The following is a 107119-nucleotide window of genomic DNA, read 5'->3' as shown; positions in this document are numbered from 1 at the left end:
AATGACCTTACCAAAGCACATCCTCGGGTTGAGGTCGTGTTGACCTATGCACCAAGGCGTCTCCTTGGATTTCACGATCTGAAAACGACCGTCTAGTTGCCAACCAGGTCTGCTGTTCGTCTAATCATCGATTCAATCTGCCGCTTATATATAAACCGGAAAAAGGTACACGATAAATTACTAGCAGTTAATAACTCATCATGACAAGAACGTTTCAAATACTATAAATAACAATAGGTATAGTGATGCTAATAATAGTGATGATTGATCATAAGTGATGGTGTGTCGTCAAAATCCGCAAAAGTATCAAATAAAGTCACTCAAATAATATCTAAACCTTATCTACCGTATGATATATTTTAGGTATAGTCTTTGTCGTTCACCAAGGTTTTAGAACTTGTAGATCCACAAAGACCCGTGCGTTATTGTTCGGTACTTTAGAGACATCAGTCCAGCGTATTAGCAAGAACTCCGTGCAGTACGACCAGGGTTATTAGCGGATTTAACATCAGCTTTTTCAGTTATCAACGAATAACTCCTCGTTTATCGTACTTGTGATATAAAAGTCCAGTAAAATTGCACTATGTGCTAACGTAACATAACGCAAAATTAATATTTTGTTGAACCTTCATTAGTCTTGATCGCTTTGAGGACAGGATTGGGAAGCAGCCATAATATATTATTGACTTCATTTTTGCTGTCTCTTATGCTACTATATAACTCTCTCTCACTGGGTTTCGTTATTGTCTAGGTCAAAGGTTTTCGATAGCTATTAATTCAGGACGACGATTTAGGCTTCAAGAATAAAATTTGTAAAGTCTTTTCGGTGCGAATGAACCCAAAGTTACCTTCTTTCGATTGAACTTTCCGATAATTGCCTGTAAAACCTAGTAAACATATCGGCGTACATCAGAATTGTCCTTATACGAGGTGAAGAGTTTTTTTTGACGACACATTAGATTTTACTGTTACATTAAATATTAAAAATATCGTAAGGCTATCTTAAAAGTGCTGGGTACAGCATGACAAGCATGCTGCATTCTTTGTACACCCAAAGAATTCATGGAATATATCCGTCGTCCATGAAAAGTTTCCGGGAAGCAATTTAACTGGAGGAGAAAGACTCAGTGAAAAAAATCCAGTTGCATGAAAGATACTGGTGCATGCATGAAGGATGATTTTAACCCGTTGTATCGTTGACCTCCTAATGATACTTTTGAAGTGACATACAGCTTTTGTAAACATGCATTTATATATATGGAGCATCGCCAGTTTTCAAATTTTGACGCAGCCAGTAATTAGGTACATTTCATGGTGGATGCTGTTAGCCGAACTTTAGGATCAATTCGTTGTTTCGTTGCGGTTTTGAAGCTTGACGAGAAAGGGCAATCAAGGTATACCCTTAAATATGCGCAAAAACAGGTCTAATATGTCTATTTAAAAATTCGAAGGTTCTATTTAAAGCAGAAAAGTATTTGGCATAAAATGATATCAATATTCCGTTTGATTGGCCAGAAAGTCATAATCATTGTTTTCGGAGGTTGTTCGTAGAAAATTTCTCATTAATGACCTGAAACGGCAACGTTATAGAAGAAAAAAATTGCCACTTTTATTAATGTGGCTTTGTTTTCAACTTGAATTAATATTGAATAATCTAAGGAAGACCGCTATGAAAAAAGTCATCTTATTGTTTACTTGACTGCAGCCAACTTCTGGGAAGAAGTATACTGTGAATTACACTGGTGTTTATCTTAAACAAACCTTCGATTTTCTTCAATGTCCCTTGGGGCTTATTACTTAATCGATTGGATGGAAGCGAATTTGACAGCAAATTTTTACAATAATTTTATACATATTTCGTACCAAACTCCGAGTCAGAGCATGCTAGAATCCAAAACCTTCACGTACCACATGATTTGTGTAAACATGGCGTAGCTGCGCGTCAGTAGACGTGATGAGTCTTCAGTTTGAACCGTTGATGGGTGTTAAGTACAATCTTGAGGCACTGAACCGACACTATCGAAGCGTCGGAATTTTAATTTAGTAGCAAACATTGCTACTGATGTATTGTGAATTGATTTATTGTTGTTAACTAATTTATTCTCGTAAATATAGGTTAAATTATATTTCTCAGATTAGTAATCATTCCACTGTCATTCATAGCAACGCGAATCGGAGGCAAGAATCCCAAAAAAAAAGACAACCTGAGACTTCGAGAAGTCTGGCTGCGAATGAGAGGTCTCAGTTTAATGCTGTGGTAGTAAGCGAGACAAGGTTAAAATGAATTGATAACATTAACTGAATGTTTCGAGCTTACTGTCGAATAGTGCTGTCAATCACTGCTTCACACGGCTGGTTTCTAGCACGAAGAAAGTATGTCTACGCCTAGTCCTAAATGTAACTTTGTCCTTAAAAATAACATTTAATAGACTACAGAAGTGGCATCAGAAGAATAGCGTCAGAACTAACCGTCGTTTTTGTTAAATTTTGTTAGTGCACTTCACGTTGGGATGATGATTCGGAGTGCAAAAGCCAGCTGCAACTGTCGAATTATTAGTTCTAACTCCATATGATTAAAAGGGACACTTCGGAACTTCTCTGCGTGTCAGCAAGTATAGTCAATATCTCTATTAAAACTGGTTTTCTTTTAACCGAATTAAAAGACCCGAAAATTATTTTTCTGCTTAAACTAGCGTGCTTGGGCTGGGAAGTACCGAGGAATATTCTTGCTCTATATACAATGTGTTCAAGGTTTTCGAGGACTGGTGGACCAGAAAGGCGTTTGGAAACTGTCGACTTTTTTTTTTCATACTTACCACTTTTCGCAAGTTCCAGCCGACGAAACTTGAAACAAAGGAACCTCAACTGCTTATGCCAGTCGATTTTCCTGGAAGTGTTAAAGTAAGCGATAACTATCGATTGTTTAAAGTCATACGTTTCTGGAAGTAAAGAACCCGAAAAAGTCGGCCTTATTAAGTCCACATAGCTAAAGTTCACCATTGAAACACTTCAATACTTGGCATTAGGTTTAACATCTTCAGTATTATCATAAATTCTACCCTTCTGAGAAGCCCGCCGTTTTTAAAAACGATCGTGTATGCGGTTAAGGTTATTGCAACTGTTATAAAATGCCACGTAAAACAAAATATTTTTGCGGGAATTTAAGTGTTGTAATAACTGCAATTGCGCCAGTAAAATCAAAGCTTGTATTGTATTAAGCAATTATTTTTATAAAGATGGAGTACAATCCTGATAAGAAGTTCAGTTAGGCGAGCTTTGGGGAGCCTACCTCATTCACCCGCGATTCATAGCGAAATAAACTACTTCCAACATAACTCACACTGGTACAAACGGTATACAGAAGACAGTCAGTAGAAAATACCAGAACAAAGTCGATCGTGGTGGAATAAGAAAAGCCCTGACGATCAAAGGCATTTAATATTTTTCATTTGATGTGAACATTTAGATATGAAATAGTTTAACGTTCATTCTGGATTATGAGCAGATTCGGGTCTTAAATTCAGGCTTAAAGTAGGCTTCTCTTGAGCGAGTATACGATTAAGTGTAGTCTCTTAAAATTAATGGTTGTCCATGCAAGCAAATGAAGGGTTTTTGTGCAATAATACAAAGACTATTCAGAGAGTTACGTGCATCTGGATGGCAAGTGATGAATTCGTCTCACCGAGCGTTCGGTGAAAGGGAAGAAGTCGGCCGGTCACTACTGTTTGCAATGAGTACGAAATCGAGTTGAGAGGGTTCATTTAGGCTCATTGGTGCTTCAGTCGCCGAATTAGCCTATGAGACGTCAATGAGAATACCTGATTTTTGAGCCAATAGCTTAGGGGGTAAATGGCGGAAGTCTGAAGCTGTCAGAAATTAACTTAATGCAGGGCTGACTGTGCAAGCTTATTTTGTTTTACGAAGCTTTGCTCTAAGTTACGATACACCAGCGAGAGAGTTTTTTTTTGGAAGCTCACGTATTCACCTAATACAACACCCGTATAAAAAGCATTAAAACCTTACTATGCTGATCACAACAGAATCTACACTGTTTGTTGATAACTGCGTCTCTTAAACGGAGCACCAGCAACACCCTATTTTTGTTTATTGATTATTCAAAAAAGAATAGTTTATAGTTACAGGTATTCTATCTAATACATAAAAATCGACCAAACAGAGGGAGAATGCACCGTGAGGATACATATTCATATGGGGAATGTTGCTTAGCGCTTGGGCAAAAAAGAAAACCGAATGTAAAGTGAACGACTTATGAATTATTTTGTTTATTTAACTTAGGTGTATAAATACGAATAGACTAAAAACAACGATGAGCCTAAACCAACCGCTGTCGCTGTCGCCACTTCATGTTTTATCATATGGTCACGGATATCTCTTCATCTGAGTCTATCCATGTAATAAAGGTTACTCTCCCCTCGGTGGCCCGCCCTCTCGCTATGTATATTAACTCTCTCTCAGAGTGCCGCCAGGCGAGCAGCCACGCCGCGCGCAGCGCTGAGTGGCGCTGGACGATGATGTCCAGTAAAATGTGGCTGTTTCTCCAGCGATGAAGTCGCGCATGCCTAGATGACAGGTCTACGCCTGACTGTAGCTCAAATGTACTATTTTGCTTAGTAAATTATTGCGCCTATGTGTAAAAAGTAATCGCAGAAAACGTTATTAATTGACAGAAATAAGATACCAGCAAAAGAGCTAGGTTAAACGCGACAAGGAGGCCAATCTATTTATTGTACCTGTGTTCTTTCGGGGCACACGCTTTGAACTGCATTGAACTGATTTACACATAGGATGACAAGCTGCGGTAACATATAGAATAAGCCTGTTCATATCGCCTTTAAGCATCACATTGAGTTAAAGTGAATGATGATTTAGCACGTAAGAGGTGTTAGAAAACAAAAGGGCCAACAATCAATAGAGCGTGGCGGACATTTAAGGCGTTAATTGGTATTAGGAAACATCAGAATTCTCGCGACTGCGGATTTACGCGGAACGGTGCGTGTGAGTGTGTGAGGGCGCGCTGAAATGCGCTCTAATTATAGGAAAAAAAGTTCCGCATATATTTGCCTAACAATGCTCGTGGATATAAACGAATTTATGAAGAAATAAGCCTTCCGCATTTAGGGGGTGAATAGAGAAAAAGCGACGGCTGAACTGGAAGAATTATGTGTAATAATTATGGATAAAAGGCGTTCTGTAAATAGCAGGTAGGCAAATTGATATACAATTTGCGAACCAAATGGGTAAATCACTATCGTCTTGGCAATAGTATTAGCAGCTGCAAAGGAAACAAAGTACTGTTGATCTCGTTTAAGAAGGATCATTATTACATTCTATCTTTACTGATTCTTATCACTAATTTACCTACGTAGGGTTGTAATATGGTATCAGATTTTTCTCACATCATCGAAGGTGATGCACGAGAAGGCTATTTATATTCACTCCATGATCAATGTATATATTAGTCTTTAGCTTAAATGGAACCAGAATTCGCTTTCGCTCTGACCAAATAGACGTCCGTCTCGGTTTCTTTTTATTCGTTAGTTCCGCGCTTTCGTGTTTTACAAATGTAGCTTACCCTGCCGATTAGTGTGGAGGGTGGTCTCTACGGAGATTTTTTTTTATAAGCGATAAAATTCTTTATAATAAAAGCTAGAATTTGACGCGCAGGTTATTTGGAAAAATGCGTTCGGTTTATGAAGGCCCTCCTATGCTAAATTGCGAATACTTGCATCGTATCCAGAGATTAACTAGGGTATATATAGATAAATGTTGCCCACACATACCACAATAATACTAGGCAATAAATAGGCTATTCAGATTTTCATTATTCCGCCTCTCTTTAAAATAACTTTTATTTTTAATTGTGCCATAAATTCGATAAAAAAAATGTTGCTTTTTTCTTTTCTTTTTTTTTTATAGCACCGCTTTGTAATGAAAATAACCCATAATAGGTAATAATGCAAAAATGGAGCGGCCATTTAAAAAGTGTGTTCTGCTTTGGCGATCGTTGTACACGCAGTTTAACAATTGCGCTTCAAAGCAATAAAAGAAGCAGTGAGGGCAACAATAATACAAACAATATATTCATACAGCTGGAGCAAGCCATAGCTGCAAAGAAATTTTTTTCGCCTTTGTTATGTTATGACTCGGGGTTTAGCCGTTCTTTTTTAAGCTGTACTGCATCGCCTAGACGTACAGAGCTAACCGGTCCTCCCGTTTCATAAGCAGGATTCATAACAGTTTGTTCAGCTCTTAAATGTAGCTTATAAAATTAAAGTAGTCTTGTAGTTGTTTCGTTCATGTTACAGTTCAATGATTTCCGATACATTTGCAATTTATGTTGTTTTTTTTTTGTATAAAACTTTCTGTTACTTCATTAGTGGGCGCCTGTAAAGTGGTCTTGGTAATGATCATTTTATATGAGGAACCTTTGACTTGTTTTACTTTGTTTATTCGATCATACATGAGACACTTTAACAGCGGTAAGTAAAAGTCCGTTTGCCAGTGTCCACCATTCCAGCTGAATAATTATCTCAGACAATTTAACACGCTCATTCACTGGTATAGCGTTGTTTTCGGCTCGTTTCCTTCACAGTGATTGCCAGTAGATACAGACATCTTTTTCGGTCCTCACTTTTCACTTAGTATCATCATATTATGGTTACATTTAAGTTTTTACCTTCCTGATCCTACTTAAGATTTGACGTCGCACTTAAACGTAATTGCAGATTTAATTTTCCCGGCTGATTTTCTCCAACAATATAACACAGCTATTATGTCGTGGTTATCGGTTGCTGCCCTTAGGAGAGGATCGGCCGAGATATAAACGGATGGGCACATCGTTCAGGAGAGCGAATTCAGTGCCTTTTCTTCTGCTGCTACAAATACTACCACCGTCGCTTGTTCTGCATAAAGGTTTGTTAAAAACGCCGTCTGGAGGCTATTGGTAGTTACTCAACTATTTTCATCTCTCAATCTATTTGCTGTTACTGTTCTGGTTATATCTGAAGTAAAAGAGAGAGAAAAATAACGTTAACCAAAACTACAATTTTTTTCCTTTGCAGAACGGGAAAAATATATGGTTAACAAAACTTTGATCGGTTTAAGAGGCTAAGGGTGCAAGATGTTCAAACTATCAGGCTTTACAAACGAATTTGACTAACTTTGAGGTTAGATAAGTTTCGAAGCAGGCGTTTCCAACAGACGGAATTTGGCTCGTAAATACTTCGGGTTCTCATACCTGAGAGTGACGACTTGTTGAGTTTACTCTAAGAGAAACGAATTCAGAAGGAAAAACATCATTTCGTCTTGAGTATCTACGCTCAGAGGTCAAGCATTTGAAAAGCATTTGCTTTTCTTATACAAGTTTGGTAAGCACATTAAAAGGAAATAATTTAGACGAAGGCACAGTACGTAATCGCCGCGAACGTTTCAAGAACAGCGATTGGGGTATTGAAGACCAGCAGAAAGGTGGTCAAATGGCAGGTTAGTCGGAGATGCAAGTGGTATATTCCACATGCGATTTGCGGAAATCAGTGAAAAAAAAAAAAACGCTTGAAACATACGGTCTTCATACACCGTTTTTTTCTCTTATATTTTATGTTTTAATCTCTATCGTATGCCGGAGACCAATCAGATGAGAGAGTAACGTCACCCTAAAGAAAAATCGAGTCCGGTAGTAGTATTCAGCATTTTTGCGACGTGTGGTGCAAGTAATTCGTGCAATAAACCTTAAGGGCACCCGCTACTATAAGAAATTTACCGAAGACGGTTAATGTAACCTACTATCTTGAGTTGCTTAAAAAGTTTATGAACAACTAATATGGCAGCCGAGAGCATGCTATCTGGTTTTCTGGTGATCGCGCCAGGTCGCAGCGCCATGCCTTCATTACTTTCTTGATTGAGCAAACGAATATCCAACGTTGACTTCAACCTGCTTCTTTTCTCCACTTAACTCCGTGTGATTTCAGAGCTTTCCATATCCTAAGAAGGGCAACTGCTGGTTTAGTATATTTCGCTACCGATTTACTTCGAAAAGCCATAGATAGAAAATTTATTCATGGGAACGCGTATGGTAGGTATATAGCACTCCAGAAAATGATAAAGCGCTCGAATAAGTGTGTAAAAAATAAAAAGACCTTTAGCACTTAGTAGAAGATCATCATTTTAGTTCAATTAATTCAACGTTACTTAAATTCAAAGTCTGCCGGATAACAGTCCATTATTATATAACCGATTCGGACGGCATGCCAATGGTTGGATTTTTTTTTTTAAATAGTTAGATAGGTTGTTTGAAACCGTTATTTTATATTGTGAGAGAAGCTTTTTAACTATCGATTAGCATTTTAAGGATTCGGTTACGAGAAATGCGCATGAAGTATTGGGCCCACAAAAATGAGTCTTGCGCTTGATCACTAATTGGGAACTCTATCTATTTCTTTTTGAAATTTCCATGTCATCAAGTTTTTTAATTTATAAAAAGAAGATGGGCCTACAGATATTGAAAATATAGACTAGTAATATGGAAAGTGATTTGAAGAACAAAAAATTACATTGTGTGAAAAATTGTTCAAGACTTGATGATGCAATAAGTGGAAAAAGTAGCATTTCAAACGTCGCATAGCACATGTTCTGGGACATATTAGGTAATCAAAGAGATTCAGTCTTGAAATTGGCCTGGAACATTTTCCTCCAAGCAACTGCCACGCGTAGGGTGGTCCTTTCAGATTATAACCTATTGGCGTAAAAACACAAACGTCGTGCTGCAAGAGAAAAACCCGTAAAGCGTTCGTATCACCAAACAATGCGCAAGCTGTCTGATGAATGTAAGGGGCGTAGTGAAAACTAAGTAGACCACGAACTTCGCCCCATATCCCTTTTGCTCTTGATCGATTTACCTGATCGAAGTCATTCACTTAAGCTTACCAAAGTTGTAAGTTGAATACACATAAACAGTTCTCCCATTGCAGTTGCGTTATCTCACCTAACCCGCTACTTTTTTACAGTTATTTCATCATCTTGTTCTAGTCTATTAACCAGGGGACTGAACCAAATTTACATTTGTATTGTTCGTAAAATGTTGGCCCTTAATACATTGTTTCAATTTGAATACGGGATGATTGAGCCCATTTCTCGGACGCATGCGAAAGCGTCGGCTGTGGGCCGATCTGTGAGAAACGTAAATGAATGGAATGGGCGGCTTTTAATAAACGTAGTGGTTGACAAAGGTAGCTAATCGACTGATTGATTAACTAGACATTGTTTACATTTTTTCTTTTGTTTAATGAGCAGTTACATGAATACTAAATGAATGTTCCATAGAGAGTAGACCGATCGTCGAAGACTGTTATCGTATGGGCCAACAACTAAGGCGTGTATACTGTAATCGTGGCCGAGCTATCAGCTATTTATTATTTGCATCCATAACCGTAACCTTCGGCCACTGTTACCAATCGTGATATATCCACGCGACATTCGCGTGTTCTCCGTGTCTCCGTGAGGCCGCACTTACCGCAGTGTTTAATGGTATAGCGTTCTACAAGACCTCCCAGCTGGCCTCCTAGCTGTGGCTGCATGCCGTCCTCCAATGGTTCTGGCGCCCTCACACTATCGTCCGGTATAATAATATATACTGGAAGCCCTCCCTTCAAAGTGCCTCTACAGTTCGAATCTAACAGTTTCGCATGGTATATCGTCGCTGGTTCTCCGTGCGGCACACGTCTGGTCTCCCTTGCTGGTCGCGTCGATACTAGTCCTTCGTGGCCGGGCCCTCATTTTTGCTCCTTGCTTGAGCGCTGACAACGATGTGGACCACGCCGCTACCGATGTTGGCTACCTCAGGGCCTGCGCCCTGCGCTGGCTTGACCGGTGGCTGATCTGTTCCTTGCACTGACAAGCCTCCAAACCTTGTGGCTTGGTCGCTTCCACAGATTTGGTTGGGCATGGGCTTTGTTGCGGTACCAATTTCTAAAGAGTTAGGCTGTTAGTGTGGTATTGACAACATATCGATTATTGGCGGCTCGAGCTTTTATACTCCAATTATGTTCGAGCTAATAGCGGCTTCTTATATTCTTACCCATAGAACTATATAAATTTTGATGTTTACATGATTGATATGGATCGTTTGCAGTACTAATTCGGTACCCAAACGTCACCGAAGCTTAGAAGAGTTTTACTTCCCATTTAGTTAAATATGTAGTACATATATTTAACTAAACAAAGACATGATAAATACGACGATTCTATATGCTCTAGTTCATATATCGATTCTACTTCTGGGACGTCACCACAGCTTAAATTTTTTTAAATCTATTTTTAATTTTTTTAATGAATATTTAAACGTAATACTCATATATTTGGTGTGTTCCTCTTGGTATACTTATTTCTCTTCTGAGAAGCCATCAAACTTTTTTCAATTTTGTCAAGCTTTTTATAATTTTTCCTTTTATGATAAAAATTTCCTTTAGTGTTTGAAATTTTGCTCTGAAAATGATTTAGAGGTTTTTTCTTACGAAAATCAACATAGAATGGCTAAAAATTCGCTCTCAAAGGTTGTTATTAAACTGAACAGATACTGTCATTAGGGTTTTCGGCGTTTTTACTCAGAAATACGAATCTTAGGTAAAAAAAAAAAAAAAAAATATATATATATATATATATATATGTATATTGCATTTTTATTCACTCCGTCGAACTTGACCGATTTGGTTAAACGCCTTCCACATAAAACACTATGTTAAGTTTTTACCTCTTAAACGGCATTTCAACTCTAAAACCGAAATATAGAGATTAATAAATTTACATTGCATTTCGATTTAGCTCATCGAAAGTTCTCGATTGGCACTATGAACGATACTTTTTGCATCGATTTTCATTAAAAAAATATTCGTTTTAATATCATATTCGAAAAAAAAAAACTACCACATCGAGTTCTTGGCCTTTTCCATGCATAAATATCAATTGTAGCTACCGTAAATTGGGCTGTATTTTTACTCTACTCGTCGAGTTTTATCAGCTGGTATGCAGAGTCGGCGTTAGCAAGTATTTTACATAGCAAGAAAAATATGTATAATGTATTCAATATTTTGATATTTCTCCCAGAAAATCTTCTATAAAATATTAAAATAAAAATTGTTTCACAAAAATTGTTGTCTATACTAGCCACTTCGTTCGTAATCGTAACCGTTCGTAATTCCAAACAGATTTTAACCCTATGGTTACATAAGAAAAACAAATGTAATATTCGTTTTTCAAAAAAAGTTATAGGAACTTGTATTGCGTTTTAACTCAGCTCGTCAAGAACATTGAATTAAGTTTTCTATCTTCAAACGGTATTTTCTATTTGGAAACTGACATTTTGGCATGGGGCTAGGTATCGCATTTCGTACTAAAATATTATCTGCCCCAAGCACTACAATTTTGTAAACATGCAAGGGTCATTTCTAAAAAAAACTAGCAATTTAGCATTACACCCCTTACAGGAAAAAGAAACTCCTCCCCGGAAGAGAATGTACACATTCGCAAAAAGTAAACTAACATGATTCACATTTTACATCTTATAACCGTCTAGTCAAAAATTACCCATTTAGCACTAAATTGCCTATTGCCCGTTGCTGCCAAGCCAATGGAATCTAGCACACGCGGACAGAGGTTAAGGCAAAATCTCGCTGTTGCAACCGTTAATGGGTTTGCCTCACGCACGTAAAATAGATGGTAGTCCTCACTTGGACTAAGGGTCGGTGTATGTAGGTTATAACATATGATTAGCGCACCTACTAAAAATGACAACAACAATGATCAACTAAACGTAGAAATGAAGAGAGAAACAGGAAGTACTCTACATAGTACTTATATCACGAAATTCATCACTAGTGAATGAGTATTACCGCTGCATTCACTTTGATCATTATCGAGTGCAGCTGATGGCGTTGCAGTAGAGTCGACGAGAAAATGTAAGATCAGAAAAGGCAATCCGAGAGGAAAACAAGGGAAGACAATTAAAGGTAGACGAAGTGCTGGAGGTTAGAGAGACTTGATTAATCATGAGAAACCATTTATCGATTGTTTGGCCTTGACAAGTGAGTGAAAAGGGAGCATAATGGAAGAAGTAAACAGATGGCTCAAGGATTATATCTACATGGACATGAAACAAACACAAGTTTATAGCGACGTATATAGCGCGTACAGCACGGCCTCTGCTAGATTCTTCATAGACCCGTCAAAGAGAACACCCGTAGCATAATGGCGACAAAATAAGATGATAACCCGAACAGGTGTGAGTTGTCGCACATGGTCAACGGTTGCCACTCCAGCAGCGCACTACTTTTCCATTAATTGGTAATGATGCACTGACATTTCTACCAAGACAAAACAGAGTGGTAAACCACCTATCTACGCCACTGTCTACCAGAGTCCACTGAATCTAAAGTGTTCGTTAACAACTGCTTTTTTTCCAGATATGTGGTATTTGTGTAGAGCATAAAAAGCAGGGAAGACCATGTCTGCAAAGAGACACTGAAATCACTTGTGCGCTGCTCAGTCATCCTATCTGGGTTTCCTAATCATGAGTGATACAGAAAGAATTTTTCGGGTTTGTGTGAAACAATGCAAGTATGTAAATTAAGGATAATTTTATTCATACTTCAGTGGGCCGAGAGAGATTTTTGCGTAATCCAGTAGCTGTCCTCTCCTTCGGGTATGTACCCTGTTTCCACCTATTGAGTCCAATGAAGTCCAATCTTCCAAATTTACTAAGCGTGCTACATTTTTTTTTTTCGTCTAAAGAAACGTCGTCACGGGGCCATTCTAGCCTATATCGGCCGGATCTACACTACATAAATATTTACCAATCCCGTTTCACAGAAAACAAACGGCCGAGTGTCTCCTTTCCTCCCAGTAGAGTCCGACATAAATTACTCGCCATTGACAATTGAATGTTTGGCTGGTGACGCGCCATTTTCGGCCGTATATCTTTTTCGACATGGCTGTTCATATGGTTCTTCGTCGAAGCTTTAGTCGTATAAGCTTTGTTCTTTGCCAAGCTCAATGACGCTTATCCAAGACTTGTCCAATATATATTAGCGTCGTTTAAATCGGAAACACTAGCCTGCATTGATAGGGTGGCTCTTTGTGGCCTACGGCGCGATGCATTTATATATCCTGTCCGTGAAATTCACTTATATATTATTTCAGTAGTGTAATTGAATTTCGAACTTATTTTGTCTGCTGCAAATGTGATAAACTTGTAGGTTCCATTGCCTCGTTCCCATTAGTCAATACTCTGCTATTGTCACCCTGTTTCAGTATTCCACTTGCTTCATACGACGAATCAGTTATCTCAAGCTTGAACCTCTCGAGAAAACGGTTGGGATTTTCGACAGGCCTTCATTTTTGAGACTGCTTGTTTGTTACGTCTTAAGCTTAGCTTAAGCCGTAACAACCGTAACCGTTTTCTCGAGAGACGCCAAACTACGATCACTTTTATTTGACAATAGAAGGCCTTTAGCCTCGAAAGCGATAACTATTATCGAGGCATTAATTCATTTAATCAATTAAGCTTTGTGAATAAAGAATGTTAATTATTGAATTCAGATTAAATAAAATAAATCAATTACATAGAAACTGATCATAAAGTTTACGATCGAAAACAACATGTTGATGAAATAAATCGATAATTTTCGGTAATCCATTTTTGCGCGCTTTATCTAGTCGTTCATAAATCAGTAGCCACGCGCTTTTCCCTCAAGCAGATTCACTCCATCCCGTCTTACTGGAACACATGTGTCAATTTAAATCTTCCATTGGAACATATCAAATTTACATATAAATAAGATAAATTATTAAAGAAAGCTAACACATACGTAAGATTTTCTTATGGGAAATATAGGATCATTTTGCCTTGAACTACTAAGCCAGATCTAAGGAAAACGGATTTTCTGATCTCAAAATAAGCCGCGCGAATATGGGCAGTTCGCATTGAGAAGTTCAGGTACAATCTTGCAGGTCTCCGGTAAGCGGCATTTATGTCACTCGTGTCTGAGAAAACCATCAAAAGAAAATCGGCTCCGCCACGTTTACATTAAAGCCTATGCGGAACATTTTTTTCTTTTGTCCTGCATCAATTTTTCCCAGATTAGGTATATTCACCATAACGCTTGTTAATTCCGTTTACAAAAAAAAAACTGTTACTTACCTATATATATATATATAGAAGCTTAGTTGCTTTAGATAATATTATACAATATAATTAATAATTAGCCTCTATCTTTGTTTATTATAAGTTAATTTTTCCATTGAGCTACTACTGAAAGCCGCTGATAAGCAAAATTGCATTTATTCGTTGATAATAGTTCAAGATTTAGATAGACCGGTTTCCTTTCTGATGAAATTGGACCTCAGCTGCCTTAGATGATAAGCACTATTCGGATAACAATAAAGTGTACTATTTATATTAAGTTCTATACGGAACGGATCACGAGTTTGTTTGGTGTAAGGGAACTCCTGCTTTCTAATCGGTTTCACAGAAGTAAACATTTTCTAGTACAGCTACTCAGACAACTTTCAGCGGCGTTTTTTCAGTTGCTAGTGTTACCGTTCGATGCTGCAGTTTGATTTGCGCCAAGTATCGGGCGTTGACTGCCCCACCTCAATACTTTTGGGTGACCGATAAATAACGTCATCACTTACGTCGGCCATAAAGTACTACAAAAAATTCAATTGAGCAGCATCGCTCGTACTGAAGCTGAGCGAGAAGTTTATCATTAAAGATGGAGACGAACCAAAATGTTGATCAATGAATCACTTGATTCTGACGATGACGATGATACCTATAGCTGATCTTGGGCGACTGAGTGACCCTATGGTACGCGGCGTTGTTTCTGTCTCGAAATTACAAACTGATTGGGGAAATGACGAGTGATCACAGATCGCTCGTCCGATCATCCATCATCTGTGGTGACGCCGACACACGTAGTGGCTCCTTAATGGAACATCAGCAACAGAAAGCGAAGGGGAGGCGGATGCATTTTCGAGTGTCTCCATATATATATATATATATATATATATATATACAGAGCAAAACTACAATGTAGAAACAATTATATTAACGGTGTTAATGCACATAGACACAATTTTAAATCCGCATTCATCTGCCAAAATTACCGCGTCGGCATTCAGGCTGGATTTGATCGGTTGCACTCATTGCGTTCAACACTGGAGGAGCTCAAATACACATAATGTAAATAAATAGGCCCAGTACAAATAAACTAGTACATAGCTATCGACGACAAATACAAGAAAAAACTTTGCATGCTTGTTTTTTGACCTCTGAAGAAGTACGAAGGAAAAGTGTAGGGGCAATACGAAAACCTGTGATATAATACTACACAGTTAGTTAGAGTAACACCCATAAAAATGTGTAAGACGTCAGTTCAATGATAACATACAGTAAACACATATGCCCTGTGACGCATTTCCATAGCAGCATCAATCATGCCCACTGCGTTTCAAATATAGCATGCATTTACGATGCCCACGCTTTTCTGGCTTTACGCAAGGACTTTTATTATATTGTTACGTATTTTTTTTTAATAAATCGGTGTAATTATAAGTACATTTCCTAGACTTACAGTTTAACGGGCCTCGAAGAACTTTGTGAACTTTAAACATTAATCTGGTGAGGTCGAGCTAAACAATCAGGCTTAGTTTCATCTGCACCTCTGATTTACAGATTCGTCCAGCTTCCAAAACAAGCATCCTCTCTTGTTCTTCTAGGAAAACATCGGATCCTTTGTTTCTATGTTATCATAAGTCAACTTGATTTACTTGTTGAATAATCGCTAACTGAATAATACGAGGTATATATACAGTTAATTGTTTAACAATGGGCTATTTTATTTCGAACATTTCAGAAAAAATAAGACTGTCTGCTGCCATCGTCATCATTATTGTCAACTATTAAAGGAAGCTATGATGACACTCTACGAAGATACAGCATCTCTCGCTCCTTTGTTGGACGTTCGACAGCAACCGACACTTAAACAACGTAAAAAGCATCGAACCTCATGCAAAGCCCAGTACGATGTTTGATGAAGAGAACCGTGTTTTACTCGAGTCCCCGATGCATGCTAATCTGTTAACGATATAGAAAATACTGGGCACAAAGCACTGTTCGTGAAAACCTCCCACCCAGGATTTCGTCGGAAGAATAATGAAGATTTTATTGACGATAGCCTTACCAGCGCTTATTGTCATGTTGACAACATTTGCAAATCCCGGAGAGTCGGGCTTGCCTTCATGGCAAGAATCACCTCCCCCGCACATGAGAATCAATACATTACGTAAGTAGATATTTTCTGTTAGTCAAATAAGTAGGGCCTTTCAGCAATCACAATTTTGCAAATCCAACATTACTTTATGTTCTAAAATATTAAGGCCAATAGCTGAATTGAGCTTATTTATTTAACCGATTGAATGTTTGAGTTCGGCTCGATAACAGCGTTCAATTAACAACTAATATAATTTAGATCACTGAGCGTCGTGGTCCAGTATTGTAGTTTACAATGTTTATGCGCAATTTTTTTTTTTATAATTTCACTGCCAATCAATCTCTATATTGCCACGTTAAAGGGTTCAGTTATTTAATGTAACTATATCATATGCTGTAGGTACTTGAGAAACATGTTGAAACTTGGGATCTGACCTGACAAGGCGGGCATCAATAAAGCACGCTATTATATAGAAGGGAACGAGTCCAGGTATCAAGCACATGAGCTCTATGAGAAAGCCTACTTTAGGATGTAAGGAACTTTACACAAAACTAACGCCTTTCCACACCTTTCAAGACTGATTTTAGAAGAGGAATGACAAACTCAGCTGATAGCCCGAGGGAGTATGTTGCTTCGTTCGGGAGACGTGTAAATGCAAATTAGAAAATACCATCATTTAGAGCTGTATTTAGCTACACGCAATACGATGTTGGGATATGTTTTGTGACCATTTGACGGGAAATTTTAACTCCTTATCTCCACTACTCTAAGGGGCTTTTTGGTGACAATTGTCGTTTCAAATCAGCCTTCTGGAAGCTTTCTTCTAAATCATCTTTGACGTTAGAAGTTCCATAAATTTAGCACAGATGTGGCTGCAGTAGTCGCATGCGGTCAGTTTAAAATTAGCGGTGTTCAACAGTGATGAGTAAATCTTTTTGAAAAAAAGCTTCCATCGAAAGATATTTGTTTATTAAGTTATGAAGCCATACATTATTAGCTTCTATATTAACTCAGGGTGGCTATGTAAAACAAATGAATGAACTGAACATTAGTAACGTTTTCGCTTGCTGTCGATCTTCAGTAAGTATCACTGTTCAGAACTTCATACTCTGGAAAAACAATTGCGACCAATGCTGACGTGACAGGCATCCTAATAGAGATACATCATGACAGATGCTGCGCCTTCGCATCATACGACTATGCTAAAATTACACATATATGGAAACAGTATTCAACACTGAAGAAGTTCTTGTTTGCTTTTTATACTTAGTTCTAGCATAACCATTACTGATTCAGCTGCAGGAAAACATGAAGCACTCTATCTGTACAATCAAGTACAGTTGCCCTACGACATAGCAGTAGGAGCTACGCTTAGGAAGCAAGTAATACATAATTCCGATACGACGTATATTCACTGCAAAGAAGATAAGAGAAAATTATTCCCTCATCGAGATTGTCTAACATCAGTGAGAGCAGCATTCTTCTACAGAACTACAGATCATTATAAAAACGTTGTTTAATTTATACCATGTGATTATACAGAAGCAATGGTGGGCGGGAGGGCAAAAGTGGTCTTATAACTTTATGCACTTACGGCATAACGCTGGCTAATGTTGTACTTGAAGCAAGTTCTAGAGATAAGCGAGCTAACAGTTATTCGGACGCAAAGACGTGCAGATCACGGTTTATGCACCCGTGATTATCTGAGACGATGGCAGACAATAGGTTCTTCGGACAAATGGGACAGAAAATGGGAAACACTCTTGGTCCTACTCTCGCGATCCAGCTTAGATAAACATCACTAAAAAGTTTACTGCTTAGCAGCACTCTCACTACAGACATTTCGTGAATCACTGTGGACCTATTTTATTAAGGTTGCCTTTGTTGGAATTACAGCCTAGTCCTTCGAGTTGTTTGCTTGCTTCGCCAGTTCAGGGTAAACGTGAGAACACTCTGAGCGAGTTGAGAGAAACTTAAGTCCTAGAAGAAAGAAAACAGCGCCAACAACAGCAATGTCAAAACACTTTTACGTCCTGCGCTGCTAATATATGGACCATGCGCCATAAGCAAACTGGTGCCCACATGTACGGACAGTAAATGATCTTGTAGACTCGATATGTTGGTGGCAATTTCTGGGAGTTGTCAAGTGGAACCTGATGCTTAAAAAACAGAACTGCAAGTTATAAATTTTTCGAACGAAAAAAGAATGATGAATTATTTAGTGCGCGCTTGTCAATAGCGCCATGTGCAGCGACCGCGACGGAAGCCCACATCTAGAACCAAATAACTAATGGGTTACCATAGATGTTTACGTTGCGCTTGGTTACAAAGGAAAATTATGGACCCTATAAACTCTATGTTGGTTTATCCGTGCCTTTGTTCTTATACTATCCAGAAAGACATAGGAAGAGAAATAAGGAAAGTGATATCTCGAATTCTGAATCCGAAAAAAGTGCAAATCTTTGGAGATAGACTCTTGACATTGAAATAACTGAACGAAGCATACAAGCAGGCACCCTTCAAAACAGATTGCCTCTTCGGCCAGTGGAAATGATTATCCTCAAAACGCAAAACTATTTATTGAACCAACATGCTATTAGCTGTGTGACTTGCCCTTCAACAAAATGAACAGTCCCCATCATTCTAATTCTTGATTTTTGAATAGAAGTAAACCAAGTTCATCTGCGTTACTGCGGATCTTTGTTTATACAGCTACCTAACACCGTTCCAAAGGACTGAACCTCGGTCTGCTCGTGGACTGGTTTCCCTGTATATAAGGTAAGCTGTGCTCAATAGGAGAGAACGAGCAAGTATGCATTCATCAAGACAATGACAAGTTAGTTTGTGGGCACCGGCGCACTTGAACTGGCAATTTTTTGGTTCTTGAAATTTAACTTCCCTTTCACTTTCGCATATGCGTCTATCCATCGAATGCTCTTCCGATTGCGCCTTTCGAATTTCAAGCTCAAGTTTTGCCCGTATCCTGCTGCCCAAGCAAGCGGATTTCTGGTAGATGTTCCTGGCGTTGCCTTTTTCTGAATCAAGAACTTATCAAGAATGCACTTTCTTCCTCCTTACTCTCTACTTCCTGACCGGTGCGTGAACCGGTCTCAAAAGCGATTCTAGCCAGAGTTGCACATACTCACGTACCCTTCGAAATATTCTCCTCCCCATCATGACGACGAGGATGATAATGGTGATGATGGTGGCGACGTTCCTTTGGCTATTATTTTTATCTCTCTGGCTGCTGCTTCTAAAGCGTTAGTTGCAGTTTCACGCTCCCTTTTTAGCAGCGTATATGCAACAAGCATCGACTACGTGGAACAGCGTTTGAGCACCCAACGACATACAGATAACTCGTTTCTATTATCGTATTATTATATCTAATTATAAAGGCGAGCTTTTCAATATAGTAAAGCATGTTCGTAACGGGTGCGCGGATAGCCATGGCAGTGGCGCGCGTTTGCAGTAACAAACATGGAAGTTTGCTTACATTTTTTGGTTTGCAATCAATAACAAACCGAAACAACTCTGGTATTACAGACAACAACAAGAAACTCAAAGGACGACAAGTTCTTGCTTTCCGATCGAAGCACGTTCGTTGTTGTTATTAAACCTCTATCATGAAAATTCGGCGTAATACCGAATAAAAACGGCCTGTACAAGTGCAGACAGATATTACATGACAATGATATTACAAACAATGAACGAAAAATAAAGAAATTATCTTCACCCACCTACTCCTAATCAAATACTTTCTGTGTTTCGTTTGACAAAAGCTACGGCTGTCACGTATCTGTACCATTAAAACAATGAAATACCCTACACATTCAACAGTCAGTAATTAATATAACTAATTTTCGAGCTTTATGCAACCTAAAATTAGCTTTGCTAGACTTTCAATTCAGATGGCAGCAAAGGTCACGTTTACAATATGACCTTTCGGTGTCTAGCGTTGAACGACAGGTTACAGGCCTGCTGGAAGAAATGCACTTTTTCCTATGGAGAAGGTAAACGTCCTTCAGATCGTACGAATCAAAAAGCCCAGGTGCCGCTTAAGCCATAAAAATAACGATGACAACGAGCACAGTTGGATTGGCTGTTCATCAGATCACTTGAATATTCGATTCTCTTTTTTATTTTAGTAATGATCGCTAGCCAAACAATGATTGTCGAACTTTGCTACGAGCGCAAGGAAAATTATAGACAGTTACCACAGGTAATAATCCTTGCAGTTGTCCTTTTTGTGTCATAATTCCTTATTTCAAGCAGATAGTCACTCGACAAGAACCAACATCCATTCTAATATAGTGCTTGTTGAATAAATAACAATTTTCAAACGTTAATAAATATGCAAAACGATAGCAGATGTCCTTAAACGTGCTCTAATCTGCTATCGTATGTAATCGTAATAGAAAACGTGGTTGAGGGGAGGAAAGTAGGCGATCCAAATATTTACTTATTTTATCATCATTCCATGGAATAGCTCATCCACTAGATTGTTGTGTTTACATGAAGCTCCCACCAACGATTCTAGTGTCAGTCAGTATCGTGCTTTACCGGCTGGCTTCCTTACATACAAATGGGATGTTTCTATATGTACGAATGAATTGTTTTTATTTTCAACCAGTGATCGCAGTAGCTCAGCTTCCCGTCTATACATCCAAGTCATTTGTCTGAGGAAATTGGGCTAATGTCGGGTTAAATTTATAGCAAAGTTGTAACTATTATCGCGGGTATTTCCACTCTGTATTGTGAGTCATAGGTAGGCAGTCATCTAATGTCAAGAGAAAACACTTATTGCAAAAATAGATAACTGTTCGATTTCAGTGTAAGGAAGGAATTAAGATGCCAGAATAGCGAGACCCCATTCCATTTACCCATGTTAGTTAGCATTTCGTTGCATGCACCGCAAGGAGCATTAGCAATCCAAGTAGAAAGTACGCACGTTATATTCAATTTAGTGCTCACGGAACGTATAGCCTTTGTTTGTACTTCGCTTTACGTTTTCCAGCGTCGGACCGAGTGATGCGGTTTCGGAGCGAGCAATCGGCTGATCATTTCAAACTGCTTGATATAGACGGAGACCATTTGTTAATCGGCGCCAAGTACGTGCGAATGTATAGCTATTGGATTTCCTAACTAGTACATAAGGCATTCTCAGTGAGGTAGCAGCACGCCTACAAGTGTAGGCCCCTTCAAAGAGCCCAATCTAAATGGTACAGAGTCACCAAGAACTGATACCAGGTTTGCACGTCAGCTACCATGACGGTAATAGCACAAAGCGAAAGGACTATAATGTCTCATCGGAAAAACCTTTTCAGGAATATGGTATACAACTTGTCAGCATCAACACTGCAGGTTCGCCGTCGTGTTGAATGGCGTTCGTCGGAATCCGACATGAAAATGTGCAAACTCAAAGGCAAAAGCCATGATGCCTGCCAGAACTATATTCGGGTTGTAGCAAAAAAATCGCACAATCAGGTAATATGCTATTCAACGAGGCCCGTTCCATGTCTATAAGAACACATACGCGGTAAACATGGCAGATGATTGAATGTAGCTTAAAAGTATTGCTTAATTTAATGCTTGTTTTGACAGCATTTGAACTCAAATGTTACAAAGTATTTATTTCTGCCGTTCACAGATCCTGGTTTGCGGCACCAACTCATATAAGCCAAAATGTCGTGATTACATTTTAAAAAGTCCTGACCCATCAGCATCGTCTTCAACCACAGGGGGGGAGTTTAGTTTGAGCGAGGAGAAGCCAGGCGAAGGCCTTTGTCCTTACGATCCAAATCACAACTCAACGTTCACTTTCGCCGGTAAGCCAGTCTATTGTCCACATCGTTCAGGCAGAGTCACTTAACCGAATACATATGCATACGTAAGAATAGGGTCCACATTGCTTATTGCTATAGCCAGCACGGATTCGATCTGTTGATTACAGTACGGCTACAGCATGAAGGCAAATCTCAACGTATGCCCTTGCGCGACAGCCATGATAAATAATTTGATAAGGAAGCTTTTCGACTCATCTTCGCCCCGTTATACACTCCTTTACCCAACATTAGGCAGTCAACTGTGCTATTAATTGAATTTACGTAAAAAAATAGGACCAGGTGATAAGGATTTAAAAGTCGCTTATTGGACTAATGTGCTGGTATGCCATCTGCGTTTGCGTTCAATACATCAACGTCTCTGCAGATCGTTGTATTAAATATTAATGCGCTTAAATGTAACTATTGTGCCCTTAAAACTGATGCACGCTTACGCCATGGAATCATCAGCTCCACTCGGCTACAGAACAGGTAACTAACTGATAAAATTAAATGATCTGTACGCAATATACGTTAGCATCCGGTTGACATTTGCAAAAATCCGCCAAAACGGAAGATGATGTGTATACCAGAGATATCTCACAACTGGAAACAAGACGCGCGTCCTCATGCCACCTATATTTATACCTGGTAAAATATAATGAGATATTCAATAATTATAAATCGATTCGGTTTTATCAGCAGAGAATGGCCACCGTTGATACTTAAATTAAAAGCTTTTTTAATGCACAAGGTGTGAACATTCTGATCTGGCTTGAAATTAGATGGCGACCTGTACGTTGGAACTGTCGGGCAGTTTTCTGGAGCAGATCCACTTATCTATCGCAAACCTCTTCGCACGGAACAGTTCAACCTAAAGCATCTCAATGGTGAGCGTTTCCCAGCGAGAATGACACCTAGTCTTTTTTCGTGCCTTAGAAACGCGTACCCTGTTAATGTTCTTGAAGCAACTGGCTCCCTATTACATTGTATATAGTTCATCAACTTTGATATAGTCTTTAGATCGATACCGAAAGCCAAGAAACGACTATGCGGGCAAAATGTTTAGCTAGACGTTGATAGCAGTACATTACATCTTTCTATGTAAGATCTACGAAGTTTCTATGTAACTTCGTATAGAACTTTTGAAATTTTTTTGTATGCACATTTCACTTATCGGCTTGCATTAAAGCTCAGCGTTTACTATCTCTAGCCGGTTCTACGTTCATGGAAAAGCTTACATTTTTACCAGCTTCATTCGTAGCGTTTTTCTGTGCGTTCGTTAGATGATGGAACCGAATAGGTACATATCCAACGCTACGCCCTTAACGACGTCTAACGAAGTTGTTGCTGAGACATACATGATTGTGTGCGAGATTGAAAAGGGGAAATTTTAAAGCGCAGCAAAACGATGAGTGCAGCTTGCTACCTGACGTAATAAATCACACTGGGCTGAATAATTCACTATATCTCTGGATGGACAAGCAACAACTTGTCTTTATGCGGTTTTGACGATTAAGGATATTCTGGCAGACTATAGTCCATTGAATTATACATGCTTCGATCCACAGATCTACCTGCTGTAGTAAAGGTGGTTCGGGACAAAAGGCAAAGCTCCAAAAATAGATCTACGAGTAGAATGCTCCCACATATGCCTCTTTCGTGTGCCGAGAAACTTGTCCGTCTGTGGAAGAAGATCATAAAAAATTAAACAAATAACTTCAGTAAAAGAAGTTAGCTTATCTCAAATGGTCAACAGTATTTCAAGTAAGCTGAAATCAAAATCACTTTGGATCCTTCTACATATATACATACGTAACCTATGTATAAATCGTACGCCAGCCATTTCAAAACTGAACTTAATGATAACTGTGATCTCTAGCGTATGACTTGATTTGAAAACATTGTGGTAAAAGCGACATCTATTAAGCAGTATACAAACATCCTATAGGATCTGAATTTTAAGGACCCCTGAAGACAAAAACCCTGTCGATGTATAACCGGGTAGTATTGCACAACAGGCCCAACTGTTACAAACGGCGAACATTTCTTCATTATGTCCCAGATACTACATTAAGAACTCCTCTCAATGCAACAGACACAAGCCACCATATTAAATCTACCTGTAAACTTCCTGCTTCGAAGCAAGCATCGTTAGAAAAAAACTTGATGAGCTCAGTAGTCAGGTTAAGGTCCGTAATAAAATGGCATCTTTGTCGATTCTTGTAAACGACGCTTCGTCGAAATAAGACTGATCCATGATTCTCTCTATTATATAAACAGGCGAAACAAACTCTTCAATATCAGCCTCGCCTTTTTCAATGTCATGTTCATCTGAATCAGCGAAGTTCAGTGGCGTATTTTATATCACTACATTAAGCTATGGAACGTATACTGGGTTGTTGGGCCAATAAAGGTGCTCCTGGATTTAAATAAACATTTTAAAAAGGTGTTTCGATGCAAGAAGTATCAATATTGTAAAGACATGTTCGCTGGTACATTAAGTAGATATCAGCAGAGTACTCACATCACAGAGGCATATACGATTCGAGTACTTACTTTGCGTGCTGTGTATGGCTCTGAAAATATATGTTTCCACCTAAAGGGACTACAGATATGCTTACGTGGGTAGATATTGAACATGGTATTATTGTTTTATGTTCTTTGTATTACAGCGCCGAACTTCGTCTCATCAATGTACATTGGATCGCATGTGTACTTCTTCTTCAGGGAAAGTGCTGTCGAATACATTAACTGCGGAAAGGCCATTTACTCGAGAGTAGCAAGGTGCGTCCTTGCCTGGCCTACAAGGCTTATGCCCTAGAAATGTCGCACGCCGTGCGACATTTCATAGTCTATAGAGCGCCATGCTCATCTTGCAGGAAGATTAAATATTTAGTTATAGTTTAATTTTGTCTGTTTTTTCTCGTGCTGTTCCAGAGTTTGTGTAAACGACGCGGGTGGACCGCACAAATTTAAGGAAAGATTTACGTCGTTTCTAAAAGCCAGGTTGAACTGTTCAGTTCCAGGGGAGATGCCATTCTATTTTGATGAATTACAGGTAAACAACTACAAATGAGCTGGCTGTTTATGTGTATCGTGTTCAAAATAAAGGCCACTATTGAATATGATACGTAGTGACGTGTACTTAATAATATAATATATTACGCACACTCGTCATTTCAGTCGTCAAGTGCTGAAGCGTTCAACCTAAGCCTGGATGTAGCAATCGAATTTTACCTTTTGCCTGATTAATGTGTTTGCAGGCAACATCGCAAATTATGGAAGGATCATACAATGGCGATCGGATCTCTTTGATCTACGCCGTTTTAACAACACCGCATAACTCTATTCCGGGATCGGCTGTGTGTGCATTCCGAATCAGTGACATTTTGAAGGTTCAATCACATTATTACAGTCTTATCTAATGATATATGTGTACTATATAGCACGCCTACTTTTTTTCCACTTTAACCTAACTCATACCACCTTAGGAAAATTTCAATACTAACTGTACAGTAAATACGATTATTACTCGTCAGGTATTTGATGGAGCGTTTAAGGGCCAAAAAGAGAAAAATTCTAATTGGCTTCCAGTGATTAATTCACGAGTGCCTGAGCCACGACCAGGCCAATGTACCAACAGCTCCCGCTCTCTACCCGATGTTACACTAAACTTTATTACGAATCATCCTCTCATGGACCAGGTAAGAAGGATAAACTTGAATTGCAAGATGAAATTTGTTCATGGACATAACGTTCACGAAATCGGCATCTTTCTCTTTCTTTGGGGAGGTTGAGGGCAAATGCATTATGCAGACCAGACTTCAAAACTGCGTTGTTTGTCTTATACTGCGGGACTCTTAACCACTAAACCCTGGGCCCCTTGAAGACTTGGGCTTTGGTTCGAGATATATTACTTCCAAACCAGTTCCTTCGCTACAGAAGCAAGGAGTTTCCGACAGCCCTCAGAGGCTCTTTTTACCCTAGGCAGAATGCGGGACACGTTGAAGGCTGTTTTTCCCACCCTTGCGGCTACATGTTCAATATGTTCGTTTCCAGACATCGCGGTACCCAGCGTCATGCCGAGGCATCTTGCTTTTTTGTGGATACTGATTCGGATATCTCCCAAAAAGAGGTTGACCCCTCTGATTTGCTTTTGCCAGTTAGGTATACTGCTTCTGCCTTCTTAGCGGCTAACCTCAAGTAGCGTTCTTTCATCCACCGATTTTCCACTTCGAGAGAGTCATTTGCTTTATTTTCCAGGTCGTCTTCTACCCAGACCCTGATGATAAGAGCCAGATCATCATTACACCACTGTTATATATTATTACCAATATTATTATATCACCAGGTCGGCATCTACCACTATTATTAATGACCACTTACAATATGTCTGCGTTCCTGAGCTCCACAGTCTGTGTGGCAATGACTACTACAGCAATGTATGATTTTGTGTAGATCTACAATATGTTCAAGACGGAATTTCGCCCTAGCTGATCCTTAGTCTTGGGTACCTCACAGCTTTCGAGGACACTACTGCGGGCGGCCATGAGGTGCACGCAGCCTATGTACGTCCTTCAAAATATCTGTAGGATCGTTTGGATATCTAGAAATCCTTCTTTTTGCATAAACATTTTGAAAGGGCTTCAGAAGTTGCTTTTACGAGACACGTAAACGATAGTCATAAACTACTAACTGGTTTATGTACTAATTGTTTAGTAACACTAATCGAAATACACCATTATACATTAACCGAAATAAATGACTGACGGGCCCAAGCTGTGTCTCGAGTCTGCGGTAAAGTAACCTACCTAAAATCTACCGGAATACGTTCAATGAGTATATACGATGTTTTTTGCTTTCAGGCCGTTTCATCCTATTTGGGCCGTGGTCCAGTCGTGGTTCACACCGGTTTCATGTATCGTTACACGGCCATCGCAGTTGATCCCCAAGTAGAAGCGGCTAACTTGAAAACATACGACGTTCTTTTTATCGGCACCGATCGCGGCCATGTTATTAAGGTGAATTTATAGTTCATCTTCAGATTAAGAACATCTAGGCTAATGCTTCTGACTGGCCCCAGAGCCCTTTGGAAAATGCTTTACTCAACAATGCACCAACTCTTACTTTTTAAATCCCTAAAAATAAATTAACAAAAAAAAAAAAGATGTATGTATACGCTTGTATAAAATAGCCTTTGTTATTAAGTGTGATTATTAATGATTTGCAGGTGATCAACGTCGTTTCGCTTTCCGCAGATCATCAAGGTCCAGTGGTCGTTGAAGACGTACAGGTTTTTACTAACCGTCAACCGGTAACTAATCTAGTCGTCTACAAATCTTCATATGAACAGGTATTTCTTGGTGACAGACACCACTTAGAATAATTACATTTAATATGGCTTCCTTTTTAGGTTTAATGGAATTCATTCTTTTCGTCGTACATAAAGCTTGTATCTATTCATGGCGAACCTTTACCCGACGATCTTAAGAGTTCAGCTAGACACTTAGTCATTAAAACTATCGCGTATTTCGCTAGCTTTTTGAGAGTAATACATACATCAAAAAAGATGAGACATACAGATATCTCTACACTTCTTTTTACAATGTACATTATTCTAGAGGTAACTGAAAAGAACCCTTTTGGTGGCTGGTGTTTCCCATTTCAGCTTCTGATTTTTTGCTCACTCCTGTATGAGCCGACCATCACATATATTTTTTAAACAGTTTCAATGTGTTTGAATTATGTTGGGAAAGATGGCTACCTCGTAATCCCTGAAGAGTCAAAATACCTAGTGATCTGCAAAAAAGATTTTAGAAAAATTGCTAACTCATTTTTTACGGCTTTGTAAGATATATATATATATATATGATGGGTATTTTTGTTGGTTAGCTTTGATGATGCACGCTTAAGGGGAATGAACTTTCGATTGTATACAGAAGCTGATTGCCGTAAGCCGTGAGGAAGTTGTTGGCGTCCCGCTGTTCCATTGTGGCCGGGCCAGAACTTGCGGCGACTGTGTGCGCTTACAGGATCCCTTTTGCGCATGGAGCACGTCGGAGCGTAAATGTACGCATAAATGGCGCGGCAAGGACCGCCATTCAGCTGTGCAAAATATCGAAGAGGGATGGGACCAACGGTGCGGGGGTGGATGTAAGTCGTGTACAACTTTTCACATCGAACTAGTTTTCATACTATCATAATAGGCTATCTATAAAGTTACCTAAACTGAATTCATCATTTTATGCTCTTCTAGATGAAAGGGTCAGGTTAACTGCCCTCTGGAAACGATCATAGTTAACTTAGTTACTGAATGGGCCCGTCATTAGAAATTTGCCCTGCGTAGGCAATACAACTCACACAGGTTCTTAGCTTTAGCTGCTTCTTGGGTTACCTCCGATAATTGCTACAGCTCAAGCAACCATGCTCGATACCTTTCGATTGAAAAACAATCGAGACTCGCCTCTGTCAGCAGTTTCAATGGGGAACGGCTCGTCGTCATCATCTATGTCTGCCGATCTTCAGGACCTTTTGAACAGACGAGCTGATCGTGATGACCCGCTTCTCATGCACGCCACTGGTGAGCACTTAACGGTATATAAAGTCGATTAATACCTTTGTGTGAAAAGGCGTTCCCAACTAATGCGTTTCTACGACTCGACATAATAGAGGCGTATTTGATATATGAATTTATAATAAATTAAAAAGTGCACTAATGCGTCCGAATTAACTATATTGATATTGTGTGGCGCTATTTTACTTCAATAGGACTTGAGTGTTGAAAGCAGTCTTTTCACAAAGACTGCTTATAACGAATCTAGTTGAGTCAGATACAAAGTTTCATATGTTTGTTCTAGGTGATGGAACATACATCGCCACTGCCTCATCAATCGACTATACCGGTGAGACATTGGCGGTATGTGTGACAACAGCTATTGTGAGTTCGCTAGTGCTTGGCTTTATGGGCGGATACATTTTCGGATGCCGAGGGAAAGCTGAACATCTTATGGCGCTTGCCACCGACCCAGAGGACTACACTAGGCGAGTTTTAAGAGATGTATATCTTTTCAATATGTCCTGCCGGCACTAGAACCGATGTAGTCAGTTTTGTTGGTACAGCTACATCTGGTTATGAGTTTTTTTTTTATCCTAAGTAGTATAAAAATGAGGAGGCCACAAAACCGGATCACAGGCTTCATCATAAGGAGTCTGTTAATGAAGTAATTCCTAAGTAAGTCCTACACCCAGCCTAACCCTAATTATAGCTTGGGGGCAATCGTTCAGACACCGCTAGAGCTTTCCGGTTGCAGTTTTGCCTTACTACATAATACCATTGTAATCGTGCAGCTATCGCGTTATATCATTCTAACTATCAACTGTTAATATTTATTGATGGTAGCCCCGTCTATCGTAAACATGGTCTGGGTGGCGACGTATTCCATTGTATCTATCGCGTTGACCGCTGACCCGTTTAACTATGCTTACCGCACAATGACAGCTTGCCATGCAAAAAATCAATTATGTTCCTATATCCATCATTTGGAGCAGATGTTCACAAGCGGGTGTACGCCGAAGTATTTTTAAGCCTATTATTTATTACTGCAAGCAATTTGAAGGTTGTCAGAGCATACTTTTTAGACCGATAGTCTTAGCGGAAGCGATAAACGATGCTTCTAAACATAAGGTTAAATTTGCTTGTGTCTTTCAGACACAGGAGGTATATTATTGTCGAGAAGATGTTAATACATGTTTTCTATGTTCTGCAATAATCGGGGTCTCGTATAATCCTTTGTGGGGCTACTGAGTTTACTCACATAAAAGTCGTTCCATAGTTAAGCCTATCAACTATCAAAAACCGCTAATTGATATTACGCTCTTTACAAAGAATAGTTCAAAAGCGGATTTTTAAAAACGTGTTCCCAAAAGTCAAATTAGTAGGGCATCTAGAAAGATAGATTCTGTCAGCTGACAAAAAATCAAAGAGGGGCAGCGCACACACACACACACAAATTATGGATTAGTATTGGGGTAGATACGTTGTAATAGGTAGACGGTACATAGATAAATATATCAATTTCTCCTGGGATTGCTGAGAAAACTTTTTTAACTTAGATACTTTCTAGTTCGTGTAATATACTAGCGTCTATTTCTATCTAAAGAATTTGTAACTGCCTTTACCCATTCCAACACGTGAACGGTTTCGTTTAAAGAAGAAGAAGAATCTCTTAACAAAATTTTCTTTAACTGTTGAGTCTGACGTTCAAATTATATAAGGACGGTGAGAAAACGGTGATAATGAAGAAAGACGCTCATGTCAGTTCCGTCCGTATCTGTAATTGAAAGCAAAAATAATTGGTGATCGCTTTTAAATTGTGCCAGGAGCGATCCGCGGTGCAACAGACATTACTGCGTCAGCACGTACCGTAAACCTTATAATAACGATTAGTCAATAACGAAGTTTCTAGATATATATATATATATATATGATGAATATATTTGGAAGTTTTTTGCAGTCAACGGTACTCTTATCGTTGAAGTGTGGCTTCCAATGGCATTATTATCATTATACAGGTATATGGAGATCCAGCGCGCAGCGGGCGGGGGGGGGCTCCTAGTGGGCGCTCCAGTAGTTGACCTTGGTGTTACGTACCCGGGTCACGAGCTTAATTACACGCTATCTCCACATCACCATCTCACAAACAGGCCGCTTCCACCACCGACTACTAAAAACGTAAATCTTATCCTCAACAAGGTAAGATCAGAAGCTATATTTAACCTTAACAGTCTTACATATCTATCTCGTTGTACTATCGAGACTAGGTTTCAGGTTTTATTTGGAAATAAGGGGTCGGCAACGGACCACCCGAGTGCCGCTGGAACGGATCCCATGATCGATACATACTACGCAACAAATGTCATTAAATAGAAAAGGTTGAACGTCTATTTGTGACATGTTATTATTTAGGACGTAAGTAGGAGCCTTGAGCCCGTTTAATTTCAAGCCACGTTGTGTATTCTAACTAACGATTTACTGTTTTAGAACGGTAAGCCGAGCAATCACCTCGGCACAGCTGGTGGCGACAACCCTAATGCCAATGTAAATCTTGCATCCGCGATGACAACCTTGCAAAGACCCCATCAGCAACAGTTAACCCCAGATGATATGAATATTAACATAAATAATACACTATCAAGGACAACAACATTGCAGAAGGTAGAGTGCACATTAAAAAAATATCAAATCCTATTACCATTATGTCGTACGTTTTACCATTAACCACTTACTAGTAGAAAATAAATCAGGTTTCGGAAGTAATTGCTTGTATTTTAAATCGACCCCCTCGAAACGAGAGTGCTCTAGCAGCACACAGACCAAAAAAATAAAGGGACTGCAGCCCTAATCAAAACCAATTAGAATATTGTGTTTTCGAAGGTACTTTCGTGTGGCATTCTTATTAAATACAATTTTATAAGTAGCTTCTATTTAAGAACAATTAAAAAGCAGAAAATATCAATTTTACCGGCTTTGCCGTAGGAAAAGATTACTCGCTGTATCACTTTCATAATATTTTTGTTTGTAGAACATTCGCAGACGCATCACTAAGGATTGTGTGATCTATTTCTTTCGCAGGTAAAGAAGATCTACTTGTAGACCTCGCCGTCTAAGGACACTACCACTAAATCATTAACTTATGCCTCAGTCTACGCAAACATTGATGACCCAATCCGCTGCGGCCCTCAACACGGTAATAATTTGATAAAATCCAAAAGAAAGCTTAGGTGATTATTTTTGCTTTAGAATATCTTTGTGCAATAACTCTGAGAAGAAAGAAATGAAGAAGAAAGATGAACGAAAGAAAATGAAATCTTGAAACTGAGCCCTAAATTAGATGAAATATCTGATTGATATTAAATTGCCGGCTGAACCTAAAACGACCGAAATACGCTCTTTTCTTTTTCAGTCATCTGTTTTGGACGTTAGATCATTACAGACACAGATAGCTAAGGCCGCCTGAAGAAACACTGGAAGGCTTTTTTATCGTCTGCAGTAGATCATTATGCTTTTTGTTTGGCATAAAAGATGTATCTTGCCACCTTCAGAGAGATTTTTTGAATAGATTAAAAACATTATACGAGTTTCTCTTGGCGTAGAATATACTTATTTAGAATGTTCTCACACTATCAACTCATCAGTATTATTATGTTTACTATTACAACTATCCTTTTTTTCAAATTCGTTTCTAACTATGCTGGTACCTGTATCCCTCTAAGGATTTCGGGTGTTCATTTGAACAACGACCCTAACATAATAGAAAGGTACATATCTTATGAATAGAATACACAATGTAGTCTTACAAGTACTAGACACCTATTAGCAATTTACGCAAGAGGTTATACCTATAGATTTCACAGTGACAGACGAATCATGAGTTTTTATTTTTCTGTCAAACCATGATCTCTGCATTCTAGACAACTACCTATGGCTTGTGTGTTCGTTGTTGCTTCAGAAGCGTTTTACCAAACTACAAGAAGAATAGGTTAAATGTTACTGTCGTACGTTTTATGCTGCGAACCCTATTGGTGAAATACCGTTAGCTAGCAACGTATGCTGCCTACCTCGATGCCCCCTTTTACGAACCTATGTAAAAGATGTTGCGGAAGGACAGCGCACGCTGCGGAAGCGAAGGGGAACATCTGTTTACTGTTCTTTCAGCTTACATACCTAACCGCTACAAGATGTAAATACTACTTGTAGTTACATATTCAGTTTTAGTATGCCAAAGATCCAAGAAGGATGTCACCCTTGTTATTTTCTACTTTCCACACGCTATGACTTACTCATTCTAGTGCTACGTCGTATCTCCATGGTGTCAATTGCTCTAAAGAAAGAATAACAGGCACTTCAGGATAAATGACTTACGGTTTTGCTGTTCGCCAACAAACATTCTCGAATTTACCGTTGCGGATGTAGCTTTTGTGATAAAGACAAAAGCTTATGGAAAATGCTTCTAAAGCTATTTTTTTCAAAAATATTGTCGATTTAACACCATGTCATTCTAAAAGATACTGTCGAATCTAGGTGGGTAAGTGTTATTACATTTTTCAGATGAGTCAATTTTTTGCAAATTCTTCTGTCTAATAATAAAATCTGGAGCATATAATACCCATATGCAGTCTTTGTAAGATTAGAAGAAATGCTTAGTGCTGATTAATGACTTTTAGTCTATAAAACGAACTTTCAGTTTATTTTAATATATGAACTCTTAGCTTTTGTTGTGGACCAGTTCCGCTGTTCGCAGTAATCATTCATAAATCTGCTTTTGATATCCGGGTTAACTTCGTGCAATGGCTGCCACAATAATAAAATAAATAAGTAACTTATAACCACCCAATGGGTCAGACCGAATAAACCGATGACGGCGAAACTAATGAATATGGCGGAGATGTGCGCGTCTGCTAAACAGGTCAACTACGCAAGTGGCGCTCGAGTGACATAGAGCCAGCCTTTTTGCTAACGCGAAACAATCCTAATGAAAAGGAAAATATAGGTAGTGCTTAAGTATGAACGATACCGTCATCAACGAACAACGTATTCGTCAAACACATACCTATATATGTATACACCGGAGTACGGAAAACAGAGAGATTTATCTATACGCTACGGCTACCAAAATCACTTATTTCATACATATGTTGCCCCCATTTTGGATCTTCTTGAAATGAGGTTTGTTCAGTTGTATATCATGCCACAATTGTATACGGAGATCTTATAATTTCTAGTTAAATATCAAAATACAAATCTACGTAACATTGAAAAACTGTGAAAGTTACACTAATTCAACTAGGTATGGTCAGGGAGCGCGCAAGAGTGTATATACTAGATGACATTGTAACAGAAACAGCCTGATTTATTTCGATGAGTGTTACGTCAGAAGACATCCATAAATTGAAATTTCAGTGATGGTGAGAACTGCATGCAATGCTTCCTATAACCAATAGGTGATGGAAGCATACAAACTGTGAATATTCTCTATCGGGAAGCAGAATCCCTTTTCGAAAAAATAAAATAACGTTCAGTTACGTAAACACAGAGCGAGCAGCAGAAATTAGAAAACTTATTGCCACAATGATAAGTTCAAAACAGTATTTTCTAAACTCCTTTTGAAGCTGGGCCGAAATATACAAGAGCCGAATTCCTAATATATATATATAGATATATATATTAAATTCAAATCTATCCTGGAAACAAAGCGGTAAGCCAAATAATTCGCTTTTGCGTTAGTTTAAAAAACCAGTATCTTGTTTTATGTGTGTTTTTAGCATTTATGGTTGTTGTTCATTCTGAACAAGCGTTCGGAACCACTACAATTCGAGTCCTACTAATTGGGGTACGTCTTTATAGACTTCAACAGAGCTATGAAATAACATGGCAACCATACAGACAGCGATGAACTTCTCTCTGTATACTTCGCTCTCTGTATACTTACTAACTCTAACTACTTAATTTTCTCGCTTTTATTTTTACTCAGTTCGCTTTTCCTTATTATATATTTCCGGTAATAATTTTTGTGACAACACTGAGAATCTGTGTTGCCAAAGGGCCGTGTTAGCATAAGGAGACACCTGTGGTTGCATTTCATGTTACACCATCCTTCTAGAAAGTCAAAAAATATATCTCAAGTGCTAAACTGCCAACAACTGTCGATACAGGTGTATATATGGTAAATCGTAGCCAATGCTATCATCGATAGCGTTAATAACGACAACTACAACGAAAGTTAAATTACGTCTACTTACACGACTGACGCCGAACAAGCTACATACAAGCTATTTTCTGTTGATCACTATTTTATTTTTGCATTTTTTTAAAAACAGTAATAATTTTGTAAACAATACAGTATGTACAGGAAAAATAATTGTCCTGATGATATTAATGTACGAATGTTATAAGAGTATACCTTCGTAATTAATACATACTTTAGGAAGCATTTCGTTAATGACAGCCAAAGACCTATTTCGGCTTCTCTCCAACGTAGCTTTTCTTGAACGAGCAGATTCTATCAGATATTGCGCGCGTTTTTTTGAATTCCTAGCATCTATCGAAAATTCCGCTTTAATACAGGCAACAATAATACTGCAACTCGCCTCGGGTTAGTCGTTCATATCTAAGAGGCAAAGCCACTTTAGCTCGGAAAAGATCTCGATCATCGTCAGTCGGAATCCTACACAATCGCATATTACACAGTTCTCGCTAGGCAACCTTTCTGGCTATAAGATAGAGTTCCTTCAGCCATATATATATATATATATAGGAGGTTGCTGAAAACAGAGTTTTTGGAAGGAAAACATATGAAGTGTTTGCATATCAGCTGAAATCTCGCCTAGCGTTTTCCATTGGCTACTGTACTCTAGACCACCTACTCATTTACGATTATCGCCTTCCCTCCGCTGGTATCACACAAATTGTATGCAATCTATCTTAGATTTACTAATCCTCGTGAAATAAGGTTGGTTGCGGCCTTCTAACAACCGTAATACCAATGCAGTATTAACACGGTCTGCCATTACAATGGCAATATGAGTACTTCCATCGAAAAGCGAGGTCATTTTTTGATAATGTGTCCTGCGTAAATCCACAGGCTAAACTCAGGAGTGAACGCTTCCACCGAAGAGTGAAAATGTATATGTATTTCAGTTCTATTTCGCATTTAGCAAATCTAATTTGGTTGCAACAACGCTCATACACCAGTATATTCAGAAACATGATCGTTGCATATTTCTGGGAAAGCGTCAAAATTTTTTTATGCTTTGTACCAAAATCCAACCGACTTTAATCTTTACTGTGCATGGTAGTCGAGGCTTAAAGTACATTGAGACACTGGGTAGTGTATAGTATTATAAATGTGTAGGACTTATCAAAAACTTAATGAACTCGTTTGCCAAACTGATCATACGTATGTCCAGGTATTAGAAACGCACATTGTCTAAATGGTTTTTTTTCGAGGAACTAGCGCAGCTTCAACTGAATAAATGTCGATTGAATGCGCATGATGATACAAGACGCTACCTAAATATCTGCTATATCTTTTATAGCCTATTATATCTTTTATCATGATTGTAATATATACATCACATATAGCAACACTCCTACCCTTATCACTTGGTTATGTAAAATAATATTTTATTGTTATTTTTGGTACAGAGCGATATATAAATGCGAAACATGGATTATTATATTAGAGAGTAAGGCACCAGTACTCATCATGGCAGTATTTTTCAAGCAAGGACTGTGATAAGCTGCAAAACAGTATAAATAACGTAGAATAATAAAGAAGGATAGAAAGGCCGACGATGATGTCACAAAGGATTTGGTATTAGGTCAGTCAGTATGAACTGGAAGAAGGGTCAACCCTAAATTTTAAAATGGTGCGTTATTTTGCACGAGTGCGACATTTCGTGGTGCGTTTTTTGTTTTCGAAACGCGTTTGTACTCGTCGGAATCTGAAAGCGTTCATTCAAATGTGGTCACGTAAACTTTTAGCAGACGACTTGTAATGGACTATGCAAGATCAGAGTGTTTGAGCCATTCACAAATATAAGCTTCATCTTGATGTTACAGAGACCGAAAGAACTTGCCGTAAAAACCTTGTATTCAATAAAATCCCTACTTACCAAAGAAAGCACGGTGAACCATTGATTCAAAAACTTTAGTTCAAACAAAAAAATTCGTCTTTAATTTAAAAATTCGTCTTCGTGCAAACTTATACAACAGAGTTGTGGCAAAACTTATTCAGCTGAAGCTTAAGAGCTAGTATTTATGTACAGTCAGTTTTGGTGTACATAAAAATACCATACTCGTTAATCGTTACAGCTGCCTTATGGTGTCTATTGCACCTATCATTTATTACAGCTGCATAAGTTGTGGTATGTTGATTATGACTAAACTTTACACAATAGGACCAGGTGAAGAAAGAACTAGGTATCAAACAGCAAGGAGTATCGAATAGGGCTAAACCACCCCTATTGCCTGACCTAAAGTATGGTGGCGAAAATGCCGCAGTTGCAACTGGCGAGGCCTCGTATCATGTACGTGTGGACCTCAACAGACTTTGCTCCTATAGGTTTCTTTTTTCAAGACCTTGACAATTCATTCCTCTATATAAAAATCGTCAGAATTTGGTATAAAAATATCGTTTTGAAACTTCATACATATACTGTTTTGACGCATACTTTTCGAGCAAAGGTTATTATTCAAAAAAAAAAGGGCTATATTATCATTTAAATAGCAGAAGGCTATAAATCGATTGAGGATTTAAAAATATATAGTTTTTTTTTTAGTTTCAGTTTAGAAACAGTTTAGTATCTCCTAGTTTAGACTCACTCGTACAACATATGTACCTGAAAGACGTAAAAACATTTAATGGTAAGTCTCTTGTCAAAACTAGTTCGTTCTTTCAGATCGGATATGCTTGCCAAAGGATTAGCTTGCGTAGCTTGACGACTTTGTGTTGGCTAACAACTTTGGTGAAAATATAGGACAAACTGAAATTCTTAATTAAGCTCTAGTGAAGAATATAGCAATTAGATAAAAAAACAAGCGTAAGCCGTGCCTCATCATCAAGCAGAGATTCCCTTTACCCCTACTATTCGGACAAAATCGTATACAAACTAGCGATTAGGTAACAATGTCTATGATGGAAATAAGTCGAACACTGGCTGCGGGTGTCTCGCGCAGATGTCCGCCTAACACACCTCGTAATAGCCGCTGTAACCGTCACTACTGCTCCTAGTACGCTTGCTTCTGCTCCGACGTAATCACTATATTGAGAAGCATATTTTTAAACGGTACAGAAAGCTGCATCACTTCATATAGCTCTGCAGACAATAACACATGAAGATTTTTGAGAAATAAACAGAACAGCATATTTTAAGCCAAGCTAATTACGAACTTCAAACAAAAAGTAATCGTTTTTAATTCTCTAAATTCAAAAGACTATTCGTAAAGTAAATAGTCAAGTAAGTAGTCTTTTGTCACCAACTATAATGCAATTATAACACTAATTCGCTGCACGGCTTTTGAAACATATACACTCTCCACTTTTAGGATGAACGCGTCATTTCGAATGTCACTGCGTCGGGCCAACAAGACTTGAAGAGATTTTTTCTTTTTTCTGTATTGAAATATCGTTTTAAACTCCCCAAGCCTATGTTTCATTGTTACTAAATGGTCTAATACCAACATCAAAAAGAGTGTGGACGAAGGTCAACATTTTCAGTGCGGGACCTTACGAAACTGAGTCTGGTCTCCAAAGCTTTAAGACATGACTTTGAAAATTCGCGCCAGACGAGGCATTTTACACCGATTTTCGTCGCTGCTTATCGTTCACTCTTTGAATGTTAAAAAAGCATTTCGAATAAAACATAAAGTACCTCGATGGTTTAAACGTGTTCAATGAAAAAGTGTTTTTCCCAGCATTGATTTACCTCTATAATTCGAATAAGAAGATAGACTTTTTGCTAAATTATACACGATAATTGTGGCTCATATGAGAAGCACATAGATAGATCACATTCGTTGCTATTTGCAATTGCCCATGAGATTATATTCACTAAATGTCATTCACCACTTACGTTTCCGTTCAATCAACCCTTTGCCGCATGCGCACATTTTATTATATAGGGAGCAGACCGTTGTGAGCCACCAGCCGCCCGTCCATTCATTCCTGCGAGAATTCACCTGCATTTCTGCTGGCATAAGCGGCATCACTATCATCATTGCCATGATATTTGAAGGGCAAGCTGAAAAAGGGCCTTTTTGTTTTGGTTTGCGTAGGCTGACTTAACTGGTACGGATCTGTGAACAGCTACTGGCAGCTGTTATTTACCGTGCACATGCTGCATGTCGTTACTTACCCAGCTCTGACAGTGTGACGGTCATACGTTGTGCTTACACACATAGACGAACACTGCTCATGTATAGACATAACAGCTGTTGCAATCGTTCGTTGCGTCGCCTTCTGTACCTAAGTCTTAATATACCCATGGCTCGCGGCACTCGGACGTATTTTATGTTTGAAAATATTGTCAAAAGAAGAATAAAGACGCTTATCTATAGGCGAACTAGATATATTCTGGCCTGACTATCCCCCGAGCAGCAGAGATATGCAAATGTACGTCCATTTGCTCCGCCCACGTAAATCAACATATCGTGACCTCGATATATGAGCTGGAGTTAATTACATCTAAAGTCATTAAGAGGGCCGCTTAAACGAAGATCTAGTTAAAAAACATAAACATTTCATCATAAGTAATATTTTGAACTATTAGGGGTCCGTACAATATTCGTAGCATAGCCCCAGTAATCTATAGATATTGTGGGTCGAATTGCAGTGATGTAATGTAGAACGCGTCAACTTGAAAGTAAAATCACAACGGCTTTCTCCACCTCAGTATAGTGTTTCATCTTTTGCGACTCAAAAGGGGAACTTACTTCACTAGCATTACTTTGATAATTTATCGGATATATATGTTTAACCCGACAGTGTGACGGGTAGCTCTAATCAAGAAAGCGTAAGCTAGTACTTCCACGACGCAGGACATGCTCGTAAATAACTCGTTTTTTTTAGTAATTAGCGTCTATGGCTGCCGTGACTCCATCTGTGCTTTCATTTTGACAACTATAATAGCTGTAATGTTGTATATTGTGGCTGCTGACTAAAACTTGGTCGATATATGTGGTGCTGTGGCTCATACTTTTGTATGTTGTACTAAGTGCAAAGGATCTGAGCTCAATACAGTAATGAATTAGAATGGCATTATGTTTTAGAATAGGTTGGATACATCGCTAACGGATATATAAAAACATGTGGCCTACCTTAAAAGGGGCAAAGGTGCTATCACATACCAACAATGCTAGAAGACATACATTTCGAAGCTGGGTGGCTACCAGGAGGCCGAGCGCGCACCTTATGACTCTTCCTGTAGAAGTGTTCAAAAAGATTCCAGAGCCCGAAGCTATGAGCCGCTATGGTAATCCCACTCATATAAGCATGAAGCAAATGGTTGTAAATCGTTCATTTCCGCAGCTAACATCAAAGTCGGAATCCGTCCATTTTAGGTGATGGCAATTATCGGATAGGGGTGTCGTATCGATGGGATGGGCTTCTTAGGTAGCTACGGGACCTACTAAAATTTGGAAAAGTCGAACTAGTTGATCTTTGATAAATCATGGAAATGGTCCACTGAAATTGGTGGACACGCGAGCTAAAAAGCAACGTAGATTATTGCTGCGAACGACGAAGACACTCCTGAGCGGACTGTTCACTCGACAAGTGCAATCCTTAAGCTCAAATCAGAGCCCGTGACCCCCCCCTGGGTATTGCAGCGGCAAGGCCAAGCGGCTACCTACAACGACTGAGTTAAAATAGATTTGCAGCTTTCGGCTGCTAAAAGCGACGCTATTTGCATCACATTTCCAACGTACCAATACACGAACCCGCGCTGGTACCGTTAATGGAAGTGTCATGGAAAGGATAAAAGGGCCACACGATTTATACCGCGCACTGACATTATGCCGAAGGGGTTGCTTTTGGTGCTTCAGCCGAGTCCACAGAGTTTATAGCTGATTAGCGAGACGTTTGACGCATGGGGAGGGCCCTTCGCCGAGTAAAAAAATGTTTTGTCCATCTCGAATAAGGAAAGAGACACTAAGTATTAAACAGAAAAAGCTCGAAAACCCGAAGGGCAATTCTTGACGATCCAAAACTATTCCTAGTAGTAAATATCGGTCGTATTACAACCAATACTGACAACAGTTACTTTATAGAAACACGTACGTCAGCGATGTCGTTCTCGGCACATGGAAATCGAGTATTTTCATTCCTGTACAGGCATATAAATAAATGATGTACTAAATCAGCAGTTCACCTACGCTAATGTATATATATATATATAGACAATATACAATGCCACAAGAGCGAGGTTCGTGTACGGAAATGTGACATCGACAGGAGCCGTGACTGTTCGACAGTATCTGCTTCATTAATTCGACCAATTTCTTTTGGAAAACATGAGCAGAAGCTTTTGTGAATGCTTGAAGATCAGTTCTTAACAGCCAATCAGGTATTGTTGGAGTATTTTATTACGCTACACCGTCATCAAACGCAAGGGCCGCTATCTCTTAGCGCTATTATCATACTGTATTTAACGTATGCTGGACTTCGCCCGAAGAGAAACTACGTTCGCTAAGGTTTGTCCCAAATACGCCCTGTGCTCCATGGAGCAAGGAACAAAAACCAGCAGAAACGGAAGGGTAAACATAAGGAAGGTGGTATTAACATCTGCCACCCAATAAACTGGCCAAGAAGTCGAAGTAAGTGGAAATTATGGGAGACGTGCTGGAAATGCGAATAAAAGTGATAACTGTAATGCATTTTGCAAATGGATACGCGACTACAATACGACACACAAACGCCTACACAACTAAACATATAGATCCATAGGCACTTTCAACACTGGACATAAACAGATCCATTTTGGATAGGCAAAGAAGGAAACAACTTTGCGCTCTTTTTTTCGCAGAAAAGATAATTACCGTTGCTTTATTATTATATTCTTCTGATCATCGTTTCGTTAGCGACCGTTGACTGTTCGCTGTCCGCTTGTACCTTGTACCTCTCGTAGTGACCTCCGACAACATGCAGCGCTCGTAATAGATCGCGATGAAACGATACATCATAACACAGTAAAAATAATGACCGTGCTCATAAGTAATGTTGCAAACACAAACGATCTGTTAAAACCGATTCGTTATCAAGGGTGCGTCTTCAGTGCCAAGTCTTAGTAGCTTCCGATTTCGTTGGTGGAACAGTCAATGAATTCTCGAAGCATGGTTTACGGAAAATTTTAACAGACTTTAAAAGTCTTCCATAACAATGTTGAAGATCGTCGTATTGCGAAAATATGTCACTAGTAGGTAAGACAGGTAGTTATGCCGTGCCTCGTCAATCAGTCGTATTTGACTCCAACGCGGTGGAATTACCAGCACGAACATAGAAGAAAATCATTAGGTCGGCTTTGATCTATGTCACCTCAGAAATAGAGCCTTTGCAAATCCTACCTTAAATGCCACGTGTACCTGAATCGTTTGGCCAAGTGGTTGACAATCTGTATTTGCTAGGGCCTATTCCAGTATTCAGCTCGAAGGAGGTAGACGTTGGAAGGATGTGAAGACCCATAATAAGCCAAAACGCTTAAGCGTCACTCATTCTGAGACGCATACATTATCGAACAAAATATTAATAATGTGAAACGTATATGAGATGATAAAGGTTTGATACAGGAGAAAGAACAACGCCTAAGACGTATCAAGTCAAACGAACGACAAAGCGAGCAGTTACCGTGTTATCCTATTCATTTATATAATCCACATAAAGAAAGGAGATGTTTCTGATTTTGGGTAAACTGAAATAATATACCCTTTTGAACTTCGCTTTAGTGAAAACTAATCTTGCTAGTTGTTGAGTTGCATGAGTCATTTTTGTGGCTTTCCTTCAAATAATGTTGCATCATAGTTAAATTTCGGTCCTTTAGAAGCGCTGGAACTCAGCAGCATCGTATTGCTCCATCAAAGGGCCGCTGAACTCCGACGTATGACTTTTGTTCAAAATGTCCAGATTGTTCTCATAGTGATATGACGGATATTGCCTACTAAAATAGGTATTTGCACAAAATAAACCACTGCCTCGAGCGTGTATAGAAAATCAAGTCTGCTATTTTATCAACGCCGGGTAAACTTCAGTATAGTTATAAAGGTTTTTGAGCAAAGTAGTGATACAAGATGGTCAAACAGGGTGCACACAGGGTTTACCGTGTGAAACTAACTGTACTATAATAATCACTAACAAGAGCGAAAAGTACTGAAACAAACTGCAGTTATAATAGATATAGCAACATCGCGTTTTTCACTATAAAGTATAGTATCTTGCTGAAATCTACAAACTGTGGCTTTTTGGTGTTGTGACTTAGTTCTATTATATCAAATGGCGAAGACATGTGCATAAAAGAAAAACTTTAGAATATTTGGGTTAAAGGACACAACGAGTAGCCATAGCTCACGCTTGACATCGACAAAGGTGGTTGGCGTACGTGTAAGTTTCTATTTTGAAACGAGTTCAATTGAAGTTATTTTTATTTACACAATGGGATATGTAGGACACAAAGCAGGCATGGTGCAGCATAACGTTATATGCAATTAATTTCGAACGAAAGCAGGTGCCTGGAATCATCTGCACATCTTTCATATTATACACAAGCTTTTACTTCTACATAAAGTGCCGTTCCCGACAATGGCTCTAGGACGGTACGTTTGCTACTAGAATGATTGGCTTCGAACCCGAAAAAAATTATTTATAAGAGTTTGATCATTTTCAACATCTGATCTCGGCCCGACTAAATTAACCATGATGTTAAGGCAGGGGCCGAAAGTTCCAAACCCAGTTACAGAAAAACGGAACAGTATGCATCGATTAGAAACACGTGTAAACATTTTTTTCGTAGCCGGCATCAGACTCCTTTAAAACAATGATTACCTTAAGGGAATTATCTTGCCTCAAAACGAATTGATCATTCAGTTACATATAAGTTTTCCGCGAAAGACGGGGCTTGGCATGAAAAAGCGTTCCACTGTTTCTGTCAACGTCTCCTAAGCCAGCTCTGCGGTGCGTCATTAAGAAATTCGAAGAGTTCATTTGCCATGCGTGAGTTTCAAAATCGGTTCCTGTTGCGGACCCGCTTGTGCTATGAATGACTAGAAAATGTCGGAAAGGTAAAAGTTCATAGATATGAATACGCGCTCCATATCTTGTTGAACATTCATAGGATTATATATCTTACTGTTGAACGAGCAATAAATGTAACGTTCAGTACCAGTTTCAATGCAGACCAAGCAGAATTTCGAATTACCAAACTCGCTAGTTTGTAGTGACTATGTTTTTGTAATGATATATAGGCTACGAAGGAAACTACATTTGCAGTTGTTACTACGTTCGCTCTGCTTTGCAAGCGACTTAAGAATCACGCTTTTATAAATAGCGATTTTTTGAGTTTAAGAAGTTAGCGAAGATCTCTCTCGAAAAGCGGTGGAATGATAACTGAAATTGCTCGTTATTACTCAAAATGCATACTGTAACAATGCGCTGCAATGATTTACGTATCGCAATGTAGTAAACATTTTGTTTGTAGTAAACAAACCCTTATACTGTTGTTCTAGACAAATCGAACGTGCTTCAAACTTGCAGGGACATTATGTTCGAGCTACGTTTGCCAATCTAGTTTGAGAGTGTTAAAAAAAAGACAGCTTCTCCCAGTGTGTTTTCTATCACAACACCAGCCCCATTGGTATGGGCACTAAGTTCAGTGATTGTATTTTTTTTTTGTATATTAACAAGCTGTTCTAGATTAGGCGCTCTTTTCCTGACGATTCGCTTATTTATATATCTATAGATCATTTAAAAAATTGCGCTTCTGAACTAAAAAACTAAATTGGCCGGCTGCGTTCAAGCAGATGGTACCACTACTCATTGTTTACTTCAGCTGTATACGTTTATTATGGCATTTTATTTTGTTACTGTAAAGACTGGTTACTAGATAAAATTTATGCACATGAACTGATAAGATTGTCTTTATAATCCTTTGTGCTCATTGTCGTGTCAGTAGAGCCTGTGTCATATGTCAAGTGGAAAAAGTTGTGTGCGAGCGCCTTCGTTAAAAGTTTCGTTTTGTAGCGGAGTAGAATGCAAACCAGATGTAAGCTTGGTTAAATAAATTTAGGGACTCCTGTTCCATGGCTACCATCCAATCACACCGTTCAATCAGCTACTCTAAAGGAGCACGTTCCAGTAAGTGCGCCAATACTTATAGAATAGTTCTCATACAGAGATATCACGGAAGCCCTGACAGCCGCTAGCTACCGAATACCATAGACGATTATTTATAAGTTTCTAAAAATAAAATATCTAATCGTATAAATGGATTTAATATTACTTTATATCGTTGAGTATATTAAAGAGCCACGCTATTAATTTTTACATATAATACGAGCTTCTCTCGATTGTTAGTATGGCATGAGAGAATGGTTATTATTATAATGGCGATGATGAAAATACTTACCAGGTAAGGGGTTCACGCGAACCTCTTTTCACCTTCAAACTGAAGAATACGACTTGAACAATGTAAGCTCGTTGCTTCTATCATTACTTCAAGCACAAGCGCTTATTCTCCGTACGTACGTTTAATTAAAATATTACAAGCAGAGCTTTTTTCTTTCGAACTTAATTAACGACTACAATTTAGCAGTGTGTTCTATAGCCGTATATTCGTTAAAAATGGCCCAGCGAAACTTAATTGGTTTTGAAATGTTTGCCGATATACACTAAATGTATGTCACATGTAAGTAATAAGGGATGTAACAATGAGAATACTTATGAACGTGAAGATAACTCGGAAAAAATACAGTTCTTCCTGCTTCGATTCAGATACATGAACGTATTTTAAAATCGTCTCGCACCATAAATGTGTTCGGCTGTAAGCTTTAAACGTGATGATGATGATGATGATGATGATCATATTTTCGAGCAGGACATTTGTTTGTGTTATGAGCAATTCAATTATGTAATTTTTGAAAGCAGGCCACGTGTAAACACTGAAACGAAATAACGAATTCAAAAAGTCTCTAAGAAACAGTAAGTCAATACTATTAATGGATGCTTCCAATCTGGAAAACAAGACAACACCTATAGCTTTAATTAAGTGATTTTTGTTCTGCGCGGCGTCAGCTAACCAAGGACTATTGTCGTTTATTTTACTAATATTCAGAGCTGCACATTAAAGTACACAGGCTAAATTATGCCGTTGATTTTATATGTTTGGCGAATCATTCAACAGAGATACCCATTAAAACACGTATTTTAAGTTTTACACCGAAATATACACCATTCACTATAACAGTTTTGAATTTACGCTTTCATATTTTCTCCTGCACCCGGTCGACCAAGGAAGTTATTTATGTTATCTGCTTTTCGTCCTTAACAAGCCCAAGAGCTCTGTTTCGAAAGACTTCAGCTCGAAGATCCTAGGCAGCGAACTCTTCAATTTTTCCCATTCTATACGCAGCTGTTTATAGACTTAACGCCTAATAATTTACTTCCGTGAACTCTATTTGTAAAGAGAGAGCGAGAGACCTGTATATTTAAAGCCTTATTAGGTGGCCTTTTATTTAAAGATTCTGCTAAAAGTATCGAAAAAAACCTGGAAGCAACGGCTTGAGCGGACTTTGAAACGATTGTTCGAATCTCTTAAAGTGAAGCAAAGCTGATCTGAAATCCGCCCTTTTAGGCTCATATAAATTAATTCTTTCTCGTTAAACTATTGTCAAATTGATTTAGTAATTAACTTTGGTAGTTTTTTTTCCTTAACGCTTTACAGTGAATATGTGTCGTCTATCGAGACTAGCAGAATATAGAATATATACTTTTGAGGGAGGTAAATCTTTTGCGACGCTCGCCTTCGTCGTATGGATTACTCCACATAATTTTATACAGGCGGTGCTTTAATAGCAATTTATTTCAGTACAAAGTTGCCCTGTTTACGTAAATAGCTATACATTCCTGCCAATTAACAAGTGATGTTTTTAAACAATTTTGGTCCAAATACGTGACGCCATCCGCTTAAGGTAGTAGCATGGACTGGAACTGGTGGTGGCATTTTAAACCCTATAAACTATAGTATAACAACTCGAATCAGGCCTAATCGTCAAACGCTTCCATTGTTACATTTCCTCCGTAGGATGGTAATTTCGGGCACTTATTTTTAAGCTAGAATCATCGGGGAGAGAAGCGTGAATACTATTCCCGTTTCCCACTTCTTTCGAACATTTATGTTCGAATAATAAAAAAAATACGCTAAAAGCTGATAGAATGACATATGTACAATGTATTAAGCGAATTTCAAGTGATACCTATGCCAACATCTAGCGCTTTCACAAAGCAAGTTACCATTCCAATTGTGTTTTCAGAGCTGAAGACAATTATTTTCACAGTGTGTAACTATAACATGCTAATATATATATATATATATATATATATATAATTACAATCTTCGTGTGGTATCTTCCTCTTACGGCGACTGTATATAGAAGACACAAGTAATAAGCATAAGAAACACAGAACTTGTATTCTCTATAGCGGTATTTTGCTATTCCATGTCAGCCTTGTCAACACTTATTCCTTACATAATAGGATCCGATACAGAACATTGATTACCATTGAAAAAGTCTGCTACGGAACTACATTACACAATGTTATCAATTTGTTGCGTTTCAAAATATATTTAATGCTGATTATGTTACATGTCGTTCAAGGTGATTCACCACTTGGGAATAACAGATCGTGCCACAGAAGTCTTAAATTGTCAACATAACAATCCAAATGAAATATTGAAGAATGAATATTCGGAGAATAAACCAGTAGAAAAAAAAAGCAAAATATATATATATATGGTCATAGAGTACTCTTTTGGTTAACAAGTACAAAAGGTGGTACTCTTGATAAAGCACACAATATCGAAGCAATCATTTAGTAGAGAGCTACGCGTGCTGGAGATTCGTGTATTAGTTTCTATCACAGGTAGTCGAAAATTTGCTGAATTTTCGTTTTGTCTAACGAGCAAAACGAAGTAATATTTTCGGTCGAGAAAGCTTAGCATTTGTCTCGTAAAAAGTTATGCGCAAAGAGTAAATCTGGATAAGATAGAAATCTTACTGACAAACTGTTTGACACTTACTGACAAACTTTGTTTTTTCCTGTTAGTTAATACGAACTCTCTAAAAAGCAAAAGCACTTCATTATGACTTTTTCACGTCGCCTTTATTATAGTAGGACAGTTGCCTAAATAAATATTCACCTCTACCGTCCTTCTTATCAGTCCTAATATTTACAGATAAATGGTTATCGCACAGTTGGTTTATCCGGTAACCCTAAGTATGAATATGGAAATTGATCTGGGAACATCGCCATATTGATCGTACCATATTATTGCGAAATCGTACCATATTATGCAGATGGCAGATGCAATTTTTGAAATTTTCTAAGACTCTTTGCACAGTAAGCATATCACGGTGTAGCAGAATATCTTTCTTCGTAACTATGATACTGATAAGCACCGGTATAGATATTGCAGACAGGTTGGAATGGCTGCATAATACCACTAAGAAAAATATAACGTGATTATAGCAGAGAACGTTGTACAACTCCGAAAATAGCGAACCGTAGTTTCTCGTGGTATTTATCTCTTGTAGACATCGTTTTTAGACCATGAAATAAATCCTTCCTTGCATTTCAGCCTGTTGATGGCTATATTTGTTTGTATACCTGGGTATATATTGATTATATTTAAGAAAACTGAAACGCGATTTTTAAGTAAAGTAAATCATTAAAGAAGTGGGCAAACAATTTCTCTAAATACAACTAGCCATTGTCAAAGATTATCCACAATTGCCTGCTGATCCTTTGGATGTTTGGCTAGCGGAAGGGCTTCGTAGGTGGTCAGCATCAACGGCTTGCTGTTTGCACTAACGAGAAATGTAGCATCAGGATACGCCGCAACAACAAACGCCAAACGGGAGACTGAGACCGACCTATGACAGTTATACAGTGGCTACTGACATTTGCCGTAAACATAAATTTAAAATTCAAATCGAGTTACACCTTGATATTGGTGGGGGGGGGGGCGTCACAAAGTTTGTGCTCCCCAACAACAAAAGGCAACGACACAGAAAAATTTGTGTTGAAAGTTGGCTTCTGCCTAAATTATAGACTAACTATGTCTTGACAGATGAGCCACAGGTTCAACGTACTGTAATTTAGTTAACCGTTCAACTTCGTATTCTCATTTGAATAGGAAGCTTCGAGGCGCGGGGAATCTGGGTCCGCAACCCTCCACCTTTGTCCCTTTGATGAGGGATAATAAATGGAAAAGTCACATAGTTTTATTGTTTAGACGTATTCTGGAGAAAAGGGTAGCCGCAAGGATTCAAATTAGTAACACCACGTCCGACGAATAGTTCTATGGCATTACCTTAGTGCTAAGTTTCAACAATGATTTGCTACTGTGTCAACGGGAACGGGCATAAATTACTTACAGTACAAAAAAAACCTGGTTTAATGTCTTAGGGGGTCAAGAATGAAACTGCTTCGTGTGCATATCCAGGTCTATGGAAATTATGACGGCATACGAGAATTATCACTGTTGTTTAATTTTACAGGTGGTTTTAATGCTGCAAGTTAGAGATGTTCATGATGGTGACATAGACAAGCATCCTATTCGTTAGGAAGTAATTAATTATCAAAGCTGAAAAGTGTGACATAATCCTGTCTAGGTTCATGATCCTATAAAGCGATGAGTAGACACTGGCAGATCGCAACCAATTATTGATCATTTCCGAACTTCGAATCATACATGTTGCGTACCGCGCCTTCGGAGGGGCAAAGTTGACCCTTCAATACCCATTTACAATATTTGCAAAACTATTTCGAAAACATTCCCCCCAAAAGCAGAACGATATATGCTTATGGCAACGGACAAGCAATGTGGACAATATTCTACAAAATGGCACTGGAGACTGAGAAGAAATAATTAAGAACGGTTCACTACTGCTGGTAGTAAGGCCATGGTGACCAAACATAATATTGGTTCTTTCTTAGCCCGTATTTTGTTAGTCGGTATCTCTTAATGCCTAATTTATTAGGTCGTAAAACAGTCCTCTTCAAAGGAAGAGGGCAGTAAATAGTTCGTAAGTTGAATTAGCAGTCATGCAGCTATTGATAGGCACTTTTAGTCAAAGATATTCACTCAGTGATGGTTGCCCGAGGGGCTGAGGAAAGAGCACGGAAAAGCACGGCTTTATACTAGCTTTTGACATTTAGACAGGCAGCGAGCGAGCAAGGTGCAGCCACAGTGACAGATTTTCGCACAGAATTGTCACCATTGACGAAAGATGTACCTTCACGTCGACATATGAGCAGCTCGAAATTATGCTCAGAATTAGGCTAGATCTCTGTTGCAAGACCACAAGTTGCGTTGGCTAGGACCGGAAGGTTCTCACCACTCGTTTGTAGATTAGTGATGATTAACAGCACTAGTAGCTCTACACTTGACTGTTAAAACGGTCTCAAAACCTGGACAAGTTTTTCGCCGCCTGACCTGAAAAGTCGTAGCGAGAAGGGCTAAAAAAGAGGTACAATGGGAAAATGATATTAACGGTGGCCATAAGATAACTGTTTTAAATTTTAGTCCAGTAGCGCACTTAAACATTGCTTCAGACGGTTCGCTCTCAGCACGAGTCGAACTTTGTCCACGTTTGGTTCCAAGCCCAGACCATTACGTGTCTATTTACTAGGCAAACACGTTGGTACCGCACCATTACAACGGCTTGGAAAGCTCCGGCGAATATATAATAAATTGATTCACTATTATCACTCAAATAAGACGCTGCGTTTTATAAGGTCGACAACTGTTTTGACTTTTTTATGTTGTATTATCCAGTGTCTGACTGACAACTGAAAGATAAAATATTGGGAATTGAAAATCTGAGGAAGTATTTCTAGGAAGTTCATAAACATACTTTAAAGTATAAGGGATTTCCGGATTTCTTCGAGCCATTAAAAAATCTGGGAAGATGTTTTAGCAAATTTACGGCTTTTCCGACCCCGTACTTTTATGGGTTAGACCTAGACGAAACAACATGCTTTTTTTCACTAGAATGATAATTGGATTAATGGAAACACTCGTCAGAAAAAACCCGAACGTAATAACGAAATTATCCTTGCGGCAATTCTGTGACAAGATGACGGACGACATATTTCAGTGTATAGCTTGAATACCTCTAAGAAAAGGTAAAATATTTATTTTGGCTACAACAGGTTAACGTAATTTTCCTTTTTGTTAGTAAGGAGATATACCCCAATAAAGATAATATATTATTTTCTCGCTTTGATTATTGTACTTTAGACTGCACATACTGATACATAGCTAGGTTAGAGTAATGTACATTGAAACCCAGATTTTCGAAATTCTTTAAAAACGGGCACGTTATTCTAAGGTACAGTGTACAGTTTTATATTCTTGCCACTTTCCATCGTTCGTTAAAAGCTTATATTTTATGTTTCGTCGTCGACAGCAAAGGGAGTGCAATGTGTTTAACCCCCTAAAAGCATTTAATGTAATTGTCGCATGCATATATATATATATATGTTATTGATTTATCTTTTGCAAATGACACCTACATTGGTGTATTAAACTGTATTTCGAAAACTTTTCTAGTCAGTAAATAAGATCTAACTTCAGAACAGGTTGTTTCCCAGAGGCTATACTTAGCGAATTGTCGGAAAATGAACCTATGGCAACATAAACCCATTTCTCGTTCAATTAATATTTGAATTGTCTAACTTTATACTGTTAGATTTCTATACGGCTTTGTAGTGAGAACGATCATTAAGAATATGTAAAAATTCCTCTTGTAGATTACTGTTCCCGCTATTTCGCGCAGCAAGCCGTTTTAGAGCTCCTGCGTACGAAAAGATTTGCTACCGTTGAAAATTCTCATAGAAACAGAAGGGGTAACAATGCCGTATAAAAATAATTTTTTATTTGACGCCCTTTTCTAGCTAGACTGACCCTTTCTGCTGACCCTCTCCTGACCCTGTTGTCGCCGCTGCTGGAGGAGCATCGTCAGAAGAAATGGACCGCCCCTAAACGCTGGAAAACAATAAAAGAACCTGAACTGATTCATTGGGATCATTTCAGACTGGACCGTTACTGACCAGCGGGCTACTTATTTGTGTCCTTTTTTTTGTCTTTCGTTCATCTGTGTGCTCTTATGTTTGTCTGAAACCCTTAGTTTAGTCACTTGCGGCGTATCGCACCCAGATTATTTTATGTAAACTATTTCAGATTTCTAATACTTAGGTCAGCCGTAATTTGAAAAGAGAATCCTAGAGTTTACTAACATATCTCTCCTTTCAATCACGTATCGTTTGTTTCAAATATTCCTAATTACGTTAGATAGATCCTTTCGTCCATTTTGTGAATTCGTTGTACGCTTTCTGGCAGTCAATTGGCTGACCACTTGGTCAAATCGAACGACAATGATAGTGAGTATTGTCTTCTTCGAGGTCCAAGGTATTTGCAATAAACGGAACACGATTCTTTAAGTTACTCATTGGTTACAAAAGCCTCAACTCAAAACGTGCCCACCACATCATCTTGGTCTGATTTATTTAAAAACACTGAAATCCGTCTAAGGCTTACGGATCAATAACATTATACTTTTTGTAAACATCAGCGACCTTGTTTGACACTCGCGGCGGTCTGCATCGTCTCTATTGCATCTTCGACTCTGGCCGGCCATACTCATCGGGTAGGTGCCTCATCATCTCATCAACACTAACAATAACAAGCTTGGTCTCAAGTAGAGCAGTTCGTAATTATCATCCATTATCCATTGCGCGGATCTTCATTTACAAGTTATACCAGTAAGCGATCAGATTTGTAGCTGGTAAACTATTTTTGGCTTATGACGGTTTTTAAGACTGTAAAAAGCAAATTGCTGATACAGAAAAAGAGTACCGAAACTCCACAAACTAATTTATAGTAAAATCTTCTCGAATGTATTAACATCGGTATGTACTTATCCTGTAATGTTATGCACCAAGCCACTCGTTTTGGAGGAGCTTTGCCAATTGAAGGACGAAAAATGTTGCAAACTCTGCCTTTTGCTTCCTTCCTTCTGTGCAGGACTCAGGGGACAAAAGTTGGAGTGATTCAATAATTGGCAGATACGCGTTTCAGAACTGGAACGACCCGTTTTTAGCGTATGACAATACACGACATGATTCAATTGGCGCAGGGCAATGGAGGCCCACATCGACGATAGAACAGGACAAAAAAAGGCAAGTTCTTCGGGCTTCTCATTTCATTTCAAATATTTTTCATCCAACATACGTTATTGATGGATTCTTATACGATAATGAAATCATCTGTGCCTAGGTGTGATCCAAAAGAGCGGAACCACTGTTTAGAAGATCCACTTATACTGTACTATATGTTACATTAGCTTCACACAAGTAATTCTACTTAACATATATCTTACAAGTCACATTTTTAGATTCGTTTTTGGCTCGGTATTATCCACCTCTTTCAAAGTCGTCATGGTTGACGGAACTTGAAGCTAGCTGAACAAAGAGGCAGCATAAGACTACCATAAAAGTGTAGGAAATTTACATCTAATATTAAAAGTGCAATCACCAGGCTTCCCGGTTGGAGTCGAAGATTTGACGGGGGACGCGACAACTATCAGGTTAGACTTAAATCGCACATATCGCTTTAGTTACCAATTACAGGTCTACTTATCGCCTGAAGCCGCCTCATGTGTCATACTTGAACATTACATTCATTTTTATTGTTTGATCCATGATACTGCAGACACGCATGTCAGTACACAGTGATTATGGTTCCAGCAATCTGCAAGCAACCCTGATACGTTTCACTTACAATCCATTAAAATCTCGTATAGATTTTATGTAATGTAGTTTTTGGTAGAAGAAAGCAGGATTTGCATTTTATCTGACGTACATCCTCTGTAGGACGTTTAACCTTCAATTTCATTTTTCTGACAGGTTTAGCTTTCAGCACTCGGTTCAGTTTTTAGTCGTCTTCTCAAAAAAGGATGCTTTTTGAAAATGCGTTTACTTGTTACAAAGTCGACTTTATACCCTACTCTGAATTTTACCCTCTTCTATACTTCTTGAATACTTTGATATTTTTTCAGCAATTTTAACACACCTACGGATCTAAAACTAGCAGACGATATATGCTCAACATCTGTTGCAGCTCATAACTCATATATCTACAAATGAACCACATCGTTTCCAAACAGTAAAATTTAACGTCTACTTTAAGAGCTGAATTATTTTAGTGATCCCAACTGATTTTGTATAAAGTAACTTATACCACTGAAACATTTCTGACGAGTAATGCCATCTTCATTTTGAGCTAGTAAAGCTGAGCTTTCAGATTACCCGTGTGTATATATTCTGGCATTTGTGGTCTTAACCATTCGTAAAGACTGTAGCGTATTTGAATTAGATGATTAGAGCATAATATGCGCTGGCGAATGAATACGGAGCGACTATTGACTCCGGCTTGAACAAGACGTCAAAATATGTCGCTTGCACGAGGACTGCTTACATTACGGTCGTTTTAAACTCAACTTTGTCAGGTATCGCACGGTAGAGACTATGGGTACGATTCAGGACATCATTCAATTAGTCAGGATGGATGGAAACCATACAGGTTCGCGTATTCCAGCCAAAGTCACGACGGAAGTTCAGATCGCGAGGAAAAGACCGACGGACGTGGTCGAGTGATCGGGTGGTATAAACTCACAACTGCAGATGGCCGCAAGCGAAAGGTAAAGCAAACATGATAGGAGAAAAGCAACGCTTATGTTCCTATTTCGCAGTGTTTCTGTTAGAAAACTTTGAAAGTTGTGTGTCGACGGCATTCAAGAGAGACATCGTTTCGGTAAGTAGCAAAATTGAATGAAGGGATATTAAAGTAGCCAAAGTTATTTAGCCAAAAAAATACTAGCTAAATCTTGCTGCTAGCCATAATAAAGTGTATTGCACTTACTTCAATGATATCTGTTGTTGTCTGCTACACGTACCTATTTGTTCCATACGTGAAGTGGAGAACAGGTCAGCTCTTTATGCTCTAATTTAGGTTCTGAAATAGCTGCATTATTAAAAGCGATGAGAGGAGGATTATAGACTGCTACCGACTGGTACAATGTCTCACCGAATTTGTTAGGTCACATACGTTGCCGATGAAAACGGATTTCGCGCCAAAGTCGAAACAAACGAACAGGGAACAGCCAACGAAAATCCTGCTAATGTACATCTGCGTTCGCATGCCCCAAAGGTACTAACTCCACGGTTGATTTTCAAAGTCCCAACATGTAAGTGGACGAGAAATTTTAAGTCGCTCGTACATCAGCATACACATATATATATATATACACATACATTTATATACATATATATATATATATATATATTCATTCACTTGATTATACGTTCACTGTAAGATGAGGCCTTACTACGCGGAAGACTTATTTTATAGTAAAAGTGGTACTGCTTAGTCAGGTATGATTTCTTCCTGTTCTTATATATAGCAAACCTTAAAATGTCTAGTACCTCTTGCGTAGAGCTGTACACAAAAGCTTAAGACTTGATAAATGTTAATGTGCATAATTCATTATAACTGATTTTGCTGCCATCCAGTCTGTCTTGTCTGAAGGCCGCACTTTTAGCAACGGAGGTTTAGATTAGACCGGAATCCGATCTCTTTATTGTCGTCCGTAATTATGCAAGGGTGGGTTCAGATGTGCTTTCAAAATCTGATTTTCGTTCTCGTCCTAATTTTAGGTAATATACCCTGTACCAGCCCCCAAAAACCACAACAGTTGGGATAATATTCAGGTCAACCAAGGTGAGGCGAACGTTTCGACTTACTAATTACATCGATTAATAGTGGTACATTGACAATATATATGGGAACCTAGACGAGAAAGTTTATGTTACAGTTTTATTCGCTGGCACATGGTCTACTAAGATAAGCTAGGACTATTCAGCACCTGGGCCATGCGTTGCCTAAGCCAACGAACGCCTCCGCCAGGATCATAAGATTCCGTATTCGACACCCTGTTAGCGTTCACTGATATTGCAGAATTTATGTACTTGTAAACATAATATATACGTTCTCAAAGGTTTTCGCGGATCAGCGAAACTTTGGATAAAACTTACCTTTTGCTTTGTTTAAATATACAACATCTGAAATAGCACTGCACACATATACATATATATAAATATATGGGAGGTTCACTCGTCGTACAGAAAGCAAGCAGCGGTAAAACAAAAGCATTTTTGAGAAGAGGACCGGCATCGTGTTATCGTTCTGACGATGCCGTACGGCTGTACGTAAGATAGAAAGTCAAAGCGATTTCAAATGCTGAATGAGTAGCTGAAGTGTATACTTTACAAAAGCTTTGAGTGTCAAAGAAAAGCTTAGCAGATCGCCGGTTATTAACAGTAACTGGGTGTTCCATACTCCAAACATTGTTCGAGCAAGATTGGTTCCCGTCGTCTGGTACGACCGAATCGGCACAAGAAAGCTGGACCGGCATCGCGCGAAGATCATCTAAATTAGGTTACGATCAACCACAGCAAGGCGAGGAATGGAATCAACAGATGACCGTCGCGAAAAGTGATGCTAGCTATGGAGGAGTTAGGATCAGGAAACAGCGGCACCAGGACATCGCAGATGACACTTCAAAAAGCCGAACGGGTTATCAAGGATGGAGCATCAGCAGAGTATGAAAGACATCTAAAGCAGTGAAATTCTATATTTGCAAAGTCTTCATCCTTGAGCATCAAAAGCACACTGTATTAACCAACTTTTCACCCGTTGACTGACCAAAAATATGCCGACAAGTTTTTGCGTGCGTGAGTACAATCTAAAACAATGCTGGCCACACACTGTGCATACAACGGATATTTTGATTTTTCTGTTTTTTTTTTTTTTTTTCATATGCTTATTTCGCAGATGAAAGCAAAGTTCTTCACAGTAACCATTCCTACAGCTAGACTCAAGTGGTATGTTCATATACTTGTTTTATTAAACGTAATTTATAGAATGGACCCAATGGGGGGAGCTGGTTCGCACGTCACCCGTCCCTAGTGAAGAGCTCTGTTCATTGGAATTCCAACAGCAATAAGCTATCGTCAAATGGAGCTTATTCCGATAGTTCCAGCTGGTTGCCTAATAACGCCCCGAATTCGAGTAGTGCCAGCGTTGAATGGACTGATGATCATGGAGCTGACAACTGGTAGGATGTTCCAGCATTCCGACTTTTATGCAACCACTTTAACGTTTAATACTATCTTCACTACCTTAAACTTCGTCAAATCGAAATATCCAATAGAGAATAAATTCGATGAGGAAGACGCGCATATTAACGACAATGCGACTTTTGACGTACGTTTAGGGATTTGATTTTCTACGCGATTCTCAAGCTATCTATCTGCTATTTGGCTTCTGATCATGCTGCTATATAAAAAAAAAGTATCGGAAGTGTTTTTTTTGTTTATAGTTGTCGCCACTAAAACAATTTACTTCATGAGTACATCCCCATACTAACAACAATAATACAGAATTGAATTATGATTATTTAATTTTAGGTAACGCAGACATATAACGTACACATATACGATTAGCACCGTCGTCATAATAAAGCAAGCGCGATTACATAGTGGCACCAGGCATCATATGAATCTGATGATGAAGCCGGAGATGTCACATTTGAAGGCTCCGTTTTACCTTAAGTATTTAGTCCTATGTACTATGTAGTCCCCGTGCATCATAAAAAGCCATATGTATATATATATATATATATATATATATATATATATATACACACATACAGACATTCCAAGTTTGGATAGGAATACGTAGCCTTATTCTCAGAGATCCAGATATTTTGCGAAGACATTGAAAATATGCAATTTTGGCCGTTAACGTGACTGGACCATATTTAAGTGCTATATCATGTAAAAGAACACCGCTTGCATTTCAATAAATATTTCTTTTCATAATTTCCTTCCCTATTAAAGCTAGCAATATCATATGCTTTTCAGACCTAACTTTGAGAAAAATATGGCCGCAAACTGAAATGTTATTCAGTCTGTGGCAGTAGTTAAATAACCGTTACTTCTTCACTACAAACATTATTATTTAATCACCAAGACCGATAAACACTGACAAGATAATTCTCCCCTACGTTTCCCATCCTATAAAGATGGACTAAAAATCAAACTTCCAATATTTTTTTCTAGGTAAACGAAACTGTTCTGAAAGCAGCAATCTTTCTGCCTTCTGCCAAACGGGTGTCTTGTTCTTTGTATGATTGCTTACCTTTATATATATATATATATGTGTGTAATTTAAGCATTATGAAATGAAAATGACATGAATGTTAATTCCGAGCCTATTATAAATATGATCGGATTTAATAAAGGGACAGCTTGCATACATATTTCGTTTGTTTTCTTTATAACTTCGCGGAACTGGGGGCACTTGGGTGATAAATAGACGGAAATTATCTTACATACATGCATACTGTACAGAAACAGGTCAAATTTATCATTTTCCTTAAAAATCTACAGTTATGTCGAAAACACCCAAGTCATTTAAAGCATCGGCAAGTACGGTCACTTGGCTTAAAAATTAACTGCACTGGTTGAACTATAAAGTATAGCTAATGCCCGTTTCCAGTTATATGACCAGTGAACTTGCATCGTCTGATATCCCGGATGGCCGGATTCAACAGGTGATTCCTATCATTACGGAGGGCAGCGAATCTGGTCTTGACTTTAACCTCAAAGGTAAAATACATCCGGCTGCCTATATGCCTATCTATCTGCTCAGTACAGTTGAGTACAATGGAATACATCATTAGAGCTAAACCAACGAAAAAGACGAAAACACTGCGAGTTCTATCAGAAACATTATACGGCTTTAAAGAAAAAGGTTGACTTCAGCAGCTATTAAAAAAGCCCATTCAAGAGGAGAAATTTTGTGATACTAATCCCGCCTGACATTGAAGTGCTTTTCATACACCGAACTCGAGAAGGGCAATCATAATGAGAGCACTGAAGAATCATCTCGGAGAAGCCTTGCCGATCGACCGTGTTAGTTATAGAGCATCACAGGTTAGCTACTAGGCCTGGCGTTCTGGGATTTGGCATATGATGAGGTCTTGCTATTTTGTAAGATGGCAGGTGCAAAACATTACACGTGCTGATAATGTCGCATCAGCAATAACGATCCGCACCGAACAAGAGTTAAAAGCAGGACAAACGAGGCGCTTATTATCACCACTTACAGATTGCTACCAAAAAAAGAGGTCTTAGTAACGTTAGGAAGCGCAAAACATACAGAAGAGCAGACCTGCATGTGAACGGGGAAGTCGTTCGTATGGAACTGATTGGAACACGAAATCAAAAAATGGTGAAAAACTCGGGGCCATTTGGACCCATACCTTGGACACATAATCGACATTAGGGTAGCGAGAGCCAGGTAACGGAAGCCGCGCACTTTTAAAGTGACACCAATGTGCCTTTGACGATAACCCGACAACGGCCACGTTTTCTATTTTTCGATCTTCAAGAGTGATATGGTTAACAGTTTGGAGAATTGACTTATCACTTGATACAAGCGCTCACAAATCAAATTTAGGCTGACATGATTAGAATAGGCAAGGCTAGAAGAAAATGCACATACTATGAAGTAGGGAATATAGCATTCAGCACATCATTAGGCGATGTACTGCTCTAAACGGAGCCAAGAAAGACCTACTAAAGAAGGCTCATTGGACATCTATCAGACACAAGTCCAGCGAGGTGTGAAAAAGAGTTCAGCTTTTCTTGAAAAGGTAACCATAGAAAAAGAGGTAATTGAAGAATAGGTGCTTGCGCTCTTCATGAAAAAAAAGCCGTCCACAGCGTGTCGTTTGTTGCAGTAGCCACAGCCATCGTTATTATCCGCGTGTTGGTGTGATGGTTACATTTGCCGCCACTACCGCACAAATGTCATCACATGTGCTGTAGTCATTACTCTTTGCACATGATAGCTTACGAAGTCGGATAAAGAATCCATGCGGAACATTTTTTTGGCCCCTACCGCAGAATACCTACGCCGGCACTAAGGGTGATACTGTGACAAGACGCGCTATCGACTAAATTATCAAGCTCATCAGAATAATGTGCTTCAGTGGGTATAAGCTCAGGTAGGTAGGCGACTTAAAACCAAAGAAGAAATTATCAAAGGATTATATAGTGCTGTGTAGAAAAAAAGGCCTAGCTTGATACATAAGAAATGCTTATTTCACAGTCATCTAGTTTCAACTTCAGTATTTGTACAGTAGTAAAACAATTATATTCAACTCCTGGGGCTAACTTGTGCCAAGGCTGGATAAGTTATCGTTTTCAAGTTGACTCGCAATCTACTTTAATCGGCTTTTTCATATGATTTATTAATCTATTAGACCATCGTGACTAATATATAGGTATTTAAGCAGTCTTTCAGTTTCTGGTGATCAACATTGTCTCAGGCACCAGCTAGAAGTGAGTACATGTTAGCAACGAGGTTTAGAAGTAACTTTGAGGAACAATTAATCAAACTTTATACGCTCAATACAATGAATACATAGGATGGTCCTAAATTTAGTTATGCATATATTTTTATACAATAAGCGCCCTAAAGTAGCAAAATTTGTACACTTAAAACTTCAACAGCAATATGCCCCGTGCCTCCGGACCATTCATCGAGGTCTCGTGTTTTTCTCCTCTCCTATAAAATAGGTCTATCTTAGCCCAACAATCTGTGCTGTGCCTGTTTCCTTTTTATCGTTTTTGTGCTGCATTCAAATGGTCGACGGGCTTCACTTCACGATACAGTTGTAGAATTAAAAATAAGTTACATAATCAAAGGTCTAGTTTAAGCAAACGCAGATGGTTAACACTAGAGGCATAAGCAGGTACACATTTTATGTTTCAAAAGTATCATATTCAACAAGCCTAACCAAAATGGTAATAAAACTTGAGGACGACCTTACACCCTTATAAATCTTCCGGTAGTAGAGTCGAGGTGTCCTGACTTAGTTCAATCCAAAATGAATCTTCAGTTGTATTCATGAAGTCTTTGATACTTCTTTGGCGTTTACTGGGCGGTCTAGAATTGTCAGCACTGAAACAAACAGCTGTAGTTTGAAAAGGTGTTGTACAGAGGCACCTAAAGCTACACGAGAACCCAGAATCTGTCAGGATATTCCATATCATATATGAATTTCGTTTATAATTGATTGCTTTGTCTAGGTTATAGTATTCATATATATAAATGAAATCTAGCATTTTGACAGTTTCCAATTCAATTCCTCCAACCAATTTGATAGCATTATCCATAACAGAAGCGCACATAACGCAAAATTGTAGCCGATGGTTCGTCGTTATGGATCAACCCTACAGACTTGCAACTCATTTGAATGATAAACTGAGCTTACCTGTCGCCCTCGGCGGCTCCATTTTCCTCCAGGTCATTGTCAACCACTTGCTCTGATACCTATCCGGTCAAAAATGTGAGGATTGCTTAATAACTAGTTACAGTTGTGAGGCCAGCTTTATGACACACGTTATTATACATCCTAGCATAATATAAAAAAAGCATAGCTGACCTACCACATATTTTTTGTTGCTTTCGTATATATCACAAAAGTTAGAATCGATATACTCTAGACTACTCTATACCAAAGGGAAGCAAACTGAAAGCAAGCCTAAGTAATATATATAATTTTTTATTCCCTTAAAAAAGCGAGCATATCATACACTATACTAAAAAGCGGTTAAGTTTAAAAGAATTATACCTTTTCAGCTTGTTTTACACGAAAAAAAAAATCCTAAACAGTGTTTGCGGTAAAAGTACTATTTCCAGATGGCCTATGCAACTAGTAAATGATAAATTCAAGACCAACACTAGCGCCTTTGACCTAAAATTAGAAAGGCGACGTGACCACGATATAGCACTTATCGGTAAACAATGCTATACGATCACTAATATTATAAAGTACTAACAAGTAAAATCACTGAGGTGCCTCTGCGAACATGGCTGTGTACGTACCCTGTTCATTGCATCGGAAAAGGTATCCTTACTGAGGCCGACTTTGTTGAGGACAACAAGCTTTTGTTCGATTAGCGGCCATATGTAGTCATCGGAAGTTTCCCGGGCAATTAAGTATTGCACGACGCAGTTTTGTTTCTGCAACATTCCGATCAGACATTCTGGTTTGTTCCTATACATTATTGTGCCATAAAACGCTTTAGACATTATACGCGAGACAGTTAATATTACATTTATTCATCTTCCAAGAAAACACATCTTTTACTCTTCGGAAAAAATCATTAGTTCGACCTTATATTCTTACATCGGATATACGTTAACTAGTCGTATGGCAGTATGCAAAGTACAATTCACTACCTGCCCGATACGGTGCACGCGGTCCTCAGCCTGCGTAAGAATCCCAGGGTTCCAAAAGAGCTCAGCAAAAATCACGAGATTTGCCGAATGCAACGTTATTCCTAATACAATAAATAGTAACTGATAATACAATAAATACACACAAAAGTTCTCTAATTGCCACTATCATTTCAGCAGCAACAATTTATTAGAAAGTTACTATCTATTCCATTAAACCTTGTAAGTATACACCCGATCGTATATACGTAAGTATGTACCAAAAGCGTAGTATGAGCAGTTCGGTAGGGCGCAGTCAATCAAACATACCATCTGTTCGTCATGGTACAATAAAACAGAGCTCCGACTAATTTCAAAGATGATTTAATCGTTCTGCTACTGACATCATTGGGCCTAGGTCAGCTAATGCTAGGATGTCCTCCATTTATTATATTATATGCTATCAGCTGAGTGACAAAAAGCATGAATATGATGAATTAATTGGCAACATACCAGCGTTAGCAGCCGTGATGGAAAGTACGGCAACCCGGCAGCTTGTCTTTGACTGAAATTGCTCCACCAGCTGTTGGCGTACATCGGAGCTCACCTAGGCCGCCAGTATTGATCAACAGCATTTTAAATATATAATATATCATCATGCAAATTCAGTGTTTAATGCCAACGCATCCATATTTAGACTAAAATGCTTACAAATAAAACATTAGGCTAGACATACGCAGTGGACTGGTGCGCGTAGAAATAACTAAACAAAAAATTAAGAAACTATTTCGCCACTTCAATACGAAGATGTCAACGACATACCTTTCCGTCGATGCGGATAAAATCAATACGCTTCTTTTCGAGAAGTTCAGAAACTGCATTTAGCATCACCTATGTTAAACAAGTTACAAGACTCTGTTAGGACCTCACGAAGCCCAAATAGCTACTTTACCATGACAAAATTTTTAGGTAAGGTATTGTTTGAGGAAAGCTACTTTCATCGGACGAATCGACAAAGTGCTTTCAAATGCGACAGACCCGCCTCCACTGCCCTGAAAAAAGCTTGCTACCATCTTCTATCTTGTGATCGGTGTACAAGAATGATTATTATCTATATTACTGACTAAAACCTGGTAAACGTAACAAAATAGGTTTCAGTCTATTAAATCACAGTAATACAGCTGACTATCTTAACATATATATACACACTGTACTGACGATAGTGTGTTTGATTTCCCAACAAAGAGCTTCATAAAAATATCTGTTTCTTCGGTGCCTTAAAAATGGCTCCAAAGGCTGAAGGCTTGACTCTCGATATATCCTCTTGACAACATCCTACTTAAGTGATAATATATATATATGTATATATGTATATATATATACTTTACCGAGTGATGTGCAAAAACCAGAAATTTGCAATCCCCTTCAAGCATTTCTTCGACGTATTTGCAAACGGCACTCATCTTAAGCTCGGCACTTTTTGCGAAATATTGTATCAAAACCCCTCGGCGTTCTGCAGTACTGGAAAATGACTCATAAAAAAGTAAATTGGTTACATAGCGTGATAAGCAGATCCAGCCAGAGAACAAACTGATTCAAAGTTAGTGACCCGTTCTTTTTAACTATCTTGTTTGTTTCGGTTAACTTACAACTTACACACAATAATGCGCTTCATGCATAGCTCAACTAGAAAAAGCCAACTTCAAGTTACTGTTTGAAATACCGGAGCAAACGTAGGATTCCCCTGATTTGAAATCCGGGAGTTCTTTATCTATGAGAATGAATTGAAAAACAGACGACCAAAAAAAACAACTGCAATAGCCGTTAGCAACACCGTTCAATTGTCACCTGTTAACGAATGACAGTTGTGGTCTCGATTCACGCTTGTCTAGATAATAATGCTACACTTGCCAAAAGACAGATTCACCAACGGTTTTTTCGAGTATTTTGTTTCTGGACAAGAATAATCGAATGCCTGCCTAAAGAACGTTCCTCAAAGTACTCCCAGTTAGAGAAAGCATGGTATGCAAGATTTCAAGGAGCCGTCGAAAAAAAAATAAACTATTAAGAAAATCTAAAAAAATTAAATGTACTTAGAATGTTTAGTATATAATGATTGACTGAAATACCTTAGGCCGATGTTGTTAACCATCTGACTGAGATACGCGGCTTGACGGTCCTGCTTCCGGACAAGTGTAGGATCCAATAGAACCACAATTCGTTGTTTATCTGGGAGCTGTTCGAGAACCTCACTCTTCAACCTGTATAATACTTTTAATTTAGTATTTTGATACACATGCCTTCGGAAATATTGAGGTAACAAAAGAGTAATTCAGCACTCTAAAAAGATTCGTGAAGAAACGTGAATTTCAAAAAGAACAATCGATCTATATGTACTGGCCCTAATAGTGAGTATCGGTCTTTACATGGAAGCCTTCGTTAGTACTTCATACGGTCGGTAAATTTCTGAAGATCATGTTCTTCCTGTTACTTAGTAAAGAGGATTAAATTATTTTCCATTGCATATATTCGTCCGCTACACGAGGTATTATGAACTGCTAGACAGTCAATTTTCTGCTCGAAAACTGTATTTGTCGTTTTATTTGAACCAATGAATAACGAGCTTTAAAGTAGAAGCACCATCTGCACCGAACTACACTTTTGATATTTTACAAAACATAGGAAGTTATTTTGTGGACGCTGACACCTCTCAGAATTGATATGCTCACAATATGCAATAGTTCCCGCTAAAAAGCTAATTTAAATTGGTCAGAACATAATGCCATTTTTGCTTATGCGAAAGACAGCGTTTTCGATAATGATAATGACTTTATTCATGATGTATTCTGTTTATCTTTCTCCCCTAATTTCTCTATGCAGTCTCACTAAAACTTTCCATCGTAGTATTAGTAGTTCTTGGTACTGTTAAAGTTGTTTAGTTAATGGTGCTCCTATTAATTTAATTTGTTCTCAAAAATGGGATGAGTTCTCAATTAGTCCCATATACTAAATGCATAAAAACATATATAGAATTTCGGACGCAAGTTTTTGCACAGTGGATTTAATGATCACTTAGTCTTGTCTATCAAAACTTTCTTATTGTATCGGCTCGCTTACTTGATGTAATTCGGATATATGACATGTTGTTTTTCTCAACTATAAGAAGCTTATCAACGTTTGTCACCTAAGGTCCAATTTCGCTTATATAACTGAACTACTAGATGAATATACTACACTTAAATCCTATCTATGAATTATATTGTAGATACAAATAGCTTTTGGGAAAGGTTAAATACAATAGGATTTTGACTAGTACAAGGAGGTAAGGCACATTGGGGGAACTTTATTTTTTGGTCAAACGACCTTATATGACAAGCAAATACTGCGAGAAAATTACTAAGCTTTAGCTAAAAAGCAAAACTGAAACCTCGTGGTTGTTGGTGTAGCGCTATTTCACACCATCGATGAAACGATGAAAATGATATTTATAAGGAGCATATAGAATAAAAAGCGGAATCGGCTTTGATAAAAAAAATGAAAACCGATTCTAGACAAATGACTGAAATGTTACCTTCTATTTGATATATTTACCCATTAAGAAAAAAACAATTAATATAGGTCATTTTATATCAGGAGAGATAGATTCAACCGGGTTCTAATATCTAAAAAACCTTTGTTACGATATCTAACTTGCCTTCGAACCATGATCACCTCTCGAAGAAGAATGTGAAGTTCATCTAGGTATGAACTGCCACTGAAATCCCAGCCAAATCGTGTTTCACGTGCGTTGCAGTACCTAAAAAAATGATCATATATATATATAACTCGGAAAGCCGCATAGAGGGGGATTTTTAAAACTAGATTTACCAGGGGAGTGAAGTTGCTGCTCGTTTTAGTGAGTGTAGAAAATTTTCGTCTGGATGGACGAATGTACATTTTTTAATTTCTTTATTTATTATTAGTACAATATTGTAGAATTACTTAATAGGCTATAAAATCCAAAACGACTTCCTCTAGGTGTCCTTGAAGATGGCTATGCTTAAAAACAACATACATCTTAATTATTTTCCGGTTTTCATAAACGTAGTAACATGTGTTTCTCCTTTAAATAATCAAAAGAGGCTAATTTAGGATCTACCTCAGATTCTAACTAGTGTTAAGTTATGCTAGGTGATTAATTTTTGGTTACAAAAGACGCCAAGCTCGGCTGCTGCCAAAAAAAAAACCAGCGGTGCTAATGATGCTAAGACAAGATATGTCACACGTTTTGCGTGAAATAAACAAACAATGAACACATAAAACGAGATGTTAGTGACTTTCGCAGTAGTGAAACGTATAGGCACTGCATACAATTATCAATGCTTTTAGAGACGCAAGACATAATAACAAGAAATGTTATAAAATGTACACAGACGATTTTCATTCAATAGACTCTGGTGTTCTTCGACAGATATGCATTTGTCATCTAACAGGCAAAAAATGAATACCGCGCTTAAAAAATAATTGTAGGCTTTCCAAAATTAGGTTTTAGCATTTTTAACTCGGTCCAGTGTAATCAACATTCGACAAGGGCTTCTGAAGATTCAAGAGTAGATACTAATCAGAGGATACAAAGTCAGATAAAATTGGAGAGTGCATCAAGGATTCCCACGGTAAATGTGTAATCGCGAGTTACTCTTGCGTTGGGTACCCGGGCATTCTCCTGCTCAAGCATAACGCATTCTCTGCCAGCAGGGTGCGTTTCTTCTTGTGCAGTGCTTTTTGTAGCTATGCAGAGTAGATTCGCTCGCGATGGGTTTTCCAAATTTTTAGAAACTTACAGTGTACGATGCCTTTGCTGGTCCACCCATTATATAATGGACGTTTTGTCTTGTTAACTTTTTCTCTCAGTACAGGTTGAATTTTTTACGCCGTAATTTTGCTTCGCTGGATCGTTTTGATACCCAGGCATGTTGAAACTGCTTCTATAGCAAGCAGATTTAAAGAACCATACTGGAATTGATCTTGACTGTATGTTTTTTCACATCGGTCATAGACCACTTGCCATCTTTGTGTTATTTTTCCATTAAAAGAGAAAAGTTTTTATTACAATGGAATTCGGTACCCTTAACCCTTGAGCAATAACGACAGTCCTTCTCCAGTCATGGGTTATACTTGGTCGTTATAGAACAAAAGGGGTCCTCTTGAACGAGAAGGATCTTTGAGACTGAAACCCTTTGCGCGAAATTTCTCAAATGAAGAGTCTATCATGTGAATCGATACGATTCTAAAGACAGCATGAATTTTCACCAAGGTATGCATCGTGATGGTTTCAAATTTAGGTCTGACTTTCACGAATCTACCTATTTTAAATAAATGTCCATAACATTTTCCGCCGACAAATGCAGCCGCTTTTGGTATGACTTCATCCATAAAAGATCTAAACACGAAAAACGCTAATTATTTAGGAACCGTAACACCGCTTACGGCTCTCAGATGAGAGTAAAATTTATAGACGCGAAATCTATTAGAAGTTCTGCGGTTCATGGAATCACTTCTCATTATGTAAAGCTACATGCATGCAACCCATGAAAATAACTTAAAATCACATCTAAATACCGAAGGGCAAAATCATGTACAACTGGCCAGTTCCTCACAGCGAGACATTGGATTTGGGGATAAAGCTCGATTGGTCGAGAGAGCGCTGGTGTTCCTGAAAGTAGAATGATTCTCCTTGCGTTCCCAGACAACTCCAAAGCGACCTTCGTTCGCTGCGATTTGTAACCTTTGAGGAAATGAGACTCATCAAATATTAATACCTGAGAATAAGCAAAGACGAAGATCACAGCATGTAAATAAAACAAAAAACAAGATGATGAATTATATAGGCACGATTCCTACACTCTGATCCTAGCCAAAAGGTCAGGAAGCGAGGTACGATGTCTGCTGAGAGCAACGCTATAGTGGTAAACCCTACCGTCTATAGAAGATAAGACCAACCATTCGTTATTTGATTGAGCTAGAACTTCATCGACCACCAAGCACATGAGCTAGCTGAAAGCGCGTTGTTTGGTTCTTACTAAGTACAATCACATGAATTTCTGAAGAAAATTTGGAAAGCAATGGTTTCTTTTGTGAAAAGGAGCTTTTCTTCCTTTCGAAGTATTCAGATAGCGTAATGCTAGATGTAAGCTTAGAAGTGGAAATAAGCTTAAAAGTGAATATTTTAGTACCAGAAAAAAATTGGTAAATTTAGTTGAGACAATGACAATCAACATTTTGTATCCAGCGTGACGATCCTATTAAAAAATTACACTTTTTTGACAATACATGATGCGTGAATTATACCTTGAATTTTGCTCGCATTAAGTCTTCGCTTCTACGAGAAACGATATCGTATGAGGAGATAATAACCTGATTAGCCCCTAGGGGCTCAGCCGCTTTCACAACTACCTGTAACATAGTCAAGATGAGCAACATGTTTAATACGAATATTATATATGAAGCCGTTCCGAATATCTAAATTGGCTAAGAAATAACTTCAGATAATATAGGCCCATTGACAAAACAACATTAATCAACAACTTGAAAATCTGATTTTGAGTCGGAACTGTATATGAGCATTTATGGAGTAAAAATTACACCCCTGTACTAACCTGGATGTCGTGCTCGGTGATAGAAGGGAGCCACTGTAAGAATGCGTCCCTCCAGGCAAAACGCATCGAAGATGGGCATACCACTAACAACGGCCACTCCTCACGATAGTATGTGGCAATTGCCAATGCCTGCACAGTTTTGCCTACATTTTTATAGTAGTTAACGAATTCCGGTTAAGACCAATTATATATATATAACTGCATCAAGTTGAATGATTTCTTTCAAAATGAAATACTCTGTAAGCAATCTAAAAAATGCTTTGAAACTTTGTTTTAGAAGCGAACTAATCGTTTTAAGAATATTTTTCAACGGAAACGTAGAATCGGTTGAAATATTAAGATAATATAAGGGAATCTTTGAGATTAAACAGATTTTAAACTACGGGTCGTTGACAGACGAATGTTAGCGAATAATCTACTTGTAAGTAAAAATGGGTTAAGTTTACTCTAGAAGGAAAGAGTTCAGAAGAAAAACATCTTTTGGTTTTAGAAATCAACGCTCAATGGTTACGTTTGTTCCTCGAAAGCTACAGAAATTCATCGAACATTAATGAAGGACATTGCTTAGGAAACCTTAGGCAAAAGCACAATACATAAATGGTGTAAACGTTTGAAAAATGGAGATTTGCATTTTGAAGACCAGTAAAGGGGTGATCAAATTTCTCGACCTGAAGGATAAGAACGAATTATCGCACTCGAGAAGGCTTCTTATGAAAGCAGACCTTGAAGTTTAAGGGCTCTGTCGAATAAAACTAGTATTTCACATGTAGCGAGTTGCACAATTACAACCCAGATACTTAAAATGCGGAAACTGAATAAAAAGTGGCCCTCCGTGAATCGACTCCAACTGCTATACTCCACGTGCAATTTGCAGAACTTTACTTGGAACACACGGCCACTGTAGGCGAGGCATGGTTTAATCTCTAGCACTAAGTGGAAAAGGACTGTGCGAAAATGACGTCGCATGTCCAAAGAAATCGAATTCAGTGGCAGTGTTAAGCAGGTTCGGACATAAGGTGATAATAGTATTTATAATAGGCATAAGGAACATCTGCTTCTATAAAATACTTGCCAAAAATAAAACAATGAACGCAACTCGCTATCTCGATTACTCGTAAGCCCTTGGCACGGCAATCGGAAGCATGCAGTCTGGTTGTTTGATGGCCATGTCAGTCCTCATCGCCATTGGATTGAAAAAAGAAATATCCAACGTTGGTTTTAATTCGCTTATTTTTTTACCATGTGGTTACGGAGCTTTCCATGCGGAAAAAGGCAACTAGTGGGCAAGCATATTTCGTTATCTATTTATTTCCAGAAGCCTATAGATACAGTAATTCCTTATCGGAACGCGAATGATAGGCATAATGCTGTTAAGAAATTGTCAGAGCGTTGGTACAAGCTTGTAAAAAATAAAGAAGAGTAGCTCTAACACATATTGACAAATCATCATTCTAGCCCGACTTGTTCAAAAAAACGTCCAAAAGTTAATTAATTTCAAAACCTGCCGGATTTTCCTATAGATCCAGGGCCCGATCACCCATCTCAAGCTAAGAACAAAACAAACAAATGGGGCTTGGTTGTCCAATCACCCACATCAATAATTGTGAGATATGAACTATTAGTTGAACATTTCAACTCATATGAACAAGTCTGAAAAATTTTGTATTAGCAAAAATACCGGGAGAAGTAGGTTTACTGTTTTGGTAATAATAGGCTTACAGTAAGTTGAAATCAATGCGCCAAGGAAGGAAGATAATCCATACATTTCTAATATTGTAGGCGTATAAATAATGATAAGTAAAATAGTACTATTAGAGTTATTATCTCTAATTTATCTATGATGAAGTTTACGAACAATTCTTCACGAGAACATCCTATTTAGCCTCTTAGTTCAGATCACCCCTATTTTCTACATCACCACCAATATATCACGTTTTTCTACGCCGGAGGCTTTATTTCAGATGCTAGCGAAATGCGATATATTACAGAATCGTTGTTACGTATTAAACATGCTTGCCATCGAATGTAATTGTCAAAGACAAGATAGACTCGTTATCTACGTCGTATATAAAGGCAATTCAACGAGCATACCGATTCTGCAGTCAAAACAGGGATTGAAATAAGTGCGGTAATCGTCCAAGAGCATATTCATTATTTTATAATGGTAATGCTGGAATATCAATTTTTCACTGTCGCGTACGTGAACATTATAGATAAATAGTTCGTAAGCGCTGCGCGATTTGCTGCTGTTATTGACCCGTCGACGTGGTTCGCGCCTATGTTTGCATTATTACTACTTCTACCGAGAGACACAGCTTTATATATTTTAGTATTTGGTTACATGAGCAGATCTCGAACCTGAAAGAGATTACCGCTAAGTTGATTTAGATCAGCACATGGGTAATTTAAGATAATACGTAACGTTAGGGTCATTTATGGGTGTGTGTAAACACAAATATCACGCTGTGTCGACTTGTTCGTTCCGTCTTTTATGACAATTTTCCAAAAAGATCTTATGTCTACAACGTTCTCCAAATTTCTTTTTCTCCTTATTCTTTCTTTTTTTTTTGAAAACGACGACGATTTATTTAAAACAACATTGCATTTTAAAGTTGACAGCTAAGTCTGGCTCAGAATCTAGACGTTTTTTGGTCAGGATTTTGCTATGTGATGCTGTATGAGCTACTGTATTCTGTATAACATCTACTGTTATATTAAACGTTTCATTGTAAACTATACTCAACAAAATGCGGTCTGCTTTATTAATTTTCTGCAAGCGGTTGCTTCTGCCGACATCAACGAGGGTTTCTATCGAGGATACACATATATTTCAACCAGGTGTTCAAGACGCTATCGCGTGTTAGTTTTCGACTGAATTTCCGATTTCCTTCGCAGAATGTTTTTGAATAACAAAATATAGTATTTATTCATCATGACGAGATTCACATTTCTAGATGCTCAAAAGGCAATGTTCCGCAGCTCATTGGCCCATCGTGAATATACTAAAGGGATATGTGCGCGACCGCATCCATTCAGAAGAATCGTGTACTTTATCTCTGTAACACAGTTACTGATAAAACTTCAAACTGTGTTTTCTTTTTTGTCCCTTCCTCCCTTACGCACACAACATGCAGCTTACACTTACCAAGACCCATGTCATCGGCTATCAGGATTCTGCCCCGCTGAGCGATACCCCGAAGTACTCCTTCCCTTTGGAAGGGTCTTAAAGCTTTCCTGAGCTTTGGATCGATTGAAGACATCTCTACATCCTCCGTGTGTATTTGAACGTTTGAGCGAAGAACCTAAATATATTAACTTTGTCAGATCTAGCTTTGTACAGGTAAACATGAAAATTATGAATTTTTAAATTTGAGACAACAGGACTACCTAACGTCAGTCTCAGAGGACGAATCAGATATTGTTTTGTTTTTTGCTTACCTTAGGAATAAAAGTTGGCAGTCCAGTAATACTAACTTCTGGAACCTCTTCTCGAGCTTTTTTCAATAACGTTTCCATGTGCTCGAGACGAAAACAATAATGCCGAGTAGACGCATCATATCTGAAAACTTATATATGTATTTGATTGGGCTGCTTCAAGTAACACGATCCTTTTGTCTTATCAGACGTTGAACCGAGTTTCAATAAAAACTAGAACCTCTTTAAAATACTAACCATCTCTTCTTTTCATTGATAGCGTGGACAGGGGTTGTTCATAAACTTACGAGCATTTGCCGTTCGTAGACAAGACATACAGCCTTGATAGCGCGAAAGCCTCTCCAGACAGTTGATAGGTGAATGGAGGACGCTGTTTGAGTGCTTATGTTGCTGCTGCTGCTGTTAATATTGAGTTCCACACTACCCTTTGCAATACCTGTTGATGCCTTTATTCTTGACTAATAACAGTTTTAAAGATAAACATTTGATACAGGCGAGTAGTATTATATCATCTTCTAGAATCGTCTCAAAAAAAAATTCCCACGTGTAAAGCATTGTATATGCTGTTTCTATTGACGTTTACCGTGATCCGGGGAAAGTTCTCAGAAGCTCGGTTAGTTTGGCGTTATAGCCGCATTGTAAACGAAATTCAGCACCCGAAATGAGAATACAAAGTCCCGTCACTCGAGGTATGATAGGCTGGGCCTGGGAAAGCGAATGAAATGACACCAAGTAACAATTATGATTAGCATAGCGTATTCGGTCTAACGGCTGACAAAGTTCTGCTGCCCGAAAGCGACTCAAAATTTAAAAAAAACTGCTAAGAATTTGTTGTGTTAAGCCTATATATTTCCATAAAAATAAACTGATCTTCTTAAGTAACGCTTCCTTCAGAACATTCTATTATTAAACGTTATACTCAGACTGATACCAGGACCGTAAAAAGCTTTCTAAGCTTAGGTGACCTAAATTTTGTTTTATACTTTAGTCGTTTGATGGTCAAAACACCTTTATTCCACTCGTCGTCGTAGACTGTTTTGGTTTACTGCTGTTTTTATTATACACATTGTTGTTATAATAGGCATCGCTGTTATTCTGTCCTCCGCGGATGTGAGGGCCATTATACGAATATTTAAATCTACCGCCTGCTTGGTTGCTATTTTGTGCTCCGTGAAGTCCATTTACAGCTTTGGAGGATGATGCAGAAGGCTAAAATTAAATCAAAACAACCAAAATAGTACAATCAGACTAAGCTATAACTACTGATGAAGTTACTGTTTTTAAATATATATAAAAAATAAAACGCGTATTCTGTATGCCCATCGCTGGCAAACAATGGCGCTTCGACATACTACTCAATACAGACCAATATTTAGACTTAATTTCTATATTAACTGTAAATTTACCGAGTAACAACTAGTCTGAAGCACTAACCATATTTTGTCCAGGGAAGCTCACAACGCTCGACTGCATCGAAACACCCTTCTGATTTGCATTGGCCGGCGCGGTCATCTCTGACCCTTTTAGTTCCTTTCGATTCGTTTCTTGTGCAGCCGCTGCCTGAAGTCTTTCAGCCTCTTTTTGCTTTTTTATTGCTATTGCCTATATATATATATATATATTATAAAAATTAAATTTGTGAGCGAAAGGCAAAATCAAGATGTGCCACTTCTAACCACGTTTACTACTTTTCGTATTCGATAAAAGAAATCACTTTTTAAGTTATAATAAACAGACCTTTGCTCGATTCTCTTCGATCCGCCTTCGAACCTCTTCTGATAGATTCTTCATTCTGCAGCCGTATGACAACCTATCTATGACAGGTGTAGAGGATTTGCCAACCGAGGTTATTCGATTGATTTGCACGTACTGGCTCTCGAATACAACTAAACTATTGTTCACCTACTCAAATAAAAACAACAGAACAGTATAGCTCCTATATTGTTAACTGACGAAATTCCGAAAACTTCTCTACTTGTAATATTTTTTTCACTTCAATACTTAACCTCGAAACAATAAAATTTACTAGATTGATTTTAGCTTTACTGACAAGCATGACAAACAATTAATATGCAGTCTAGGATTCCAGATATGCCGCATACACTACGAAGAACGGTTGTTTTCCCACCGATAAAATCGGTCCTATCACGTATAATTTGTTCCACGATAATCTGAGTAATTAATCGAAATTGTTTTGGTTAACAGCCTTTAATTATAACGTTTGTTGCAAATCGAAAAGTAAAATGCAAAGTAAACACCATGTACAGGCGAGGATCATATAGTTTCATAACACACGAATCAACAGTTTAAGAACTGACCCACCACATGCAGCTACGTAGTACTATGGCATGCAATCTTATTATCGCAAAGGCATTGTTGGAGTATGCTTAATTGACTGGCAGTGTTCTATGTAGTGTTATCTGCAAGAGAGATGATTGAATCTAGAGAATATGTTTCGATTATTAAATTGATATGATACACGCGGCCAAAAGCAGTAAGCAATATAAAATGCTTTTAGTACGTTCGTTACTGTAGTAAAAGTAGAGATATACAATCGAAGCTGGTACTAAACTTGGGCAACTTATGTCGGCAAAAGCACTAAGAAAGCTAGCTTAGGTGTGATGAAAATTAGATACCATTTTTTGGTTTCTTTATCTAATCACCCTTGCCGCGTAGTAAATAAAATTTTATAAAAATATGCGAACTAGAAAAGAAGCTGTCTAAAATTCATCTCCAAATACATTATGTGAAAATGTCGGACACGCTATGTACTTTTAGCTACAGGACTAACAACGGCGTAGATCTGCAAGTCTGGAGCAATAACGTTAAGGTTAGCAGGTATTGGGCCTCTTCGACAGTAACTTTTTTTCGTTTCATCTAGGAATAATTTCTCACGTTTCAATAACAGAGCCATCTATCATTTGAAGACAAATAATCTTCCACTAATGCCTAAGGGAATTTTATTTTCAAAATATCAAAGCCGACATATGTCAGTATCTGGGAAATATAATATTAAGACTCCTTTATATGCTTCTGTAATGTCGTACACACAGGAATGTTATATATTTTGTATAGAACATTCTAAATGTATAGGAAGTAGACAAGTGTAGTGCTAACACAGGTCTTCGTCATACACAACTGCTGAACATAGTAAAGAAATGAAAAAAACTTCCGCTACAAACAGCACAGCTGATCTGTAGTATCGATTCACACAATTCACATCAAATTAACAACATACTGTCACCACAACAAGAATAATTTTTGTGAAACTTCCGTAGTTGTTGTCATTGTACACCGTATAATGTTTTTAATTAAATTATTATGGCGCACAACTTGTTACTTACGCGGAGATTCAAAATTACAGTGCACTGTACTGCGGGACAAAATTGTTTAGCTTAAAACGACGATACGGAGTTGTTTATGAATTGTTTTCTATGCCTGCGCGTCCGATATCCTACACACGTGCTAGTGTTGCAGACAAGACGAAGTAGCCTATCTTAGTATGATCGATAATTGTCCCCTTCAGCGGCAACATCTTTATCTCCTCACCGGCTTCTTCGAAGCACCTACAAACCGAAACTATAGCCAATAGTCTGTCTACTAACCGAGAAGACACAGAGGCTGTTTGGGTTCGAAACCGTACGTAAACACATTTTGTTTCGCGCTGAGGCCCTGCCGTTTCAAGCAACACTTAACGGCTTTCGTGCGGGATATCAACGTTAAAATATTTAGTTTATTGACACTAAACAAAAAATAACTGCAAGAAGAAAAGATCAAATTATTCCGAGTATTTCGAAATAATATGTGGAGGAGAACTACGCGAAATAATTGAAAGCACTCAAACAATTTCTCTCTTAGAACAACCCGGGGCTATTACATATGATTGAGAAAAATAAAACGCTATTGCAAAATACGTTAATACCCATTCCTTGACTGGGTCTCCTGTCTCATTTACACACAATTAATTTTAAACCAAATAAATTAATAGAAATATATGATGTACCTGCGCTTGTCAAGGCTTTTACACAAACGGCCTACTTGTTGGATGCATCCATTAAATTATTGCAATGTTTATCTAATGTTTATGTTGATATGATGCGGCCAACGCTCAGTGATTTCATTCAATCGAATCTCATGGAGCTACTAATGTTCCTGTGCCCTGTTAAACTTTGCTTTCGCATACATAATCCTAATGTGAAAAAATAAGTACTTTTAATATGTATTAAAAGGAATTGCATTAATGAACATGCAGTAATTTAAAACATACTGTGCTTATGTTCATTAAAGTTCATATATCATGATAACACGTGTTATATTATTCAAGAAATAAGGTAGGATATGCTGCATTTCACGTCACAGTACCGGGGTCCAAGCACACTTGCTACATTTTCATTATCAAATGCTTGTAAAAGCGACGTGTTAGCTTTACCTCTGACTGAAAGATGCATCTTTGCCTACACTTGCTTTTCTTAGCGCTATATTTTCTTACTGGTTTAGTGCTATCATCAGTCTCGCTAGAGAAACCAGGAACTGTTTCAGGGATTGACTCCGGTAAAGTATCGACGCACCTGCCTATAATCGATAGATAAAGCAAAGCTCAGCATTCAGCGCTGCGCGAATTCCCGTTTTCCCTTCTGTCACCCCACTGGACGTGTTTAGAGAATACGACCGGGATCTGCACGCCCAGTCTTTTGATGGTATGGATAACTCACGTGTATCAAACCGTGAGTTATCCATACCATATCAGCGTGTGAAACGCTCCTGGCCATAACAAAGCCAAAAACCCTGTTTCGTCGAGCCGACGTAGGCGAGCCCATGTGTTATCCTCTTTAAAGGCTGTCGACCGACGTTACGTGCGAGAGGCCACATTCTAATTCAACAGCCAGACGACGCATGGCGATGGCAGACAGTCTTTGGCTGACGAGAATAATAACGCATAGAAGCTAGCTAGGAAGGTGGTTATAGCAGACCAGCACGGCCACTCTCCATCGTTCGTGGTGTGTCGAGTGCCGTTGTGTGAATGTTTTGATTCTGTCCTCTCTATCGTGATTATCTACACTGAGCCTATCTGCCTGTCCAGCCGTTTTCCTGCCTGGGTTCTCCGTCGCCATCCGAATTGTTATTGTTGCTAGTATTTGTGTTGATGTTGCCATTGCGGGCCACTTTTTGGTTTGTGTCGATTGTTCTACTCTGCGCCGCCGTTCGTCGATCCGCGTTCGTCTTTCGGTCGGTCGGTCGATTGGCTGCCTGGTCTGCTGACGGCTGGCTGTGCGGTCCATGTGCTGGGACTACGGCAAGCGCAACTACTACTCTACAACTGGCTGGCGGCAGAAGCAAAAGCAGCTCTGTTCATCAAAGTGGTAGTGTTTTTGCCTTAGCTGCAGCTGTCCGTGAGCCTCGATTGGCCTGTCGGAGCGGTTGTAGGTTGATTAGTGTTTGTTGGCAGAAGTGCTACGGCAGCGGCAGCCGCAGTTGCAGTGGTTGTATATGCAGTAGCATTGGTAGGGGAATGATTGCGCCTCTGCACCAGCAGCTTTTTTAAGCCAGTGTTGGCTGTTGCTGCTGATGGTGGTACGCAAGAACGAACCGGGGCAGTAAACATCAGCAACAGCAGCGTAAAAGAGAGATGTTGAGTTGAGAATCACTTCTCTCGGAAGAAGTTGTGAGACACGGAGCAAGCCGTTTCTTTTTCTTCCCCTTCACCTACGCAATACGAAAGTCCTCGTTATTATTGCGACAACGATACAACATATAAATAGAGAGCGCTGTATTTCACGGAACGAGGATTAGTGACGAGCCCAAACAGGGACGGACAGAATAAATGAAGAAGTCAATTATAAGGAAATTTTGCGTGGTTGTTGTGGGGGCGACGTGGTGTAGTGAGTGCTAAGCCGCCGACTTTTGGTGATAATTAGATAGCTTCTACTATTAGTGGAGATCGAGATAAATACAAAGCAAGTCGACAGTCAGGTCTCTGTTGGCCCGAGACCCCCCTCCCCCCCCGCGGCGGTTTGAGAGTGCAATATACTTAAACTTGAACAGGAGTCCCGATCAGGCAAAAGTCTGCCGTGACCTTTGCGAGGCTGGAGAAACGGTGGCGTCCCGTAGATGGTGCGGGTAAACGCACGATTACCAGTGCACTAGTGTCATCATGTCTCGCCATGAAGGTAATTATCGAGTTCGTTTGCAGTTAGCTCCTAGCTTCTAGTAGCTCAGAAATGACCTGATGAAATAACAGCAATAATAGCAATATTAATAATAATGGTGTAGGCAGGAGCGCCATTCTTACGATAAGATATTTAATCGAAAAAAAAAAATGCTCGCCATTATACCATAATTTATTTTGCTGTGCCACGCACTTTTTTCATCTTATTAGTAATGTATCTTTTAGAGATGGGTAACGTAAAGCCATACTATATATCTTTAGTAGTACCATCATACAAAAACGAAAGCAGGTGCATGGGAAAATAAATGCCTTGTAGAACTTGTACAAGTTATTTGTACTATAAAGGAATAACTGTACTTCCCTGTATTGCGAGGTCTACGAATTTACTTGTACACTAATTTAGGCGTATACGTTATCCATAGAAATCATTCAATGTACAACTGTATTTAGATTTGATTATCTTTCAGAAACTGACATAAGTATTATGACACGAAGTCAATTACCAAGGTTATTCAATTATTATTGTTGTTATCATTATTTACCCCAATAATAAGTTCTTGTTACTTTTTTTTTGCATTAAAGTAAATTTATTCTCCACATTTTAAATAATAAAAGCTATAATTCTCTATATCCCTTTATGTATCATACAAAAGAAGTTATCAAGATCCGAGTTTTACTTTTAGTATCCAAAATTATAGTGTTGACGCCTCTATTAATGTGTTCGTAAACAATTTGGGTCTTTTAAAACTTCCAATATCGGTCTAATAAATAACTCAACATGCATGGTGAAGAGGCTTTCCAGGAAACTAGTTAGCTTAGGTTATACTGAGTCATTTTTTACTACTTTGGTGTGTATACTTTCTGCTGTGTGTTTCCCTGGGCGCCAGAACATATTGTAAGACTTTCAATGAAACTACTGTTTTTTCAGTTACTGGATTTCAGTTACTAGATTTCAGTTAAGTGGCGTACGGACACCGTATAACTGGAGTCTAAACAGTAAATTCCAATAAATGAACTTTGCTAAAAGCCTTTTAAGAAAAGTATTACAAGAGGCATGTTTGAGTTACGTTGGGTGTACCTTGCGTACTTTTCTGGGTCAAATCAATTACGTAATAATATTGTTTTGTGTGCGTAAGTGTCAAACTGCTTCAAAATGTTACTCAACTAATTCTACTATCAAGTGGTAAAAAGGATGGTCTAATTCTTGAATTTTTTTAACGTTCATGTTTTGTTCACTACCACTGATTGGAAGCCTTCGAAACTATCACTTGTTAACATTTAAGCAAATCCATGCAGCTGCTGGTAGCCAGACAGATAACTCGTGTTCGTGTGTGACATTTAAGTCAAGATATTAGTTTTTATTTTCGCTATTATTATATATTATTATTTCGATATTATAGATATTAGTTTCTTTAACTTTCTCTGATCGATTTAGATTTCAAGTATGGGAAACTTCAGGGCCAGTTCGAATGGTTTGTAGTAGGTAATGGTCCCTGTTTCATTCGTAGCTTGTATGATGCTTTACCAGAACAATTCCTTCCGACCTTGAGGCATCATCGTGCTGTGCTTGACTCTATTTAAGAATACCTCAGACATGCAATTTATCGTAGTAATAAGTCAAAATATTTGAAATTAACGGCCATTGAGACATTTTGTAGTGGTACAGAGAAAATGTTCCCATTGTGTGCAATATTAGTTTAGAAGGGTAACTCCAGGAGAAGATTCTCCGCGCCAAGTCATCCATTCTTGGAGTATAGATGGCATTGTAGACCAAAATATGGCTGCAGATTGTGTTAGTTACAGCTCCGTGAGGCTTTTCACTTGCAATCGTTCGAAGAAGATAAAGATATTAGCTTCGGCTTCGTAAGGAGCACCGACCAGATGGAATTACGCAAAGTGTTCATTTTCCGTATACCAATATGCCGTAATAATAATATTCCCGTAATATTAAAATAACATATTTGCTCGGCCAGCTAATTGAATATGCTCCAACAGGTTCGAAACTGGATAGATCTGTTTTCCATATCTGTAATACAAGCGTCGATTTTGCATGCTATCCCACTTTTAAACATTTGACCCGTATGGACCAAATTCTCACCGTATTTAACGGAAAAAAATCACATCCGAAGAAATACCGAAGTAGATTTGTATTTGGGAATCGAAGGATCAGCTCCATCTAAGGGCCATTAGATTAGCTTAGCCCTGAATGAGCATGCTTTGTTTTGGGTGAAACAAAAGTGGAGAAAAAGCTGCAATGATCTAATCCGTTGCAGGGAGCCAATTTTAAGGAACTGCACACTTTCTTTAACATCACATGTTCTGCGTGACATTACAATGGGTGCATTCGGACAATTCTTCAATGAATTTTACTAATTCTATTGTTAAAGGAATTATTACAGAATGAGCTTGCAATTCTAAAGACGTCCGTAGTTATAGACGGAGGCCCATAAAGCATCTCATGGGTATTTCCCTTCCGTACTGAGCGAAATTTTTATTTTTCAAGCATATGCACAAGTAATTGAGACGTGAGTGTTCTTTTGCAATAATACTGCATTTATGAATGTAAAAAAATGAGCTTTAATGGATCATCCGCACTTTAACATAATATTATCTGTTCTTATTCTCTGTGTCTAGTTAAGCATTAAGAAAGGTAAGACATGAACTTCTCATTCCAAAGTTACCGCAGTTTTCTTATGCATGCTCACTGCCAAGTTTCGCTGCCTCTTTTGAATTAGTGTTCACATTTCTATTATGCAATCAAGGCTATGGGCTACCTACAGTAGTTTACAGTTGTTTACCTTTAATTTTTGTGTTTTCCGCAGGCGTATCGTGCGACTCGTGTCTTCGCAATAACTTTAAGGGGCGTCGGTACAAATGCCTCGTCTGCTTTGACTACGACCTTTGTGGAAGCTGTTTTGAGAGCGGAGCAGCAAGGTTGGTTACACCAAGCTTAATAATGTTGTTGATAAAATAAGTTGAATATTTATTTGCTGCTTATATATGTCCTGTTTGTAAAATAGGTGGTGCACAGATAACTAATGATATATGATGGATCTGACAAGAAAAACCCACATGTCTTTATAAGATAACACTAATGTTATACATGAGACGTCATAGAAATGCGATTCCAGAAAGTTGGTGGCTCGTTGAGATAACTAGCTAGATCTGAATTAGCTTAGATTTGGACCGAAGGTTACTGCCATCCCCGTGCTTCCCTGTGAAACCTTTCAGAGTTGAAAAGCTTTATAACCGGCCACAAGGGTCCGGAAACATTATAATATAATATTCATCATCCTATGCGATTCCCAATGTGTGTTACTCTTTTTCGAGATCAAAGTTGTCAACTACGATGAAAACGCTTCCGGAATTCTCACGGTTAATCTTGATACCCTTGGCGTGTATTACATTTGTACTTGTATTTGTGTAAGCTCTCTAGAGTTGTTTAATCATTATTTGTGGAGCTTCATTATCGGCTTTTATGCCGTTCTTATTATTACTAATATTGTCACTATCTGTATTATTATTATGGTATTGCGTATATGTACAAGTATGATGTTGTGCGTGAATTGGTTGTAGTGCGCGTCACATATCTTCGCACGCGATGCAGTGCATGCTACCACGCGCCGAATATGAGCTATACTACGCTGGGGAAAGCGCCTCCCTCACAACGGATGCACCGCTCTCGTTGACCTGCCCCTATTGCGGTCGTATGGGCCTTACCGAGACCGCCCTCTACGATCACGCGTGTGGCGAACACTCGGATCTAGCCGTTGAAGTCGTCAGTATCACTAACCCAAATATTCTGGTCCAGCCTGTATACACATGTGTTGTTTTTTGTGAGAAAAATCTCTGATTACACATGATAAATTGAATCGTTTATTAAGCTAAAGTGTATATATAGATGAAGGTTATTATATTACAGTTTGGTTAGTCAGATGAGTTAACGTTAATTAAATACTATAAAGTCGGACTGTACAATATTCCTATTTCTAATTGTCTCTATTGAGCTCTTAAGTGTGTTACCTAACGGACCATTCATTTGTACTTTATAGGCCGTGATCCTCGGCTTCATAGCAGATCCTTATTTACCATGCATGCGGAAATATAGATATACAAATTGCCGAGTCTTTTTTTATAATAATTGTTAAAGATTGAACTGAGTCTTGACGTTTACAGCTCACATGAACAATGCTTATGTATAATCTTATATAGCATAAAAAAATAGATCATTGCGCAACTGCCATCATCTTTTTAATTACATCACCTCCACCACCGTGAAAAAGTCAATGATCTAAATTCAGTACTAAGAAGAACCTAGAATATTTGCTCAACTCGTTGATTTTAGAGTATAATACTAATAAGTGCGAAATTTATGGTCGAACGTCGTCTTCTTGCCGTATTGTTAAAGGCGTCGAAATTTGGCATTAGTCTAAGTTCGACACATTTTTTCTGTCCTTTGTTATTACTGCTTTTGATTGTATTGGCCGCGATGTTCCGGATGCATGTCGCAGAGTCTCCCATGTATTTAATGGTGTTGAAAATACGTGTGTGCAAAGACAGATGCACTCCGACAAAGTTAGCGTCGTGCAACCCTAATCCTTTTTCGACAGGGTTAAGAGAAGTCATTTCCTATTCAAAAGTGATAAAACTTAAATTATCCAGTTATGTAATTTTATACACTTATAAAATGCTTGAATGTTTTGCTTATTATACTGAAGGTATGTCCGGTATGCGCGTCACAGCCCGGTGGCGAACCGAATAATTTAGTGCTAGATTTTGTCGCGCACATTCAGCGGGAACATCGGACGGGCACAACTGCCGGGGGGGTCGGAGGGGGAGGTGGCAATGACGAGGGCCATGGACATCCTCATACAGGTGGCCATCATCCTAGTGGAGGTCATGGAGCTCACCACGGTATTCCACCTCCTTCACACAGCAACAGCAGCCTGCAAATACAACAGGCGGGCGGGCAACAGCCAAACGGAACCTCAACTCAGCACGACCTACGTCAACAGGTTACATATATAGATATGTATGTAAAATATATATGTAAAATAATAACAATAATATATACATATTATTGTTATTATTTTCGTCACGGAATTTCGCTTTTTCAAATAGACCTATTCATCAGTGCAATATTTATGTAAGACGATTTTGTTGATGCATTTACAGCCAAGACGAATGCCCTCTCGAGGAGGAACTGCTGGAAGTGGAGGCGCCGGCTTGGGTGGTCGGACTTCTCGACGACATCCGCAGATGGCCTTTACTGCGATGCCACTTTCGCCTCGGGACTCGGCAATGGAGTCAATTACGGAGCTTCTGTCGCAGTTGTCTGGCACTCGAAGGGCAACAAGCGGTACGGGCACGGCCGCTGGACAGTCGGCCCACAGCGCAGTGCCCTCTGCGCAGCAAACCATTCAACAACTTCAGATGCAGGTCAGTAGAAGTCAATTATTACAACATTTATTATGCAGAACGCAGTCTGCTCTTACACTACCTAAAATGAATCAAAGCGAAAACGGTGGTGTAAAGCTGTAGAAACAGAAACCTGATTTAACAAATATTTTAGGGCCCTTTGTGACTGCTTTTGCGCAGAAGACGTAGCCATTTGGCGACGTCTATTATTACACATTTTACTGTAACTGATATATTTTTACCGTCGCGCCGTCAGTAATCTTCTATCTCCCGTCATTCAAAAAAAGCACATTCACCGCGTCGCACTTTATCCAAAACTGCTTCGCGTAGCGCAATCGATTTTATTATTATTAATTTAAAATATCCTGCAAAAGAAGCGTCAATAGTGAAGTACAGTTACAGCTGGTACACTATCAATTATTAACGAAGAAAGACAATGGATCAATCACTTTTATTTAATACATGTCTTGTGTACCATCAAATATAGTAAACATAGCTATGATTGGTAAACGAAAACTGTATAGGGCACAAATACGAATATCCCTCAATTAGGTTTTCATTTTTGTTATTCCAAAAACTCGTTAAATGTATCTGTCAGGTAATCACGTTTAGAAGCATTTGGATGATTATATACCAACGATTCGACTTTATTCGAGCTTCTAATGTTTAGCTGCATAGGGCTTTTTTCAGTGAAGCTATCCTATGGGCGATTAACGCAATCTTGAATTCTCTTATAAAATTTTCTTTTTGAGGCTTTTGTACTCCTTTTGTATTTTTATATACAATCTTAGCCAGGTATCGATTTAAAATAAGAAGAAAAATGATTTGTACAAATTTATTAAAAAAATAAAAACATAAAATATTTTATAATTGAAAAACGTTTCAGTTTTGTTAGTTTTTTGTTTGTTGTTTACGACTTTTGTGCTTACTAAAATACAACAAAGTGAACATATTCTATTTGAGCTATGATGACAGGAAGCGGATTTTACAAAGTATAAATTACAAGTTCATATAAGATACATAAGGATTCGTATTGAATACTATGTTTTATTTGAGCCGACTCTTTAGCGTAAAGTGGAATAATTTTGAAAGGTTCATATTTTAGCCTCGTTACAATTATAAGCGTAACGACTACATAGAAGATGACCGGGTGGTCGCTTGGTGCAACGGGTCTTGGGTTTAACATTTTGCATGTAGTCATAACTGGAAAGAACTTTGAAAACTCAGTTTCGTTTACTTTGTCTCAGTGTATGTAATCAGATCATCTTTTCTGAATGGCTTATTACTTGACTTATTGTGAAATACTGTTATTTTAATTGTAAGATTAGTCCTAAAATGAGGACGTGTCTCATCATTCATACATAGATTTTAGTCAGTCTATATAGAATCGACGAACAAATCAACTGTATACTAATTGTGAGCTAACAACGGTAGCAATTTTCTCGTTGATTGTTGCATGGATATCGACGTGGATATGTTGCTGTTACACAGTTGGAGCGACAACATTCTGCTGTAGCTCGACAGCAACTCACGGATAAACTGCCTCGTCGGACAGGCGGTTTATTAGACGTAGGTGGTGCAGGAAGCTCGAGCTTGCTGCCGTCTCACCAGTCAGGCTCATTAGCAGGCACGCAGGACAGCGGTCACCAGAGCTCACTGGGAGCTGCTTCAGGCCAATCGCAGTACTTGCTCTCCAGGTATTTACGTTACATTAAAATAGAATCTGCTAGTGATAGAAATGTGGCTAGTTACATGTACACACGTAAATTAATTAGTGACGAACTTAAAATGGTTTCAACGAGGTAATGCCCCGAATATAAACCTAAAGCAACATTAAAAAAATTGCTAACATCTATATTTTCTGCGTCATGTTTACTCAGGTACCTGAATAACGGTAATGTCGGAATTAGCGGCAGTGTGGCAGGCGTTTTGGGGGGCTGCCTAGGGGGATCGTCTGCGGCAACGACTGCGGTGGCGTGGTCAACTGCGGCGACGGTAGCGACGGGGCCATCGACAGGCGGATCTTTCACCTCAACCACATCGGGTTCACAGGCTACTTCAGCAGCGGCGCCTGATCGCGCTCAATTTGTGGAGAATCTATTGCTTAATTCACTTCTGCCCAACAGTGCTCTCTGGAAGCTGCATTGTGCCACGGCCAACTCTAGTCATAAAAAGTCGACGTCGTCAGCCATTGGCGGTGGGAGTGACGGAGCCTCTGCTGCTCGCAACATAAACGTCGCAAACAACAGTAGCAGCAGTAATTACGGCAACCACAACAACAACAACAACAATAATACCAGTAATAGCAGCAGTCGCACTAAATATAAACACAATAAACCAGAGCTTAGTCTAAAGCTACTCGTAGCACAGGTGGACGACAGCAAAAGGCGGCAACAACAGCAGCAGCAGCAGCAGCAACAACAACAACAACAACAGCAGGCGTCATCCACAATAGTTGCTGCTGCTGCCGATGATGATGATGACCACGCGAACATAACAGACGACAGTTCGCTAGCAGACGACGAAGATGACTGGGGTGATCTTGCGGGGGCCAGTTCAGACAATAACGGTGCAGCTGCCGGTGGAAATTCCGGTGCTAGCTTTTCTGGTGGTAGTGGCGGCGCTGGCGGAGCTGCTGTTCATAGGGGTTCTAATGGCCCTGCAGCAGCGTCGGGAGACGCCGGTGGGAGCAGTGGACATAGCAGTGCAACGAATCCCACTCCTTTCCTGGTGTCTGCAGGATCCAATGTTCAACAACAACAACAACAGCGCGACAACGATAATCCGTTACCAGCGCCGCCGCCGCCGGGAAGTGACTATACGAGGCAATGAGCGTGTAACATACGTTTTTTTTCCAAAACTTTAAAAATATATACTAGTAAAAATAATAACAATAAGAAGAAGAATGACAAAGAAGAAATAATAATTAAGGAAAATGAGAGTTGCAACAAAAAGAGGTAACAAGAGTATCATTGACTGAGAGTTACGCAACGAATATGAAATAAATAATGATGATAACAATATCATCATCAAGAGAGGAGTTGATCACATGATGGCGTCAAGACGAAAAGAAGAGCTACGAATGCGTTTTGTGCGATGAAAAAGCGCAGTCGAAGTATGACACGCCGACAGGAGTGATTATTGGGATACATATGTGTACTGAACACTCCATAGAGAAAAATTACAGGCGCCATGGCAGCCGCGTTTAAACGTTTACCTGCCTTAAGCCAACTGTCTAATTAAAACCACAGTGTAAATCCTTGTCGTACTGTGATTACATGACACTCCTGCAACGGAGCAGTGCTCTAAAAAAATTGTTTCGTCGTGTTTTAGCTACGAGGTGAGTGCGGGGTGGGTGGAACCCCCCTCTGTCTTGTTCATTTCCCGAAGGACAGCAACCTAGTTAATTAAAAATACATGCAATCGGCTGATTTCTATAATTGAGCTTACTCAAAATATTCTCTTACTGTAGAGCATCTACTGAAACCGACAGTAGTGAAAAAGTACCATAAAGTGCAGATTTGCATTTCAGGTAAAACATCGTTTCGATATAAATTAGGCGTGAGACAAGCCATACACGAAAGAAACTTTTGCAGCGCTTAAAAACCTAATTGCGTAAAAACAAACACAGTAGAAAAAAGTCAAAGGTCAAGCAACAATGACCGCCATGACACACGTCAATAATCAAACGTTGCTCTCGGGAGGAAGTATGGATAATAAATGAGGGAAAGAGTTTAGAAGGGACGGAAAAAAGCAGATTGATCGAAACATACGATGAAGCATCGTCGAAAATAATTACACATATGTACACTTAGTACGTTACCCGAAGGGCTTCGAGAAACGACTGGCAGAGGTTGATAAGAGGAACAGCAGTGGTATCCAAAAAAAAAACAAAATTCCAAATGACTAGGGGCGGGCGGGCTATTAAGCCGTGCAGGTGGTGTGTAGGGGTGTGCCGATTACGGCCAGAGCGAGAGAAATAGAGAGATAGAGCGAGCGAGAGCTGTGAGACTGTGAGCTACTCAGGTGGCCTAATTAAATAATAATAAATATTATAATTATATGAAATAATATGCTAGTAAATGGTGACTGAAAAGAAAGGCAGGTAGAGTTTCTGTAAAATAAACCGTTTAATATACCGAATGGTTCCAGTCCCTTTAGTTAAAAATACTGGTTAAGTTTAGGCACCATATTTGACGTTGTAGCTTGCACGTTAATTTTAAATTGCTGATGTTTCGATCGTACTGGAACAGGATGACGGGATTATTAGTAAGCGGAGCGTGAGTACGGAAGTACACTTATGCAGACTATTCTTGCCTTACTGACAGATCTGAATTCGATAGATACACCAGTTACTTTTCTCGAATTATTAGAACTATGCATGTAACCTTACAAAAAAAAACATTTAAAAAGTGATGCAAATTAATTTTACTTACATTAATTTTGTTCTAAGTGCCTATATAAATTACAATCAATTGCGTTTTCGTAGATTTCACATTCGGCGTTGAATACTGTCGGTTACTGTTGTAACCCCGCGTACTTCATAACAATAAAAGGCGCACCAAATGTCTGTTTTGGGCAGTCGGATTATGTCGAGTTTTACAGTGATAAAACGCTATAGTGTGGAACAGAAATTCGTTCTGGAAGCCAACCAATTAAAATGTTCCCTAAGTGTTCAAATGTAAAACATTTTAGAACAGTATTCTTTTTAAAAAAATATTGAAGTTGAAAGTTTCTTACGGTGGTACTATACAAGTAACGTACAAAATACCGGTATCTTCTTCCGTAGACGAAATTGAAATTGAGGCGATTGATTAAAAAGACTAGCTTACTTGTAAATAAAAATCAAGCTAATGGAGACCACAACCCGCGCGGACAAATCACACCATCGTTCCAGTACGACGCAGCGACGACGTTATGCTGAAGGACGTGGCCCGTCAACAAGCACTCTGCAGCGGATTTTGAAGCTGTAAAGCTGTGTGAAGGACAATTTGTATCAAGCAGCACCGAAAATAATCTACGACCTCAAAAATCGTAGTCGTGAAAGCGTATTAGTAAAACGAATGCTGAAATATACAGGGGCATGATTCAGAATTACGCAAAATTTAGAAAGGTCATATAGTGGTTAACATACCAATTGGAATGCGCCAAAATTTGCTTTTACTTCAGATTCTTGCGTATCAAAATAGGATAGTGACTATTTGCGCACTCTGAATTTATAAATATCAAATTTTTTTTTGATACTTCCGAGCATACAGCTACAGCAGCCGCTAGGACTAGTTTACATGTTGTTCAGAGTAGGCATCGTGCTTTTAAGGTAACTATACAATTACAATTTCATCTGACATAAGACGACTAATCACACGGACCATAGTGCATAATTATTTAAAGCCTTATTTTTTATCTTTCGAGCAGTAAAAACTCATGGTTAATGTGGTAGTATGTACATTCATTCCTGCTAGTCCGCCTGCATGATTTTAAACTAAAAGCTTATTTCATTTACGAATTTATATGTTGGCATACAAAATGCGGTCGATTGGTCTGAGTGAATTTACATTATGCTTTACTTCCCTCATTAATAAAGCACGTAATAGGCATACGTGCACCCTACTCTCGTTCTTTATAAGAATGTTCACGTTCGTTTCCAGGCTGTTTTGTAATACCTATGGATATATTTTGCTGTATTACATCTGGGTTAGTAACCAGCATTTATTGCACTGATAGGTATGATTTCTGATTCAGCAAATCGGATGGGACATGCAAACTGGCATAGAGTTTTTATCGGATTTTGATGCAACATAAGCCAGCCTATATTGTACCTGTTGCAATTGGAGGTATATATTCCAGTATAGTTAGCATACGCGATGAAATATGTATTATTCTCAATATTCATTCGCCACTTATTCCTTATATGAACTCGAAATTCTCACGCCGGTCACATTCATCGTTCACTAACTTGTGATGTCTATCTACATCACAATGTATAGGTTTCAGTAATATACTTTGTGTTCTCAGTCGCGTACAGTTTGTATTACTTCTTTCTATTATCTTCGGCTATTAGAATGACGATCGTTGCCGTCCCTTTATTGTCCTCAAACTCAATATCGCATTTTGTTGCTTTGGATTTAGGTGTTTGTGAGTGTTTTTGCGCGCGTGTATGTATAAAGCCGTAAGGAAGATCGTCAGAATAGATACAGCAAGCTTTAGATAAAGGGAAACCGCCGCTAGTGACGCGCAGGATAAATAAAGCAAACATTAAATTGCGCTTCACCGAAAAGATTTAAGTGCACATTATCTGAGAATTATCATGTTGTTGTATTGAGTTGCACAGCAACTGTTAATTTATATTTATTTGTTGCTTTGTATTAGCTCGAAATCTCAATTTTACAATAAAAATACTGACTACTTATTTAAAGTTGACGTAAGAAATGCTTAAAAATATAACTAGTTACTTCGAATTTGTGTGTTTGAAATCGATGCTGGTTCACTTAAATCTCTTTGGCGGGCAGATGAACAAGCTTTTAGCCCATACGTTGAGTATATAAAACGTCTGAACTAATCCAGTATGTAATTAATGAGCCTGGATGCGTTTAGATTGCTAACACAGATACACTATGAATGCTGGCTTTGGCATTAGAGACATTCCGTTGTAATTCGGGAAGACATTAGGGCAACATCAACAAGATCCTCATAGGGCAACACCAACAAGATCCTCAATGACAGTCACTTTCATACACACAGATATAGATTGTAAAAGCTATGAATTATTGCAAGGTTTCGCTCCAGAAACATATTCGAACTTGAAGTTAAACGTTAAGTAAGTCATTGCACTCGCATAGCCATATTTTCATACTCACCCTCTCACGTGATACATTCACAATAAACCTTTTTTTCGCCATCTTCACACAGACCTTTTATAAACACGCAAACAGCCATACATTTGTATACAGATAGTGATCATTGTATGTGGTCTAGTGCTTCACACAGTTGCAAAGTCCTCATCCACTATATTATACAAAATACATCTCCTACTAAAACTTTTTTTGGCCGTTTCTGTTACTAATAGCTGCAAATTGCTTCGCCAAAAGACTGACGTCGGTTAGATATACATAAACAAAGCTGGAAGCTCCCCCGCGAACATCACACGACGATCGACGAGATGCAAATAGTGAAACACAGCATTCATTTTTCACTGCTAAACAAAATCAATCCTGATTGGCGTTATAAGGATGTCTTGAATTGATATCTTGGCCATGTATTTCAGCGCGACGGTTATCATGACGAGAGTCTTCGCAGGCGGCATCAGTGCACCGCGTGCCATGTATCATTAGCCTATGATAAGGGTATGTCGTGGGTCGCATCCAGCCATCGTTTTGTGCGTTTCAAAGAGATCCTTTAGTGCTGCTACGTATTTTGCGTGAAGGTCGTCAATCTGTTGCTGGGTCGGTTTCAACACTTGAGTAACACGAATTGGGGCACCAACTACATAGAAAATATCCCATAAACGAGAGTTAGTCTTTATCTTGCTTTAACAGAAAATCTTCGTTGTTACTCAAGTCGAGATATTTCTTATAATGAAAATTTGCAAAATCGGAAGCACACTGCTTTAACTTCATAGACTATCACATCTGAGTAAGATTACGTCGTTTAATCGAATAAATAGGTAAAGAATAACGCATGGATTTTTGCTACCTACCCACTGTGGTGATTCGCGTTCGAAATGGGACGTATCCGCAACTGTATTGTAGAAGCCCGCGGCCATGGAACACAGGGGGGCTAAAACCGACGATACGTTTGAAACGCATCTGTGTATATATATATCATATTGTAAATGACTACGATACAATTATGCTACAGTTATCATCACGAGTAGTTTGTTTTTAGCCGGAAATGGTCTACGTAGCTGAAATCAATATCAATTCAAAAACACTCATCGAATAAGACTAGAGAGTGCATTGGTTACATGAAGAGTTCCAATATCTAATTGCAATGATTGCGTAATGGTGAGGAGACTGTAGTTGGTGATCATACGTTGTGTTACCGTCGTGTGTGCAACGGACCTGAATGTCGCGTAATTTTGAGCCTGGGGGATTTGCCGCCTGCGCGTAAACATTATTCTCACCGAACGAGAATACTGGAACAAGGTCGGCTCTGAAGAGTCAACAAAACAATATTATGCATGAGAGTACATCATTACCGAGCCACTTAGATTATTCATCGCAAAGACAGTATTAGGTATATTGCATCAGTTAATATATTCATTAGGCCCAGCATCTGAGAGTGAATAGTAACCTATATAGAAAACGAAGCAAACTAGTTGTAGCGAAGTTTTAGCGTTATAAGTTTATTAACCCATTCTGTAGAGCGATCTTGATGAAACCCTTTCGCGAAGTTAGAGTAAGCGCGATATCTGCGTTCCGGTGAGCATCGAGGGCCTCCTGCGCTCCCCCCACGACAATAATTGCTGCATTACCGACACCCTAAAAATAGAAATGTAATCTTTATACTTATGAAATTACACCAAACTTCAGTATTATTAACGTCCGTTGCCAAGATCCACATCTTTTTCTGAGAGAATGACATCAAAGGCCATAAACATGGATGAACGGAAGGTGTTAATGACTTTATTATGCTATCTTTTGTACCTTGATTGTGCTTCGCTACACATACACTGTGTAGGAGAGCAAGGTTTACCATACCTTATTTTTTAATATCCAGTCGAGAGAATCGCGGCAGACAGAGACAATCCCGAGCCCAAGAAGAAGATCACGGTAGAAGGGAAACATGAAGTTCAATGTCAATGTCATTAGATGCGGAGCGATTCCTGAAATCAGTCGGTATAATTATAGTAAAAGGGCACCCATGTATCATTAAGGTAGAAGATCTAGCGAATATCTTGGCTTGACCAGATGTACCTACGACAGTGAAAAACTTACGGAAATCGTCCCAGCTTCCAATGAACGCGATTGTTTCATTCGTGTTTAACTACTGCTTTATCAATGCTTAAGGTTCGCTAGGTAACTTATTCTATCAGCTAATATAAAATAACCTACCAGGAAAGAGCTTGGCGAACCCTGTTCCTTCAGTGCCGAAGTTGATAAATGAGCCTGCTGCCATAATTCCATGTGGGTGATATCCCATTATGTAGTTTCTGGAAAATTATAATCATCATTACATGCATTGATTTCATTTTCGCGTCGCAGTTGTTTGACAATTCCACAATCGTAGATATTTTTAGTGTACCTTTTAATGAAAGTGTTAATGAAAATTTGCTAAATTGCGGAAACTTACCTATCAGCAGGAAGACCAGCTGTCTTTATTAAGCAAATCGGGAAATATTCCGCCATCTGTAAAAAAGTATGGCATTTACAGGTCATGTAGTATTCATTAAGATTACATTACTTTTTTTTGTAGCAAAGTGTTGCTTTTTTTCGTTAAAGGCTGACAGCTTTTTCATTTTTACCTTAGTCCATAATTTCCATCGACGATACCAGTGCACGCGGTGACCTCCTTTTTCGTGCGTGCGAAAATCATAGACGTACCTGCAAATTAAATATGAGTTATTACATTAATGCAGAAAGGACGGTATTTGTGAGACAGAATATTGTCAACACCCTTCCGTTTTCCGAATGACGATTTTTCTCAAATTTCGTAACATCTTCTTTAGATTTTAAAGGACCGATATAGATAAGTTTTCATACACATAGGTTAATTAACTTTTAATGTTATTATTATGTTATTAAAATGGCGGGAGAAGCATGACAATGCAAATTCTTAACGGATCAATTTTTTTACCAGCACCTGAGAAAATGAAGATCTGTTTATAACAGTATTGCAGATGCGTAAAAAGCACCAACTGCCAAATCGTCCTCTATCTTCCAAGAGAAACATTTCGCTCAATCATATTATATCACAACTGTAAAATCATATCAAAGCAGATATCTGTATCAGCTTGTACCGGTTTTCTGGTTCATCCGCTTGGTAACCATTAGGTTGTAGAATGGTGTTTTTGTTAGGTCAGATTTCGGTATCAATGATAATTATTATAAGGCTTGTTATCACTATCATATTATACTTGAAGCTGATAATAAGGCAAAAAGGTTTTTGTTTGCCAAATTTTTCGAAAGAAGTATTGGTCGTTCATCATCTCGTGATTTCATAATTCATACTGGGCTGTTTGTCACAGGCGTAGAATCTGCCCCAGCAACGCGAACAAAAACACTTCTATTTATATAATATGATTGAGAGCAACCACCCGTAATTTAAATAATTTTTGGTAGTATTTTTTTGTGTAGACATTCTAGTATAAAGATAATAATATGTCTAAAATCTGCAATATCGCTAAATTTAGTTTGCTTATTTAAATTAAATTTATTATTATTTTGCTTCTGATGATGTTACTTCAGATCGGCTAGCCGCTAGCTTCTTATGGATTGGTATTGTTCTCTGATGGTTTTTAGTTCGATGAGTCGCGCGTATAGCGAAGCATCGCAACAGTGCGTCATTCAGTATTAAAAGACGTGTCAGTAATTGATTTGTTTTGTTTCAATTAAAGAACACTTGAATAATATTCTACCAAAAAATAAAACAAGGTACACTTTAGCCAGTCAGAATACATTGAAAATTTTAAGGGGTTTTGTATTACAATTGAATATTAATAGTCAATGAGCCATAGTTTAAATTTCACATGAAATGATAGCTATGCTATGAATAATAGTGACAGAAAAGAAGAAATTTTTGCATGAAAAAAAACATCTAGATATATGAACCCGACCATCTCAAAATATATTTTCCTAAAGCCTCCTTTGCACATCATTTCGGATGCCCTCTTACTTCGCTCTGATTAGGAAACTACAAAACGACGAGACTAAAATATAGGGGCGGTAATCGTCACGTAAACAGTGTCGTGCCCACTGCCGAAAACAGTAGCAGTCACATTTGTAGAGTGGACTTTCCAATGCTGCTCTCGTCCTGTGTTATTTTCGTATGGGTTTCTATCGCATGTGATCTCTTCCTTAGATTTGTTTCATCTGTCTGTTGCTCTTTGTGGTATTCTACTAGCGGATATTATGACACGGTAGGAACGCAGAGAGACAGACACCCTGTTAGTGTCAACCTCTCAAAAGGTTAATGGGTATCATTTAACATTTTGTGACCGCTTATGACTAAAGGCCTATGTTTACAATTGGGAAGAAAATATATTCCGGTGGAATTAAGTAATATTCAATAATAATAATAAAGTAATATCGAAATTAACCTATATTATTTGTGTCGTCGTGTTGAAAAGTAATAAATCCTCGGAAAACTGAAAGGTTCTTGTGCTTCTCCCATGCTCGTTTTCTCTGTTTTTGAGAACTGTGTACAGCCGTCAACCGCACTCGAATTCGTGACCTGGGGCCACGGAAACCCAGACAGCCATGAACTGTCAGGTCATGCTTTTGAAGGTTAGACGGGTTTTATGAGAGACGATAATGCAAGCACAATAGTGCAAAAATTTCCCCAAAAAGCGTACAACAAACTGATTTACAATGTTTTTATATCTCTCACTGGAATACGCCAAATGTAAATGGAATAAGTAAACACATTTGTAGAAATGTAACAGATAGCTATAGATACAATTACTGATTGCTCACCATCCTGTATAGAGTATTACGATCCAATACAGATTGCTGAAGCTTAGGATAATAGCTAGTACGGTGAAAAAGATTCCTGCGAAGAGAAAACTGAACGAGCATAAGGCGGCAGCGAGCGTCTGCAGACGTCGTGTCAACGGCGTGGCTGCTGGAGCAAAGTCAATTCCCATCACCCTGATTACCTGTATCAGTATAAACAGGGAATAGAATTAATGATGGAGATCAACCACTTCTTGCCATTTTTGGGAAAGCAACAGTAATCGACTTCCAGGACTAACAAGCTATTGCTCGGTTAACGTATTTATAATATAAAGTCCACCTCTTTTTTTAATTAGATAGTTACCATAAAATTTTGTTTTTAATACGCGCTTGAGATTCACTGCCATCGTGAGAGTAAATTTCAGAAAACTTGCTTTGACCAGATCCGTCATCGAGCCACGTATTTGCATAACATTATTATATTCAAATAATATTATAATCGTTGCAAGGTACCTGCTTTAAAAGCGATGTCTCCTCGGACTTCAATATTTTGAGTTGTTTTCTTTCTGCGTCTGTACTGTGTTCAACCCTGAAACAATTTGTTAGAACACCAAATCGTATATCTTGAAATTAAGGGTTAAGATCGATGCGCACACCTTTTCATCTTTACGTGAACAAATTTACGATATGCTTCGAACATTGGAATAGACTGAGTTGTAGTTGATCTTAAGAATTCCTGCATAGAAAAGCTTCCATACCTCTGACAGAGATGATAACCAAGGTAGAATGTTATCACGAGGATTTCAGTACTAATCACTGTTACGGCGTATAACAAAACGTTTACCACAAACAAAGTAAATATGCACCCGCGGGCCGTGTACCTGTAATTTGAATTTAGTGCGACGCTATTAGATAGGACAATGTCTTTGTCAAGAGTTACAGATTTTAATAATAAGAGATAATAAATAAAGAAATCTACACTCAATCAAAAATAAAAGACCATATAAGATTTCTTGATCTGTTTGTCTATTACGACAATCGTCCTTTTTTCAGAAGCAGATTAATTTCCAATCTAAAAAAAAATTTCAAATTTCAAACAAGCACAACACCCCCCTATCTTGTGTAAGTAAAGGTTTTCAGAAAATCTCGTCTAAACTTTATTGTATTAGAAGTGCAAGCTAATTACACAGATAAAAAAGATGTATTGTAAAAGGGACTTGTGCTATGATTTTTTTGGCATTTATCGAACAAATCGTTCCTTCGTATACCAGCAGCGAGAAATGCCGCCTCCGAAGCATATAAATTACGCCGGCTAGGAAGAAAAATTCGAAAGCAAATGATTTAAAAAAATCGATGGCCACACTGAAGAAGCCGTTGTTTTTATCCAAGTCTTTAGTCTAAGCATTACAGGTTCACTCAACTCCATTGAGTCAGTGACTTGTTTTAGATGCTTTAAACCCCTAGTCTCTTTCGAACATCGTATATGGGTAAGTGTTAATGCTGTATGGCTTGTCAACTTACTTGTACGAAAGCTTCGACGCTCTCCGTGTATATCGAAGGGCGTAGTTAGAAAGCGTGGAGATGACAGGTCTGCCAAGGGGCCGGAGCTGGGCTTTCACTTGACAAGCGCGGGGTTCCATAGCATCAGTCGCGCGTCGTCCCTTCTATCTGGGTTGAAGAATTCGTACGATCAGCCCACTCCTAATTCTGTTCAAACAAAAACTAGCTAAAATGTAATCTATTTCAGCTATTCAGTGAGAAGCATCAAGTAGCCAAAAGTTACGTCGTTCCAAAGTTTGGCAGTTGAATGAGAAGGAGGCGACGCACAATCGTCATCCAGCAAATTGGTTTAAAAAGGCAAGCACAGCACAATTTATTTGAATAAATTAATTGATGTCGCTATAAGCACTATAATATCTGGTTTCTCAATGTTGGCCTCTAAAAGGAGTAGACGAATAACTTATTGCGGAAAGCACCCCTCTGAAATTATTATAACAAACACTTTAGAGGGCACACTTTTGTTCTCTTTGATCATACGTACTGTGCGCCTACAACGAGTCCGTAATCAATCGAGGTGGACGGCTGAAATGAAAAAGCAGTTGGTTGGCCCTTAAGAACAGTAACGACACCGGAACAGTCGCCGTAACAAACGCCCCCCGCCCCCCGTGGAAAGGAGAACTTGTGAGTAAGGGGAGAATACCCGTAACAGGGACACCAAGCCTAATCAAATGGAATCGTTATCGCCATAGAACGGAACAGCTTTGTAGCTAGCTAGGCAGCACCGGTGTCAACCACAACAACAACTGCAGCATCAGTAGTAGCATGGCAACCGCATTGCATTCATTAGTTGCATGCTCTCAACAAACAACAACAGTAGAACTAGCTTTACCCCCCTAGCCAAACTGTCACCGCATTTTAAAGGCAATAACAATAACGGCGGCGAAAATAGTGCCTGTCATTATATATCAGTCAGAATTGCTACGACGACGACATGACGGCGAGACACCTTTACACGAAGACGTTCTTATTAAATAAGACTGAATGGGCAAGGCAGCTTCTTTAGCTGCGCATTTAGTTTTCAGCTGTTGCTTAACGGCGGTTTACTTCCACTCACATCCCTCGATTTTTGAATTTCGTCCTAAGTTACCATTCTCAAGCCCTTCAGCGGCGAGGAGGCCAAAGCTATCTCGGTAGTCGCCATCCTCATGATCCCTAGCACAACAGCAAACAGAATGTATCGTAAAGCTCCTCTTCGTTACGAGCGCTCTCTTGTCCTGCATGAAACTATCTGTTAGCGTAAAAGATATTTTTACGTCAAAGTTACTGACTTGTCTCAACAATGTGCTAGAAGTTTGACTCCTCTTCCATTGCACCTGCTGGCCGGCTTCGTCTGGGTTGCATACTTAAACACAAGCGTCACCATCGTCGTCATGTATGGATATGAGTGATCTACCAGCGCGTATCTATGCAAAAGGTGGTGCTTTGCTAACCTACCTGTGCTGATATACTTTGTCCTACTGCGCCACATTCAATAAGACTTGTGGTCGGCCACACTAGTGGATTAATTCGAGAATGGCCGTGTTCATATGTTGTGTGGAAAGAAAGGTTCTTCTCGTGCTAGAATCGCCTTTGGTGTCACAACACATTTGACCTAAAAAATAGAAAACCCGTATATTGACGCGCTATATAGCTTGATAGATGGAGCCGATTAGCTGAGAAGTTCCACGCTGCACGCGTCCATTGTTTACTCGGATATATTTAGACACAGTGAGGCGCACCGAATGCGCTGAGTACAACAAAAGTCGATTCGTTGAAAACATATATTTTTTATGTTTTAATAAAGGTTTGTACTTGCTAATAGCTTCTATGAAGCATTTACGTAGTAAAACAGAATATAAACATGCTTATAAGCCCTTGCATCAATAAGCTACTGGAGGGTCACGAACATTAACAGTATCGGTACAGTTATTGTGCAGGCTGATAGAAAAGATTGACTAAAAGTGAAAAAAGAACCCGTTCAAAGGTGGATTTCAATGTACATCACCTCAATTGCAAATAGTTGAATTTGCCTTTCATATTATAGGCAAACGACTAACACTCAAGTACATATAATAATCATAATCATTATCATGTAGTAATACGTTCTCAAGGAACGTATATGCTTTACTCATCTTAAACGACGTATTGGACCTCAAGGACAATGTATTAAACATTTTTCAAAGAATGTTGACAAGTGTGCTAACCACGATTTTTGACAGTTTTAGTCCACGCCAGTATACCCACTTAGCTTCTTAATATATCTGTGTTTGTTACTAGAAAATAAAATCTTATGTGATTATGATCTGTATAAAATGTAAGTAATATAAACCATCTTGGAAACATATCAATAAATTACTTCGTGCAAGCTTCGCGTTTTACAGCACTGTCTCGGGCGTTTTAAAGCTCAGGAGATAAACACTTAATAGCTATGTGAAGCTTGATATCAAATTGTAGATCAGCTCATTTGAGCGGCACCGTGTTTCCTAGTCGACATGCTTCCATAGATAAAGCAAACGAGTTAACGTTAGTGGCCGTAATAGGACAGACAAAGCACCAATTATCACGCTAAATCGGTGCGACGACTGTGATCTGCTGATGTTTTAACTCTGAAAAACAGCAAAAACTGAATGAAAAAATCCTGGAACCTAACGGAAAAGATCCAAAGGTGATAACAGCGTACTTCCACAATTATTAGTAAATGAGGTGCCCATGCAGCATTGATAAAAATATACGGAACAACATGAACATCTATCAGGTAGTGTGAGTAACGGCCTGGTTGCAGGATGAAGACAGTTACTATATATTCGTATAACAGTCATAAAGGTGATGAATATAGAGAGCCCTTCTCCTGCTCAGTCCCGCCAGAAGTAATCTTCAGATTCTGTGACCATCTTCTGACAGTTGAAACATACGAAAACCGTGATAAGCTGTCAGACAGTAGACAACTTCCTGCTAGACACACGTGCATCGCTATTCATGCAGGTATACACGATGGTTTTCTTTATTATTGAGATTTATTATAACAAAAATTAGGTGAATAGAAGGTTTATTGAAAAACGCCTTATGATCTTTTTGAAATTTTGTCAATATTGCAGCTGATGTGCGTGGTTGAATAGGCGGAACGCTTTGAAATCAGGTTACGGCACAACTAAGACTAAGTTGAAACAAGGCTTAAATTATTAAAACCGCCTCTTATTTGTCGTTTGGGATGTAATCTTTTCGTAGATTAAGACTTGCAGCACCATTATGCCACGACACGTTGTGGAATGACTAGTCAGCTGTAAATAATTCAGTATCATAGGCAAACAGTTTTTTTTTTTCTCTATTTCCATTGCAAAACGTGCCCATCATGCGCGTTCGTGATGGTTCGCGCGGGCGAGCAACTTATCCAAACGTACGGTAGCTTTTTGAACTCGAGGACTTGTACACAACCAGGAAGCAGATTACAGATTTCCTTCGAAAAATTAGACACGTCGCGGAATAGTCTGTATTCTTTAATTATAAACCTTTTTATTATTTTACCAATGATTTTTATGATTGCTTATACTCTAAGAGTTTCGAAAGCCAAAGTGTCCAATCTTTTGGTCTACATTAAAGCAAAAGTAATCTAGGAAAACTAACCTTGCAAGTATTTAAATGAGGTCTTATCTAACTAGAGAAGAAACGAGCTTGTACGATGTTAAAACTTTGTTTTTTTTTTTTAAGAATTTATTCTTCCCTTTTACTGTAGATTTTTACATTTAATTGGAAATCTTTAATGTAAGTTACGCAAAAAAATAATCATTTGGCGTTGATCTTGTAAAGTAGACTTTTTTTTACTTACATTGGGTGATACTTACATCTACTGCGATGAATTTCAGCTTTGGTAGATGGTTGCCATGTCGTTTTATAGGCATTTTTATTGGTTCTCCAACGCAAGTAAATCTAATTCTTCCAATAGAGGCAAGTCTTCAATGCTCTGTCTAAGAGACGATTCCGAGCACTTACTTACATAATAGAAATATCCGAAAATATTCAAAATAATATTTAATTTAATGAAAAAAACTTATTGTCTTCAACTTAAGGAATTATTTTTTCGTAAAAAGAGCGGTGAACGGCAGGCCAAGCTATTCTTGCGATATCTCCAAATGTTGACAAATAATTATTTTCTTATATGCTGGACTCATATACTCCTTGTGGATATTGGGACGAATATTTTTGCACAATTCTTCTGATACTATTGCTAGTATATCAGTAAGTCTGTCCTCTATACAGCTAAGGCAATATAATCACACTAACAGGTTGCATAAAATTTACAAACGACTGTGCTTGTAAGGTGCTTCCTAAACACAACTTTCTTTGTTTCTTCGGAGCGCTTAAAGCTTATCCGCAGCTACTACTACTGCTGGAAGCCTCGATCCTGTTTTCTGTTTTGCACAGCCGCTTATCATTAATGATTCTAATGAATTTACGCGAATTTGAAAGTAGTACTAGCGATGTCGCTAGCTTGAGAGTGCCTAGAAAGCCACAGGTAGCTTCACGATGTTCCTGCTTACAAACGAAGTATATAAAAGTACTCGTATACTAATTTTTTGTAGCGTGCTATATAGGTTAATTTTCAGATAAATTATTACTTCAAAATAATCTAGGTACTGAACTACAGTTTGTCAGGAACAGGAAGTGATTATTTTATAACCTTATCATTACTGCTGCTAATATCTGGCCCACCTAGTTGTCGGTTGTGTAATAATTAGGTGCAGCAGCTGCCGCTACAATATTTGAGACAATTTTTTCATATTTTCTCACACAAGTAAAATTTTTCTAGAGCATGGCTTTCAATTCCAGTGTTTTTTTTTTTTATCAATAACAGCGTTGTAACAAATAATTACAAAAATCATTAGAGTCATTTTTGAGGTGGCCCAGACGTATACATGTGTTCTCAAACCTAAGCTCGCTTTAGGATCACTAGTAATTATCACGGTATTCTAAGAGAGTATTAATTTTTTTTTTACTGATCAGTGTGAGTCTATGCAAACGATCGGATAGCGCTAGTAATTATTGCCAGGGCCGAAATTCAATTTCAAACAACAGCTCTGAAAAATGTGACAGACTCGATGAGCAGATATTAACTTGAGCTCGCACACCAAGAGACAGAAGTCATACCACTTACTGGCAGAAAAAGATGGTGAAACTTTATTACTAACCAGGAACGCAGTCTAGCCGTAGGAAAGGTATTTAGGTACTTGCGAATGAAGCTTGCCTAGGGTCTAGCTGAAACCTTACACAAAGGGCAAATGGTGAAAGAGCGGCGTTCGCCGCATAAGGCCTCGGTAGGCTCAAGTCGAAAGGCATAGCACCGCTTGAGAAAAAAGTTGTGAGGATGAACAGAAGCAAAAGCCGGCTCGCTCTCCGGGTAGCTAGAACGTTGAGAGCTACCCTAACCCCTGCCACTATAATCGTGAGCACAACGGTACCGTGGGCTATCACGGCCGAGGACCAGGAAAAACGTATAAGGACTAGCAACCTACCCGAGAGAAGCTTAGGCAGAACACATTCGAAGATTGCAACACGAACGAGAAAGCACAATAGAAGTTGCTCTCTAAACTAAAAGGTTGATGTCGGAAATCAAATAATTTGGAAACGCGACACGCTATCTAACCCAGGCCCTGACTGGCCACGTACATTTCCAAGGATATCTTTGTAAAGTAAGAAAGCTGCCAAATAACTCGTACATCAGTGCAACGCTGGTGTATACGACGACGGGACTCACACACAAGAACCCTGGACGCTCTCCAAGGAAGGAAGAAAGAACAGAGAGAAAATTAGACTGCTTATATCGAAGGTCATGACGAACTCGAAGGTTCAAGCTGACGGGAACTGAGCTGCAATTTTCGAATAGCTGATTCAGTGAACGAAAACCAGAACAATAGGACGACACAGACACAGACAGACATTAGAGCCCCCCCCCGAGCAGATCCTACTTCTTGGAGTCGAAGTAGTAGTTAATTACGGCAATTACCTACTTGCTTCCATGGTTAAAGAACGTTCGAATTTAATGGGAGGTTTCGCTGTTACTGCTGCGATTCTAACATGTGTGTCGAGTTCCTCACTGCTATCGGAAATACTCTTCTGCTTTGGCCGGATGTTTGTAAACGGGTTGTATATTTACTTGGATATTATTGTCAATAGTTGACGGATAGTATTATTCCTAAATGCATTTATATGGCAAAGGGTCAGCAAAAGAAAGAAACTTCAAAGACTCAATGATTCGGCAGGCACTAGAGCAATACTATTCTATTTAAACGCTTAGCCTAACCAGAGTTGAGAGATTCGTTGATCAGAATCGACACGCTTCCTTTTTCCTCACATACCAGTAACAGTTGCAATAAGTTTAGGTCTTAACAGCGATAAGCGCAAATACCCCAAAAATTTTATACAACGTATGATCAGGCGTAACATCAAGAAGACGAACATTGGAAGTTTCAGCGACCGGTTCACTACAGATACAGGACATCTTATCAGGACACGTAATTATAATCAGGCGCAGGTTAGAAATGTGTGAATATAAACGGTCGAATGAAATTCAACTCGTAACACAAATACGATTTCCATCAAATTTTCTAGCGATGCCACAACATTCTGATCAGTTGATAAACATAAAACGGTCATTAGCGTACCGAGACAGAACTGAGTACTAGATGGGCCCTACGAATTGTTGCAACCCAAAGCTCAATAAGCCACAGATCTGTTGGCTCACACAGACCTCATATCAAAACTACGCCAGTTATCATTTTAATAGCTAAACAAGTAAACGTTGAAGTTCACCAGCGAATATCGTTGGCCAATTAGCAGTGAAGACTGGCGTCTAAGCGACTGGGGGGCGAGGCATTAGTTGTCCTAATTATGAGTTATATATTAATAGATATTTACTAAAATGAACACGGTACAAAATATTAAGCTATTAAAGAAGTATCGACTGTAGCGAAATGGCCTTAAAGCTGTTTATCTCAGGTTATATGAGCCGCTTCGGTCAGCGTCGTTCGAAAGCTGAGATCTAACAATAGTAGACACGGTAAAATTGTCCGGAGTGGCCTCATGCTAGAGTGCGGGCCATGTTTCTGTTAGCTTCAGGAATCGACTTCAGGAAAAAGGTTGTATGGAGTTACTGCCTAAACTAAACAAGACAAGATCGACCCGTGGGTGTCCACGATGTTGCCAATTAACTAAATATCTTTTTAAATAATACAAAAAGTTTTCAACAAGTTGAAAAGATTCGGATCTGTGCTGTCAACGACTAGCAAGCCATTGGTCAAATCGACTAAAACTAATCAACGAAAAAAGTCTTTTTCTCTTATGGCAATGCCAGGTCACATATGGCAAACATTAAGAAAACTCCCATAAAACATTTTAATGCCTTCGCCATATATCCGGGATATTGACTATCAGACCTTTTCGACAGCTCCAGGTTTGAAGTTTATGTTCTAAGATAGGTGCGTCGAAGTATACGTTAACTGTATCTTTTTACGTCAACGTAGAAATATTTCCGCTACGATCATCTGGAGTATAGCATAGTAGAATGTTGCAATCTGTCTATTAGTTTTCTACAAGATCTGCACAGGTGCTTATGTGTTTGTTTTAGCAAAGCTACCTAAATTCGCTGGGGTGACATCGTTTCCGACCCGTCACTCTCAAGAAATTCTCTGCTGAACGACAACCATTGAAAAATGCTGTCTACATACATCACAAACGCAACTAAATATGTATATCTATTTTCTTAACAGTCCTCGTTTTCACTGCAGCTGTTCGTTTTGCCGTAGGGCTCAATTACTCTGTTAGGATTTCTTCGAGGATCTATCAGGGCAGCATGGGGCTCCCTACAAGAAAGCTAGAGTTGTATTTGTCTTTTTTTTTCTATTGTTTTTTTTGGAGTTTATTGGAAATTCTCTTTGGAAACTTTGATTGTTTCGAAATTTTATTGCAAACTCGCAGTGTGTCTATGCCCAAATTTTAATTCAGTTCACCTTCGATATGCTTTAAAAGCAACGTAATTTCGATTTACAAATCTGGTCATTGATATTTGCTCGTTGGAAGACCACAAGTGGTGAAAGCAGAACAAAAATTTAACTTAAAACTGTACCATAGTGCATTAGAAAAAGTTTTGTTTCCTTACTCCTTCGTCAGACTAACGCTAAGGCCAGATAAAAACTTAGCTTTCTTATATGTACCGTAGTGCAATATTTACCTTTATGGAGCAATTATAAGCAGCTACCCATTAGTCGAAAGTTCCGGACGTTTAAAAAGCTTGCGTATTTGTTGTATCGCTATCGGCTAACCGACGTATCTTTGAAATCCGTATTCAAGATTTCGCGCTAAAATGTGCATATACAGACGTATACTTAACAGAATAGATAGAATATAAACTTTCAAGAAGCAAAACGATCATGCTTACCATAGCAAACAACATCACAGACTAAAAAAGCGAGTGAAAGAGGTAGCGAGGAAGAGATGAAAAGAGTACTGTAAATGTTCTATTATGAGCACCGAAGGTTTCCCGGCAAAAAAATTACCAAATGTGATTGTAGCGGTCAATCGCTTCTCAATAATCCTATAGAAGGAAACCACTTGGTAAACTGTACTCTGTAAATTCACACCTGTTTTTCTTCCCAAAGTCGATTTCCCCAATGATTTGATAGACTTTTTCGTTGATATGCGGTAATAACAAATTACATCGGCATAAAACACCCAGAAAGGCGAAATGTGTTCGTTGTCAACACAATGAGTGACTATGAATTTTATTCGGCGAAAGCAGTAATAACCTTGGACGATCGTAGCATACACTTGAGAATGTTTGTTTGACCCGTTGGTGAGTGCGTATTCTTCAAGCAGTAGTAAACCGTTATAGGGGATGCGTGGAGTTTCTACACCTCGAAGCCTTGAGTGTAGATCAAATGCTGCTTACGTTTCTAAAAATAACAACACCCATTTCTATTGAGGGCGCGTTTATACTACCGCTAACACACATTTTGAACGGATTATGATGTCAGATACTTGTGATCAGTTCAGCGTTATTGCCACCGTAACTTGGTCGAACGCTGTGCGTGATCGTAAGGCCACTTTCGGGACGTCGTGGAAACAAGAAGCCTCCGGAAAAGATGCAGACGGTAATTCGAACGAGTTTTAGCACTGCACCTAAAACATGTATTTCTGGATAGTCGATATTTAGCGCACTTGCCTAATACAAGTCTCCGAAGCTCTGTGTTCACGTCGAATGTACATGACTGCCGAAAACACAACATCTGTTCAGTGATTATTGCTAGCCTGTAGTGAGCGTCTATCAAGACACAGTTCGCCAGCGTGTAACTTTGTTATCCATTTGCACACCTATACATGTAACTTTAATCATCTGGCTAGTGATACGAGGGCATGGTGTGATCAAAAAACTGCCGCGAATCTTTGTTTCAAGGTGCTGGTAAAAACGTTGTTGATCGAAAGCCTTCGTTTAGACCATTTAGAACTGTTTTCATCTTTCGTCAGCTGCCAACGAATTCATCAAGATGTATTCAAATATAGATGCAAATAAAACTGCGTCACGGTAGATCTGTTTGGTAAAAAATGAAAGGCACAAGTAGAAGGAAGCAAAGGAAAATATTAGGTACAATGGCAAATGAGCAAATTGCTTTGTTTTCGCAAGAATGATATCATAGTATCAGCTGAATCTGAAGTATTATAGCATACATCGACAGATGTCTATTGATTTTTTTACAATACATCACTATAGAGAATACGAGAGAAAACAGTTCCATTATGTTTGAGCAGCTTTTATCAGCAGATGTTAGCATGATGTATGTTTAGCAGAAGCGTACGCATGATTGATATGTTCAATGCAATGTATGCAAGATTTCTGATCGATCTGCTTGTTGCTATAGGGCCTTAAGGGCTAAAGGGCTAAATCTTTTCTGCTCAATCCAACAGAGTATTGTATAGCTTCCCGTTGGCAAGAAGGCAAACCTCAAGTTTCTCCATGTTAACTGAATGTCATTGCGTTATCATTACG

General features: G+C 38.7%; 5 protein-coding genes and 3 long non-coding RNA genes across 33 annotated transcripts; 4 read left to right on the top strand and 4 right to left on the bottom strand.

The window, feature by feature from the left end:
• The first annotated feature begins 4547 nt into the window (after positions 1-4547).
• Positions 4548-33269, top strand: LOC111262153 (semaphorin-1A). Of its 6 annotated transcripts, XR_015315966.1 has the most exons (21): positions 4548-5222; positions 6823-6933; positions 15927-16355; positions 21298-21391; positions 21608-21767; positions 21931-22108; positions 22574-22594; positions 22888-22992; positions 24778-24889; positions 25043-25163; positions 25369-25500; positions 25645-25809; positions 26971-27126; positions 27336-27458; positions 28045-28258; positions 28518-28685; positions 28963-29146; positions 30677-30857; positions 31146-31319; positions 31737-31851; positions 32068-33269. XR_015315966.1 is itself a non-coding variant. In XM_086973355.1 (20 exons), the coding sequence occupies exons 3-20, from the start codon at positions 16226-16228 to the stop codon at positions 31755-31757; spliced, it is 2439 nt and encodes an 812-aa protein (XP_086829481.1). In that variant the 5' UTR covers positions 4548-5010; positions 6823-6933; positions 15927-16225; the 3' UTR covers positions 31758-32047. The 6 variants fall into 6 exon arrangements, 5 of the variants coding, with proteins under 5 accessions (XP_086829481.1, XP_022693049.1, XP_086829647.1 ...); XM_086973355.1 differs by lacking the exon at positions 32068-33269 and having other exon boundaries at positions 4548-5010; positions 31737-32047; XM_022837314.2 differs by lacking the exon at positions 32068-33269 and having other exon boundaries at positions 31737-32047.
• On the bottom strand, positions 28603-40298 carry LOC111265101 (uncharacterized). 2 transcript variants are annotated; one of them, XR_002683491.2, is made up of 3 exons: positions 40011-40298; positions 30284-30435; positions 28603-28692 (listed from the first exon to the last, which is right to left on the bottom strand). It is a non-coding gene; the product is annotated as an uncharacterized LOC111265101 (long non-coding RNA). The 2 variants fall into 2 exon arrangements; XR_002683380.2 differs by lacking the exon at positions 40011-40298 and adding an exon at positions 38738-40001.
• LOC147754035 (uncharacterized) lies at positions 33315-37850 on the bottom strand. Its single transcript, XR_015316032.1, has 2 exons — positions 35084-37850; positions 33315-33633 (listed from the first exon to the last, which is right to left on the bottom strand). It is a non-coding gene; the product is annotated as an uncharacterized LOC147754035 (long non-coding RNA).
• Positions 40299-43815: 3517 nt separating the features above from the next.
• Positions 43816-58310, top strand: LOC111269435 (uncharacterized). Of its 10 annotated transcripts, XM_086971734.1 has the most exons (12): positions 44272-44503; positions 44822-45003; positions 51826-52311; positions 52503-52577; positions 52955-53109; positions 53468-53516; positions 54438-54629; positions 55028-55138; positions 55645-55708; positions 56348-56589; positions 56911-57104; positions 58111-58310. In XM_086971734.1, exons 3-12 carry the CDS (start codon positions 52306-52308, stop codon positions 58112-58114), a joined length of 1092 nt encoding a protein of 363 aa, XP_086827860.1. In that variant the 5' UTR covers positions 44272-44503; positions 44822-45003; positions 51826-52305; the 3' UTR covers positions 58115-58310. The 10 variants fall into 10 exon arrangements, 8 of the variants coding, with proteins under 8 accessions (XP_086828215.1, XP_086828729.1, XP_086827860.1 ...); XM_086972089.1 differs by lacking the exons at positions 44272-44503; positions 44822-45003 and adding an exon at positions 43816-43931; XM_086972603.1 differs by lacking the exons at positions 44272-44503; positions 44822-45003 and adding an exon at positions 43824-43931 and having other exon boundaries at positions 51830-52311.
• Positions 58311-60490: 2180 nt separating this feature from the next.
• On the bottom strand, positions 60491-75828 carry Marcal1 (SWI/SNF-related matrix-associated actin-dependent regulator of chromatin subfamily A-like protein 1). 6 transcript variants are annotated; one of them, XM_022845323.2, is made up of 20 exons: positions 75696-75828; positions 74089-74253; positions 73786-73953; positions 73360-73560; positions 72935-73056; positions 72355-72475; positions 72062-72218; positions 68917-69059; positions 68609-68713; positions 67880-68079; positions 65976-66077; positions 64411-64542; positions 63670-63802; positions 63104-63172; positions 62795-62888; positions 62306-62406; positions 61949-62086; positions 61335-61393; positions 60891-61021; positions 60491-60625 (listed from the first exon to the last, which is right to left on the bottom strand). In XM_022845323.2, the coding sequence occupies exons 2-19, from the start codon at positions 74140-74142 to the stop codon at positions 60895-60897; spliced, it is 2226 nt and encodes a 741-aa protein (XP_022701058.1). In that variant the 5' UTR covers positions 74143-74253; positions 75696-75828; the 3' UTR covers positions 60491-60625; positions 60891-60894. The 6 variants fall into 6 exon arrangements, with proteins under 6 accessions (XP_022701058.1, XP_022700284.1, XP_022701784.1 ...); XM_022844549.2 differs by having other exon boundaries at positions 60491-61021; XM_022846049.2 differs by having other exon boundaries at positions 60491-61021; positions 73786-73911.
• A 1718-nt stretch (positions 75829-77546) lies between these two features.
• On the top strand, positions 77547-88078 carry LOC111258982 (uncharacterized). Of its 2 annotated transcripts, XR_002679719.2 has the most exons (8): positions 77547-78518; positions 81340-81451; positions 82094-82295; positions 83236-83532; positions 83693-83956; positions 85427-85632; positions 85816-87275; positions 87468-88078. XR_002679719.2 is itself a non-coding variant. In XM_022830992.2 (7 exons), exons 1-7 carry the CDS (start codon positions 78503-78505, stop codon positions 86765-86767), a joined length of 2049 nt encoding a protein of 682 aa, XP_022686727.1. In that variant the 5' UTR covers positions 77547-78502; the 3' UTR covers positions 86768-88078. The 2 variants fall into 2 exon arrangements, 1 of the variants encoding a protein (XP_022686727.1); XM_022830992.2 differs by having other exon boundaries at positions 85816-88078.
• Positions 88079-89619: 1541 nt separating this feature from the next.
• LOC111259830 (2-acylglycerol O-acyltransferase 2) lies at positions 89620-100183 on the bottom strand. 5 transcript variants are annotated; one of them, XM_022833960.2, is made up of 13 exons: positions 98376-100183; positions 97069-97254; positions 96306-96428; positions 96061-96136; positions 95569-95750; positions 93399-93477; positions 93227-93282; positions 92989-93086; positions 92635-92759; positions 92288-92415; positions 91996-92086; positions 91632-91740; positions 89620-91417 (listed from the first exon to the last, which is right to left on the bottom strand). In XM_022833960.2, exons 2-13 carry the CDS (start codon positions 97185-97187, stop codon positions 91263-91265), a joined length of 1341 nt encoding a protein of 446 aa, XP_022689695.1. In that variant the 5' UTR covers positions 97188-97254; positions 98376-100183; the 3' UTR covers positions 89620-91262. The 5 variants fall into 5 exon arrangements, with proteins under 5 accessions (XP_022689695.1, XP_022690421.1, XP_022688237.1 ...); XM_022834686.2 differs by having other exon boundaries at positions 98542-100183; XM_022832502.2 differs by lacking the exon at positions 98376-100183 and adding an exon at positions 98195-98286.
• On the top strand, positions 98802-100611 carry LOC147754034 (uncharacterized). Its single transcript, XR_015312907.1, has 2 exons — positions 98802-98890; positions 100182-100611. It is a non-coding gene; the product is annotated as an uncharacterized LOC147754034 (long non-coding RNA).
• Positions 100612-107119: the final 6508 nt, after the last annotated feature.

Source organism: Varroa jacobsoni, unplaced genomic scaffold, assembly GCF_002532875.2.
Source record: "Varroa jacobsoni isolate VJ856 unplaced genomic scaffold, vjacob_1.0 scaffold_3, whole genome shotgun sequence".
Taxonomy (NCBI): domain Eukaryota; kingdom Metazoa; phylum Arthropoda; class Arachnida; order Mesostigmata; family Varroidae; genus Varroa; species Varroa jacobsoni.
The sequence above is the reverse complement of the archived record's forward strand: the minus strand, read 5'-3'. Positions and strand labels throughout refer to the sequence as shown.

What these genes read in the sequence shown, in the direction of transcription:
- LOC111262153 (XM_086973355.1), top strand. Translation starts at nt 16,226, where the DNA reads ATGAAGATTTTATTGACGATAGCCTTACCAGCGCTTATTGTCATGTTG. An exon ending in ATCATCCTCTCATGGACCAG is followed by an intron (nt 25,810 to 26,970) that starts GTAAGAAGGATA and finishes TTTTGCTTTCAG; the next exon opens with GCCGTTTCATCCTATTTGGG. An exon ending in GGACAACAACATTGCAGAAG is followed by an intron (nt 31,320 to 31,736) that starts GTAGAGTGCACA and finishes TTTCTTTCGCAG; the next exon opens with GTAAAGAAGATCTACTTGTA.
- LOC111269435 (XM_086972089.1), top strand. An exon ending in TGGCCGGCCATACTCATCGG is followed by an intron (nt 52,578 to 52,954) that starts GTAGGTGCCTCA and finishes CCTTCTGTGCAG; the next exon opens with GACTCAGGGGACAAAAGTTG. An exon ending in GGGGACGCGACAACTATCAG is followed by an intron (nt 53,517 to 54,437) that starts GTTAGACTTAAA and finishes CAACTTTGTCAG; the next exon opens with GTATCGCACGGTAGAGACTA.
- Marcal1 (XM_022844549.2), bottom strand. Translation starts at nt 74,142, where the DNA reads ATGAAGAATCTATCAGAAGAGGTTCGAAGGCGGATCGAAGAGAATCGA. An exon ending in CGACGACGAGTGGAATAAAG is followed by an intron (nt 73,057 to 73,359) that starts GTGTTTTGACCA and finishes TCGCTTTCCCAG; the next exon opens with GCCCAGCCTATCATACCTCG. An exon ending in AGCCGATGACATGGGTCTTG is followed by an intron (nt 69,060 to 72,061) that starts GTAAGTGTAAGC and finishes ATAAAAATGTAG; the next exon opens with GCAAAACTGTGCAGGCATTG.
- LOC111258982 (XM_022830992.2), top strand. An exon ending in TTTGAGAGCGGAGCAGCAAG is followed by an intron (nt 81,452 to 82,093) that starts GTTGGTTACACC and finishes AATTGGTTGTAG; the next exon opens with TGCGCGTCACATATCTTCGC. An exon ending in TTCAACAACTTCAGATGCAG is followed by an intron (nt 83,957 to 85,426) that starts GTCAGTAGAAGT and finishes GCTGTTACACAG; the next exon opens with TTGGAGCGACAACATTCTGC.
- LOC111259830 (XM_022833960.2), bottom strand. Translation starts at nt 97,187, where the DNA reads ATGGAACCCCGCGCTTGTCAAGTGAAAGCCCAGCTCCGGCCCCTTGGC. An exon ending in GTAATACTCTATACAGGATG is followed by an intron (nt 93,478 to 95,568) that starts GTGAGCAATCAG and finishes TTTAATTTGCAG; the next exon opens with GTACGTCTATGATTTTCGCA. An exon ending in ACTGGATATTAAAAAATAAG is followed by an intron (nt 92,416 to 92,634) that starts GTATGGTAAACC and finishes TTCTATTTTTAG; the next exon opens with GGTGTCGGTAATGCAGCAAT.